Source organism: Excalfactoria chinensis, chromosome 5 (assembly GCF_039878825.1).
Source record: "Excalfactoria chinensis isolate bCotChi1 chromosome 5, bCotChi1.hap2, whole genome shotgun sequence".
Taxonomy (NCBI): domain Eukaryota; kingdom Metazoa; phylum Chordata; class Aves; order Galliformes; family Phasianidae; genus Excalfactoria; species Excalfactoria chinensis.
In genome coordinates, this window is record NC_092829.1 from 7542981 (window position 1) to 7662830 (window position 119850).

Consider the following 119850-nt stretch of genomic DNA (forward strand, 5'->3'; position numbering starts at 1 on the left):
ATGTTAATCTGCAAGTTGGTGGGCAATGCTTTGAGCCACTGAGTATATCCAGAGAGTTCTTTGCCTTACATCAACATTGAGCGTTAAGGATTGTACACACACAAATCTACCCATACACACACAGAATTATATTACATATGTAAATATGCATATTTAAATACTTACGTGCTTACATCAACCTGTAAAAACGATGCTGGGGGACAGTTTGTTTTAAAAGCTGTTGCCATGGCTGCAGTGACTTTTGTGTATATTTATTTAAAAATGGACTCGTGCAGAATGAAGTGACAGGCTGATGTGTATCTTCCTGGGGCCAAATTAACAGTGGTGGTTGATTCAGCTCTGCTCGCTATTTTTGACAAGGGACAGCATCTCCCTGTGTCCTAGTTTAGCAAGCCCAGAGCTCGTAATCATCTTCACGCAGCTGTGACTCAAGCGAACTCAGAATGTTTCCGTGCCTGAGAAAGGAAGTGGATATGTGTCATTTCCTCATGTGGACAAATAGGGCTTCATTTTCCCTTTTATTTATTTATTTGTTTGTTTGTTTATTTTTGCTATTATTATTATTATTTTTTGTGATAGCAAATGGTTTGGGACCAAATGTGCAGTGCAAATTGCATAGCAAGATCAAAAGTACCAACAAAGAAAAGACTGAAAGATCCATGTTCCTTTGATGGGTCTTCTGGACTCAGACTTCAAAGTACAGATTGATAAAGCCATGAATGTAACTAATGAAATGAATACCTTTTCCTTTTCCTCCTATGTTCTTGAAAACATTAATGAATAGTCTGCCATTATTCACTTGTCCAAAGAAACCAAGCCTAAGACCTGACCCAACAGTGATGTGAACATGGTGCAGATCCCTGCAGTCTGTTAATAGAAGTCTGTACAAGTGCTCATTTGTAGGTCAGTGTCTCAAGTTTTGCCCGTAGAAGAGATAAGAGTAGTTTAAGGATCATGCTCCACATGAGATGCCAAAAGTTTTAATACCTTTGGAGGAGGATGAGTAAATAAGTGGTCAGCTCCAAGCCACACATCTTTGTGGGTCAGATCCTCGGGAGCTGATGAATGCAAACCTCATGTGTTGCAAACAGGTCCAGATCCCACGAGATTCTCTCCGCTGTTTCAGATCCACTCTGCCAGAGAAGCCTGCCAAAAGTAAATCTCAAATTGTTTCAATATCTGTGTCTTTATAATGGGGTCATTAATTACCCTCCATGTTGCTTACAAGACAGTTTCAGTGATTTTCAGACTTGTCTGTTCCCAGCTGACACCTGTGCTCCAGAGATGTACTTGACCAAAGCTCCAATGACCCAAGAGCTCGGCACGGGCAGACTCCTGTGTGGGTGCCACTTCTCTGGAGGGGTGGACTCTCCACTGAGCAATCAGATCAGATCTGAGCCAATCACTGCTTTTCCCATTCACAACTTGAATGATGTCTTCTGGGTCTCTTCACTTTCAGCCATGATATTATATGGAGGACTAAGCTGCTTTTTCCTATGAGATGTATCTCATCAGGTTTCAAGTAGAAGGACTGATTCAAACCACTCACTTTTTGGCAGCAGAGGTAGAACCACAAGCACCTCTGCTGGGTAGAATATTACCTAGCAAACCCCAACTGAAGACATGAAGATCAAATAGATGGCACTTAGTTGGCAAGGATTTGGACTGGTTTTGTCAGAAGATACCTTTCTACCCACAAGGGAGGTACTGTCTGCCATTGAAGACTTCATAATATATCTAAGATATATCAGTGATGTTTGTGTGGGTCATAGTCTGTGCTCTTAGCTGGTATCCCTGTTATTCACCATCAGGTGTAAATACTGAAATGAAATTAAAAAATGAGACTATCTGTCAGTGCTTTATCAAGGAGGAAGGGTAGCAGAAACACTGCAAACTCATCACTTCCATGAATAGAAATGTGGGCTTCTGTAGTTTGAGCTAAAAATTCATTCTCTGCAAGAAAATAGGATGAGGCCTGAATCTGAACATTGTGGTCACAGCCATCACGAATTTGATACGGTTTTGTCCCTGTGTTCAAAGCCAGTAAAGCTGAGGATCTCTCCTATGGTTATATTGGTCAGCCACCAATACTCAGCTTCTGGCTGTGTCTTCCAATACTCTCCTGTATGGTACTTGAAGACACTGGTAAAAAACACTCAGCCTTCTGTTTTAAGGCTGTACAAGCCTAGTATCCCCAGTCTCTCTCTGTATATGATGTGCTCCAGACCCGTACCTATCCTATCTGCTAAAGTCTCCCTCCTCACAGAATTTTTGATCAGGAACAGGTCAATACAACTGGGAGGCACTTTGATCCATTCCTGCCCTATTATAGTGGACAGCAACTGCACAGAGGTTGCTGGGGTAGTGTCAGGGCTATCCAGGCTCCAAAACCTTCTTAAAGCTGCAGTTTTCAAAATGCAGCAATCTCTGCATCAAAAGTGCTCATGAGTTTTGCTGCCAAGGTAGTTCTACATCCCTGTTCACTGCAGTTACTGCTACAGGAACATTGCTGGCATAACATTTTCTCCTGGAGTCTTTCTAGAACACCTGCTCCATTCACTACGTGTGCAGACGTAAGCCAGGACAGATGCTTTGGGAAAGAGCCGAAGCCCCAACGCTCACAGGGCTGACACCCTTTTATCAGAAAAGAGGCCACCCAAGTTCTTGAATAAGAAGAAACTTAATAAGAAGAAAGTTCTTGGAAGAGAAGAAACTTCCTTAAAGTGTTTAAGCAAAGCCTTTCCAGAGACAATACTAAAAGTACATGGGTGGGGTGAGGGAGAAAGAATTCTTATTTATGTATAAAGTTACACACGGAGACAATGTCCAAAATCACTGAAAAAAAATAAGAGTCTGTGTGTCTCTGTTTTCCTGAGTTATGACAGCATGTGTTTAACATTATGGCTAATCCCTTTGAAGAGCCAAAGTTAACATCTTCCAAAGTATAAAGTTTTCTTTTTTAATAGCTGAGTTAAATTCTAATGCTTCAAACCTACTCAAACAACAACAACAAAATCTCTGGAAACACTTTATTTAGCTTTCTGTAGTCGAAACAATTATGCAATTGGATAAGTAATGAGGCCAGTTCAGGTTGGTGAAATTTTGCATGGCTGAACAGAACAAATTACACTTTCTGTGAACCTGGAGAAAAATATCCATATTAAAAACAAACAAACAAACAAAAACAACCCAAAACATAGCACCTTTTTTTTCCCCCTATTAAGAAAGGACAGCCACATAGATCCAGTCTAATGGGGTCTTCCTGTAGCTTAAGGAGAGAAGCATGAAGATTTCATAGGATGAAATGTCATGCACATCCCACAGTGCGGAGCTGTCATGGGACACTGTTGGATACAATGAAAGGTAGCAAAAGAGGGCATCTCTGGGGGCACTGCACAGTTCTCACATGCCAACATCTGACATTCCAGTTGCTGAAACTGTTTTCTATAGTTTTTATGTACTCAGTGTGTTGAACTGAGCAAGCTCTGGAATTAACGTATTGTAAGATGGATATAGGAGCAGCTCATGACTCCCCATCCTTTCAATGGAAGCAGCACAAATGTGTTTTCTGAGTGGCCTAAGTCATTTGTCTCGAACTCAAACGTCCTTTGAGTTGTGGAATAGCTAGTTTCATTTTTTCATCTCCCTTTTGATGGCCCTTCTACTCAAAGCTGGCAGATGGTGGCAGTGCCCTTGCCATAGTGACAGGCTGTCGGAGGTAGCATGTGGAGCACACAGCAGCACCAAGGCAGGACAAGCCCAGTCCCCTTTCTTGGTTCTACAAGATGCATGTCTTCTGCCATGGTCCTCAGTTTCTGATTAACAATGAGTAGGGTTCCTTTTTGGATAAGAATTGCTGAAGGAAATATTGTGCTTCTATTGTGTTGTTGTCACAGACATTTTCTTTAATGATTTTCATGTCTTAAAAGACTGAAAGGGAATGGTTGGGACTTGGTGAAGCACTTCATAATGCTACATAATGATACATCGAATTTGTGATTGCTTTCAAGAGTCAGATCTGGCAGGACGAGGAAAACACAATGCTGATGGAGACTCTGCACCTCATCCCCCTGTTGTCCAAGGACAGTTAATTCCATACAGTTTAAAGCAGGGAAATTGAATAAGAAAGCAAAAAGATCCCTTAGTTAAAACCTCGGGGATTCAGTGTGGATCTGGTGGCACTCAGTGTCTGCCAAAGTTCTCAATCACCCAGGCTCCATTCCCTGCAATCTGTTTCATCTCACTAAAACAACAGATCACCTTCTCAAGTAACGTAGGGAGATAAGCTGTAATTCCACAAAAAAGCGCTGGCAAATAAAATGTTAGTGAGGTCTCCTTGACTGCAGAGTAATCCTGGTAGTGAGAAGATGAATTCTGGTTGTTTTCTTTACAGGCAGAGAGATTCCTTTTTTGTTGTTGTTAATTCAGCAGAAGGAGCAGAACACCAAACTCTTGACTTGGTTGATCTTGGCACATACCAGACTGACAAACATTTAGCAGCTGATAGCTAATTTGTACATCTGCTTTCATCTGACCGATCCAGTAACTTTTCCAGAGCTGTAGGAGGAGAACACAACCAGGTTCAATATCTGTAAAATGTTCAGAGAATCCACTTCAGAACCAAGCCAGATCAAACATGGGCACATCCTTTCTCCACACATTAGACCAGGAGAGAATGAACCGCAGGAAAAAACATGAATTTTCCTTGTTTTCAAAACTGGATGGTTCGGCAAATCTTAATGAGCCAAAACAAAGACAGTGGAGAAAATATTTTACTACAGATCACCAATACAACTACAAAGAATTATTCTGAGAGAGAAGAGCCGTCTCACTGTGGTATTTGTTCATTTTTCCAAGCTTGGCTCCAGGGATTTACCTGCTCACATCCTCCTTCACATTCAAGTCTCTGCCTTTCCCTCTACCTGAAACTCAGATACTTCTCATAGCTGAGCATCCATCTGCTCTCTAGGGATGTGCAGCGTCTTGTGCAAAGTTACAGACTTGTTCTCTTCTCTGATATATGATATTCTTTAGGTTGCACTTCCCTGCTGCCACTTCCTGGTATTATATATTTATAACTTACAGTGGGGGTTTGGATACACTGATATGAAGTTGAGGTCAACAAAAGCAGCAATTTCAAAATCTGTTTCTTAAATCTAGCTACGAATCTTTCCACTCTTCTCATTCAGGCAGAGCCATCTTTAGATGGAAAAGCCCTATAGGGAATTAGGTAGGTTAAATGCACACAAAGATGCAATCTGCAGCAATCTTCCTTTGATTGAGGGGTGGATGGGAACAAGAACCTCCTGGCCAGTTTGTGGTCTAATCACTTTAACCCCTGTTAGAGGGGTTTCAGAGTACCCTCCACCAGAGGCTCTAGAGGAAAACCAGGCTGTCCAAAATCATGATGTGAGAGAGGTGAATGCTCTGCCCAGTCTGTTGCAGATGTGACTTGCTCACAGGAGCCTATCACACAGCCTGGCAGTGAAGCAAATGAATAATGACCCTCCCACACTCCGATGCGTAATTGACCGTCGATTTATCCAGCTCCAGAGTCATGCTGTGCACATCCCACACACACAGCAGACCCACTCCTGGCAATCTTCCAGTTGACGTGTCATCAATTTGACCACAATTTGTTTCACAAATAAGCTTGCGTTGCAAAGCACAGATACGCGCTGGCAGAAACTCTGTCTGGCAAAGTCTTCCCTCTGACACCAAATAGAAGCAGATCCCTGAGAGAAGAGGTAGGAAGCAAGGAAGATATTCAGTTACCTATTTCCTGCTTGTGCCATCTCAGCCTAATTCCCAGCAAAGAGTGCTTTAGGGACTGTGAACTATAGGTAGCATCTGAGCTATCCTATTTAATAGCTCCCTGTGGACTTCTTTTCCTCGAGTTTGTCTTAACCTGTGTAGGCTTTTGGCCTCCACAACATCCTGCAGTGATGAGTCACAATTCAGCTATGCATTGTGTGAACAAATACTTCCCCTTGTTTATTTTAAAATAAATCTGCTACTTGCTCCTTTCTGGGCACCCTTCAGTTCTCCTGTGTAACAACTAAGGTGCAATTGTTCCTCACCCACCTTTTCCACACCATTTGCAACTGTAAAACCTTCTTTCATACGCCCTCTAATCATCATTTCTCACATCCTATGTTGCCATTCCCTTTGCACCAAGAACCCTACAAAATCAGTGTCAAATGCAATGCAGTGTTTCCTGTGGTAACACAGAGGCTAAATATATCACCCATAAAGGCTAGCCTACTTGGGACTAGGCAGAAGTATGTAGATGAGTCTTCTATGGCATAAGGTATATGCTTCTCTCAGTGCTTGCTGTACCAAATAGGACCCGCAAGCCACTCTCCCAGTCTTGTGTTTAATGAGAATCATACACAGATGCCTGAACCAACACTGTGGATAGAACCGCGTTTCCTGGCTGAAACCAAACCCCACCATGACTTTTTTTGTTGTTCAGTAATGCATTTTTGGATAAATCAGTTCAAAGTAGAGCTCGGAAGAATTCAGAGGAAATCATGGCTGCGCAGTTATCACTGGATTGGCTCTGCTTTCCTTTGAGTTGCATAAATGTACATTTTTGGAAGTTTAAAAAGTGGAAATGAAACTGAAGCCACACACCGCTTTGGGCTGTAACTCCAACATTGTTTGGCTTGGGGATTTGCTAGGAGAACAGGATGATCTTCAAACACTGGAAATTGTTTAGAGTTGTAGAAAATTAGGTAATTATCCAACTTTGGGAGAAGATTTGCAAACAAGAAAATGTTTGCCACATTTGTTGGTATCTCATGACTGGTTAACAAGCTTTTAACAAGGAACATTTCTTTCAAAACAATCTGACAGCACAATTTGCAAAGGATCTGAGTTATGAGAGTGACCCTAGAGTAATACCAAATGAATCTGACAGAAAACCAGAAAACATGTCTGTCCCCTTATGTCCAACATGTATGTGCACCCATGAGAAAGCCATGTATACAGCGCTGGGATACTTTCAGGGTTGGTAATATGAAAGGCAAGCAGATTAAGGCACACAGATAAGAAGATGAAAATATTAAGAATTATGAATATGAATAGCTGCAAATGAGCCCTTAAAATGGTGTTGGAGGTATGGCAGCATAAAACAGTTTCCTGACCCTGATGACCAGGGACTGGCAGGCTCCAGGTCTAATGTCTGATAAAGGAATTTATCCTCCAGAAATGGTGTACTGAGGTTACACTTCAGCAGCAATGTCACAATAGCAAGATAACGAACTACAGGGGAATCTGTTCCTCATCACACTTAATCTCACTGAACTACAGCTGCCATTCCTAATTTGTACCAGTGCGATGGTATTTCTGAATGGGTTCCGTGTTGTGTGAGTGGCTGTGTAAATAAAATGTGATGTGTCTCACCAGCTGTGCCAGCATCAAGATCCTCATTCATTAGGCTAGCTGTTCTCCAGGAGGGAAAGTTGGTAACAAAGTCAAAAGGGTTCTGAAAGTGCTCTGTGGAGCTCACACAGTACTAGTGCTCTGAGCGACGTGGGCTGTGATGGTGTAGAGCCACAGACCCAGCTGCAGCATGGCCTGGGCACAGCCTTGGTCTCAGAGCTTCTTCCCAGGCTTAGGAAGGGAGAAGGATGCCATGCCATGGGAAGATTCCTCATTTTGCTGCTCTGGCAAACAGCTGCCAGCATCCTTTTAATTTTGTTTCCCTCTGCTTAATTTTTCTCCTCTCCTCATTTGGAAACTTATGGCCTTTGACCTTCAGCTGTACATGAAGCTGTTCAGTCAGCTCCTGGCAGAGGAAGGGGTCAAAGCAAGGAGTATCAGAAGAATGGCTCTGGAGAGCATCACTACAAATATTTTTGAAGGATACTGAAAAACTGTTCTTGCTACATCTTGTGTGGAGCCATTGCAGCCATGATAGATAAACCTTCCTGCCTGCTAGAGCCTTGGTATGGCAGCAAGCCATCTGATAACTGCCCTACAGACACGAGCCCTTGTGATCTCTGAGAAGAAAAAAAAGGCCTCCTCCTTTATTCCTCTTTTCTGCTCTCCTGGGCTATCTCTCCTCATTCACTAAGATTAAATGTTGGAGACGGGGAGAGAGAGTGAAAAACAAGCATTCCTCCCCCTCCCTCTGAACTGCCATACCTCCTCTGGCTCCCCCAGCAGGTCTTAGCATCTTGTCTCCATCTCACTGACAGGGAGGATGGGAGACAGCATCCTGTGCCTGTGATTTGCTGGGGCTGTGAGCAGCCATGCATAAAGAAGGCTTGGGAGGTTTATTTTTAAGTCTCACCCGGAACTTTCACTGCCCTCATCTAAATGAAGTGAATGCTGGATGAAAGCCCTGATCCACTGGGAACTGAGACCCTGGACTAAGCAGGGTAGAAAAGCGCCCATCTATCTACAATGAGAGTATATTCTTGCTTGTGAGCAACTGTTTGCCTGCACAGTCTTGTTGGTGGTGCTGCAGGAAAATGGTCTGTCTGGGAGGAGAAAACTTTGGCAAACAGTCCATGAATGGTCAAAACAGGGTGGGTTTTTGGACACAGGTAACTGGATCCACCTTAGTGCAGAAGATGGCATAGAGGGGTGATAGGGCAATGACCATTAGGAGGTGCCTTGGTAGGCATGTTTTGCTTTGAGTTCTTGCTCAGGGACTATTTCCTGGAGAAGCATAGGTCCCCATCCAGCTCCCCACCAGTAGCAACCATACCCAGACCTGTACTGCATTGCAATGACCTGAGCATAAAGTCTGGAGAGCACAGTTAGTATTTGGACATACAGGTGGTCGTGGGTCTGCCTCTAGATATGAGGGCTGTAGGTGTAGGCCTTTCACCCTTTGTTCTTTGGGTGGTACTGATAGTGATGACTGAATACTTGCTGTACTTGGCAGCTATGAACAAGAGCTCCATAGGTGTGAGGAACACTCTGAAGATCCAGCAGCACTTGCAGGAACAGACATTAGGATTTTGCCTGCCTCCATATGTAACTGCTGGAGGGATGGAGGGTTGCAGAGCACACTGCTCAGGCTGTGGACTGCAGGGGATACCAGGGTGTGAACACAGACACATCCCCAACCAGGTCAGTGCAGACAAGCTGGCCCCAGCAGACAGCCCCTGTGGCACCCACACACATTGTGTTGCCTTCCACTGCACAACAGACATTTGCCTTCCCACAGGATTGGAATCAGTACCTTCAGCCTTATTTGTTTTCTTGCTTAAGTTTTCCCTATACACCTCAAATCCAAATGTGGGTTTGGGGAGTAGATATGCCCACGTGTTTCTGAGTAAGCTGACACTGTTCCAGCCTGAGCTTTTGCCATTCTAATGGCTTCAGTTTTAATCATGAAAGACTTATAAATAATGAATTGTGAGAGATGACGTTTTCCAGTAAATCCTGCTGTGCCTACTTGTGTTTGGATCAGTGCATTATGCTAAAGTCAGCTGCTTGGAAGCTGTTTGTGTGGGGAAGCATGGGGTGGGTGAGGGACAAAGGCAGAGGTGAGTTAATCTGCCTGGATGTATGATGATTAAGGGCAGCACTGGAGTGACTGGACTGGACAGCTGTGTGCTGAATGCACAGTGTTAGGGGGATGTAAATCACTGATTTACCCTGACTTGCATGAGACCTCTGGCAAAGGGCTCATCTCACCACCTCATGAGGTGGCAACCAGGTTAGCAAACAGGGATGGCTGCTTCCACTTCTACAGTGAATCAGTATGGATCCTGGGAGGAATCTGCTAGCCCCACTGTGAAAATATTTGTACTGCTTGTACCACTGGAACAAAACAGTCCTCAGGACAAAGCACACAGGGGCTAACAGTAGGAGCTTGTCCTTCCTAGGAAATGTCTTCCATTATACTGGTTTTTCTCTGAAAACAATGTCATGGTTACATGAGGCCTGAATGGCGTTAATGCAGCAGCAATGGGTGGGACTTCCACAGCCTCCCTTGGGTGGCACACAGAGTTCTGATGGATTTATCCTCAGGGCAGATGCTCCATAGATCCCAGTCTATTGCTGAAGAGCAGAAACACGAGGAACCCACGCATTGTCCAGTCTGCAAGACCCAGAGAGGATCCATCCATAGGACAGAGAATCTGAACCAGTGGTTTTGCAGACCTCAGGCTTGGAGCTGCACCGCCAGGCCCCAGCACTGCAGTGATGAAGAAGCAGTCCTGGCTAAAGACTGCTTGTGTCCCTGGGCTGCCTGCTGCTCACACTCACACCTCACTGCACAGAATGCCCCAAATCCCTTCTTTAGAAGCAGGCCCTCCTTCCCCAGGCTGGCTGTTATGCTGCTCTCTCACAGCCAGCCATGGATAATTAATGCTGCTTGAAACAAAGGATGTCACCAGCCCACCCAGAAATGGGCTGATGTGAAACTCCTGCTGCTCACCCGTGTTTTAATGGCTCTGCAGAAATAACACAATTGTGTGCTGGCCTAACTAACTAACTAACTAACTCAGCACATCTCCCCAGCACAAAGGCAGCATCACCCCTGCCAGCCATGCATCCTTGCCTTAGACTGAAGCAGTGATTTGGGTTTCCAAACATCCTATGTAACCCCATCAACCTCACTTCGACTCCTTCTACCTCCCCATAGACCTTCTGTGTTACAGGAACCTGGATGGCAGATTTGGGAGCTAAAATATGGTCAGTGAGCAGCGCTCTTGAAATAAGAGATGACTTCTTAAGTAGCGAGAGAGCTCTGGATGTTTATCTACTCACAATTTTTAAGCAAAACTTTTGTCTTGATGTAAAATGAAAAATATTTTAAGGTCATCCATGCTTTTTTTTCACTCAGGTTCTGTGTAGTTGTCTCTCTTTCCTCTTTGCTTTTCCATCCTGAGCTGTCCTATCTGACAATAATGGAACTGGAAGAGGGGAGGGGGAGGGAAGAAAAGGAGAGAAAACAAAGAAAACTGTGACCCACTTTTTCTTTTTATCCACACTTAAACCACAAGAAATTGCTCCTTCAGCAGTGGGGTTGCTCCCATTTCCACCAGCTCTCAGGTCTGAGCATACAGTCCCCATGCCTTCCCCTCCTGCCTGCAGTGTGTCAGCCTCCAGCCGATTCAGGGAGTGCTGCAGGCCCCAGCATTTAACCTCTCAAAGGATTCCTCTGTCTTGGAAACACAGCGTACAAATCTTCCCTGCTTAATATAAGCACTTGGCCTGGCCCTGAGATATTGAGTGGTTATGGTAGAGAAAGAGTCTGTGATGGGAGATCAATTTAAGATGGTAAACGGTCTGTCAAAGGCTGTTCCAGGAAATACCTTTTTTTTTTTTTTTCTTTTATTTTCTTTTCTTTTTTGAGTCATTTTTATGTGAGGACATGAGGAGGGTGAGCAGTGAAAGCTAACAAGTGTATTCGCCTGGAATTAATCACATCTGAGTGAGATAGACAGACTTCCCATTAGCTAGCAATAGCACAGAGGAATCCTGGGACACAAGATGTCAGGAATGGATGAAGAATAATCAAGGCAGGTGATGTAACACCTGCAGGAGCATCAGCTTTTCTGAGGCTGCTCGACTCCCTCCACCTCACCCTGGCACACTCCAGTTTGCGATGCAGGGAGTTGAGGCATTTACATGGGTTTAGTCTCCCTCAGATGATTCACTGAATGGCCCCGGGATGGGCAGAGAGTTGAGAGCAACAGCAAAGGGTTTCTGACCTCTTGTCCTGACCCTGGAAGTTGCACCTGGGAAACGCTGAGAGTGTTCTGTTATTGTTTCTCTCTGCCTGGAGGCTCCTGGGCCTCTCTGGATTGGTGTAGGGAGGGCAAGCTGCCAACACCATTCATGTAACTATCTTGGCTAAGTCCTAAAGAGCTCCTAAAACAGCAGGTTGTATCGCTCCTAATACCCCTCCTTTATGTGTTCTCTTTGTTTCTTCTCTTCCCTTTGCTGTGACTCAATCCAGCAGGCCCGGGGTGAAAGCAGCACCCAACAGCAATGATGGGAGTGGGCCAGCACTGCTTCCAGTTCATTTGGTCCCAGAGCAGATGATAAAGTTGTATCCCAAAGCACATTAACCCATGGTTGACTGTTAGTGAGAATCACCCCATGGTGGCAAGCTAGCATGGTCTTTATAGGCTGTTCTTCTGTATGTCTGCACGTGCTTAATAAATTCAGGAGTTTGTAATTGCTACAATGAAAGCAAGCCAGCAATAATGGGATGCAATGTTTACACTTACTTAACCACTTAATCTTACAGCAGAGATTTTCTGTTCTCTTTGCTCTTGAACACTCCTATTCCCTGTCATTGCTTTTTACCCCTTTCTCTGGATTCTCCTATCTCTAGGTTGTGTTTTCCCCTTAGCACACTCACACGTACACTCACCCAAATGCCTGCCTGCATTCCCCACCTAATTCCTTCACCCTGACCCAGCTTTGTGCCATCTCCCACGTCAAGGACCTGGGTCACATTCCATACACTGCCTGCAATAACTGCCTGCATCCACCTAACCTACTGGACTGGGACCAGGAGGGCCATTCAGAACAGCAGGAGAGATTACTGAATGAATAAAACCCACTTGGACACATGAGGGCTGTTGCAGGTTCAAAAGCCACATGTGAGTTCTGCTGACAGAATCTGGGCAGGAAACTAGAAAAATATGCCAACTTTCCTGTATAAATTCACCTCTCTCAGCAGCATATGCATGATTCATTCAGACATATCATTATTCCATACTTTTGCCATTCTTTTTCCAATTTATTTGTATTACGTTTTTGTCTTTCCTGGAGAACGTGCTGTCATTTCATCTGTGCAGAGAAAAATGAAAGGAAAAAAAAGAGAGAATTTGTTAAAAAGTAATGAAAAAGAATCCTAATCCAACCTTTTGTCAGTATGATGGTGACAGGAATTGTCATAAACAACTCACAAGTCAGGAAGATGACATACTGCCATAGGCAGGTCCCTCTGCATTTTTAGAGCCTTATTTGCTTTATAAACACCTCTTTTTATGCCATTTGGATCTCAGTATGAATTAGTTACTGCTAACAACTAAGCTAGTTGCTGCTAGTGTATTAGTTTCTGCTTCCATGAGATCTAAAGATGCATGCAGTCTAATTAGCAGCAAATAAAGCAAGGATCCATTCTTGGCCCACACACTTTATTTTCTGCAGCAATACAGGCCTGCTTCTCTATTTGCTATGATGCTCTGCCAAAAAAATACCATCAATCCTCGGTGTACCTGTACGGATAAGCAGAAACTGTTATTTGAAACAGCCTGAAAGAACCATGGGACATTTCCCAGTAGCAAAATGCTTGCAAGTGGGACAGGGATTTATACCAGTGAAGCCTCAAGGGGTCTAAACAAGGTTAGTCACTGCAAAGGTATTTTTTAACAGATGAAGTGATAACTGCAGTTGCATACTGCTTCCATGACTATGTCTTTCGTGACTAATTGGTGAAGATAGAAAGTTATGCCACAATAATAATTAGCATGCGTTGCCTCATTTTTTAGTTTATTTTTTCTTAGTGTGGATGATGTCTGGGACACCAGAAAAAGGCTTGGAAAGTAAAGCTGCAGATCTCAAGCACATAGTTTAGCTTATCCTGCCAGAAGGATGCCAGAGCATTCAGATGCCCCCAGGTCTCACCCAGAGGACAGATGTGATACCCACTGTTAACCTTGTATGTTTTGGACAAGTCAGCTCCTGTCTCAGTTTCTATATTTGTAAAACAGTGATAATTATATGTTTGCTCTTTGTCCAAATGCTTTGAAGACTACTCATAGTAAGTATTACCTACAGGGCTGGTAATGGCTATTATAATGAAATTACAATCAAATTATATATGATATTTGTAAATGCATCATGATTAAATTATAATCAAAGCTACCATTTAATTTTTGCCTGACTTGAGCCAGCATACACAACATTTCCCAAAGAGGCAGAAGGTCCCAAATTCTTCTAGTACAGATCAAAATAGCCCTTAATTTTAAACTGGAGTTTTAGTATAAGCAAACCAACAAAGGAAAGCCTAGATTAAAGAAGGGTATCAAGGGATTCCAGAACTGTTAGCATTCCAGTGAGTATTTAAGTTGCTTAAGTAGACATGCTTTTCAACATTGTATTGATGAACACATAAAAGTAGGAGAAACAGAGTTCAGTCCTCTGCATCAAAAGGGAAGATCCAAGATATGGTTGTTGTCCATACTTTTGGTCGAAGCTCTGCATCCCTTATTCATACATTGGATGGTTGTGTTGACTTTTTCAAAACTGGCAAAAGGTTTGAATCCACTTTAACTTAAGAGTCTGTTGGCTGCCCATCAAGAGGAACTTTACTCCTTCCCACTGGTTTGCAGAGAAAGAATAATTCAAGCTTTGCATTGATTGGAAAGTTCTCTCCTGAAATTCTGACTTCCAGTAGCTGTTCAACCGAATAAAAAATATTAAATGTAAACCAGATTATGCGTGGCTCAAATTCTCCAGGAGTATGAAGTCCAAAAACAGAAAAAAACAGAAAACACTTTAATATAGTGCAACCACCGTCGGGTGCGGGACACAGTTCTCTAACTGAAGATGGAATAAATTGCTTTTTCAATTTACCAACACATCAGTCGTCTTTGTTTCAGAGGCTACGTGGTGTTTAATGAGTTTGTCTTCTTAATGTGCACTTGGCGCATTACAGAACTAGGATTAGAGCCAGAAGAACATTTAGCTGCTTAGTACATAATTCCCATTAATTTCAATAACAGTGAGGTGCAAAAATGCCTCCGTGGATAGGTCCCTTTGCATTTAGCTTTAGTGACTTTATACGTTAGGGGAACTGGATGCCTAAAGAAGTAGTGGAGTCACTGCTCCTGTAGGTGTTCAAGAACCATGGAGATGTGGCACTGAGGGATGTGGTCAGTGGGCACAGCAGGAAGGGGGGTGATGATTGGACTAAATGAACTTAGATGTCTTTTCCAACCTTAATGATTTTGATGATGGTATGGCTCTGATTCTACGAAGATGTGACTGTACTTGAAGCTCTCGATTCAACTTTTGTTTCATTGCTTAAGCAAATTCACCAAATTCCCTGCTGTCCCTTCAGACCTCCTGCTGCTCAGCTCCCTCCTAAGCCTTTGAAGAACAGGGATGAGGACTAGGGTCAGTAGGTTATATAGATCATGGGACTACCTCCTCAAAAAGACACCATCCATGTTTCACCCAGCAGCATGTCATCCTTGATGCCAGACCACAGAGAGGTATCTCTCCAACCTGTAAGTCCAGCATGCTTGTGAAAAGTGGGCACAGTGGATAGGAGGGTGACAGCACTCAGGTTTTGCTTTGACAAGAGCACGGTTTCTATCACAGCTCACCCAGATCCCTCCAGCTGAATATTTCCTAACGGACTCTAGTAGAAGGCACAGCACACAAAGTCCTCTCTGAAGGCAGGCAGCACAAAGAGCACTGTCAAACTTGGTTGTAGCATTTGGGAGCTATTTGTAACTGAGTTGCTGTTTAGAAAACTGGCCTCTGATTGCCTGCCTTCAAAAGCCCTTAATTCTGCGTACAAGTTGGGCTGAGAGACCACACCAGTTCTCCTGCATCCCTGATGATGGCAACATGGTTCCCAGAGTCACAGCCCAAACGTCATTCCTGCTTCAGGAGAAACTCTCGACGTGTTTATCTCTTTGCACTGAGCCAGCTATCAACATGGCTCTGCTCTATGGTTACATGATTAGATAAATTACTGCTTTGTGGAAGCTACGCCTGGTGCACACTTCTGGCTCAGTATCTGGAGGAAAGCTAAGGCTTTATTTAGGTTATCTGCTGTGAGGAGGTAAAGTGCTCTGTGCACTTCTTGCTTGGACACGAAAACTTTGCCGCCATCTGTGCTTTATGACAGCTATATCATGGTGTTGAAGGTGAATTGGAGGCCCAAATTGAAAATGGAGCTCTCTGTTGGTGGATGCTGCACAGGAGATAGGCTATGCCACTCAGCACCAGCACATCTAAGTCAGCAGGAGGGTCATAGGGAGAAAGGGAAGGCTGTACAGAGTAGACCCCGAGGAAGAGCCTGACCACTGCGAAGGTCCTTAACTCAGTAGAAATAGAGAACCTGAATGTTTGTGAGGAAATGGAGTCCAAGGGACATGCTAAAGATCACACAGGGAACCTGGCATACCATTAGGAACTGAAGGAAGCTCCCAAATAGTCATTCCATGCTTGGACTACAAGGAAATTACCTGATACTGTTCTTTATTGTGCCTTGAGAACAGTTGCACGTTTGCCCAAGGAAGACAGGCAGAAGGCTCCAACTGACATAACTTGACTCTTGCTGGTTTTGCTCTGTGAGAATTTGCCCTCTAGGGCCTATAAGCTGCTTTCTTTTTTCTTATCTCTGCGGTATCTTGGCAGCCATTAAGCCTGAGTAAGCACTTCCCAGCTGTAATTTCCAGAAATAAAGGTAATTATTCTTCGCCTTGAGTTGCTTTTGTCAGCAACAGGTGCTGCTGGAGTATTTCACAACAGCGGAGCTGGGAGACTTGTGTCTGGGGAGAAGGCGAGGAGGCTCATTGGAGACATGAAAGCCCCTGGGCTGAAAGAGAAGGTTTTAAAGAAGGTACAAAGAAGTTTTTTGGGTTTTTTTTCTGCAGGGAAGGAACATGAGAATGCATGATCTGTATTGTGTCAAGATACTGTGGGGAGCAGTTGATAAAGGCACTTCATTCTGTCAAAACCCAGTTTATTTAGTTCAAACCAAATTGGTGGGAAACATGATGTTGCATCTGAGGCTCCCTTTTTTGTACATCTCCAAGTGAGCCCTTGGTGGTGCTGCCTGGCTAATAGGGATGAATACTTTCAAGGCTCATCCATACACCGTGTGCACCTTAAAACGAAGAGAGGTTTTGAAAGAACTAGGAGAAATCGGGATTTAGCATGCCAGATAAAGGTGGAAGCTGCTTTAATTATAGATTCAGTTCACATTGCATTAAGGATTACTCAATAATGAGATGGACACTCAGTCCTCATATAACCTCATCAAAGACTGATACGTTTGTCTTTTAAACATTTTTTCTTCACTGTGCCAGATCTTAAATGGCTCCCTCCCGGTAATGCAGCAGTACCTATTCAGCAGACGTAGCTTTTTTTAGGTTATGAAGACGCATAAAAAAATGAATCTGCAATGTTTCAAAGCTGAAGGCTTAGCCTCTCAGAGGACCTGTGGGGTAGCTGCCGGACTTCTAAAGGTTAAATTCTGCAACCAAATCTCATTATGTTTTTAGCAGCATCATCCAAGTCTGGCTGGCTCAGTTACTGGCCTGAGGATTGCTGCATCGGTAGCTGGGCATGGCCATATCTGCATTCTCATTTGTAATTGCTTCCCCTCAGTCTCTCAAGATCTACAGAATCTTTCCTGGTGGCTGTGAAAGTACCACTGTGAATGTAAACCCACCGAGACGCCAGGAAAATCTCCAGGGGTTGGAGAAGGGTTGGAGACCCACCACCAGCAGCACCTGAGTGTTTTGGCAAGCTCTCCTTTATCTTGAAATGTGCTTAGATATTTTCTTATAGGAGGAAAAAAGGCCAACACCACTAACATACTGTAGCTGGAGTCAGTGCCATCTTTTCCACACAGATTACTCCCGTGCCTATAAACAAGTAGATTATCTTTTCCTTGCTCCATTCTCCTATAAAATAAGGATACCAATAATATTTTCCTATGGTTTGTCTCCATTCGAAGTTGAGGAAAGTTGGGAGCATCTCAATTGGAGTTGGTGGAATTGCAAACATGTAAAGAGGTGAGATAAACTGCGATTGTTTACAGGTCTATTTAGAGGTAAGGCTGTACCTCACTGTATGACTTGTATCCCTGTCACAGGATGTCATGGTCTGAGCTGGGGTCATTAGATGATCCCATCCTATCACTAATAAACACCATGTTCGTTGTTGTCTAAACAGGTCGTGCAAAGCTTCTAACAGCAGAGTGTTTTTCACCCAATAGTCTCAAAGCATTCTCAGAACAGTACTCTGATTTCTTCTTTAACAATCTGTGCTTTTGCCTGGTCTGGTGGAAAGAAAACACCCCTCCTCCTTGTCTCTCATGGTAGAGAACTAAGGGGGAAAAAAGCATTTCTATGTCTCTGCATTCCTGCCAAAGTGGTTATCAGAATCTTTAACATTTACAGCACTCTGAAGTGAATCACCAGCCTACGTCTCATCTGAGCATCTATTTTTTCACCATAATCTGCTTTTAGAAGGGCTTTTAACTGCATCAGACTTTTCTCTTCCATTAAAATGCTGTCTGGATGATTGGAAAATAGAATAGCCTGTCCTCATTGCTTAGTTTCCATAGTGAATGTCTGGAGCAAAGGTCTGTAGGATTATTCAATTACTGCAATAATGGCCTTTGACCTGATAAAACAATCCAACAGGCAGAATTCGTCTATTGGATTATTTTGAACATTAATCGTATTCTATTTAGAAATAATAAGATATTTAGTAAAATATCTAGGGTTCAAGACAGACTGCAAACCACTTGTGTGTACTGTACAAGTGACTGAAATGTTTTAGTATGTATTAAACTATATCTTCTGAGATCTTTTCCCTTCACATTTATATACTTCATGCTCTGTGTTTTGCACTGCAAAGTCTCCTGTCTTAGCTGTTCATTACCAGCACTGACCACATTGACCAGTGTTATGAGTGCTCTGTGTTGATACTAAACTGCCTATAAATAATGTTCCGGATCCTGAATCTGCAGAAGTGTGGGAGAACAACAACACCATTTGCTCAGTTCTGAACTCCTTGTTTCATGGATCAAATGAAGAGCGAACAGCCTCCAACATCTGTCTTGTCATTACCACATGCCCAGGAAGGACACAGGGCTGGTGCAGGGAGCTGTGGGGCCCTGTCAGGTAAGCATTGTAGTCAGTCATGAGTATGTTTTAAGTTCAAGTGCCAACTGAAAAATGCTCACTCTTCCTGCAAACTACTGTGGGGTCATATTCCTGCACTGAAATTTCTGGAGGTTTTTGTTGGCTCTGTGCTGTTCCAGTAGCAAAGACACGTTAAACAAAACAAACAAAGGTCCAGAAAAGGGATTCATGCAGCAGTAACGCTGGCAGCCCATGGCTTCCCAACCAGCTGTTTTAGAAACTGCAAAACACATCTGCTAGTAAGTCTGGTGGCTCTAACAAAGACAAATACCTGGTATAAAGAGTATGGTGACCTGCTTCAAACACCTTCACCTCATTGGGAAGGAGGAGGAGTTGTAGTTCCTTGCCTACAGGGGCAGTGGCACCAGGGACCCCAAATCCTCTGTTGGGGTCCCTGCAAGTGACACAAAGACCTGGATGCCCACAGCAGGCTGACACCCTTTGTGAAGACCTCCAGTGTTGCCTGATGGACTTGCTTGGTACCTCTTGCCGGTTGTATAACCATGCAGCAGCATCTCCATTACTCAGAGGAAAGCAGTCCTGCGGGGCAGACAGGAATGAAGAGGGGAGAGCATTCCCAGGGAGGCCATCTCTGTTGTGTGTGTAGCTGTGCTCTTATACCCAGGCCAAGTGAAGTCCAAAGGATTTTAGATGCTCAGTCTGTTCTGGCTCTGCCCCAGGGCTGGATGACATTCAGAAGTCCCTTTCAGCCTCCAGCCCTCTCCCCTCCCCCCCATCATCCTTTTTTTTTTTTTGGATGATGCTGGTATTAAATTTGAGCATATGAGCAGAAAGTACCCTTTCTTTTCCTGTGAATGAAAATGAGTAATTTCCCATCAGAAGCTTATTCATTAAATCACTGATGTCCACTCTCACAGCAGGATATACAGCGCTCACAGGTCAGGTATAAATGGGCCAACAGAATAATCTGCTTTGCACTGGGTAAAATCAAAGTAATTCGGAATGGGTGGTGTGGCTTTGCTGAAGGGAAGGTGAGATACCTGCAGCATGTTAGCTGATGTGGAGCAGCTGCCTGCTGGTGAATGGAACCAAAGTTGTTGCTAAAGCCCTGTTCTTCACACAGAGCCTTCTGGCTTCCTGCTGCTGCCTCCTGCTTGGCCTCCTACCCAGAGATGGAAATGTATGTCCTGAGCTACTGAGGAGCCTTGTGGTCAGCCTGCTCCCAACCCTGAGCTTCTCCTCCCTGCACACTAATGCTGTGAGTGCTCAAGGGCAGAGTGCACACGTGTTTCTGTTTGTCTGCGTTATGCAGGAAGGTACATGAAGGTGTCCTAGGACACCTTTGGGGCAGCAGAGGCTCCAGCCTGTCTTATTCTTCTCCATTCCTCCCCAAAACTCAGCAGAACAGGAGGGGTGCAATGAAGTCCCTGGAGTATGTCCCAGTTCATGACACCAGTGGGAGCAAATGCACAAGAAAAGGGCAATGGCAGCAGCATTTCTTCCTGTCAGACAGGGACCAAGACTATCCTGGCTGTTCTGGGTCTGTCATTCATACCTCCAGTTTCTGAGAAGCACTGACCCCCCGGGCAATGGACATTTTTATTTGAAGTGGTGGTAACTCACTGATGATGGGTGACATTTCTTCATCTTAGGACTGGAATTTCCAGGGATTCCTTTTGCAGCATTGATTTGGCAGCACCTTTACCCAGCTGCCCAGCACTACACTTAGTGCTTTTGGTCATCTAGATGTTCTGGGCCACCCAGCTGCTCAGGGCCATCCAGAGGTTTCAAGCAATCTGCAGACAGCTGGAAGAAATCAGAGAGTTTAGGATCGGAGATGTGCAGACGTTATAGTCAAGCAAGCACACAGTAGCACAGGCTCCTCTAAAAACAGTGAGAGCTTAACACATCTCTGTATAAGTGCTGCTTTTGAGAGGGCCCTAATTGGGAATTCTTATTCAGCATCGACTCTCTTTTATCAGATCTTTGTCTGCGTGAAGTTCTCCTAGGCACAGTAGAATGAGATTCATATTAGCACATTTCTGCTTTTCCAGGCATTTTCACATCACTTCCCCTCTGCAGATGAAATGCAACACAGTAATAAGTGGCATTTCTGTAGAATATGCTGCCTTCAGACACAAACTCCATCCCTAATTACTTTTCCCCTATGGGGAAAATAACACAACTGAAGACATCCTGATAAGAGCACCATGCCTTCAGTAGGCTGCTTTGATCATGGAGCAGCTCACAGAATTCCAGGGAGTCTGATCCTGAAGCAATGAACTGTCTAAACTGGGCCCGGTATTTGCAGGATGATGATGATGATGATTATTTTTTTAATTAAAATTACTGTTATACATAGACAAAGCCCCAGAGCTTCTGACTGTCACATCTCCCATGACATATTTGCATGAAAATGGTGAAAGGCTACGAATAACACCCATCAATTAGCATACAGTGCAGGATAATTGCATTTTCTGAGAGGTGGTAACCTGCTGTTGACTAGCAAGAGATGTGCAGGGAGGGTGACTCGGGCAGACAGAGCCCAAACATCACAAACACCACCAAGGGAGAGGGCCAGCATCGTGTGTTCAGGTATGTGCCTCCTACATGCTGTCCAAGCAGCAGGTAGAGCTCAGTGCCTCTAACTTCACGTTTTCAGGGCACAAGCAGTTGTGCATAAATGGAGAAAGAAATGCATGTGAAGGAGGATTCTCCTTTTCCTTTATTAATTGTGTTTAAAGGCAGATGACACCGAGGAGAGGCTTTGCAGTCATATAACACAGCCTTAGTGCGTGGGATATAGCCATGATAACAGCTGTAGCTGTTGTAATTCAAGGAATGTATCTTAGCCTGAAGTACCCCCAACCCTTACTGTGACACTGACCATATCTAGCACTAACGGGAGTGAACTGTAAAGCACAGCAGTGTATTTTAAGAAAAAAAAAGGTTAGGTGTCTGGCTCTCCCTGTGTAGGATTTACATCCCATACAGATTGCCCACCAACTGACTTGGGAAAGGATGAGCAGAGAGGGAGGCGTGGCACACAGACCTGTAAACCATGGGAGCTCTCCTTGCTCTTACCCTGTGCTGGTGGAAGAAATGACTTCCAGTGCCCAGCTCTCAGCCAGATTTCATTTTACACTGGCTTTAAACACCACCATCAGGCCATTGCTTCAGTGGCTCTGGTTGTTGCCGTTTGGCTTCATGAGCTGCCCAGCTCAGCGAATGGAAACCAGGAGAAGATAAACAGCAAGGAAGGCAGGATGGTATCCCTCATCAGCTGGAAGTGGGTGGTTCCATAGCCTGCCTAGGAAAATCTTCTGAAAATCTGCTTTTGTAAGCTCTCCAATCTGCTTTCCACTGCCTGGCTTGCAGTCACTTTGCTGGCTCTATAATGAGCTGTTACAAGAAAGGCTCCTGTAAATCAGATGACTCCGTTGTCATCTATATTGGGCGTGCTGAGTCATGAGGCCGGGGATGCAGCGTGAGGAGGTAACCACACAGATGGATGGCAGCCGGGCACAGGCTGGAAAGTGCAGGAGATCAGTGGCTGTGGTGCAGCAGCACCTTCTCCCAGCACTGCTCCTAATACTCCTTCTGTCTGCAGTGGGAATGTCTGCTGCAGACAATACCTACAGCGAGCTGCTCCACGGCTGTCACACACCCAGGTTCAGAGCAGGGTCGGACAGAACATCCCAGCAAGGACTTTCACAGAAGGCACTGCATTTTTCTTTAAAATAAACAACGAAAAAAAGCCAAATTATGTTATTTTCCAAGCAGTGTTCCCTCTTAACAGCCAGTCCCAGACCCCTCCCATTGGCTGTACGCCTGTCTCCTTGAACTACAGCTTCACCCCTGCAGTCCCTCCTTTCCTCCACCTTCCTGGTCCAAGACATTCCATGTCCTGTTTCCTTGTCTCCAGATCCATGTGCTGACTCGGTGGCAACTGCGGGGTGACTTTCAGGATTCCTAAGTGGAGAAATGCCCCAGCCTCTCTCAGAAAACCCCTACGCACTCGCTGTTAAGTAGTGCCCATGCTACTGGTTTTGCCCACCTCCCACACTGAAACATAGAACCATAGAGCCATTAAGGTTGGAGAAGACCACTAAGACCATCCAGTCAAATCCCAGCCCATCCCCACCATGCCCACTGACCATGTCCCCCAGTGCCACATTTCCATGGTTCAACACCTCCAGGGACAGTGAATCCCCCACCTCCCTGTGCAGCCTGTGCCGATAAATTACCACTCTTTCAGAGAAGGAATTTTTCCACATATCCAACCTGAGCCTCCGCTGGTGCAACCTCTTTGCACTTTGACTGCTCAGGATTCACAATGAAGCCGTGCAGACAGGCAGAGTGGAAAACAGCCATGTTATCACTTCATTTTCTATGAGGGTGGGGCAGCTTAGAAAAAGGAGCATCTCACGTATTTGTTTTGCATCATAGAATAGTTCAAAATGCATCAAGCTGAAGTCAGGACAGAGTCCTGTAGCTTGCTGACAAGCAGCGTTACAGTATCGGCATTCTGATATCACAGATGTAATCTTTTGCAGGCTGCATCTTGGCTGCAAACTTTCAGTTTTTCCTTCTCATTCCAGAATGCATCTGAGATCCCAGAGCATCTGGGAAAGCACAAGGGAAACGATGAGTTGGATGGTTTAGCAGACAAACTGCACAGCCACAAGAAGGGGCACCCTGCTCCAGAAATCCATTTCCTTATTTTATCAGCTAAATATTTAATGCAAAATGCACAACAAGGTTTGGCACCCACCAGCATACCCTGACTACTACTAAGTCATGGCCATTTTTGCTCTGGTGTCTTCTCTGGCTTGACCAGAGGTGAAGTTCTTTGCTACACAGCTGACCACTTTTCAGCAGGAGTAATGAGAAATGCCAGCAGCCTGCACTGGTCTAACTGGTGAGTAAGCATGAATTTGAACCCATTCATTCACCAAAACTGGGCCCTTGTAAAGAAAAGATCTGAGGAGTTCTGTGAAAGATGTTGTGTCTACAGGTGCTGCCAGAATAGTGTCATGGGTGATGGATCCCAGTTGGGGGTGGATCCCAACTGGGTGTCAGCATCTCCTTGCGATCCTGAAAAGGATGCTTGTCCCACAGAGGGACAAGTTCTTGTGTATATCCCATGCTGGATGGTAATATCCTTGTGGCAGTGTCAGACAGTGATGATAAATGTGAAGAAACCCATGAGCTTCATAGGATTATCTGGATGGAAAGTGGAAGGGCAAAGAGTTGGTGGCCAGCAGCCCCTTGCTGGCTGCTGGAGAGAGCTCTGTTCAGACACACAGAATCTGCCCAAAAGGCTTGACAATCCTTGCCAGGCACAGTGCTATGCTGAGCACAGGGCAAAGGCACCCTCACTTCTCACACAGTAGAAGGGTATAATTAGGGAGACAGAAAGTCCTTTGCTATCTTCTAGGGTACAGCAGTTACCTCCCCTCTCCCTCCACCAGCCACAAACATATTTCAGCTACATGACTGCTATTGTGTTTGGAATCACCACTTTGCTCATACAGACAGAATGTTTTCCCAGGGAGATCAACACAAGAGCATCACATGTCTGGTTTTTTCCTTTCTTTTCTCCAGAAGATAGCACTGAGCCAACCAAGGAGGAGAGCAGCCATCTCCATGAGCCCTCCTGTCCAGCCTGTGCCTGAAGCCACAGGCTCTTAGTACAGTGATGAGCAGTGGCTGCAGTGGATGCTTTGTCTGTGTGTGTTGGCAGCACAGCTGTTCCCGGAGCCATAAATCCTTTGCTGCGGTGGCTGAGTCACTCTCACGCCTTCCTTTTGCAGAGGTACAGCACACAGGAGATAAATAAACACCAACAGCCTTGCCAAAAGGTTCCCACCTTCCTGGGGAACAGGTTAAATGCTGTTGGGTGGCAGGATTGCCTTTTCTATGTGTCTCCCTCCTTGTGACCAAGAGGGGCAAAAATCCTGCGGCCACAACCAGTCTCCACCCAAGCAGGATGGGACTGCATGGGCACAACAAGGGTTGCAACACTGAAATGATCCCACAGCACGCCTCTGCTATCTGGGTCTGATAACAGCCCTGAGCACAGTCCTTCCACTCCCAGAGCTACTGTGCAATATGAAAGTGCTGGGGTTTTTGGAGAAGAAACATTACATGCAAGTGGATCTCCCTAGGATAAGTAATTATAATGTTGTCTGCTGGTGCCTGTGGGGACAGCAATGCATTTCTTGGCAGCTCTTCTGTGTTGTTCAAGGCAGATTTCCTGCATAGACCAGGCACTGGCAGGCAGCCGCAAGTGGGACACAGATGAATGCGCCTGCTCAGGAAATGATAAAGGAACCAAGTGAATGCTTTTGTTTGTGAAGCAGCATCATCTGGAGAGCTGTCAGATCCTCTTCCAGATGCGAAGCATGGAAATCACGAAGCTCCCAGCCTGTGCCACACATCAGGTGCTGGCATGGGGAGCAATAGGCAAAGCTCCCAGCCCTGTCAGGAGGTCCCATCCCAGCCTGGATTTGGTGTCAGCCCAAATCAAATAGGAACTTTCACCACCACCATTTTTCTCTTTAGGACAATTTTCATCCAAGTGCTTCTTCCCACCTGACAGGCAAAGGCTGAGTGTAAAATGCAAACACAGGAGAACAAAGTCATCTGCTTTCCCTGCCTGGTCACAGTGGAGTTATCACAGCTGCATGAAATCTGCACTCGCCAAGCCAGGGTGAGAGCAAGGGTATCTGCTGACACTCCAAAGGGTCTTAATGCGCTGTCACCTCCTGAGTGGTCCCTTGGGCATCTCATTGATGGGGAAGGGAGATGGTCAGGATTGTCAACCACTTTGTACAAAACCATTTCTGTAAAAGGCTTTTTTTTCCCTACAAAGCCAACCTTGGGAGATCAGAGGAATGATCTTGGCATGGATGAGAGAAAGAGAGAGCAGATGCCACAGAGGCTAACATCATGGCAAGCACTACACATCCACCCAAAGCTGGCAAAGAAGATCTGTTAGCAAAGATGGACTGGGCAGATAACACATGAGACCCTGAGGTTAAAAGGTTTTTCTCACGTGGGAGATGAGTTCACAGAAATGAGTCATAATGAGCTTCACAAAGCAGGCATTCTCCAAGCAGCGAGCCCTGCAGCTTCAGCACTGCACAAAAAGAAGAGGGACCCACCAGGCAAAGCATTTTCCCAGGCATGTTAGACCCCAGTTAATGGAGAAGCATTGGATCTGAACACTCTCAGAGTAGAGGTCTTTCTGTGCTGGTATTTTCTCTTCAACTGGGAAGAGATTGGGAAATAGATATAGAGAAAACTGTCAGGATTTAGATGTCCACAGACATTTCTCTAAGCTCGCAGCACATCTTCATAACCCAAGGAAAATAACAGTGAAAGATGTCTCCATGTAGAAGGGAAGAAATTTCTGTCATTGATTTTCTGGGTCTGGTGCACTTGAGATGGAAGGAGAAAAATGAGTTGTGCTCATAAGTGGACGAGTGTGCAAATAAATTCTTATAAAAATTAAAGGTTTGGTATGTTTGATAGATGTTACTCAGAACCATTCAGATACATTTTAAAGAACCTCGCAAAGCTTTTGTTCCTAGAACACAAGCAAAGAGAGTCCTGGATAAAACACTGTTACATCTGTATCAAAAAGAGGGCTGAAAGTGAACACATTTTATGAGGAATATCTGTACTGTCTGTACTGCTCTTTTGTGTTACTACAGTTTGATGATGGTCCAGAGGAAGGGATGGAGCAGGAAGGAGGAAATTGAGCAGGCTTTTTTGATTGTTTGTTTGTTTGTTTTCCCCAGACATAATACTTTAATATTCTGTATCTATTTTTTTCCACGAACAATTACAAGCTTTGCATGCCTGGAAGCACTGTAGGAACAGTTCTGGGCAACTTCTAAACTTGCTTCTGAATTCTCTGTTCTGTTCTTGCAATACTGCTTAAAACAGCAATACTACAGGATGACAGAAATGAATGACACTCATTTGGCTCCAGAGAACTTTGTTGCCTTACTTTCACATGGCGTTTGTGCCAATAAAAGTTTGTACATCAGAGATCAAAGCAGCTCCCTAAGCAGATTTTTACCCCGGGGAAGTGGCTATCTGGATGTTACCAGCAGAGAAGACTGTACAACTCAGCAGATCCAAAATCACAAATGTCAAGTGGGAAGAGTCACTGGAACTTGTCCATGACACATAGACTAAAACACCTTATAGGATAGAAAGTTAATTGAAAAAATCCTAGAAAATGCACAGAGGCACAGATAGGGTGAATAAGACAACAGGTAATTCAGGAGAAGTTGCAAGAAGCCTCTCACAGTATCTCAAATAACTGAGATGGCCAGACCACGAGTCTAAGCAAAATAGACCTAGCAAATAAGAATAGAAGCACTTCAGGAGGCCACTTGTGAGAGGAGGATGGAACGGGACTTGCTGGACCTTCTGCTGGGCATGGCAGCGTTGACATGTTTCCCAGGACAACAGAGCTACCTGCTGGCCTAAGTAGATGTTGGTGAAAAAAACCTCACACCAGCCATTTTCTGTACTTGCATGTGCAGTGACAGCCTCATCTGACTACTGTGCAGTCATTAGGAAGCAGTGCTAAGGAATGGAGGGTCCCATGCACCATGAAAACAAGGAAGAAGTGAAGGAGGAGAGAGGAATCAGAGCTTTAAGAAGAGAAAGGGTATTTGACTTTTAGAGTGCAAAAACAGGGAGGAATGTTGAAATAGAGGCTGTCAGACAGTTGTGCAACTTGGGGAGTTACAATGCAGAGTGACAGTGACATCCGGTCCCATGGAAATGAAGGAACTTCTCCCACTTAAGAAACATGCCATTGGAGAGCAGCTGGAGAAGGCACTGCAAGTCCCACACAGCCAGCCCCAGTAAGAACAGATGCCACATCCAACCAGCCTTCCTCCATCTGTATGTTTCAAAGGACTGACTGTGTTCCCTGTGTTTTCTCCACATTTTAGAGGATCAGGGAGGTATTTAGCCCCACTGGCTTTTCAGTGGTATGAGAGCTGCCAAGAAGAGGACAGCTGGAATTCCTTCCCTTGTATATACTTGTCATAGGTTACCCTATCACTGACCAATGGCAAAGTCATTCAAACACATTTGTGTAGAGATGTGATGAAGGCTGACCCAGCCGAAACTTGAAGGAATTGCTCAGGATACCTCCAGGAAGTAGATTTCCAGCCCAAACTCTTTGCTAGTACTTTTATTTCTGGCAAAACCGTAGCCTCATTGTGTAGCTGCCCATCGATCAGCTGCAGGAGGGGATCAGGCAGATGAAGCCATCCTAGCTGGTCCATGCCCTGCTCTCACCCTCTCTTTGCATTCCTGTGATGGCCACCTGCCTTGAGCCATGCTGAGGGATGTGGTGCACTGGGTGAGATTATTAAGTCATGCTAAGAGAGTCCTACCCATGACTAGAGCTAGGTCACGGATGTCCAAGCTTTTGGCTTGCCTGGACTGTGCTGAGTGAAGAGGAATTGTCTTGGGTTGCAAACACATTACTGTTCCGAATGTAATACTTCCTATTTATTTCCATACAAATTATGGCAGATATAAAGAGCACAATTACACTGTGAGATAGATCAAATTCTCAGCTACAAAACAACATTTTTCAGCATAGCCACCACCATCAGGTACACATCTTCACCAGCAATGAACAAGAGCCTACATGTTGTGCTCATAAAAGTCTGTACCAGTAGGGGTGACTCACTGTCACCAGTGCTGAAGAGCACCACCCATCACCTCACTGTGCTCACATCCACTATTTCATCTCCATAAACATTCAGCAATTATCGAGGGATGTCAATAGGTGCCATTTTTTCCACACAGAGGAATTCAGTGACACAGTTTTGCTTCATACGCACTTCCATGTCAGATGCCGTTCTGTCAGGCTGCCCCTCTGCTGCCATCTGTCACATGGCAGCAAAATGTAATGGGATGTTGGTGGGAAGGTTCAGCCTCTACTGCCATCCCACCAGTATCTGCCTCTGATGTTGTGGGCCAACATAATAAAATAGGAGGCATTACTTGTGGAACAGCCCTTATAAAATATACAATATCGTTAATATGTAATTAAGAATTTAATTATCTTTCTTTAAAAAGGAAGAAGAAAAGAGAGGAACAAAAACATAAAATAAGTGGGATATTCAACCCTGTTTTTGTGAAACAAATGCATTGCTCTGATCTGATGGAAGTGGCTGCTGTTCTTAGTCAGATCTCAAAGCGTTCATCAGAGATCTTGTGATGTAATTTTACTCTTCCTGTACTTCATCCTTGACAATTGTTCATTGCCAAAAAGCAATGACATTCATACAGTGTGACTGTGAAGTGAAAGAACAACCCCAGTACCTCATTCTAGGGACTCTTTAGACTTGGTGAGAAAAAAAGGGTCCAAAACTATCACACCTCCGACCTCCTTGTGACACACAACGATGTATCCTCACAGTGACATTGCTCTCCTGGTGGCCTGACTGGGCTTCACAGCTCCATCACAGCACAGCCAACTCTGCCTTCTCTGGTGGATCAAAGTCATGGCCTGAAGCAAAGGGACACCGTGCAGCAGATGGAAAAAGGCTGTAGGACAGGCAGTTCTCCCAACCCACAGCCTATGGGGCACTTACAGCAGAGGCTGCTCTTCCCCTGGTACAACAATTCTGGGCACAAAATGTCAGGAGAAAGGTCTATTATTGTCTTTTTAAATCTCATTCTCCTCTGCAGTCCCTCAGGGGGAGCGTGGGCACATTGGAATTGTTTCTCCCATTCTCCTGTCATCTGTTGTGTTTCCATGACATGCTTGCCCCGAGGCCATCAGTCTCAGCTGCCAGACCCACGGGCCTCTCCACCTGGCTGGATGTAATAAACTGTGGAGGGAAGACATTTTCAGAGCCTGAGACATCTGGGTTTTCCAAAGGAAAGTCGGACTGTCTGAAGGAGTTAACTCAGCAAGTATTGTACACAGCTGACACAATGGCCTCAAGAGACAGTGTTTATCAGACATAGAGCTCATGTCTCGGGTTCTTCTGAGATAAGGAAGATATGGATCCAAACCCTTGCAAAACAGAGAGGGAGTTGGACCCAGATCATCGACATTCCAGGAGAGCCTCCAAACACTAGAGTGCTATTCTAGAAGCAGGCAACACCCTAAACCACTACTCTGTGAGAAATCCAAACCTGTCAGCATGGATTACACATGCTTCAAGTGCACCAAACTTCTCTGGAGATCCAGCAGAGATCCAGGGGCTGAGGAGGCTCTGGAGTCCAGAAAGACTGAGACGTTGTTGTTGTGGGCAACAAAAACAAAGTGCATCCAGAGTGTATTGGTACTCAGCATCAGACAACAGACAAGTAGAGAGTTGGGGTGCTAAGCAGAACAGTGCTAAATTAATTTCTGAGCACATCATGCTACAAGCTCCAAAACTTCTTTTGAGCCTAGCTCCCACCTATGGATCTCTTCCAGGTCCTGCCTTGCTACTTCCTGGTCTGGATGGTGACATATTGTGACATTCCTTCTACCCCAAATTTTCTGTGTTCTACGGGAATTCACTGCTGTTATCACATGCAAAAATCAAGCTAACCAAAAAAATGTCTACTCCAAGAAATATTTTGGCTTTGTAGGTGAAGTTTCAAGGCTGAAATGAATAAATAAGGGTAATCTTCCAGCTGAGCTGTGTGTGTTATGCGAGTGCAAGTGCTTGCACATGCATTTTTACTGGAACTGTTGTCATCTTCACTAAATATTTTACTATATTAAAAAGCATAATTTGTAAAAGGCTGTCAACAGTAGAAATAATACATGATTTTTCATGCCTATGCTGCACTACGAAAAATGAATATGTCAGATGCCACACCACTCTCCTGCTCAGCTGGCTTTGTAAATACAGAGAAAACACATTCTATGTGTGCAAGAAAAAATCCCTGAGTCACCTCTCTATATTCTGCTTCACTTTCCCCGCACTTGACCAGCGACAAGCAGTGGGGTTTTGAATTACCTCTGCCATCCAAGGGTTTATGCCATCAGACACAGGTAGCAGAATATAAAGCTTAGGAATATAACACTCTGACAAAGTATTTATCAACTGCTACTACTGCTCCATCTAAGTGGTGCCTTGATAAGCTATGCTGAGGTGGTGACTGTTCACTTCTTAAGCCCTCTTAGCTCCAGGTGGGTGAGAGGGACTCATACAAGTACAGTGGTTGTGATCTCACCATCCTTTCCTACAGCAGAAGCTGCAATGGTCACAGGCACTGGCCCTGCATGGTGATAGCTGTTTCAGATGTGCAGGTGTATTTATCATGAACTTTAGTCCCATCTCCCAATCCTCTGCAGCTGCTCACATTCTCATAAGCAATCTGCAGTCCCACAAACAACTGGAGTGGAATTCCTCACACCTGACTGAGAATAGGTCTCTACATCTAGCTTGGCACTGGGGCCCCTAGGATAGGCAAACAAGCCAAGGGTCTACAGCCTTGGAGTAAAGACTGTGGGCTGCCTGGTCCATAAAGACACTGAAGTCAAGATCAGTCTCTAAGCACCAACATATGATTTGGTGACTGCAATGGGACACAGGGTACAGGCATTTATTCTGTAGACATCTGAAGTCACAGGAGTTGAACCCTACCCTCAGAAGTCCATGTATCCCAGTTCTGGTGGGAGTGAGCACTCCCATGCTCTCTGGGGCACTGAATCCCCAGCTAACTTGTTTTATGGGTGTTATGCCCATTAAGGTGATGTGAGGGCTGGGTATGAGCTAACCTGGGTGCCAGAAGCAGTGCAGCTGTGTGTGCCTTCCTGGGCATGAAATGCCAGTCACAGGGGCATCACCTACCATCCAAGCCATTCATTTCCAGAAGCAAGCTGTGAAGCTCCACCCTGACTCATCTTCCTTACCAGTACAGTTGCAGCAGTCAAAAACAAATCAAGGGAGACAGAAGAGGTGCATTCCCTGCCTTTAGCAGCAGTCCCTTATTGGCTCATGCTGGTTGCTTTTGTGGAATCATAAGGTTGTAAAGACCTCTAAGATCATTTACCCCGATCACTGACCCATTCCTACCATGTCCCTCAGTGCCACATGTCCACGATTCTTGAACACCTCCAGGGACAGTGACTCCACCACTTCCCTGGGCAGCCTGTGCCAGTGCATTGCCACTCTTTCTGAGAAGCAATTTTTCCTAATATCCCTAATATCCAATATTTTCTCATTAGCTCTGACTGGTGTCAGAGAAATCGGTTCCAGTGATCTCAGTGGGCACTGGATCAGAGCTAGTATCCATTCTTGCACAACAGCTGTTTCTGGCTTCAAACTGGTTACATGTGGAACGGGCAGCACAATTTCCAAGTTTTGTAAAATTCAATACTGAAAAGCACAGAGGGGCTTAGGAATTTCTTTGCCCAATGTGCATTTGCATTAATGAGCATTTTAACAAGTAAGATGTTCAGATCTTGATGTAATTTATATCTTGCTCTTTTCCATTCTTGATTCTAATTAGCTGACCATGAACTGAAGCTCATTCTCAGGCTGGGTTTCAAGCCCATTCCTTTGCTGGGAGACCAGGCATTAACTGCAAGATTTTTGTCCGGTAGCAGATGAGTGGGATTCCCTTCTGCAGGCAGTGAAGGGCTTTGGATCAGGTCCTTCCCCACCTCCCAGGGAAGCGTGTTCAGCCCCGTCCCCCAGGGGCTTCCTGGCTCTCTCCATCCCCGAGGCTGCTGTGCTCACTCTCAGTTTGCCCTCTCAACTGGAGCTCGGGGAGAGCAGCAGCCAATCGGGCAGCCCGGGTATCCTCCATCAATCTCTCTGAGTGTCTTCAGGCTCTGCTTGGAACATCCACATCACTCCTTTTCTCTCTCTGCAATGACCTGAAGCTCTGGCTCTGCAAGCAGTGATCAGCCAGGCATAATGCAATGCAGGGCAGCCCGGAATAATCTGGTTGGCATCCGTGGATGTATTTTCACCGGGAGTCTAAGGAGTGTGCTAGCATTTAGTTTCAGTCTAGCTGCACTTCTCCTGCAGCACAGAGTCACAAAGTCTCCATCTCTTCCTCTGGATTGGGACTGATTCTGCACGGGGATCCTCTGCAAAGACAAAGTTTTCCTCTCTTGTTATTGCTCTACCTCCATAATCTACCAAGATGTGTGACTGCTTTCATCTAGTTCTTCCTAACTGGCCAGGATCTCCAGCCAGTGGTGGGCTTACATTTTCTATACTTTTCTGTATTCTGCTTCTGCTTTTCTGTGCTCTGCTAGCTGCGAATCAACCGCCGAGGCAAACCCTGCAGCTTCTAGGGTGTGGCTTTTTCTGATGCTGCATGAATCAGATAAGAAAAAATAGTGTTAAGAAAAGCCTCCTCTAAACTTTCCTCAGTGTCTGCGTTATGTTGAAGCTGAGCTTGAGGAAGCCTTTGACTCTGTATACAAATTAAATTCAATTGTGTGTAAATTAACTGCATTCAGTTTGCATGCCTGAATTCACATGCTTGCCCTTCATTTCTCATAGCGATTCGGAAGTGACTGGCAGGGTACAGTGCATGATACAATCTACCTGGCATTTACAGTAGCTAGAAGCCGCACTGCATAGTGTATGTTTGCAAACCCAACGTGTCCTGTGCTCTGTATTGGCTGAACAATACAGCGCTCTGGAAGAAGGGCTTTTTTTTCCTTGTGCTTCCCTGCTGCACAGCAGAAGGAAATAAGAAATTTAACCTCTTTTTTTTTTAAAGGGGAAAATATACAAATTTGAATATAAAATATTGCTGAACCAGAACAGGGATGATCGCAAGAATGAGTCAAACATGTAATGAAAAGCAGTTCTTAGCTGGCAGAAGCATATCAATAAATCACAAATCTGCTCTTTAGTTTATGCACGGATTAGTGTGTTTTAAAATAAGCAACTAGTAGTCTTAAGGTTGTAGCTACAAAAATGCCAAGAATCTGAACTTCCTACAGGATCCTTTGTTCCTAAAACAGACGAAATCTGTGTTTATCTACATTCTGTAATAAATTTCTTCGCTATTTATTCTGGTTGTAACCTACAAAAAAAATATATCTGTAAACATTTTGATAGACCGAAAGTGGAGAGTATGTATTTTTTTAACTACATCTGATTATTTCAGGTTTTCTTCTGTAAATAATTGAGGATTATATTTTCCACAGCAATGGAAAGTCAGAGATTGCTTGGTAGGCTCCCGGCAAAGCAGCATCTCGTTGCTTGGATTGCCTTGTTGAAATCACGGGGCCAACTCAAAGAATAAGTCATTGCTCTCTCCACCCATTGAAAAGATATGTTCCAACCCTGTGCTGCTTACCAGGTGCTTGGATTAGGTAATTGAATTGGTGTAGAGAGATTATAGCAAATAATTCAGGGCTACACCCAGACAGTGATTCCATTTAATTTCATAAAATATACACAATGTAAGTTTTGGGGAAACATTTTCTTTTGTAGATGTGACTTTTCAGCAGTATCATTTTCCTGTTGTTTCCCTACCTGTGCAGATTTACCTATTTAGCGAACAAGCTTGTTTCGTGGCTTTTACTATATTCCATATCAGAGATGTGTTGTTGGGATATCTGGGTGCTACCTAAGAGAAGCAGAAGCGTAAAGCTAGCAGGGTGCTGCACATTGCCACCCTGCAGGCTTTCCCCATCAATTAGCAAAAAGCTTTGAGTATTTGTTGCTCAGGAAGCAGCATACTCCCATGAGTTGGATCTCTCCAGCACCAGTTTTCCAGCAGTGTGAAAGGATGCTGCTGTGGGTCATGGGCAAGGCGAGCATCTTGGTGACCATTGAGAGTCATGTTGGGATGAGAGGCAGCAGGGATAGTTAGTTGCATGCAGAAGTCGTCAGGCATCTGTTTTCCAAACAGTTATTGCTGATGTTTCTTGCCAGCGGGTTATCAACCCAAGAGGTCAGGGTGGGGCAGGGAGACTCAGGTCTGTTTTTCTCAGACAGGTAGGCTGGCTGGCTGCCTGCAGCATGTGATGTGCTTAGGAAAGCCTGCCAAGTACCAGAGAGAGAAGGGCTGTTAGCATTGAGATCAGGCGGGTCCATCTGAGCAAGGGTGGGGAAAACCACACAGCGAATCCCACATCAAGAAGCGTATATTAATTCCCTTGTTTCCTCCACAGTGTGGAAGGAAAGCTTGTTAAAAATAGGCTCATTTCGTAAGTTGCTATCTCTGTGGGCTGTGTTCATCTGCCCTTGCATTAGGTGACTGTCATGATGACAGAGGTGAGAAACAGACAAACAAAACTTTGCCAGTTTTCCTTATTAGTCAGGCAAGCACAAGCCTGAACTCAGGCCTGATGTTTGGGGATGCTGGGAGCATTTTGCAGCTGTTGATCAACACCAAGACAACGTTTTCCATAATTCTTGAGTGAGAATAATAAAAAAGCAGGAAAATTGAATGTCTCCATCAGCAAACAGTGTCATTTGGCCAAATCTGAAAATGTAAAGGTCTTCATAGCACAAATATTTTGAACATTTATTCTTTAACTTCTCTGGGGCTTCAGCTAAATCCCCAGAAATTAATGGCAGCCGTTAGAAGACTCGGCTCTGTGTGATGCTTGAGCTGGTGAGGATGATCTTAGTGGACTTCTCTAACATTAATGATTCTATGATTCCATGATGGACTCCTGATGGTTTAGATGTTGTACTGAGGGACATGGTTTAGTGGAGAAATATTGGTGGTAGGTGAATTGTTGGACTGGAACATCTTGGAGGTCTTTTCTGACCTTGGTGATTCTATGATTCTGTGACATTCAAAAAGCATCAGCAGCTGAAACGTAGCCCTTCTTCTCTGCATGGCGAGGGCTGGGCATCCACTTTGTTATCAGAGCTGCTGAATATGGCCCACAGATTTAGAAGATCTAAAAGAAAACACCCACTGAGCTGCATTTTTTTTTTCATAGAAATATTTTCAGAAGATGTTTGTCTACGTGCTGCAGCAGCATTTCTTCCAGCCCCATGACAAGACAGATAAACAAAACCTGCAGGAGCCAGGCTCCCAGTGCAGGCAAGGAGCAACATCCCTGGCTCTCAGGAGAGGCTCTGACCTGACATGATATCATATTTCATTTTCTCTATTTTTAACTCCTTTCAGTGAGTGTAATGTTAAAATGACACAAGCTACTTCAGTTTCAGTGCACACGTCTGGGAGTCTATACTTACTGTCTGTCCAAACACGCTTCCCAAATATACGCTCCTTCTACCCATGGTGACACCAAAATAACTGCGATGCCAGCAGAGACTGAAGGGAAATCTGATTCACTTGGCTCTGGCAGAGCTCCCTGCCAGCACAATGAATCAGGCTCAGTAAATCGCATACCTCTGGCTTCTTTCTGTTCTCCCTCCCTAGAGCCATCTCACGAGTTTTTATTTTTGGTTATTAAGTTCACACTTCTATTTCCAATGGGTGCGCACCAGCCATTTTGGTGACATACCAGTGCTAAGTGGAAAAGAAACATCAGCATGGCAGAGAACAAGGCTTTCTTTGTCCATCCATGGGGCAACAAGCTGAACTGCTGTTCTCCATCTAACTGCAAGTAATAGGGACGGTATGTATCCAGTAGAGGCACAGTACACTGTGTTTGCCGCTGCTTCTGATTCATAAGAGGAGCAAACATACCCTAGAAGCAAACCAAATCCAAGTGAAAAATGTGATTTTTCTTGACCACCACATTTCAAAACTTTGAGGAAGAACCAGCAGTGGTGTCTTTTGCAGGACCCTGGTACTGCGCAAGAGGTGGAGGAACGTAAAGCCAAGGAGAGCCCTCACTGTCTTTTGCTGTTCACTCTGGTGAGGGCTGCCACTATCAGAGACAAAGGACACTCTCAGTTCAACGCAAGGACTCGCTGCCAAGATAAACGATGAAATAAATAGTCAGGCTGGGTTTCTCCACACAGAGTAGTGGCTGCCAAAGAAGCCTGGATCTTGTGTCCACTTGTCCCCACCACTATCCCAACTCCAGCACTGTCATCTCTGGTATCCCTAGAATGCTTGGGGCTGTGATGCTTAGCAGTGGGACATCCCCATGGATTTTTGGTTGACAGTGAGGTTGCTGAAGGACTATTGTCACCCAGTTCCAATGCAGAGTACACCTCTGAGGACAAGATGGTGCTGAGGAGAGTCAGGGAAAGAGGTAGCTGTCAGTATTGTTGCCAAAGAAAAGGCACTTAAAGCTGTTACCACACACAAGGGAGCTTCCTCCACCCCAGCCAGCCCATGCTGGATCCCATTCATTCTGGAAAACAAATGCCACCAATCTATCAAACACTGAAGGAATAGCCATCTCTCCAGGTTACATCTCTGTCTTTATGTCAGCATAGGCAATTACATAATTCCACTTTGTCACAAGATACAGATGACTCTTAAAATGCCTCCAAGATCCCGATTTTTTCTAGCCTTAACCCTATGAACTTATTAAAGAGTAGCATCTACACACCAAAACTTACTGGCATGACATCTTCATACCATATCAAAGTATCATTGGGGCCATAAGGGTTGCACACAAGCATAGACTTTCATTCCTGTTTCTCCATTGGTTTGTTTCTCTATGAGCCTTGCCAGCCCGTGTACCAGCACAAAGCCTTGCTGTATGGATAGCAGCCAGGTCTGAGGTTAGAGTGATTAGCCCTGGCTGTGCTTTCAGGGTTCTCTTTGGTACAACTGCACCATCAGATTTCTATCAGTGTGAGTTCCTCAGTCAGCGCAGGCAGGAAAAAAAAAAGATTGTGTCCATTTGATTAAATTATGCTAGTAAATTTATGCTGGTAAATACATTGTAAATCATAGCACACGCTCTATCTGCACTCAGTGCTGAAGTGATAGAATACATAAAAGAGAAGGACAAAAACTGCATCATTTTTCCTTCACCAGCACAAAGCTTTCCATCGTATAAATGTATAATTACAACGTATAATTTCAGTGAGGAAATGCGCAGGTGGGATGGACTGGTGGATTAGCTCACTGAGAATGCACCTATGCACCGAAAGAAAGGAGGGAACAGCCTTATATCCTTCACCATTTTCTGACAGAAGGCAGTTGCACTGCATCATCTGGGAAGTTTTCCAAACCCATTCTCATGTCTTTTTCAAGTTCACAACATGCAGCATGAAGCAGCATACTTTCAGCTAATGCAGCATCACACTTTGCTCAGGAGAGGCCCTGAGAATGTGTGTAAATACAGAACTGATTCCCAACTCTTTTGGTCTCAAGGGCTGGCCATACTGAAGCAGTGCTCACATTGTACTGGTTGCAGTATCAGTCTCACTCCCATTGAGACTCAGCAGGAAAGGGATGAAACTACCCCCAGAGTCCTGTGGGAATGCAAAACTTGATGCCACTCGATGGTAGAGGAAAAATGATAGCCCCCCATGAAAGCCAGTGCTACTACATGGGGTGGTTTGCCTCAGAAATTCACATTTGAGAGCATAGCATAAAGGTGTCCTCTGCCACTACTTAATGTAACTACAAGAAAGCATCCTTCCACTGACTCCAGATTCAATGAGTTATACAGCGGACTCTTCTATGGCACCCATTTTCCCAATGGGATCAGTGTTCTGGCAGCACAGGGATGAGAGATGGGGACTCTCGTGCTGACTCATATCGCTGACTCTGAGTTTATACAATCAGTGGGGGATTTCACCACAAAGGCTGGACCCTTGATATGTGCCTTTGAGAATATTGCTGCCTTCTTAGTGCCTCACCCTGGAAATGAAAGCCCTCATCTTTACTGGTATCCTATATTTAATTAATGGCTGTAAAGCATTTGGAGATGGTTATAGTAGGGATGTTATGCAACTTAACTCGAAGTCTGATGATCAGTATCACCATTCCCAGGCTACAGTCTCTCTTTGATATTAGGAACAACAGCAAGAAACATGCTGATAATGGTGGCATTGGTTTTGGCTCCAGCTGATGGAATCCATAGTCCTCTCTTATCTTTCAATCCCGATTACACCAGCAGATTTACTCTAGATCCACACTAGTGTAACTGGAAGATGTAGTTGGGCTTTTTGTATGTGGGATTTGAAGCAATTATTAGAAAAATTAAAAGGACTAAAACAGAAGGTGTGGAAAAAGAGGGATAAGGTAAGTCTCAGCAGCTAAGTGGGAGGGAACTGGAACCTAAGCTGTTCTAAAATATAGAGCAATTGGTGATCTGGACCAAAGGTCAGCTTCTAAGCCTCCAGCAGCTGTTCACTGTATTAGAGAGAATGGCCAGGAATCCTAATGAGAAGAGAGAAACAGGGCTGGGCTCCAGTCCCTACAAAGATGAGGAGGAGCAGGAGAAAATATGAGACTTGGAGTGCTGCATAGGTCCCTCATCACCAGAAAGGCAGCAGTAGCATTAAAGGGAGGAGGAAAAAAAACATCCTAGAAAACCTTTGCCATGAAAAATCATGAAATTATCAGTGGAGCAGCCTACAAACTGTCTCAGTGAAAAGTTAAATAACAAGACTTCTGTTCTTCTCTCCCTCCCTTTGTGTTCGCTGTTAAACCAGAGTGACCTTAGCAAAACAGCACAAAGAACAGTCGGGCTCCACCTAACTCAGTTTAAAGATAATTTACCTCCTTTGTACACTCGAATTCTGCCATGCTTTTCTCTTACGCTCTGCTCTCTGCCCTGTCTCACAATGGGAGTGAAATGGAAAGGATAAGTGCTAACCTTCCCCTTTCATAAACAGGACATGATGGATGTGAGGGGACTTTGCCTGGCTGCTGCAACAAGCAAGCAGAGGAAAAGCTGTCATTTGCATGTCCCTCTCCTGATTTCCAAAAGGGAAAATGTTGTAAAGTATAATCTGCACCTCACCCTCATCAGTCCTGCAGTTTGACTGAACTTTAGCAGAATATTTGCTGGGTTATGTAATTGAGAAAGATTACAACAGCCTGCCACATCCTTGAAAACTGCAGTTTTAACCCCTGGACAGACTGCGTCCCGGTAGGTAAAGATAAACAAGTCATGGGAATATGAGACTAGTTCAGATCAGACAGACCTCCAAAATGCTCCTTGAAGACCCATCTGGCAGCTCCAAATATCCGAAGACACTCTCCTTACTGATCTTGGCTGTGCCTGACCTTTCCATCTTCCTTCTTCATCCAAGCAGTCCCAGAGAGGTTCCCCCCATGCCCCAGCTGCCCCTTTCTCAGGCTCCCCACCCTTCCTGGCTGCCAGAGACCCCTTGGAGGTGACTCCTTGGAGCTGCCCCCTTGCAGAGCCTGCAGCATCATCCTTCCTTTGTGTCCTGCAGCTGCAGCTGTTTCCAGATATTACCTTCATTCAGAGAGTTTTGCAAGGACTAAGAGTGAAGATGTGGCCACATGGGCTGCAGGGCAGTGCAGAAACCAAGGCACCAGCCCTGCTACGGTCATTAGCCCCAAACCACCACATCTTCTCTGCTGCTGTAATCCCTCCGTCTGGATGAATCTGTCACACAGCATTGGGACAGGTGCAGTGGCACCTCTTTTTCCCAGCGTAGCAATACCCACAGCCTACACTTTAAGATCTCCCTACACCTGACCAGCTCGGGCAGCACTTAAAAACGAGGGAAGCTTGAGAAGCTGAGCAATAGAGCTAATGAAACAAGCCAGAGAGACACGAAGAATGTTTCAAAGAGAAGAAAATCAACAAATGAAGCGCTGGCTGATGCTGAAAGGCAGGGCAGGCTGGTGGGAGCTCAGCACACGAAGGAGCTCACTCAGGAGGGCTGACACAAACATGGGCAATAGGCGTTGGCTTTGGGCAGTGCTCACACGGAGCAGCACACATGATGCAAGGCGGGGTTCAGAGCTGCAACCGCCCCACCCCGGGTCTGTGAATGACCCAAGGCACCTCATTCATTACACAGGGACAGCTGCTGGACTGGGGACCGAGACAGAGCTGCCCACTGCTTCCAGGTAGGCCTTGATGTTCTCCTGCCAGGCCACCAGCCAGGTATCACTGGGGCTCTGGCTCCATCATACGTGCAGCTTCTTGCTTCTCTGGGCATGCTGCACAACCAGTGCTTCCATCTGTGTGCTACACCTCTCTCTTTTCTCCAGCTGCTGGGGCTTGAGGATTTAGCTGGATGTGTGCTAAGGTGATAAGCCGGTTTAATTTTCCTCCTCCTGGCACTGCTCTCATGATGAGCATGAGGAAAGAGGATCCCCCCATCCTGCCGGGGCAACCTACGTGCTGCTGGAGCATGTATGTTTGCTTTCTCTGCAGAACAGAGAGTGGCAAGGAGCTTCTTGAAACAGCTATGAATCATTGGACTTAACTGGCACCCACCCAGGGCCCCAGATGGGAGAAGGGGAGCTTTTCTAAGCCCTTCCCACATTCTTGTGCAAAGGGAGGGATGAATGATCACCATCCCCGATGCCAGACAGCTTTCTGGGCCAAATTCACACATGAGACTAAGGAAGCCAAGGGGAACTGAAACTGGTGTAGCTCTCCCTTCCTTCCGCTCCTTGCGATGACTGTATTTCATATGTTCAGATCCTTCTGGGACTGCTTAGACTGACTTTGTGTAATTATTTTCATCCTTGGATTAAACAGGCCAAATATGTAATCTGGATCTCAGCTTGCTGAGATCTTAATTTACACCACATTTTCTCCCTTTGGCGTATACTTTATACAGCAGCAGATTGAATTTAAGCAGGTTTTTTTTCTTTTTTTTTTTTCTTTTTTTCCAGAATGACAGCCTTTCTTTGCTTGAGGGTGTCAATTCTTTAGTAATTATTGCTTCTGTATCTTATATGGGTACTTTGAAGGACCACAGAAAAGTCCTAAACTTATTAATCTGCTCATACCGGCTCTCAGTAAACACACACAGTCTGACACCCTCCAGTCTTAGAGCACACACAGCTCACTCAGTCTGCAGGTTATGGGAAAGTTGAGACTTGGTGCATAAGCCTGTAACTACAGCCTTATCTCTGCCAGCTGTGCTCCATCCTTCTTTGCTTGCAATCACTGATGAGATGTGCAGAGGTGCACACATTCATGAGTGCACCTAAATCTGATGGATATCCCTCTTCTCAAATTAACACAGATTCAAATCAAAGATAAAAGAATATGAAGGCTGTGGGATCCTGAGCAGAGGGTTTGAAATCAGCTTTCATCTGCCGTGTCAGATGTGTGGGGCCTGTAGGTATAGGAGAAGGGACAGACTTTCAGTGAATCGTGCTTTGGAAAGTCCTGCAGTATCTCCTGTATTTACGCATTATGAAATGTATAACATAGTCCACCTGCCGGAGGGTCAGGGTCAACAGGTGCAGTCAAAATTAACAATATTTTTGATGTGTAGCACCCTTCTTTGTATTGGCAAAGTGCCACCTGAAGGTTTAAAGCTTCCATAATAGAACATTATTTGCCGAGCAGCTTTTATGAGCAGCCAGAGATTTCCATGCTTTCTAGGGAAGTAACAGTAGTTCTGGTATCTCCAGCTGTGGCTCCTCTGCACTATGGTCTGTCTTAATTGTTCTGTGATCACTTAGAGTCTAAAATTAGAATTCTGTTCTTTGGTTATTTTGAGATCCTACAGTCCAGTGTCTACACTTACTGCTAATATATGGTCACAACCATCTTCCAGGCTCTTCTCTCTAAATTTGTGTGCTAAACAATTGATGAAAATACAGTTGTGATGAGCAGAAACAGCATGAGGGACAAATGTTAGCCACACACCTGAGAGGATAATTTCCCTCCTGTCTCAGCTCTCCTAAACTTCTTTCCTCCTTGCTCCACAAAATACATTCCATCTTCTCTGCACTGCTGATGTCTCCTAAGGGCTCAGGAAGTTTCCATTATGTTCCTTATTCAGCCCAGGTGAAGATATGCTCTTCTTGGCCAAGGCTTGCCTAGGTCCAACCTGTAAGCCCATTTCCTCTAGACATACTGCAGGAATGCCTACCATGGCTTTTGTCCATTCTCCTCTCTGGCCCTGCAACCTGCAGGTCCCAAGCAGGGGCCGACTTGCTAGCAGCACCTCTTGCCCAAGGAGATGGGAGCTCAGCACAGGGACACGTTCTGACCAGAAGATGGTAATTTTTAATTAGGGGGAAGAAAATAAAATAAAATAAAATAAAAAGCCCTCTGAATTAATATAGGTAGGTAAATAAATGTTGCAGCAGCAGCTGGGAAGGAAGAAGTGCTTCAGGCTGCTGTGTGTTTCACGTTGGTTTCATCAGGAGTGCCTACTCCAACACCACTCTCCTGTTCTGTTTCATTTTCATACAATATTTGTTTCTTAACATTTCAGGTTGCTTGGCTATTAAGGCTGTAGGTAACTTCTGGCAGGATGACCTTCTCTTTTTTGCAGATCACTGGGTAATGACATTGGGCCTCGTGCTGCCGATTCCCAAACTTGTTCTGGTTTGCAGGCACCCCAAGGGCTGTTCTGCAGTGCAGCTCTGTTGCAACTTGTTCTTCTATTAAAAAGGAAAAACTCCCTCAGATTAAAAAAAGTGTACATGAAGAAAACGAACAAGTAACGCTGTACCTAAACCTAATCCCTCTTCAAAGCTGTCTTTAAGGTCTCCCTTGCAGTTACCCAAGACCTCTTCCAGCCATGCTCATGTTTCTCCATCACACAGCCCTTGGCCCCGCTCTCTCCAAGTTAAGTGGAAAGTCAGTAGGTGCTACGGGGTGAAAATAAAATCCCAAAGCAGTTGCTGGCACCTCCTGCCTTCAGATCAGTGCAGGGAATTAGATTTGCAGTTTTCTCTGAGATTTAGGCATACTGAGCCTGTAAATAAAGCACTGTTGAAACTTGTTTGCCATATCCCCAGTTGTATGCTGATTTTGCACTAGGCTCACACTCCTGTTTAGCAGTGAACTGGCTGCCCTGTCTCATCTCTTCCTGGACAGCATGACTCATGTCAGAAATTGCTTCATAAGTTTCTAATAACCTGATTACAGAGTGTATACATACGGTATCTTTTTGAAGGTCTCAGAGCTTGTGAGATACAGATGGATTTTCACAGAGACCACAGATGATATATCAATAAAACTGAGTGGGCATTTGGAATATCTCACTCCTTCGTTCCTTTGCAGTTTTGAAGTTTCAGGTAGTTTTCTGAGGACTTTCCAGGGCTTCTGGTTTTCTGTGGCACCTGATCTAAGTTTGGAAATGGAGGTGGGAAAGTGTTCTTCACTTCTTTCTAAAAGATCTTTACAGTAGGAATAAAGATTAAACTCTGGGAAAGTCGATGTTTTGTCCAGAGAAAAAATAACCATTTCATTTTGGGTGACAATTTTGCATCCACATATAAACTACGTTTCATTCGCTTTTCCTTGCTGCTCAGCAGGGAGATGAGAGGAACTTCCCAGCAAGGAAGGAGGATGCTCAGGAAGGAGAGTCTGCAGTCTCAGCACAGCCTGAGATGAAAGGAGGAGGGGACATAAGACAGTCAGAGTGAATCTGGGTCATCACTGTTGTTCTGCTGCTATTTGTACCTGCTGGACAAAACCTTCTCCGCCCTCTCTTCTGGGAGTACTAAGTCTCACGGAGGCTCCTTGTGCTGTTTTCAGGGCTGAGAGGGTGACAAATGTTACCATGAATGAGGTGAATTATTATCCCCCGGTGCTGTACTTAACAGCACCACCGACCTACACCCAGTGAGGCCCATTTTCCACACTGCATGAATCACTTGCTCGTTTTTTTGTGCTTACTAGCTTCGCATTTTAATTTTCCATTCCTCTGGCTTTCCTCATGTGGATGAATAATGGACCATTTATAATACATCAACAATATCAGAGCACACGCTTATAGCCTCAGTCAGTGTAATCCCTTCAGACAGCTCACAGAGCACCAATGTGCTTTCTCTGTCAGGACAGATAAACGCCCATCGTGCAGAGCCACATCCTGCTCCCACTCAGCCAGTAGAAGGGGATGCCAGCCTGGCAGCTTGTCCCCTTGCCACCCTAAATATCTCTCAGCAGCTGAGTCATGAAGCAGAACCCACAATAATGGGTGATTCTTTGAACCAAGGGACAACCATCAGCTGTGCTAACAGTTACAGATGGAAATGGGCTTCAGGCAGCAGTTTATCATCAGGCAAGCTGTGCCCTTCTATTGCTGTAAATAAATGCCTGGGTAAACTTTTATTGAATGTGAATTAAGGCAATTCCATTGAACTCTATTGCTTGGCATTAGGGTCTTAGCCTGCTCACTGCAGTGTTTGTGGGGCTCTGTGCAGAGGCAGCCCTGAGAACTGAGCCCTGCTGCTTGCCCTTTGCTGGATGCAGGCTCATTCACCCTTATCTTGTGTGGATGCTGCTTGAAGGATGGCACGCTCCTCTCTGCACATCCAAAGATCTTCATTAAGGACTAAGAGATGAAGCTTAAGCATAGAACTGGTACTAATCAGAGTTTTGCCTTTCTGTTTTCTTATCATACACCCTTTGAATTTGTTCAATATTTGGAAAAGGCATATTTTCCTGAAACCAGGATTTTGAGTTTGGAAATCTATAGGGTGAGCCTATAGCTTAAACAAAACTCTCCACACTCAGGATACCACCAGCAGGAGGTGATGAAACATGCTTATTTAGCATGAAATGGGAACAGAGCCACTGTCACATGCGCTGGCTCCTGATCACCCCATGCACAAACCCAGGCCAGTGCTGCAGCTGCCTGTGGGACTTAGAGAGAGCCCCAGAGCCAGTGAGCAGAGAGCACTGCATGAGCAGATATACCATAAACAAGCACTCGTGAGCTAGCAGCTGACGGAAGAGCCCAGCTCACCGCTGGTATCTCCCAGTTTGCTGTGCTCCCACAGAAAGGCTCCGCTTCCAGCCCCCAGGCCATCTGGGGCTCTGCCATCTTCCTTTTCATCCCCTGTTCACTGAGTTTGCACCAGAAACTGAGGGCACTTCTGCTGCCCTGACCTCACCATATATGTAATCTTTCCTCTTAAAACAATGAGAGTTATTTGCTCTCATTTTGGTGATTCCTATCCATGGACAAATGGAGCTGGAACCAGCACGGCCCCATGTTTTGTGCAAGACTGGACAGTAACTTTGTTTACCGTCATCACTATTACTAAATTCGGGGGAAATAATTATGGTGTGCAAGGGTTCATTTAGTCATTTGGGTCACCTGCAGCTGAACTCATAGGCAATAGTGCAGTGAGGGCAAAAGACTTTTGCAGCATGTTAGGAACATCAGGGCTGCTTTGTGTAGCGTGCAGCTCCAGGAGGAGGGTTCCTTTCAGATGGGACCTTTTCAATAGCTTCACAACAGCAAACATGGAGGGAAGAAGCCCAGATCTACAAAGCACCGAGATGCAAAGATGTCAGTGTCCTTCTAGGGCACTTGCAAGTTGCTTCAGCTGAAAAAGCTGAGGTGCCAATGTCAGACAAATCTACAAGTTACCTGATCTTTTATTTCCCTGGCAGTTCTGGCTTTTCTCCCTACAAGGGAATTCTGTCACTGTGGTGAGTGGTTTATTTAAAACAAAGTCCTCCAATACTTGAATCTGACCCACCACCTGACTTAACAGATACTTGACACTGACCAAGCAGCTCAATTCATCAAGAAATCAATCCCACCATGCTGCTGATCTCCAACAGCAAACAGTGACTCCAGTGTCACCCACTGAGTCCCTTCCCTGTGGCAGCCAACAACACTCACCAAGCCAGGGCACAGCAGCAGCAATGACCCTGGTTTTCCACAGAACACCTTCGTTGAGTCCCAGCAAGGGAGGGGCAAAACAGGGTGAACATTCACATCCTGGAGGTGACAGTTTGTGTGATAAAGAAGAAGGAAGCTGGGGCTGGGTTGTTCGCAGTTAGGTTTTCCTGCTCACCTGAGCTTCCAAGGGCCAGCTGATGTCCACAGATTCGCTCAGAAGAGTCACCTTTGTCATAAGCCCTGACCATACAAGCCCCCACTCTATGGAGTGCCTGACAGAAAGGAAAGGAGCCAAAAGCACCATAGTGAAACAAACAATTTATGTTGTTGTTGTTTTTATTACAATAATTGAAATTTTCCCTTTTCCAGTGGGGTCTGAACTACTGCGTGAAATGTTTATACTATACTTTTATCAGCATCTGTTCTTTATACAAGACCTAAAAACATCAGGGATACATCCTCGTAACTTCAAATTTGATAGAAAAAATGTGTCTTGCTAAAATACAACAAATGTCCCACAGAAATTTTTATGGCACATTTCTGTTCAGAAATACCCAACTCGTTATACTGTCACTCAAAAATACAGAACTTGTTAATGCTGTATTTACAGTTTGGCAGGTTTTAGGACATTTTTCCCTTATGGGTGTCCAAACTGAAATAAAATAACCATTTCGAGCTGGTAATAAAAGAAAAGGGCTTAAGGCAGCCTAATGACATCAGAAAAAAAATCCACAAAAACAAATAATTTCTTTTAAATCATACCTTTCTCAGATACTTGAGCATTGCCACCTGGAGCAATTGGGTTATTGGTGGGCAATAACACCCTTCTCTCTAGCTTGAAAACACATTTCTCTTCCTCTCTTGTCAGCTCTTTGGCACTAATTTTCAAGGGCATTCTTGGTTCTGCCTTCTGTCCAACACTGCAGGTTCTAAAATATTAAAATAATAAAGGTCCAGGGTCAGCCAGCTCTGAACTGTGGTTGAGAAAAGAATTAAACGCAGCAGAGAAAATGAAAAGAGCTGGTAGGAGAGAACACAGAATAAATATTAACTTTTAATTAAAGCCCTTTGCAGCACGCAGTCTGGAGGCAAGTCTCCAATGGGAGAGGAGGAGGACATTGGCTTTTAGGTGGCCCATATGCCAGACTCTCCTCAGCTCCGTATGCACTAATCCACAGCTGATGGGGGCAGGAAGGCAGCACAAGAACTATGATTTTCTTCAATTCCTGCACAGGCCCTGCTAATTATAGCAGTTTTCCCCCAGGTCTATGGATGCATTGGCCCTGGGTCTGGCTGGCTCCTTTCTTCTGGTTCATTCTGCCCAAGTCATTTTGTCTGTAGGTCAATGCCAGCACTGTCAGGGCTGGTGAAACTGAATTTGGAGGACAAAGGGAGATGGAGCACACGCCCCAGGACAAAGTAAAAGAAGCTTTCCAGAGTGAATTGGTTTCCTTTTTCTACTCCTTTTTCATCTTCTCCTATTCATGAAATGATTGCTCTTGGAATTGTCTCATGTTGTTTCATTTCTAAATAATGCATTCTCTGTTGCTGGTAAAGTTTTTTATTGACACTTGCAGAGCAGCATTTTTAGCTTCCTTAATTTCTTTCCTCCCCTCATCAGCAAGAATATTAACCACTAAATTGGTAAGTGTATATGTAGGAATCTCAGAAGAAAACATTTGACTTTCTGAAAACGCACAATTCTTCCCTGGGTTTGTTTTCCTTTAGCTGGGGTTTCTCTGCTCCTGATAGTGTGGAGTTGGTGTGTGTTTTTCTTTACAGAGGAGAAACCTGTCACTACATGAAATACAAGCATTTCCAGCCTGCTGTCAGTGCAACACACAGTGTTAGAGCCCACCGAGAGCAGGTAGACTGTAGAGCTTCTTTTGGGTAAATTCTCAGATGAAAAGATCATAAGGAGCACAAGACTAACCTGTTCCAAAGGCAGATTCCAGTTAAGTTACAAGGTACATGAATTATACCATTTTGTTTTGGAGTAGGGGGGGTGGGAATTTGTTTGTATTGCCTCGCTTCAGAATGAGGTCTTTGAGTTCAACACCAAGGCTTCTTAAAGGGAGCCGTGATGAAATCTCATTTCCATACCTGGCTCTCTCTCTGTTTATATACCTACCTGCAGCTGGATGAGATTTAAGCAAAAAAGTTTTGGAGAAAATCAATCAAGTTGATGGCTAATGTATTGCAAAAGAGAAGAAATTCGGAGGAAATCTGCGTGGCTGGCTAACGTATCTTTTTACTTCAAACTCGAGATTATAAAATATATAAATTCTCTTGTCTTAGTAATATGTGGAGTCATGGGTGACAAAGATGTCTGCAAGTCAGTAACTACAGTCTTCTGGGCTTGATCTGATTGTCGGTGGCCAAACCCCTCCACAAATACCTAGAGCCTCTCATGGCTTGTCTGGCATCTACTTTTCCTGCACCTTCTGTCCACAATGATCTCAGTTTTCCCTTCCCTTTTCTTACTTCTGTGGTTCCTCCTCTTCTCAGTCTATTTCTCTTTAAGCCTGAGGTCCACCATTTTTTAAATCATTTCTGAGCTGAGTTCACAAGCCCACTTCACGTAACTGGTCTCTGCTACCCTTGAGGAAGTTGGTGACCTCCCATTTTTTCTCCTGAATTTCTTAATGGTCAAAATTGGTAAAAAAGGAAATAGAATGGAAATGATCATCCTTACATCCTCCATGAAAAAGTGCATGAATTTGTGTTTCAGAGCATGCTTTATTGTAGTCTCTGTGAACATCCCATCTCCCTCTGTTTAGAACAAAGGACAAAGAAGAAAAATCCCACTGTTTTTCCTTTCCTTTCTCAATTACTAATAATGCATCACGCCCTTATGTGCAGGCTTATTATCAATCCATTCACAAGTCAGGGTGTGAATAACAATAATAAAAGCAAGCTCATATCATTCCATTGTATATTCTCAGCCTGACCTTTGAAAAACAAATTTGTAATACGGGGAGCTGTAAAGCAGGGCTAGAGGTGGAATAGAGAAGTGCAAGATATAATTGTATTCCCTGGCAAGGCAACAGAGTGGAGAAGATCTTTCAGTATTGCCTCAGCATAACTTAGAGAGTTTCTCTTAATGTTTAGATATCTGTCACAAAGAGTAAATGAGAAGGGCTACCTGGAGTATGCCCAGTGAATTAGTTGGTTCTATTGTGCTAGGATCATTTGGAGAACTGAAAGTGATCGGGTTGGTATAATGTTTTTAATAGCTCTGAAGGCAAGTGATTGGTTTGATAAAGATTGTGCTACCCTGTTGCTTTTTTACTGATAAATCAAGCAAGCATTTTGTATTCACATCAGTCAGATAAAGATAAAACACTTAAATAGCCTTGGAACTCCACCAAATGGACCTTATATTGATTGGGGAGAGGGAAGATTTTAGGGTTCGACTTATGTTTGGATAAATCTCTACTATATGAGTTGCATTCTGTAGAGTTATAGCAACACGGCACCGCTCAGATGTCAGTGCTTATGCATTCAGTCCTGAGCTGAAACTGGAAAAAAGCCAGGGACAATGAATGCAGATTTCCCAATACCTTAGAAAAAAAAAAAAAAGAACATAAAAATATCTTCCACGTTTATGGAAAAAACAGTTGGCTTCTGTCAACTTAGCCATTCGTTTGTCTCATGTGGGCTTTAAAAATGCTGGAAAGATTGAAGAAACATCCATCAATAGGGAATCATAGAATCCTTAGAGTTTGAAGGGATCCTTAAAGGTCATCTACCCAACTCCCTTGCAATGAACAGGGACATGCACAGCTAGATCAGGTTGCCCAGGGCCTGATCCAGCATCAATTTGAAAGTCTCCAGGGATGGGGCATCCACCTCCTCTCTGGACAACCTGTGCCAGTGCCTCACCACCCCTCACTGTAAGAGACTTTTTCCTTATATCCAAACTAAACTTATGGTCTTTAAGCTTGAAACTATTTCCCCTTGTACTATCACTATAGATGGTGCTAAAGAATCTGTCCTCTTCCCTCCTGTAGCATCCTTTTAGATTTTGAAATGCTGCTATCAGGTATATGTTATATTCAGCAATGTGTTTAAACAAAGCACACACCAAGGACAGAACACACTACTTCTGAATTCTGATGGGTCTGCAGCCAGCTGAAGTGCTGCTGATTTCACCTCTGATTCCAGAGGTGGGAGCCAGATTTCTGCATCCAAACAACCTGTCTCGGCCTAGAACTACCATGTCAGTCTGGGCTCCTTGTTTGCATGCCCGTTTCTGTTGTTTGTCGGGATTATGTCAAAAGATGGTTCAGAAAGTCTGAACATTAGTATAATTCCAAGGACTGTAATCACCCAGGGAGGTGGTGGAATCATCATCCTGGGAGGTGCTCATGAAGTGTGTAGATGTGGCACTGAAGGACATGGTCAGCATGCATGGTGGAGATGGGGTGGTGGTTGAACTAAGTGATCTTAGAGGTCTTTTTCAACATTTATGATACTATGATTCCATGAGTGAGCATAGAAACGGGGATATCAGAAGAGCAAGCCAAAAAATGAGCTGAATTCTAGAGGTCTTGAAACTCAGGAGGCTCTGGTCACCTCCATCCCAGGAGCAGCTGCAGCAGGTCTTGCTCGATTCCTGATACAGTGCAGAACCTTGGGTCTCTGGCACTGGCACACTCACATCACCTCCTCTCCTTCCTTTGCTTCCAGGCTCCCTACACTGCCTGCAACCCATGAGTTATTCTGTTTCATAAGTGTAGATGTCACACTTAGGAGAAAATACTGCTTGCATATGAACTGGGTTGTGCCTCACATAACATTTAGATTAATTGTATAAGATTATGTATACTATATATAATTGTGTATCCTATATCATAGCTAATTATATAATTATACACATTATAAATTAATACAATAATATGAAACACTACCCAGTTCATACGCAGAGAAATTGTGTATTAAATAAAATTATGTATAATACTGATTCATTTTCATATATACGCAATCTTATATAACTGATAATTCAATATAATAGTCTGCATTAATTATACAAAATTCTTTCCAGAATCAGCTTTAATATAAACATTGTAGCTCCATTAAGACCTGATTTTACAAAAAGTCTGTGTTAAGCATCCACTCATAATAGGAAGCTGAGCAGCATCCTTGGCTTTCACTGACCAATTTCAGCATGCCCACTATAGAAATGGGATGCATCCATTCTAAAGCTGGGTCTGAAAATACAGCACCTACAGAGCTAGAGATCCTGCAATCTATTCAGAGGTGACAACACAAAAACCCACAGCATATCACAGAATCACAGAATCACAGAATTATAGGGGTTGGAAGGGACCTCTAGAGATCATCGAGTCCAACCCCCCTGCCAAAGCAGGCTCCCTACACCACGTCGCACAGGTAGGCGTCCAGGCGGGTCTTGAATATCTCCAGAGAAGGAGACTCCACCACCTCCCTGGGCAGCCTGTTCCAGTGCTCCGTCACCCTCACTGTAAAGAAGTTCTTGCGCACATTCGTGCGGAACTTCCTATGCTGGAGTTTCAGCCCGTTGCCCCTAGTCCTGTCCCCACGCACTACTGAAAAGAGACCAGCCTCGCCACTATAGCTCCCACACCTCAGGTATTTATAAACCTGGATCAAGTCCCCTCTCAGCCTTCTTTTCTCAAGGCTAAACAGACCCAGTTCCCTAAGTCTCTCCTCGTAGGGGAGATGGTCCAGGCCCTTCACCATCTTTGTGGCCCTCCGCTGGACTCTTTCCAAGAGATCCCTGTCTTTTTTGTACTGGGGAGCCTGCTGCAAGATGAAAGAAGCTTGTCAGCAAACACAAGTTCCTCTGGCTGGTATAGGATTTTACCTGTTCACATCCTGCTTCAGTGTGCTGGCAAAGCAGCCAGGGCTGCTTATGTGTTATTTGTGTTTCGCACCCCTTCACCTCTCACCTGTCTGACAGCATGCAAACAAGCAGGCAAATACTTCTGCAAAACAAGGAAACCCCAACTGAACCTTCTTGCTGTGATTTTTCAAAACTCCAGAGAGGTGTAACCAGAAGAGGGAAGAATTCCTCAGAGGGGGAGGGAGTAATCAGCTGTGTTATGAATTCCTTGCCCATGATGGGGGAGGGTGGGGAAATGGCAACAGGTGAGAGGAGAGCTGGGAGTTTGAGTAAAGCAGTTTCTGCTTGTGCTGAGTGGCTTTTTGCATGTGTTGGTGCTGCAGAGTGTGCTGACACCCCAAGCTGTGAATCATGGTAGCACTGAATGTGGTGCAAGGTCTGTCAGCTCAGAGTTCAGGCTTTTGGGGAAGGAATTAAACTGCTGGCAAAAAAAAAAAAAACAACAAAAAAACAAAAAACACAACAAAACAAAACATACATGAAGAGGACAGAGGAGCAGCCTTGAAAGCCATTTGCACTGTGCTGTTTGTGACAGACTGTATCCTGCCTGTGTGCATGCTCGCATGAGAGTTTACTAATACCTATAATGTTAATTACCCACTTATGTCCTGAAGCAAGGCTGGGAATGAATTTCAGGAAAAGAGATGTTTGTTTTGCACTGGCGCCCACATCCCATATACTTTCGGTCACGAGGAAATTGCCCCGTACCTCCACCCTACAAACGCTCATTCCTGCAGCTGTAGGCACCAAGCAGGGAGAACCCACAGCGCTTACAGGAACCCCTGTTCCTCTGCCTCCCCCAGTGTGGAAAACTCACTCGGGAGCAAGCCCTTAGTCTGTGCACAACTCCTGCCCCAGCTGAAGCAGTACAGCTGTTGCGTTAGTAGAGAAAGGGATTGGATTTCACAGGCTGTGTAATCTGCGACAGAGCTCTTTGGCTTGGAGAGAGCAACAAGCCTCACCCAGGCTTAGCCATCCCCTTTCTGCCCGTAGAGGAACGCCCCAGTCGACATAGAAGGAAAATTGTTTGCTGAATTTCTGTACAGCCCTCCTTCCAATTGCTGGAGAGAGGGGGGGGAGTGAGAAAGAGAGAGAGTTTAAGGCAGGCTCTGCACTGGTGTTCTGGGCTATTTCAACTTCAGGGCAACTTTAGAGAACTTCAGTTATTTTTGGTAAGTTTTTGGTCGCTTTTTTTTTAATGAAAGTCTCTCTCTCTTTCTTTTTTATCTTTGATGCACAAGTTTGTAGCAGACAACGGGCTTTCAGCACTGCGAGGAGATGTGGGTGTGTGGTTCTTTGATGCAGAAAGTGAGCATTCTGTGTGTAAAACCATAGTGTTCCCAGCTGCTGTGGTTAAATGAAACCTGCAGCCACTGCAGGTTAAGTGTTACTGCTGGGGGAAGGCACGGTGAGCGCTCCAGCCGAGGTGCATCCCACCTGGCACACAGTTTTGCTTCTTTCTTGCGTATGGGAAGGTACGCGGTCAGGGATGAACTAATGCTTTCAGCCTGCTTAAAGTTTCTGAGTTCCTTTGGTACTGCAGGAGTTTCTAGTTTCAGTGCTCAGCCTCTCAGAGTTTTCCAAGGGATGTTGGTTCTCAGTGCCATACACGCCCCTCCATTCAGTAATCTCTATTCCAGATCACGCACGTTGTTTTTCTGACTTCTTCTCCCTGCACGCTTAACCCATCGTATGATCTCAAACACAGCAAAACTCTTTTTGTAGTACGCAGAGCCTTATTCCCGATTGTTCCAGTTGTTGCAAGGTGCAAACTGTAATTTACGTACCATGAGGTTGTTTTCTGATGAATGTGAGGGTTTTTTGTGTGCTTTCCCTGTATATATGTATATATATTCAGATGTTTATAGTATCTGTGCTTCTGCAAGAGGAATTTATTTGTCTGGGTATTATATCTCAAGAAATACCACTTGCAATATATATAGATATCATGATAACAAACTGACTTGGAACTAGACTTTCTGTATGCTAGCAGTGTTTGAGACTTAAAACAAAGCTTGAAGAAATAAACAGCAGAGATAAGTGACACTGTCTACAGGAGTGGGATTCTGTATTTCTTCGTTGCAAGGCTGATGAGGCCAGGTGACAGAGTGCTAGGAAATATGCTGGGTAACAATTTTCTATCCACCTGTCTAGGTCTTTTGCCTCATTCAGCACCTTAATATGTTTCCAAACACATGACTTCAGATGCTCTGAGTTTTATCAGAGGACACCTATAGAGAAACTGAAAAATGTTCTTTAAAGCTTTGAGAGAAAAGAACTATTACTCAAGAGAAAGCACTAAGGGTTTATCCTTCTACAGCAAAAATACTGTTCTTAAAAGCAAACACAGAGAGTTGGAAGGTGACTTTACTTAAAGAGATACAAGACTTTGCTTGCAATCACCTGTTGCATACTTAAGGGAAAACCTCTAAGCACTGCCTTGCTCTGCATCTTACTACAGTAAAGAAAAACGATAAAGGAATTGTGCAGGTCCAAGCAAATTAGAGGAAAAGAAGCTTACAACAGCTAATTCACTCCCAAAATCAAGTGTCGCAGGTCAAAAGTCCAGTGTGAAAAGGCTGCAGATGTTTAGCGGTGCAGGAAAACACATCGTGTCTCAGAATTTATTAGGTTTTATTAGTTATGGTTAAAATGATAAGTGTGACTGGAGCTTTTAATTGCTGTAACTCTATAACAATGGAGTTAACAATAACTCTTCAACCATAAACTGAAGACGATAAATCTGTGTGAGGCCCTGTGCAGTGCTGACATGTTCTCTGATGGCTGGAGCTTTTCCGTGGAAGCATGTAGATTTGTTAGTGAAAATTGCATTTTACTATCTTTGGTGTGGCACTCTTATAAAGTAAACTCTACTATTAGATTACGAGGCTTGTGTAAATCTCCAGCTGAAGCCAGCCTGCCTCTAGTCAGAGCCTGTAAGTAATTCATTGGGGATGGCTGCCTTCCAACCTCTATGAAGAGGGTGTTAAAGTCTTCGCAGGCAGACAGGGCAGCAGTAACTTCTAGCACTGATTTGCCAGGGATTTGGAGATGGTGTGTGCTTTATGCTTTTAATTGTCTTGGATGCTCAATCTGCATTCACAGCTATGAGGTCAACGTGCCTCTGTTAACTTTTGGCTGTACTTGAAGCTCATCACTGAAACAAAATCCAACTGTCTGCAATCCATAGTCAAGGGAATCACTGTGCTCTAAGTTAACCTCCTGCTGACTTTGGTGGGTTCGGTGCCCCATGCTCAATGCAGGGAGGCTGGGCTGGAGCCACTCTTCTCCAGGGAATAACACCAGAAACGTCACTGATGCTTTTCCTATTGGTGTCAGTGCCAGTGGAAGGGGTAGGATGTATAGTGTTGGGATCATGTGGAAGTGTTGTGTTTTCTGTGAAGCCATAGGAATGTATATTGCCTTGGTTTCAACCTCTGAAAATGCGTAGAGGGTTGGTTTTATCTTTCCTTGAGCTTTCTACTAGGGCAAAGAAGCTGTTCTATGCATGTTTAAAACACTAAGGGGCATAAGTAAATTTTTTCCCTAGGATTCCTCTAATTAGAAGCTCTAAACAGTCAGAATATCAGCCCATGTAATAAGCCAAGGTAACCACTGGAGGATGCATCTGCTCCCATGTCTCAGCGACTGCAGCTCCATAGGGAGTGAGTGCCAGGTAGCAGGAACAGACCCTGTAAAATTCCACAAAGCAAGAATGCAAGTGCCTGAAGAAGAACAGGCACCTAGCCCGTCCACTCCATCTGCCCAATAAAGATAGCAATGTCTTCAGAGGGCAAAGTTATCTGTCTGTTTGGGGGTTCTTGTTTGTTTGTTAGTTTATTTTTAAAAAGAGGAGATAAGATTTATATGATTTCCAAGCCTACTGATAAATGCTTGACTCTAAAGTCATAGTCACTTCACTGCTGGGCAAATGTTATATCTCCTCTGTAGTTAAGAGAACAATCACCCCTTGATTTTGATAGCGGCTGACTGTGTCTGATATTTGCAGAGTCAGGGGAGCAGCTGTTATCCCTGCTGCCATCGGATTTTAAATACCTTTCTACCTGTCCACTGACCTCTCGACTCTCCTCCCTTGACTAGTGGTATGTTTGCATCTCAGCCTCCCAGCATCTAAAAGAAAAGGTTCAAGATTCATGCAATTCTTCTCATTTCTGCATAGTCCTAGATAAATACTCTAATGAACTACTACTGGCAGAATACTGACGTTACTACGGGTAGAATAGTGGCCTTTGGGCGTTGCCAGGCAACGGCGGGGACTTAAACCGGCACAAAGAGGGCAGAGACAAGTCGCTGCCCACCCGAGACAGATAGGAGGGGCTAGGGTCCGTGCTCCTCGGGACTTCCTGTCTCAGGTTTCAGTGCTGGTAAGTATTCTCCTTAGCTATGGTCGTGCTCCGGCGGAAGGCTGCTGCCAGAAATACTGAGGAGGCCCAGACAAGGGTCCCATGCCCTCAGAAAAGGATGGCAGCAGCCAAGAAGACTGCGGAGACCCAGACTGAGGTCCTGCGCATGCCTGAAAGGAAGGCTGCCACCAAAAAGTCTGAAGATACCCAGACTAAGCCCCTAACCCGAGATGCTGGTGTGCAGGTCTCTGGCTGTACTGAGTGCCAGAGCCTGGCCCTTGCAGTGCTGGGTGAGGGAGGCAGTGATTGTGTACGATGTGACCAGGTGAGTCCCCAGCCCCCCCAGCTGCCCCTGCAGAACAGGTACAGTGCTCTGCAGGGACAACTGGATAATGGTGGTGATGATGGATCTCCTCAATTGGTGCTTTCCAGATCTAACCAGTCTTCTCCTAAAATTAATACATCATCAAATAGGAAAACACGATGGGTCATTGTCATTGGTGACTCTCTGCTGAAGGGAGCAGAAGGGCCAATATGTAGGCCAGACCCTCTGCATAGGGAGGTCTGCTGCCTCCCAGGTGCCCGAGTAAAGGATATTAAGCAGAAACTTCCTTCCCTTGTCCGGCCCACTGATTACTATTCTCTGTTATTGTTTCAGGTCGGTAGGGATAATTTACACAAAACTTCCCTAAGGACTCTGAAAAAGGATTTCAGAGCCCTGGGGAGACAGGTAAAGGGTTCAGGAGCACAAGTTGTGTTCTCCTCTATCCCTCCAGCTATAGGGAATAATGAGGGACTTAATATAATGGGCCAGTGGTTTAATTCCTGGCTCCAAGCTTGGTGTGCTCGGCAGGGATTTGGGTTCTTTGACTTGGCCTCTGTCTGCAGGAGACTGGACCGGCTAGTAACTGATAGGAGTGGCTTCTCCCAGCGTTCAAAAAGGATCTTAGGGCGAGAATTAGGCAGATTCATTCAGAGGGCTTTAAACTAGGTATGAAGGGGGATGGGTGTGTAGCTGGGGTCACTAACACAGAGTCGGTGCGTAGCGATCCAGTGCTTGCAGGAGAGGGACGTGCTTGTAAGAACCCATGGTCTTGTGCCTTCGTGACGGAGGAGGATGACTCTATGAAGGGGAAAGGGGGTAAAGGCAGGTCTTCTAGGGATAAGCCTGATGAAGTGGTATTGGGATTGAGTACTGTGTTCAGTTTTGGGCCCCTCACTGCAAGAAAGACATTGAGGCCCTGGAATGTGTTCAGAGGAGGGCTACGAGGCTGGTGAGGGGTCTGGAGCACAGGCCTTATGAGGAGCGGCTGAGGGAACTGGGATTGTTCAGCCTGGAGAAGAGGAGGCTCAGGGGAGACCTTATAGCTCTATAACTTCCTGAAGGGAGGTTGTGGTGAGCTGGGGGTTGGCCTCTTCTCTCGTGTAGACAGTGATAGAACTAGAGGGAATGGTTTCAAGCTGCGACAGGGGAGGTTCAGGCTGGACATTAGGAAGTATTTCTTCCAGAAAGGGTAGTCAGGCATTGGAATGCACTGCCCAGGGAGGTGGTAGAGTCACCGACCATGGGAGTGTTCAAGAAACGTTTGGATGTTGCGTTGAGGAATATGGTTTAGCTGGGAAGTATTGGTAATGGTTGGACTAGATGATCTTCTAGGTCTTTTCCAACCTGAAAAATTCTGTGATCTGTGATTCTGTGAATATCTCCACCATGCAGTGAGTCCTTGAAGCTCCCACACTTCACCAGTCTAACTATCCCTGTTTTTCCCAAGTATCCTCACACTCCAGCACTAGAAAGTTAATGCCATTCCACTTCCTGCAGGTCACTTCTTCATTTGCTTGCTGTGTGGTTTGCCACAGCACCCAGACTTTTGACTCTCAGTCAGTCGTAACTCTTCTTTTCCCTCAAAATAAGCACACGCCAGAACTTTTCCTTGCCTCACATCGTTCTCACTGTAAGCCAAAGATCCATCTTTGATGGAATTATTTGTGGCAGTGAACTGAAAAATGGAAAATTCAGCTTGAAGAAGCAGCTCAAAGGAATTCCAAGATGTTCTTACATAGCAAGAACTACTTTAACCAATGTTGGCATTATATTCCAAAGGGGAATAAAATTACCTAAGAGGGATTAGACATGATTTTGAGAATTAGTTAGAAAACAGCTTTTGGTGAACCCCAAAGATGTTAATGGGTCAGATGAGCCTCAGGTCAGATGAGAATCCAAAAAGTTGTGGGCTTTTTGTTTGTTTGAAATGTCTGTGTGTTTATCAGAAGGCTTATGAACTGGAGATCTGTGAAACTAACATGAGAAAGGTCATGGGTTCTTTGATTGGTGATATTCCTTGGTGTGAGCTGAGCTTTCCCTGTTACCATCTCTAAAATCAACCCAAAGCAGAAAATTTACAAGAATGCAGAAATGTCTTTAAACATTCCCCAAATATTTTCATGTATGCCAGAATGGGTCTGATTTATGTTCTAGTGAAAGGTTGCATTGATTTTTATACAAACTGTGTCCTCACCCTCCTTAAGGTTGGCCTTTTTCACATAATGGTCTTGATTGTGAGGGGGGGAAAAAATGACTTGTGCAACAAATAGCTTGGACAACTCAGTGTCTAATTAAGGTAACTAGTTAGTCAGAGCCCATTTTGGAGACAAACTGGGCATTTCCTCATGAGAATGACTACATGTAGGGTTTGTACTCGTGGTGATGGATGACTACATAAGCAAATAATGTGCACAGTTATGAGGATAACTAATTTGTCATGCTTTCTATGAGCAGAGTGCTGCAGGTGTTGCGAAGGGCGATGTGTTCATAGGCCTGGCTATTACTACTTCTGGGTAAAGTGTAGGTCTAGAAGATTATCAACTTTGATGTAAAACAGACTTTAGAATAGTATTTCACACACTGGTATTTATATGAGGACATTTCAGTTATTGTGTGATTTACAGAGCTGGATGGAAGCAGAACCCCGCAGATCTATCATGAAGGGAACACATTTAGTAATAGCACAGCAATCTAAGTCAGTATTTGGATTCAATGTCCTCAGTGGATTTAACAACCATTTCAGTCAGTCTAACAGGAATCTGTGAATGAAATGGGTTGAGTAGAGATAGCAGGAAAAAATTAGTTCTTTTTAAAGTTGTACCTCCTTAGAGACTAAAGGGAAGTGTTTGGATAACTGTACTGGATTATGCCAGGAAAGCTCATCTCAAGGCACTGAATAATTGCATCAATGAGCAATGTCCTTAACCTGGCTGCACGTGCATTGGAGAGGAGTGATGCTTTTCTGCTCTGAGAAAGATATACAGAAGCAGACACGTCTGGGAAGATGGCAGAGTCAAATCTGTCAGAATTACTGTTGATTTACAAAAAAGCCACAACCCAGTCATGTTTCTCAAGATTTATTCTTGTCGTTTATTGCTGCTGCAGCCTGATGGCAGGTTAATGTTCCCACCATGATAAATGAAAAATAGCCACCTACTGGATGTGCCTCAGAGGACTTACAGGCTTCGTGTCCAGCCAGTCGAGCTAAACAGGGGTGGCAGGAATGAGGAAATAGTTTTACAGGGAAAGGAAGGAGGCTTTTTTGAGCTGTGTTTTGGTTTGCCTCATTGTCTGGAAGATCCGAGAAATTTGCAGTCATAATAAATCCCTGCTGGTTGGAGCAAAGCTGGGGATGTAGTAATCCAGCAAGTGGATGCATGCAAAGTGCTCGTGGTGCAGGCGTGAATGCTGTGAACTTGGTACAGCATAGCCGAATGCAAAATCGTGCTCTGAAAATGTGCATTTATTTTCTAATCAGAGGGGTGAGAAAGGGGGAGTCCTGTAAAAAGAGCTTAATACTTTAGGTAGACTGCAGATGCTAAAGCTTTTCTTCCCACTGTCATGTTGCTTCCCGTGAGTGTTTGGAGGAGAGGCGGACACAACATGTAACACTGCATTTCCTCATGACGTCTGTCCAGCTTCTCTGAAGCCCCTTCCGGTAGCCACAGCAGCTCACTGGCAGCAGTTATGGCAACACAACACTTACTCCTCCCTGACAGACTTTTGTAAATACAGGCAGGAAAAACTGAGTGGCTTTTGCCTTGAGGATGAAAAATAGCAAGAGTGCTTTTAACTACTCAGAGACCTGAACTCACCTGAGGATGAAAGAGGTAATGATATTCTGCTGGATGGGCACGACTTACTCTCACAAAATTAGATCACATTGGTTTTAGAAAGCACATAGAACCGGCCCTCTGCACAGTGGCAGTTCAGTGACCACATATTAAAGAACTGGACACTCTGTTCAAAAAAATAAACAGATGGAAAATTAATACTAATGAGCCACCAATCTTTAAGCAGAATTCAGAACATTCAGTCCAACAATTATCCTGTCAGATCCTCTACCTTTCAACACAATGCAAAGGTACACAGCCTAGATTTAAACCCTGTACTTATAAAAAATAATGATGCTGCTTCTTTTTTAAATAGATAAGTCTATTTGCTGGCTGAGTTGCAACTGTAGTGTTTTTGCAATTAGTGGTTCTTTGCAAAGCCATGAAATATGTATATGTGCAATGCATATCCATATAATATGTGCTTAGGCAAGTTTTGTACTGATAGGCAAGTTGGCAGAGAAATCAGTTTTCGTTGTCCACCAGGGCTGGATTCAATAGAAATGTTGGCTGACTTCATCACAAGCCTTGGAAACCATCAGAGTATTCAAGACTTAGGCAGTCAGATGCCTGCTTTTATTTCTATTGACAAAGGAAGAGGAGGGATGAGTAAATGTAAAACATTTCCTTTCAACATTGAGCTCAGGGAAGGCAGCATAGTGCAGTGAGGAGGTGGAATCCAGGACATCTGGGTTGTATTTATTGCTGGCTTTGCTGCCAGCTTGCTTTGTGACTTTGTGCAAGTCACTTTTTTGCTTTGCTACCTCACTTTCTGTGAGGCAGGGAGAGCTGGTCGTGTTCATGAGGTGCTCTGGGCAAGTGCAGGGACTTTTTAGGTGACCATGACCAAATGCTGCAGTGTATCTACATGTGTTACACCAGATAATGATGGCTGGGTGATCAGTACCCCAGAATATGCCCTTGGAGAGCCCAAAGTGAAAGGTGCTCACTGTGTAGCAATGCACCAGTGTAAATACCCACCATAGGTACTAGTAACCAGTGCCTTCTGTTAGTACGGATGGGGAAATCATTCACAGCATGAGTCAAATTTGCAGCCTCACATCTATACTTATGATCTCTAATCTCACTTACAATAGTGGTCCTAGGGAAGAGAAGCTGCTTTTTGGGGTAAGCTGCAGGAAATAGAGTGGCTGTTTTGAAATGGTCTTCATATGGCACTTCCTGTCGCCAGAGCTCTTTTCAGGTTCCCAAGGTGGGGTAAAACCTCTCAGCACTTCTTACTTGTTCATAAGCTACGTTTTCAACCAGATGTTGAGAACTAAAAAAATAATGTGAAAAAATGTGACTAAAGATTTTGTTTGTTGCTGTAGCAAAGAAAGGAAGTCCTGTATGGCCTTCTGCATATCATCAGCAATTGCTTTGCAGTCCTGTATACAATCTGTATATAATCACAGAACTCTCTGTTGGGAGAGACGATGGGAAAACTTGCCATGAACTGTGATAATCCTGTCTTTATTCAGGGTAGAATCTGTGAATAAAGATGCAGCATTCAGTGTAGGGCCAGAGTAATAGAAAACACCGATCTTCTGTGCCTGTTCACCATGCAGCAACAGTCTCATTTATTTTTTTTCACCCATGAAGGAAGGAAATTATTAAGAATAACAGAGTAACAGACACAAACCTTGCCTGGCATAACATGGATTTGGATTAGAAATCACTTTAACTGCATTGATCTTTCCTCCTGTGCGGGGCAGACATGCATTCTTCTTCCCTTCCTCCCACAGTAAATGGCGACCTGAATCAGGCAAGTGAACTGGGGTGTGAGACACCTGGGCTCATCCTTATGTCTGGGAGTAATGCGGTTACATTTCTTCTCATCTTTGCTCTGCTCTGTCCACCATCCTCTCTTTGGCTCTCCCCATTAGTTTGATGAAAAAGCTCATCGGAATAGCATTGTTCTTTCACTGTGTTTGTACAGTGTAATGAGGTGTCACTCTTGGGACAGGCTCTTGGAAGCTCCCGAGGTATAAATCATACTAGAAATTAATTAAGTGAATACCACTGTCTTAGATGTCAAGACAAAGTGTAAAAATTATCTTCAGTAGAGTGATCTGAATGTTTTATAGTGTGATCCAAAGCTTCTCTAGGCTTCATAGACTTAAATCCAGCCCTTAACACCCAGCCAGGACTTCCTGCAGTTACTCCAGTGCTATGCAGAAAAGTCTGCAATGTGAAGTAAAAGTTGTACTTGAATTGCTGAGGGTTAAAGCCGGTTATTCCCACAGTTCCCGTTTCCTAATGTTTTCCATTCTTGATGTTCTTCACTTTTAATGTTCATAGTAACTTGTGCCAAAAAAGGTGTTTCCTATCATGTTCTGCTCACATTGTGTTGTGAGGATTTTCTTTTTTTTTTTTACTCCATATTTTCAATCCCCAGAGAGCTAAGGTTAGTCATAAACATGCTTTTGGCTATCAGATTCATGTGTGGTTTGCTATAGCAACAAACAAAAGCATTAGTCAGAAACTGGCATGAAGCTATAAACACATTTTTTTTGGTGATATTACCCAGAGTTAGCTTAATTTATGTGGTACACTGTCACCACACAACTGCATCCCAGCTAGAATACTATTGTAGAATATGAGCTTTATAAAAAATACAAAGATATATTACAGTGAAATAATCAAAGCTGTGAATGGATGTTGTCATTTGAAGATCGTAAGCTGAATTCTGCTGTTATGCTGGTGCAAGTCAAACTGAACTCCTTCATCCTGTATACTTAGGTCAGAGGACAATGCCTCAACCTGGATCTATTGAATAAGAGGAAAATCAACATCAAGCAAAAAAAAAAAGGCACTTTGCCTTTGCTGTTTCAACTTCATAATTTTACTGCAGCAATATGATTGGAGGTAAGCATTATCAGATTGCAGTAGATGGATTCAATTCATTGCCAACACAGTTGGAAAGCATTATCTGCAGCATGGCAGGGACAGGGAGGCTTGGTTAAAGATAGTCTCTCTCCGGATGCGTTGATGCAGCATTGGGAAGGTGTGGTTTGTGCAGAGCCACTGTCTATCTGGCTGTGGGGATGAAAGGAGTGGCTTGTGCAGCAAGAACTGGCATCTCTGAGGAGCTGGCTGGGTTTGTGCAGCATTTGCTGAAATCCCACCACTACCAGTCCCTGAGCCAGCTCGTTTAAAGGTTGCCTCAGAGGGTCTGTGGAAGTGGTGATTATTGCTTAGGCAGGGCAGGCACATTCCTGTTAATGCCTTATTCCAACTGTTTGTCTCCACTGCAATTTTTCAGGAACGTGAGCCCTCCTCGTTTTTGACAGCTGTATTTAATGCAAAACACATGCACGAGAAATGTGTTTTCCAGTCTCCCTGGGCTGGCATTGTTCAGAAAGGAGCGCTTAGACTTCCCTAGAAACTGCTCAGATACATTTTCAGACCCCTCTCTTCAGGCATTTAACTATAGAACTGTTTGTGACCTTCCCTGCCACAGATGTGTGCAGAATAAGATATGAATAATATCCATGTGGGTCCAAGCAACAAGTAACAACTCTCTTAGAGCCTTTGCATCCCTACATGATGCTAATACCAGTCAGGAAGTTCTTAAATGGACTGGTGGTTCCAACTGCAGCAGATAAGCCTGCAGTAATGTATACTTTGCATGGCACTCTTAAAGTGGGCCTTTGACATCCAGGGATCAGGAACAAGACCAAGTGTTGGCAAGCTGTGTTTCAAAAACCAAAGAACTCTTTTTCCGTGGCTGAATCAATTGATGGAAGGACATGTCCCAGCTGACCTTACATTTTCGTCCTGGCCCTGCTCACTGTGCTTGGCTTAGCATTTATGGCCCTGAGTTCCGAGCACTGCTGTCTTTTCAGAACCTCTTGAGATAATCTTACTGTATCAGACTTGCCGAGCACAGAAGTGTAAAAGGACTTATTTTTCAAATAGCCGCTCCTGAAATAGGACTGACTGTAGGCAATGCATGGGTTGCATTTGTTGATTTCCCATCCATGCCCAATTGCATCAAACCATGCAGCGAAAGATACCAAACATTTTCTTTCAAAACAGGAGCACACTGTTTGCTTGTCTTCTTCAAAGATCAGCCTGGACATTTTTCTGTTTCTCTTTTTCCCTTTGCCAAATGGGACAGACTTTTCCCATAGGAATGTCCATAGGGTAGCAAGGCACTGGCACAGGTTGCCTAGAGAGGTTGTGGATGCCCCATCCCTGGAGACTCTAAAGGTGAGGCTGAACAGGGCTCTAAGCACCTGATGGAACTGTCAGTGTCCCTGTTCAGCGCTGGGGAGTTAAGCTGGATGGTCTTTAAGGATCCCTTCCAACTCAAGTGATTCTATGATTCTCTGAAGTAGTGTTCAAAGTACTTGTAATAAAGAAAAAAGCCCTTCTCATCAGGGCTGCTCTCTGCCCAGCTTGTATCTGTGCTTGGACATGATTCACAAGGACATATAGAAAAACAGGCCCTTCTCTATGTTTTTCAGCAGGTGACCTACCTGGCATTCTGCAAAGTGGAGACAAGCTGCTGGCTTGTCCTTCAGTTGCATACAGGCAAATGACTCAAACAAAACCACCTGAGAGCAAAATCAGGCCCATCTACTTGCAGTAGATCTCAAAGACTGTAACTGAATCCCCAGTTTTTCTTTACACCACCTCTATATTGATGCAAGGCTGTTGATTTCAATTACATTCAAAATGTAATTTAAACTCTTGTTTGTCAGTCCCAATCTAGAACAGCTGTTCATAAAGAAAAATATTACTATGTGCCTTCAAAAGGAGCACATCCTGTTTTAAATGAATTGCAAAATATTTACCTTATTTGTGAACAGACCGTTATGATAAAGAAAGTTACTCATTTCCATAAAATAGCATTATTTTCTCATGACAAGAGGGGCTCTGTATGTTTGCAACTGTTATGAATCAGCCCTCGGGTTGATAATCAAACCCAAAAAATAGCTTTCTTGGTGCTTCAAACAACTCCACCCATCCCAATTGTTCCCCTTGTTACTACATGGATGAACTGCAGCACAGTTAATTTCTCATTACTGCAGTCTTTAAGCAAAAAAGAAATCCAGGATTGTAGTAACGAGTCTTTAAAAACTGCTTTCCCCACCCCTGTTGTTTATAGTAGCCTCTGTGAAACGTAAAACTGAAATCTACTTCCTTACCTAAATTATGCTTTCATCTAATCTGTTAGGCAAGCATTCTGCTTTGTTATTTTTGGGTGCCTCGGTGGCTGTCTAAATGGTGTGGAGGGGGAAAATGAGATTATTCAAATAATTCTCCTTCTATAACTTAATACATAACATCAGTGCTTTTCAGCTTCAACTATTTGATTCTAATTTCAAAGAGTCACAAATTGAATTTGTAAATGAGAACTGTTATCAAATTGAAGTCCAGAATATGCTGAGGCAAGAGGGATTTCTGGTATACTTCTGCTAGGGAAAGCCATCTGAAAAAGAGGTGAGTAGCAAGGAACCAAAACAAAGAGGCAGTGATTTTACATAGAATTTGGTAGGTCGCCTGTTGAATTTTTTTGAAAACTGACTGTTTAGGGGCTGAGAACTCAGTATGTAGTTCAGATTTGATCTACATTGATGTGAACAGGGCTATATTAATAAGTTTATTAACTGACTCAGCATTTGAATTTACCTGAAAATGAGCTTTTGTGCTTTTGTGAACTCTCGGTTTGTTTCCAGAAATTCTTAGTTTTTAGGGAGACTTCCCTACAACTACATTAAAACAAGAGAAACTGAGCACTGCCAAATACTGCCTGCATCACTGTTTATTGACAGAAAATATTTTTATCTTAACAAAGTGAGGGAATGACTATCTTTATCTTTGATGTAAAATATTTTCCCACAAGTATTTTCTGTCACCTTTTCCCCATATCTCTGGCATTACATATACATTAAGGAACTTAAAAGCTTAGAAGATATTTTCTTCTGTCGTGATTTACGTCCAAACAAGTTGCCCAGGGAACTCTTTCTCAAACAGAACACCTACTTCCAAGGGCAGTTATTTATATAAAAGCCCCCATAAAAGGTTGTGGAAAAGCTACAGGGTTTTTCCTGCATTCCTGTTTTGAGAGGGGCTATACTCAGCATAGCAGAGAGACATGCACAGTAACATCACTCCATTAATATTGCTACATCTGGGTACTTCATTTTGCACTGAATTTTATCAGTGGAGTCAAGATAAATAAAAGTCTTCCTAGACAGAAAAAATCTTTGGCTTAAGCTATATGAATATACAGCATATAAATATAATCATAAAATCACAGAATCACCAAGGTTGGAAGAGACCTCTAAGATCTTCCAGTCCAGTCATTCACCTACCACCAATATTTGCCCACTAAACCATGTACATCAGTACAGCTTCTAAACAGTTCCTGAACACCTCCAGGGTCAATGACTCAACCACCTCCCTGGGCAGCCCATCCCAGTGCCTGACCACTCTCTTGGAGAAGAAAGATTTCCTAATGTCCAACCTAATCTTTTTTTTTTACAACACGTTGATTCTGGTTATGATTTCTCTTCTCTTAGTGGTTTTGAGGAGTGATCCCCTTTGAAAAATCTGTTTCTAACTTGGAGTGGTAGATGGCATTTATGGAAAGCCTGTATCCATTGGGTTGGGCTTTTTACATCATGTTAGTAGACCTTCTCATACATATTCTAAGGGGATGAACGGAGCATCCTATCAAAAGCAATGAGAATTAGCATCCTTCATTAATCTCCCAGTGAGAGAGCAGGGAGTAGTCAGCTTATCCTGCTGCTTCCTGAGGGGCATGGTTTAGTGGTCTGGCGGGGATGGGTTGATGGTTGGAATAGATGATTTTGGTGGTCTTTTCCAATCTTAGTGATTCTCTGATTCTCTGGATCACCACTGGGCTACTTTATGAGACAGCCTTGGGCTATGGCCACTACTTCTCAAGCAATGCTTTCTCTGAAGACTGAGAAATTTAGTTTCCAGGGCTGTCAATCAAGACTACACAGGGAGAATTATGGTTTTTAATAAATATGTTTGTCTGATTGTTTCTAAATCTGGACAGGGCTGTGTTTTGGCAATGGAGCAGGCAGTCCGCTGTGGGAAAAGCCTAGATTCTTGGGGTGATGAATCAGTGAGGAGAAGGAATGTGGGAAAGTGAATTAGTGTGAGCTTTATGGGCCTTATCTGTAATAGGCACCCACCTGCCACTGCTTCTAGGCCAGCCATGATAAGTTTAATTCACAGCTATCTAGTGGGGAGGACAGCAAGGGTGCTGCCCATGGGAGGAAGGCAGTTTCACACTCACTTTCATAAGACTTGTTTGTTATATAGGTAGAGAAGTTTATTCCTGAGGAACATCAGAAACAACCCTGGTTGTTTTGGTGGTACCAAGAGCATTTTCCAGCTGCCTTTTTTACCCTGCCATTTTCAGCCGTATTTTAGCCAGTAAGACAAAGGATAAATCAGGAGAGAAAAATTCAGGTATCAGCCACGACCGCCTGCTTTTGCTGTTTGTTTTGGACATCATTCAAGCACTGTTCTCACAACAAACTTGAGTAGGGAGTTTCTTTTCAAACACTCTGTCACTCTTATAAAATATTATTTTTCAGTACTAGGTGAAGTATTGGACTATTCAAGTATTTTACTAAGTATTTTATTCTAGCACCAGGAGAATCATGTGGATCTGGCTAAATGCTTTTATTGATCACAAGAACTACTGAAATCATGTTGCAGTAATTTTCAGCCAAGTACTGGAGAATGGTGATAGCTGGATCAAACTCACTCACCCAGGATCTGGGGAACTTCAATTTGGCAGCAGCAAGAAGGAAAAAAGAAAAGAAAAAAAAAAGTTGGGGGTGGGGGTGGGGGAGGTGGAGAGAGGGGTGGAATATCCCCTGTGCTTTTCACCTCAAGTTGAGAGTCTGTGCAGAGCCCTGCCAGGGTACTTTCGTTCTGATGGTCTGAAATATCCTTTGGATTCTATTAAGTTTATCTTTACCATCAGAGGAAAGATGTACGACTGTAAAAATAAAGAGCTCGTTTCTGATTGCTATCATGAAAGGTTTTGGTCACATTGTGAAGTGTAAGCAGGCATGCTTTTAATAGTTTTAAATCTGCGGACAGAGCTTATCAATAAACACACACTCATGGGAAAGCCATTCACTCCCCTTTTCATCTGGGGGCTGTGAGTTTCTCTTTTTATGGTAGTGTTTATATCTGTTCTTAGATGCCAGTGCTCCTCCACGTCTTCCCCAATATTTGTCAACCTGTAGAAAATGCTCTGCAAAATCCTATACAGCCCAGTTGGGACTGTAAGAAACCTTACTTCCCTGAATGCTGCTCTAATTTGCAGAGCAGAGGCCTGTTCTCTTTGATGAAAACAGGAGCTAAATTCACAAGCAGCTCTCTGGCTGGGAAAGGAAACTGATGATTGTAGTATGTGTATTTTCTGATTTCAGAAGGTTTTGAGATGAGACTATTTGAAGGCTTTTAATGAAGTACTCTAACTATCGACAAGGGCAGCTTAACATACCAAGGCTTTGATTTGAAACATCTTGTCCGTGACTTGAATGGAAGGAAACTATTCACACGTTGGTTATTTGGGAGTCGCCGCTCCTTCAGTGCTGCTCCAAGCCCCCGCTTTCAGCTCAAAGGCTCAGTTACATTCATCATGGTGCAAGTATGCAGTTAAGTGACAAAGTGCAGCCAGGGGGTTTTACCAGACCAAATGCAAAACAAAGTTGGGAGTAGAGCTCAAACACAGACCAAACTGGTTCTGATAGTATCCTGCAGATAGGAAGGCCTGTTAAACCCCTTCAGCTGCGTGCATCATCATTATTGCCATTCCACAGGCTAGACCTTTGGTCTTCATCCCATAGAATCCTAGAATTTCAGGGCTCGGTGGGGAGGGTCCCTCTCTCAACACGGGTTGCTATTCCTCGTTATATCACTTTTTCTGAGGCAGAATGTCTGCTTTTTCCACTGTGGCAATAGTTCATCTGGGAGCTGACAAGTTCATTAACTGAGGTGGAGCACTGGGTGCCCCCGATCTCTCACTGGCAGTGGTTCAAGTGAAGTAACATAGCATTCCTGGCATAGGGTGGGAGAGGCAGCCTTCTGTGTGACATTGCACCCGCACCTCCCCACTGCCAGCAGTGCTGCCCGGATAGGGTGACAGCCACAGCATTCCAGCTGCGGTCCTGCCATGCCCCGCAGCCCTGCCCAGCAGTTGCTGTAATGCAGCCCATGGGATCTCACAGGACAATGAAATAAAACCAGTTCTCTGAAACGTGCTTGCAAGTTTCTGTAGAAAATGGACCTCTCCATTTTTAGCTGATGCTTCTCCGCAGCATAGTCAGAGCTGCTTACTGGTAATGCCTTGAGGAAGCTTCCCTAAGGAGCATGGTGCATGTGTATGGTTTATTTTCAGTTCCTTTCAGATTCTTACCTTCACCAAGCGTTGCCTGCAGGATAGTTTGTCTCACAGACAGCATTGTTTGCTTGGAAGTCTGTGACTCTTCCAACACATTGCCCAGGATGATGTGCATGGTGGGGATAAACAGCCATAGCCAAGGCCCTCATGCTTAGCATACCCTGCATATTCTTAGTTGCTGGGTGTTTGTTGTTGTTTATTGTTGTTTGGTTTTGGTCTTTACATTAAATTTTGACACATATATTCAATTCAAGCCGTGGTGTTAAGGCAGATGCTCTTTGCCTTGCAGCTTGCAGACAGCAAATCTGCCATGTTTTCTTTTTAACAACAGCACTTGAAGGCTTTTAGCCTTCTTTAATGTAGCGTGAGGTCATCACTTCCATATGTAATTTGAGCTGTAGAAAAAAGCTCTGGGGGAAACAAAAGAGAAATAGTAAAACATTTGAGGCCACTGCTGATACTCAGTAACTATTTTTGTGCTTGCACATATCATTTGCAGAATATTATTTAGCAGGAGGATTGGCAAATCGTGGCTCATTGAGCCAATTGATGCAGCTCGGAGAACACAAAGATCTTCTTGTGGGTTCAGAGATCTGTAGTACAGCTGAGTTTGGAAAGTAGTGAATATAGTTTCTTAAGTGCCAAGAATTCATTTTCGTATTCAGAAAGTGGTAGCCAAGATAGAAGATTTTTCTGTAGTCGATGTAACCTTGTGAAGGCGTTTAAAAAGCTTTAGGCTGTTTTTTAGTCGTGAGCTTAAATACTCGATGATGCTGCCTAGCTGAAATAACATTTTAATTAGTTGGTTGATCTACATTTATTCATCAGCCTTCAGTCTCCTGGAATATCCTTGGAAATCCAAAGAACCCAGTGCAAGATGCGTGCATTAATTAAGTAACCCATCAAAATAACTGAGACCATGGATTGGGATAGATAAAAGGTAGAACTGGGTATGGAAAAGACTGAGGAAGCCAAAGAAAAAGTGAAATATTTGAATGCTGCCTTTTTGCCTGTTACCTTGAAGTGAAGATTTTCTCTTAGCAAACTGAAGTCAGCTGAACTTACCTATCAGAAAATGTGCTCTTGAGAGGCCAAGTTAAATGCCAAGCATGTGCATAGCATTCCTGTTATCAAGTGCTTTTCTGAACTGGGAGCTAGAATTTTAAATATTCTAATTATTCTAAATATTTTCTATTCCAAATATGAGAAGTGAATCAGATGGGGGCTGTGAGGCTCTGAGGGAAGAAAAGGAATCCAAGCAATTGTGATACCTGAAGGAGAGAGAGAGAATAAGCCATGGAAAAAAGATTTGGGCACAGTCCTTGTTTCAAGAAAGGCATTCCATTTAGAAAACAGGAGATATTTTGGATTAATACAGCCCCTTGCCAGTGTCTAAGCATGAGTCCTGTAACTGACTCTGGACTCAAGACTGTTATTTCCAACAAGCCAGGTCAACATTGGACAAATGGAAAGGTTTGTGTTTTACCACAGCTAAGAAATGGTAGTTAGTATACACCAAATCCTAGCAGAGAAAAGGCACAGTTTTTGTCTTTCGTATATTAACAAAGAATAATAAATGAGTGAGCAAAGCGTAAACATGTCTCATATGTTTACCACAGCTCAGGTTTCTGTCTATTAAGAGAAACCCAGCGTTGAAGCAAAGTTGGATAATTCATGCCAGTCAGTACATAGCAAAAGGAAACCTCTTCTCCTGGATCGGGAGCTTATCTGAGAATGAGCAATACTTAATCTATGTCAAAAATATGTGTACTGCATTGATTGCTCAGATCTTCTCTGATTTCCCCCACCTAGGATAAAATCCCAGGGAAAACAAGACAACAGCAGCATTTTAGTTTCTTCCCACAAAAATAAATAAATAAAGTAAAACAAAACAAAGCCACTTTTGGCAGGAAATCTAATGCCAAAGGGGTTGATGCAAAGAAAATCTGCATACCTAAAAATAAGAGTAGACTACTTCAATTCGCTGAATTTGTATGCAAACATAACTGTACTATGAAACCTTAAGAAGAGTGGAGAAGGGAATATAATCTACAAGCATTCAATCCAGAATGAACAGCAAAATACTTTAGTTTCTTTCTTCATTTTGTTTTTCAACAACACATCTGTTATTATCATTTGCTGTTGTATTGTCAATCTGATTTTAAGGCATTCGGATTACGATAAGTTCATGTGCCGTTATCCCAGTTGAGTATAGGTTACTGTTTAGTTTATGCAATACATTAACACACAGTTTTGCTTGAATTAGATGAGACTGTCGTACTTTAAATTGATTGTAATATCTCAAATGTGTTTTTGGAAACACCCACAGAATTCATACACCAAAAGAAATAGAGCTGGTTTTACATTTGTGCAGTTTTATCCCAAACAGCCCAGCTGGATTGCTAGGTTTTATATATATATATATATATATATATATATATATATATATATGTATTTAATGTGTTTAAAAAAGCAAACACAATTTTCAGTCGTATGATATGAAAACGTCCCATTCTATATAACTCCTACTGCCTGCTTTCAAAAAATTCCCTTGTTCTGAAGTCAGTTCACTGGCTATTAGAAGCAGTCACTGATGTAAATTCCATCTTGTTTACGAAAACATTCTGAACAAAGCATTGATTGTCCGGGATTTATAAAAAAAACCCTCAAACCTATAAAACATTGGCATCACTACTATTTGGGGCATGAGAATGACATGCATATAAATCATAGTTTACTGGCACAATCTTATATACACAGAAAGAAGGCTTTGCTGAAAATGGAATTCATTGATGTACTGTAATTCCCCTCTTCTACAGATCTGCTTTTAAGGAAAAAAAAAATCTGGAGCAAGTCATTGGCCCACTCTACAGTGGGAATGAGGGGTACAAGTCTTCTATGACATAGGTTGACCATGGTGGGGGGGGGGGGGGGAGAATTAATATGTAAGTCGGCAGAGTCTGGTGAAATCACAGGTTCAGTGAGAGAGGCCTTTTATGCTCACAAATTTGCTCAGGATGTTTCTGATGACATTTCACGTTTTGTCAAGCCTTGATCCCTAGTAAGGACAAGGAAAACAACCACCTGTCAGCAAGTGTCTAAGCAAGTGAGGCCACCCATGTCCCTCACATAGTGCTGCTTTGCCTGTTAAATGGCTGAAATATCTCTCCTGATCTAGGCGCAGATGAGATAGCATCTAGGCTAAGTCTACCTTTCCACATCCATGCTAAACAAGACTTGGCAGAGTCATTTGTTGTTTTAAAATGTAATCCTGATGGGAAGTAAGTTTTCAAGTTTTACTGTGGGAAGTGATGTAATTATTCTGGGGTTATGAGTAGTCCATTCTTAGCAACAGGAGGATTTTGAAGCTATTAGCTCCCTAATCATTCTGAGTATCCTTTGTTTAAATCAACTGGTTTTAAAAGTTTTACCTCTGCTAGATATATATAGGGATATACCCTACTGGATGGTGAGGTAAAACCCAAAGTAAAACCCATTCAAAACCCAAGTAAGGAGAACCCCACAGTTGCAGTGCCCTAATTCTAAACAAATAAAACATTGCTGGAGTAAAACAAGAGAAACAGCAGTGAACCAGTCCAAGAATCCTTCCAGATAATTCTTTCCTTTTATTTTTCCAGTAGCAAACTCATTGGCAGCCACCAGGGACTGATGCAGAATTAGCCTTAAAGTGCTTCACCGGAGAGCAAACATTCTAGCAACCCAACCACTATCCTGTTAAGTCATTCTAATGGACTTCAAAGCTTGTGGGTGGGATTTTCCCAAGTGAAAAATATGGCAATGCCACAAGTCTAAGTCCCTACTATTTCTTGGAATTTTAGTAACAGCCATAAAATATGCTGTTGGCACCTGAATCTTTAGTAGCACTAAACAAATTAAACAATAAAACCTCATTCCTCCAGGTCTTCTCCCCACATGATACTTATTAATGTGGATGCGGTGAAGAATTTCATGAATTAATTCCAGAATTTTAAACAGAAATGTCTAAAATCAGGTTTCTAGATACACATTTAAACACTCATCTTCTAATTTTGTTCTGCTTATGAAAACTGCATATACCAGAGCTTTTGAAAAAATCAATCCATTGTCTGGAGGTATTTAATCTGAACTGTGGCCCGCAGTAAGGTCATCTTCTGCAATTTTCTAAGTTGATCCTAATTCTTTGAAGCTAAATTATCACAGGACAGATAGTTACAATGATTTAAATGATGTACATATGGGTAAGGTGTCCTCACTTCATACATGTTTAGAAACTTGGCCTCAGACTAACATGGGACATTCCCATTGGAAGCACAATATCACTATTCATCTTAATGAAGTAGTCCACCACTGATTACATGGCAAAGATCTTTATGAACTTGCCAACACTGAGAAATTTTCATATGCAAAAAAGATAAGGAAAAAAATAAATGCAGGATATCAGTAAAATATGAAAGCAAGCTATCAAAATCACAGCCATTTTAACAAGATCTTAGAAACTTGTAGAGGGATTGCATGTGTACTTGAGGCATGCAGGCTTGTCTGCACATACAGGATGCAATATCCACAGTAAGAAATATTATTTTCCACCCAATAATTCTTTGCTTAAAGCAGACAATGAAAGAGTCATGCAATGTTTCTTGTGGCTGTCTTCTCTAGATTTTAAGCATATTTTTAAGCCAGGGGATATGTTTAGGCAAGCCAAAACTATGTATGATAATGACAGTTGCAGAATTGGACTCAAGAGAGAGAAAGCCCAATGCCTTGAAAATAATGTATCACAAGGACAGAAAGGAGGTATGATCATCAGGACAATAATTTCTGTATGTATGTAGAATATCCTACACATCAGGGAGTGTTCAGCTCAGCCACACTGTCAGCTACTGGGTAAGCCTGAATTGCTAAAAATGATGATATATCCATTCTAGTTTCATTATTTGTTGCACAATTTCAGGCATTTCAAAACAGTCCTACATTCAAACAGCCTGTCTCCTTTACCCCATCCCTCTCTGCCCTGGAAACTTTTAATACCCATGAAAAGAGAGTCTGTATAACAATCAAAAATTCATGATGCTTACTCCCTGAAAATCACTTTGGAAAGATCAGCTTGATGAGATAACAAATTTGAACAAAAGCAGTCCTTTCTGCAGCCAGCCATGCATGTTTTCCAGGTGTGCTGCTCAGGGGTTGGCTTGGCAACTCTTTGCTCTCTGCTTTGCACAGCTCATATTGACTCCAACAACCTGTGTGCTGTTTTCAGGTTCTGGACGACAGCTGAGACCGGCAGAACCTCCAGGAGATGCTGATGCTGATGCAGAAGATGAAGATTCTGTGAGTTTTTTGGGGTTTTTTAATCCAAAATCCCCGTCGCAAATTATGGCTGTTCGAATCCTGATTCTTTAAAGCTTTATCTAGCTTAGATTTACCATAGACTGACTCCACAAGGAAGTATGCTGAGAGTTTGTCAGCCAAGTTCCTTCTGGGACTCCTATATGGTTTGCTTGTTTACAGAGGGCCATAAAGTTTGAAGTTACATGATGCAGTGTTTAACCATGCAAATGAAGCAAGGGATGGCATAAAGATGGTCTTTTTCTAATTGTTACTAATTGATCTGTTCATACTTCCAGACTGCCCAGCCCAGAGATGCATACAATTCATAAAGAAAATCAAAGACATTCTACCAGCTCTTCTGTCAATAGGTGCCATTTTTTCCACATGAAGGAATTCAATGACATGCCTTCTCTGATGTTGTGGGCTAACATAATGAAATAGGAGGCATCACTTTCAGGGCATCCCTCATATTGTTGACCAAAGAGTTACGCTTACACAGGAGATGAGAAAATCTCTTCTAAATAAAATATGTCACTGTTTAATGGTGAATGTGTCTTTCCCATTCCTCACTTCTTTCCTGCAGGTTAATGAAGTGGCAGTAGAAGACATCCGTCCAAGGCCACAGGGATCCTCACCCGTATATGAATATTCCATAGGAGAAGAATACTTAAAGGTAAGGATACTGAGTTTTTATGCAGGCATGGCTGTATTGAATCAATTCAAAGGGCTTTAGGTCCTACAGATAGATGAGACTCATATGTCATGTACATGACGTAGTTGCAGCTGTATTGTCTTCCTACCCTCACCAAAATCCAGGCCAAGTTCACTGATGTTGCACTGGTTTTGTAGTTGGTCATATTTTTATTTCTCAGCAAAAAATACAATTGACTGCATTTTTTAAGGAATCTGTAACAGAAAGCATCAAGAAATTGCAATATTTTCCATAATTAAGATATTAAACTGGCTCGAATCTAGTATATATTTCAGAATTACATGTATCTGTTAATTTTTAGAGAGTAAAGATTTAATTATTGCAGTCATGTTAAGTAGGCAACATTTCAAAATTGACGCTGGAAGTCAAATAAATGAAAAACATGTATGTTATTCACAAAAGTGAAAGCATGAGAAAAATTCCCAGTGTCTTAATACAGCTGGTCTCCAGCATTCATTCCCCTCAAAGGCATCTAATTTATTGCTGAGGATAATATAGTTAAATCATTAACATTGTACAATGTACTGGTCGACTCCTGTTTTGCCTGTTGCCAATAAAGTCAGCCTCAATTCTTGGTCTAAACCAGGCTTTATAACTGAGGCAGGGCTTTAGTTGTATGTTGTGACAGTACAACTTTTGAACACTAAATAATTGAAATTTATGTTTCAGCTGCAAGAAGAAAACAAAAAATATACTACTGACAAATCAAAACAGAGTCATCCACAGGTCAGTCTAAAAGCACTCAGCTGTTTTACGTATGTGGTTTGAAAAAAAGAGTCTGTTACAACGCACAGATGTTGATGGGTGAACAGAAAGAAAAAATGGGTAAAAAATAACTTCAGACTTGTTTTGGCCAAGAACTTAACAAGTTGTTCAGATTTGGCACAGGTATGCACATTTAATTCCTACTTTGGGGTCCTTCTGTAAGTCTTCTAAACATTCTGCAGTCTTCTCTGATTTCAGTACAGCGCAGCACTAGCTCTTATTCTGACCAATTAACTTCAATTCAGGTGCCTAGCACCTTCACAGAAAATACAGCCTTTCAGCCCTGAGAAATTCCGTATGTTTCACATTTTAAAATTATAATCTACTTTGCTTGTGGGTTTGATGCAGCATGGCCTAATACATGTGCTTAATTTAATTTAGAACACCCACACCAAACAGGTGCATTCTCTGCTCTAAATATACTTTCTTGAGCTACTGAAAATATACTTGAGGAAAGTAATTGTATGATCTCAAACACTTTGATGCAAATTAATACTTTTAAATTCACATCTTTTTCTACACCTAGGAGACAATGGAAGTGACCCTGAAAACAGAAGTGGAAGCTGGTGCCAGCGGTTTTAGCGTGGCTGGTGGAGGAAATGAAGGAATATTTATTAAAAAAGTACTTAAGGAATCTCCTGCTTCAAAAGTGTTTAGTCTGAGAGAAGGTAAAGCCTGATTTTCTGATTTTTTTTTTTTTAGTCTTAGAATAATGAGGCACGTAGCTGTGTTTGCCTATGGATACCTTCTGATTTGTTATCTCTTTGGATAACTGAAATAATAAATGCCAAGCCAGCTAATAATATAGCATTTCCATATTAATAGTTCTCAAATCAGTTTCTCCAAGAGTAATGAATTGTGAATTGTTTTATATACTGTAAAAAAATCTTGTTTTTACTCAAATGGTGAAAAGAATATGCAGAAAATAGTATATACACAATTAAAATGAAAAGATCAACTTATTATTCCTTTCACAAAGAACCTGCCTTTGATTCTTCTGCAAAATATTATGCAACCAAACTTCAATAAATCATGATTTAATTGAGGACAAAACTCCAAATTCTAAATAGTGAAAAATATAAGAAAATAACATTGCTGTCAGGGTGATCAGACCCCAAAGCAGGTTGCCCAGAGAAGTTGTGTAGTTTCCATGCTTAGAAATACTCAAAACCTGACAGACCTGAGCAACATGCTGTAGCTGACAAGCTCAAAGTAATACCCTGTCCAAAGCAGAGCAGTTTGACTATATGAATTACTGTTCAGTGACTGTGAACATAATTTGGAATTTTAAAGGAATGGTAGGTGTTGATTCTTTTATTGTGCGTGTGAACATGCACACAACAGAATTTGAAAAATCACAGGAAGATTCAAACTAATTAAAATGATATCCATCTGATTCCTCTTGCAGGTGATCAGCTTCTAAGTGCTACCATATTTTTTGATAATATCAAATATGAAGATGCACTCAAGATTCTTCAATATTCAGAGCCGTACAAAGTCCAATTCAGCCTGAAAAGAAAAATTGCTGGGAAAGAAGAGCTAGAACATTTCCACTCTACAGCTCAGTACAAAAAGGTAACGACAGAGTCAGGTCATTACTTTTCTTGCTTACAAAGTTTGGATAACACTATACTGACATGCCACATGGAAACAGAATAGAAAATACATTCACCTGTCTTCTGAAGACATAGCCATGTGTTTAAACTTAATAAAATTAATGCCTGTTAGCATAAAAACCACAGTCTTGATGTGAAGTGGTGAGTCAGCACTGGTATTGCTGACAAGTCCACCGACATAAAATGAGTGCAGATAAACTGTACTACTAACATTTTATATTTTTCAAAAATGTGAAGTGCCAGTAAATATTTTTCTCAAAATCACTGTGAGGAAATGACTATGAAATATATGTATAACCCCTGATGTATACATTGTGTATATATCATGTACACAAGAGCTCCTCACAGATCTTCACTGCATTCAAAGAATCACAAGATTGGAAAGGACGTACAAGATCATCTAGTCCAACTACCATTACTACCATTATCACCATTACTACCACAAGATACTAAACCATATCTCGTAGCCCCTCACCCAGACGCATCCAAAACACTTCAAAATACTTTCTGTAAATTTCCTCTTCATAACATACAAAAATGAATATGATTTTTACAAACTTTATTATAAATATAGATAATAAATGTAGACAATTATTGAACCTTCTATCTACTGCAATGTTTTGCAAAGAAGGCATGCCTTCTTAAATCTACGTATTACAGTCATGTAATCTATTTACTTAATAGTAATAACAATCTACTTAATTATCTACTCCATTTTTAGGATTTTTTTTTAATGTAGCAGGTACATAATGTGAATATGAAGCTCAATTTTCTACATATTTTATACTACCTGTTTTGCTCTGTCTTGTTTCTGTATTATTTTACAACTTATTTAGTAACTCCCATTTGTTCTTTCAGGATAAAGAACTCAGTGAAACCATTCCTGAAGAAACACTGCACATTTCAGGAAAAGCTACTTCAGAAGAAGACAGAGAAACATTAATTGTAAACCAAAGGGTAGGAAGAAGCAAAAGACCTAAAAAAGACAGATTATCTTGGCCAAAATTTCAGTCAATTAAAAATAAAAAGATACTGGGACACAGAAGATCTCACAGTACATCAGATGCATATGAGCCTGCTATACAGGATATTTCCCCTACAAGCACAGATACAGAGTCTCAACAAGAAATTCATATCAAACAAAAAAAAGGAAGCCAAAAGAAACTGAAGTTCCCTAGTATTGGATTCAGAATGCACAGACCCAAAACAGAACATCTAGACAAGCAAAAACAAGAAATAAGTACTACATTGTTATATGAAAAACAAAAGATACATAAAGAAGAAATCAGCCTGGAAGGTCCTGAAATACTGACTGTTGAATATACTGCTTCAGCTTCTGAAATGGAAACAGAGGAATTAAATGAAACTTCAACAAAAGACTTAAAAGATGTGGAAAATGGTATTCCCACTTATGCAAAAAAGTGCCCTGAAGTTGAAATAAGCATTAAAAGTGAAAAGGAAAAGGAATCATCATTGAAGTATACTATACCTGAAGTACAAGATAAAACAAGAAAGGAATCAAAGCCCAGTTTAGAAGCAGATCTGAAAGAAACCCCCACAAAACAAACACCAAAAACATCATCAAAATACCGAAAAAAGAAACAAAAGGGAACAAAAGATAAAACAGAAGGAGAAAATGGAATTAAAGAAGACATAATGGATCACACAGCAAAAGTCTACATAGAGGAAAGAGATTTAGAAATAGGTAGAGCCAGAGCTGAATTACAGCCACCTGAGACACTGGAAACAAGAGAAAAACAAGCAGAAGATGACAGACAGATACCAACAATTCAGAAAACAAAATTTTGGATGTCAATGCCAAAAAGAAAAGAATCAGACACTAAAAAGATATTAACAAAACCAGAAATAGATGATCCAAATTCAGTATTGGAAAAACAAGCTGACAAAGAAATTGAGAAAGGAAAAAAAATGGACGAGCAAGCTCAGATACCTGCTAAAGAGAAAGAAGAATCCACATTGAAAATAACACTACCTTCAATAAAAATGGGCAGATTACACACAGAAGATATTAAAGAAGACAGCAAAGTTGAAAACAATTTCACAGTAAGAAAGGAACATACAGAAGACAAAAACATAAAGAAAACGGACAAAAGTTCAAGCATTGAAATTACAGCAATGAAAGGAGAAAAAGATATTGATGAAAAAGAAACAAAACAAAGATTACCAAAGTTTAAACTGCCTACATTCACCTGGGGAACGACAAAGGATGAAACACTGAAATCTGAAAAGCAAAAAAATAACAAGATAACAGTCAAGGAACCCAAAGTCGAGGGGGACATCAGTGTGCCCAGACTGAATGTCAGCCTCCCTGAGGCAGAGGTCAAGGCCGGCGCCGTCGACATCAGCGTCTCAGCCGCCGACATCAAGCCGCCCACCGTGGAGGGCTCCCTCGACATCCAGGCGCCCAAGGTCGACCTGAAAGTGCCCTCTGCCGAAGGCTCGCTCGACGGAGCCGAGCTGGAAGCCGCGGGCCTCAAAGGCAAGTTTAAGATGCCCAAGTTCGACAAGCCCAAATTCGGCGTGTCGGTGCCCAAGGTGGAACTGCCCGAAGGCGAGGTCAGCCTGCCCACCGCAGAGGTCGAGCTGCCCTCCGGCACCGTGACGGTCTCAGGGGAAGGCCCTTCCCTGGACCTCAAGGTTGACACTGCCGGTGCCAAAACAGAAGGGGCTGGCTGGAAACTGGAAAAGCCCTCCCTCAAAATGCCCAAAGCTGACATCAAAGCCCCCAAGGTGGACATCAGCCTGCCCTCCGTCGACATCACCCTCCCAAAGGCCGCCGTCGACCTGCAGGTGCCCGAGGCGACGCTCAGCCTCGAAGGGGAAGCAAAAGCCCCAGAGAAGGAGGCCACCAAGGCAAAAGACGGCAAGTTCAAAATGCCCAAGTTTGGCATGCCTTCCTTTGGCTGGTCCAGCAGCAGAGAGGCCAAGGGCACCGTAGCTGCCGATGTGGACGTGAGCCTCAAGGAGCCCCAGGTGACGGCACCCTCGGGAACCGCCGAAGTCGACGTGACCCTGCCCGGTGCCGAGATCCAAGCGCCCGGCGTCGAGGTGACCATCGAGGCGGCCGCCGGCGCAGACGCGGAGAAAGGACGGTTCAAAATGCCCGACGTCAAGATGCCCAGCGTCAAGCTGCCCAAAGTCAAAGCTCCCCACGTGCAGGTCAGCCTGCCAAAGGCTGAGATCTCACTGCCCAAAGCCCAGGGCGAAATCACGGAGGGCGAGCTCGCCCTGCAGGGCCCCGATGCTGAAGGCAGCCTGGACGTGGCTGCCGGCAAAGCGGAGGGCGGCGGCATGAAACTACACATGCCAAAAGTCAAGGTGCCCAGCGTGGCCTTCTCCAAGCCGACCGTCAAGGCGCCCAAAGTCGAGGTGGACATCAGCCTCCCTGAGGCAGAGGTCAAGGCCGGCGCCGTCGACATCAGCGTCTCAGCCGCCGACATCAAGCCGCCCACCGTGGAGGGCTCCCTCGACATCCAGGCGCCCAAGGTCGACCTGAAAGTGCCCTCTGCCAAAGGCTCGCTCGACGGAGCCGAGCTGGGAGCCGCGGGCCTCAAAGGCAAGTTTAAGATGCCCAAGTTCGACAAGCCCAAATTCGGCGTGTCGGTGCCCAAGGCGGAACTGCCCGAAGGCGAGGTCAGCCTGCCCACCGCAGAGGTCGAGCTGCCCTCCGGCACCGTGACGGTCTCAGGGGAAGGCCCTTCCCTGGACCTCAAGGTTGACACTGCCGGTGCCAAAACAGAAGGGGCTGGCTGGAAACTGGAAAAGCCCTCCCTCAAAATGCCCAAAGCTGACATCAAAGCCCCCAAGGTGGACATCAGCCTGCCCTCCGTCGACATCACCCTCCCAAAGGCCGCCGTCGACCTGCAGGCGCCCGAGGCGACGCTCAGCCTCGAAGGGGAAGCAAAAGCCCCAGAGAAGGAGGCCACCAAGGCAAAAGACGGCAAGTTCAAAATGCCCAAGTTTGGCATGCCTTCCTTTGGCTGGTCCAGCAGCAGAGAGGCCAAGGGCACCGTAGCTGCCGATGTGGACGTGAGCCTCAAGGAGCCCCAGGTGACGGCACCCTCGGGAACCGCCGAAGTCGACGTGACCCTGCCCGGTGCCGAGATCCAAGCGCCCGGCGTCGAGGTGACCATCGAGGCGGCCGCCGGCGCAGACGCGGAGAAAGGACGGTTCAAAATGCCCGACGTCAAGATGCCCAGCGTCAAGCTGCCCAAAGTCAAAGCTCCCCACGTGCAGGTCAGCCTGCCAAAGGCCGAGATCTCAGTGCCCAAAGCCCAGGGCGAAATCACGGAGGGCGAGCTCGCCCTGCAGGGCCCCGATGCTGAAGGCAGCCTGGACGTGGCTGCCGGCAAAGCGGAGGGCGGCGGCATGAAACTACACATGCCAAAAGTCAAGGTGCCCAGCGTGGCCTTCTCCAAGCCGACCGTCAAGGCGCCCAAAGTCGAGGTGGACGTCAGCCTCCCTGAGGCAGAGGTCAAGGCCGGCGCCGTCGACATCAGCGTCTCAGCCGCCGACATCAAGCCGCCCACCGTGGAGGGCTCCCTCGACATCCAGGCGCCCAAGGTCGACCTGAAAGTGCCCTCTGCCGAAGGCTCGCTCGACGGAGCCGAGCTGGAAGCCGCGGGCCTCAAAGGCAAGTTTAAGATGCCCAAGTTCGACAAGCCCAAATTCGGCGTGTCGGTGCCCAAGGCGGAACTGCCCGAAGGCGAGGTCAGCCTGCCCACCGCAGAGGTCGAGCTGCCCTCCGGCACCGTGACGGTCTCAGGGGAAGGCCCTTCCCTGGACCTCAAGGTTGACACTGCCGGTGCCAAAACAGAAGGGGCTGGCTGGAAACTGGAAAAGCCCTCCCTCAAAATGCCCAAAGCTGACATCAAAGCCCCCAAGGTGGACATCAGCCTGCCCTCCGTCGACATCACCCTCCCAAAGGCCGCCGTCGACCTGCAGGCGCCCGAGGCGACGCTCAGCCTCGAAGGGGAAGCAAAAGCCCCAGAGAAGGAGGCCACCAAGGCAAAAGACGGCAAGTTCAAAATGCCCAAGTTTGGCATGCCTTCCTTTGGCTGGTCCAGCAGCAGAGAGGCCAAGGGCACCGTAGCTGCCGATGTGGACGTGAGCCTCAAGCAGCCCCAGGTGACGGCACCCTCGGGAACCGCCGAAGTCGACGTGACCCTGCCCGGTGCCGAGATCCAAGCGCCCGGCGTCGAGGTGACCATCGAGGCGGCCGCCGGCGCAGACGCGGAGAAAGGACGGTTCAAAATGCCCGACGTCAAGATGCCCAGCGTCAAGCTGCCCAAAGTCAAAGCTCCCCACGTGCAGGTCAGCCTGCCAAAGGCCGAGATCTCAGTGCCCAAAGCCCAGGGCGAAATCACGGAGGGCGAGCTCGCCCTGCAGGGCCCCGATGCTGAAGGCAGCCTGGACGTGGCTGCCGGCAAAGCGGAGGGCGGCGGCATGAAACTACACATGCCAAAAGTCAAGGTGCCCAGCGTGGCCTTCTCCAAGCCGACCGTCAAGGCGCCCAAAGTCGAGGTGGACGTCAGCCTCCCTGAGGCAGAGGTCAAGGCCGGCGCCGTCGACATCAGCGTCTCAGCCGCCGACATCAAGCCGCCCACCGTGGAGGGCTCCCTCGACATCCAGGCGCCCAAGGTCGACCTGAAAGTGCCCTCTGCCGAAGGCTCGCTCGACGGAGCCGAGCTGGAAGCCGCAGGCCTCAAAGGCAAGTTTAAGATGCCCAAGTTCGACAAGCCCAAATTCGGCGTGTCGGTGCCCAAGGCGGAACTGCCCGAAGGCGAGGTCAGCCTGCCCACCGCAGAGGTCGAGCTGCCCTCCGGCACCGTGACGGTCTCAGGGGAAGGCCCTTCCCTGGACCTCAAGGTTGACACTGCCGGTGCCAAAACAGAAGGGGCTGGCTGGAAACTGGAAAAGCCCTCCCTCAAAATGCCCAAAGCTGACATCAAAGCCCCCAAGGTGGACATCAGCCTGCCCTCCGTCGACATCACCCTCCCAAAGGCCGCCGTCGACCTGCAGGCGCCCGAGGCGACGCTCAGCCTCGAAGGGGAAGCAAAAGCCCCAGAGAAGGAGGCCACCAAGGCAAAAGACGGCAAGTTCAAAATGCCCAAGTTTGGCATGCCTTCCTTTGGCTGGTCCAGCAGCAGAGAGGCCAAGGGCACCGTAGCTGCCGATGTGGACGTGAGCCTCAAGGAGCCCCAGGTGACGGCACCCTCGGGAACCGCCGAAGTCGACGTGACCCTGCCCGGTGCCGAGATCCAAGCGCCCGGCGTCGAGGTGACCATCGAGGCGGCCGCCGGCGCAGACGCGGAGAAAGGACGGTTCAAAATGCCCGACGTCAAGATGCCCAGCGTCAAGCTGCCCAAAGTCAAAGCTCCCCACGTGCAGGTCAGCCTGCCAAAGGCCGAGATCTCAGTGCCCAAAGCCCAGGGCGAAATCACGGAGGGCGAGCTCGCCCTGCAGGGCCCCGATGCTGAAGGCAGCCTGGACGTGGCTGCCGGCAAAGCGGAGGGCGGCGGCATGAAACTACACATGCCAAAAGTCAAGGTGCCCAGCGTGGCCTTCTCCAAGCCGACCGTCAAGGCGCCCAAAGTCGAGGTGGACGTCAGCCTCCCTGAGGCAGAGGTCAAGGCCGGCGCCGTCGACATCAGCGTCTCAGCCGCCGACATCAAGCCGCCCACCGTGGAGGGCTCCCTCGACATCCAGGCGCCCAAGGTCGACCTGAAAGTGCCCTCTGCCGAAGGCTCGCTCGACGGAGCCGAGCTGGAAGCCGCGGGCCTCAAAGGCAAGTTTAAGATGCCCAAGTTCGACAAGCCCAAATTCGGCGTGTCGGTGCCCAAGGCGGAACTGCCCGAAGGCGAGGTCAGCCTGCCCACCGCAGAGGTCGAGCTGCCCTCCGGCACCGTGACGGTCTCAGGGGAAGGCCCTTCCCTGGACCTCAAGGTTGACACTGCCGGTGCCAAAACAGAAGGGGCTGGCTGGAAACTGGAAAAGCCCTCCCTCAAAATGCCCAAAGCTGACATCAAAGCCCCCAAGGTGGACATCAGCCTGCCCTCCGTCGACATCACCCTCCCAAAGGCCGCCGTCGACCTGCAGGCGCCCGAGGCGACGCTCAGCCTCGAAGGGGAAGCAAAAGCCCCAGAGAAGGAGGCCACCAAGGCAAAAGACGGCAAGTTCAAAATGCCCAAGTTTGGCATGCCTTCCTTTGGCTGGTCCAGCAGCAGAGAGGCCAAGGGCACCGTAGCTGCCGATGTGGACGTGAGCCTCAAGGAGCCCCAGGTGACGGCACCCTCGGGAACCGCCGAAGTCGACGTGACCCTGCCCGGTGCCGAGATCCAAGCGCCCGGCGTCGAGGTGACCATCGAGGCGGCCGCCGGCGCAGACGCGGAGAAAGGACGGTTCAAAATGCCCGACGTCAAGATGCCCAGCGTCAAGCTGCCCAAAGTCAAAGCTCCCCACGTGCAGGTCAGCCTGCCAAAGGCCGAGATCTCAGTGCCCAAAGCCCAGGGCGAAATCACGGAGGGCGAGCTCGCCCTGCAGGGCCCCGATGCTGAAGGCAGCCTGGACGTGGCTGCCGGCAAAGCGGAGGGCGGCGGCATGAAACTACACATGCCAAAAGTCAAGGTGCCCAGCGTGGCCTTCTCCAAGCCGACCGTCAAGGCGCCCAAAGTCGAGGTGGACGTCAGCCTCCCTGAGGCAGAGGTCAAGGCCGGCGCCGTCGACATCAGCGTCTCAGCCGCCGACATCAAGCCGCCCACCGTGGAGGGCTCCCTCGACATCCAGGCGCCCAAGGTCGACCTGAAAGTGCCCTCTGCCGAAGGCTCGCTCGACGGAGCCGAGCTGGAAGCCGCGGGCCTCAAAGGCAAGTTTAAGATGCCCAAGTTCGACAAGCCCAAATTCGGCGTGTCGGTGCCCAAGGCGGAACTGCCCGAAGGCGAGGTCAGCCTGCCCACCGCAGAGGTCGAGCTGCCCTCCGGCACCGTGACGGTCTCAGGGGAAGGCCCTTCCCTGGACCTCAAGGTTGACACTGCCGGTGCCAAAACAGAAGGGGCTGGCTGGAAACTGGAAAAGCCCTCCCTCAAAATGCCCAAAGCTGACATCAAAGCCCCCAAGGTGGACATCAGCCTGCCCTCCGTCGACATCACCCTCCCAAAGGCCGCCGTCGACCTGCAGGCGCCCGAGGCGACGCTCAGCCTCGAAGGGGAAGCAAAAGCCCCAGAGAAGGAGGCCACCAAGGCAAAAGACGGCAAGTTCAAAATGCCCAAGTTTGGCATGCCTTCCTTTGGCTGGTCCAGCAGCAGAGAGGCCAAGGGCACCGTAGCTGCCGATGTGGACGTGAGCCTCAAGGAGCCCCAGGTGACGGCACCCTCGGGAACCGCCGAAGTCGACGTGACCCTGCCCGGTGCCGAGATCCAAGCGCCCGGCGTCGAGGTGACCATCGAGGCGGCCGCCGGCGCAGACGCGGAGAAAGGACGGTTCAAAATGCCCGACGTCAAGATGCCCAGCGTCAAGCTGCCCAAAGTCAAAGCTCCCCACGTGCAGGTCAGCCTGCCAAAGGCCGAGATCTCAGTGCCCAAAGCCCAGGGCGAAATCACGGAGGGCGAGCTCGCCCTGCAGGGCCCCGATGCTGAAGGCAGCCTGGACGTGGCTGCCGGCAAAGCGGAGGGCGGCGGCATGAAACTACACATGCCAAAAGTCAAGGTGCCCAGCGTGGCCTTCTCCAAGCCGACCGTCAAGGCGCCCAAAGTCGAGGTGGACGTCAGCCTCCCTGAGGCAGAGGTCAAGGCCGGCGCCGTCGACATCAGCGTCTCAGCCGCCGACATCAAGCCGCCCACCGTGGAGGGCTCCCTCGACATCCAGGCGCCCAAGGTCGACCTGAAAGTGCCCTCTGCCGAAGGCTCGCTCGACGGAGCCGAGCTGGAAGCCGCGGGCCTCAAAGGCAAGTTTAAGATGCCCAAGTTCGACAAGCCCAAATTCGGCGTGTCGGTGCCCAAGGCGGAACTGCCCGAAGGCGAGGTCAGCCTGCCCACCGCAGAGGTCGAGCTGCCCTCCGGCACCGTGACGGTCTCAGGGGAAGGCCCTTCCCTGGACCTCAAGGTTGACACTGCCGGTGCCAAAACAGAAGGGGCTGGCTGGAAACTGGAAAAGCCCTCCCTCAAAATGCCCAAAGCTGACATCAAAGCCCCCAAGGTGGACATCAGCCTGCCCTCCGTCGACATCACCCTCCCAAAGGCCGCCGTCGACCTGCAGGCGCCCGAGGCGACGCTCAGCCTCGAAGGGGAAGCAAAAGCCCCAGAGAAGGAGGCCACCAAGGCAAAAGACGGCAAGTTCAAAATGCCCAAGTTTGGCATGCCTTCCTTTGGCTGGTCCAGCAGTAGAGAGGCCAAGGGCACCGTAGCTGCCGATGTGGACGTGAGCCTCAAGGAGCCCCAGGTGACGGCACCCTCGGGAACCGCCGAAGTCGACGTGACCCTGCCCGGTGCCGAGATCCAAGCGCCCGGCGTCGAGGTGACCATCGAGGCGGCCGCCGGCGCAGACGCGGAGAAAGGACGGTTCAAAATGCCCGACGTCAAGATGCCCAGCGTCAAGCTGCCCAAAGTCAAAGCTCCCCACGTGCAGGTCAGCCTGCCAAAGGCCGAGATCTCAGTGCCCAAAGCCCAGGGCGAAATCACGGAGGGCGAGCTCGCCCTGCAGGGCCCCGATGCTGAAGGCAGCCTGGACGTGGCTGCCGGCAAAGCGGAGGGCGGCGGCATGAAACTACACATGCCAAAAGTCAAGGTGCCCAGCGTGGCCTTCTCCAAGCCGACCGTCAAGGCGCCCAAAGTCGAGGTGGACGTCAGCCTCCCTGAGGCAGAGGTCAAGGCCGGCGCCATCGACATCAGCGTCTCAGCCGCCGACATCAAGCCGCCCACCGTGGAGGGCTCCCTCGACATCCAGGCGCCCAAGGTCGACCTGAAAGTGCCCTCTGCCGAAGGCTCGCTCGACAGAGCCGAGCTGGAAGCCGCGGGCCTCAAAGGCAAGTTTAAGATGCCCAAGTTCGACAAGCCCAAATTCGGCGTGTCGGTGCCCAAGGCGGAACTGCCCGAAGGCGAGGTCAGCCTGCCCACCGCAGAGGTCGAGCTGCCCTCCGGCACCGTGACGGTCTCAGGGGAAGGCCCTTCCCTGGACCTCAAGGTTGACACTGCCGGTGCCAAAACAGAAGGGGCTGGCTGGAAACTGGAAAAGCCCTCCCTCAAAATGCCCAAAGCTGACATCAAAGCCCCCAAGGTGGACATCAGCCTGCCCTCCGTCGACATCACCCTCCCAAAGGCCGCCGTCGACCTGCAGGCGCCCGAGGCGACGCTCAGCCTCGAAGGGGAAGCAAAAGCCCCAGAGAAGGAGGCCACCAAGGCAAAAGACGGCAAGTTCAAAATGCCCAAGTTTGGCATGCCTTCCTTTGGCTGGTCCAGCAGCAGAGAGGCCAAGGGCACCGTAGCTGCCGATGTGGACGTGAGCCTCAAGGAGCCCCAGGTGACGGCACCCTCGGGAACCGCCGAAGTCGACGTGACCCTGCCCGGTGCCGAGATCCAAGCGCCCGGCGTCGAGGTGACCATCGAGGCGGCCGCCGGCGCAGACGCGGAGAAAGGACGGTTCAAAATGCCCGACGTCAAGATGCCCAGCGTCAAGCTGCCCAAAGTCAAAGCTCCCCACGTGCAGGTCAGCCTGCCAAAGGCCGAGATCTCAGTGCCCAAAGCCCAGGGCGAAATCACGGAGGGCGAGCTCGCCCTGCAGGGCCCCGATGCTGAAGGCAGCCTGGACGTGGCTGCCGGCAAAGCGGAGGGCGGCGGCATGAAACTACACATGCCAAAAGTCAAGGTGCCCAGCGTGGCCTTCTCCAAGCCGACCGTCAAGGCGCCCAAAGTCGAGGTGGACGTCAGCCTCCCTGAGGCAGAGGTCAAGGCCGGCGCCGTCGACATCAGCGTCTCAGCCGCCGACATCAAGCCGCCCACCGTGGAGGGCTCCCTCGACATCCAGGCGCCCAAGGTCGACCTGAAAGTGCCCTCTGCCGAAGGCTCGCTCGACGGAGCCGAGCTGGAAGCCGCGGGCCTCAAAGGCAAGTTTAAGATGCCCAAGTTCGACAAGCCCAAATTCGGCGTGTCGGTGCCCAAGGCGGAACTGCCCGAAGGCGAGGTCAGCCTGCCCACCGCAGAGGTCGAGCTGCCCTCCGGCACCGTGACGGTCTCAGGGGAAGGCCCTTCCCTGGACCTCAAGGTTGACACTGCCGGTGCCAAAACAGAAGGGGCTGGCTGGAAACTGGAAAAGCCCTCCCTCAAAATGCCCAAAGCTGACATCAAAGCCCCCAAGGTGGACATCAGCCTGCCCTCCGTCGACATCACCCTCCCAAAGGCCGCCGTCAACCTGCAGGCGCCCGAGGCGACGCTCAGCCTCGAAGGGGAAGCAAAAGCCCCAGAGAAGGAGGCCACCAAGGCAAAAGACGGCAAGTTCAAAATGCCCAAGTTTGGCATGCCTTCCTTTGGCTGGTCCAGCAGCAGAGAGGCCAAGGGCACCGTAGCTGCCGATGTGGACGTGAGCCTCAAGGAGCCCCAGGTGACGGCACCCTCGGGAACCGCCGAAGTCGACGTGACCCTGCCCGGTGCCGAGATCCAAGCGCCCGGCGTCGAGGTGACCATCGAGGCGGCCGCCGGCGCAGACGCGGAGAAAGGACGGTTCAAAATGCCCGACGTCAAGATGCCCAGCGTCAAGCTGCCCAAAGTCAAAGCTCCCCACGTGCAGGTCAGCCTGCCAAAGGCCGAGATCTCAGTGCCCAAAGCCCAGGGCGAAATCACGGAGGGCGAGCTCGCCCTGCAGGGCCCCGATGCTGAAGGCAGCCTGGACGTGGCTGCCGGCAAAGCGGAGGGCGGCGGCATGAAACTACACATGCCAAAAGTCAAGGTGCCCAGCGTGGCCTTCTCCAAGCCGACCGTCAAGGCGCCCAAAGTCGAGGTGGACGTCAGCCTCCCTGAGGCAGAGGTCAAGGCCGGCGCCGTCGACATCAGCGTCTCAGCCGCCGACATCAAGCCGCCCACCGTGGAGGGCTCCCTCGACATCCAGGCGCCCAAGGTCGACCTGAAAGTGCCCTCTGCCGAAGGCTCGCTCGACGGAGCCGAGCTGGAAGCCGCGGGCCTCAAAGGCAAGTTTAAGATGCCCAAGTTCGACAAGCCCAAATTCGGCGTGTCGGTGCCCAAGGCGGAACTGCCCGAAGGCGAGGTCAGCCTGCCCACCGCAGAGGTCGAGCTGCCCTCCGGCACCGTGACGGTCTCAGGGGAAGGCCCTTCCCTGGACCTCAAGGTTGACACTGCCGGTGCCAAAACAGAAGGGGCTGGCTGGAAACTGGAAAAGCCCTCCCTCAAAATGCCCAAAGCTGACATCAAAGCCCCCAAGGTGGACATCAGCCTGCCCTCCGTCGACATCACCCTCCCAAAGGCCGCCGTCAACCTGCAGGCGCCCGAGGCGACGCTCAGCCTCGAAGGGGAAGCAAAAGCCCCAGAGAAGGAGGCCACCAAGGCAAAAGACGGCAAGTTCAAAATGCCCAAGTTTGGCATGCCTTCCTTTGGCTGGTCCAGCAGCAGAGAGGCCAAGGGCACCGTAGCTGCCGATGTGGACGTGAGCCTCAAGGAGCCCCAGGTGACGGCACCCTCGGGAACCGCCGAAGTCGACGTGACCCTGCCCGGTGCCGAGATCCAAGCGCCCGGCGTCGAGGTGACCATCGAGGCGGCCGCCGGCGCAGACGCGGAGAAAGGACGGTTCAAAATGCCCGACGTCAAGATGCCCAGCGTCAAGCTGCCCAAAGTCAAAGCTCCCCACGTGCAGGTCAGCCTGCCAAAGGCCGAGATCTCAGTGCCCAAAGCCCAGGGCGAAATCACGGAGGGCGAGCTCGCCCTGCAGGGCCCCGATGCTGAAGGCAGCCTGGACGTGGCTGCCGGCAAAGCGGAGGGCGGCGGCATGAAACTACACATGCCAAAAGTCAAGGTGCCCAGCGTGGCCTTCTCCAAGCCGACCGTCAAGGCGCCCAAAGTCGAGGTGGACGTCAGCCTCCCTGAGGCAGAGGTCAAGGCCGGCGCCGTCGACATCAGCGTCTCAGCCGCCGACATCAAGCCGCCCACCGTGGAGGGCTCCCTCGACATCCAGGCGCCCAAGGTCGACCTGAAAGTGCCCTCTGCCGAAGGCTCGCTCGACGGAGCCGAGCTGGAAGCCGCGGGCCTCAAAGGCAAGTTTAAGATGCCCAAGTTCGACAAGCCCAAATTCGGCGTGTCGGTGCCCAAGGCGGAACTGCCCGAAGGCGAGGTCAGCCTGCCCACCGCAGAGGTCGAGCTGCCCTCCGGCACCGTGACGGTCTCAGGGGAAGGCCCTTCCCTGGACCTCAAGGTTGACACTGCCGGTGCCAAAACAGAAGGGGCTGGCTGGAAACTGGAAAAGCCCTCCCTCAAAATGCCCAAAGCTGACATCAAAGCCCCCAAGGTGGACATCAGCCTGCCCTCCGTCGACATCACCCTCCCAAAGGCCGCCGTCGACCTGCAGGCGCCCGAGGCGACGCTCAGCCTCGAAGGGGAAGCAAAAGCCCCAGAGAAGGAGGCCACCAAGGCAAAAGACGGCAAGTTCAAAATGCCCAAGTTTGGCATGCCTTCCTTTGGCTGGTCCAGCAGCAGAGAGGCCAAGGGCACCGTAGCTGCCGATGTGGACGTGAGCCTCAAGGAGCCCCAGGTGACGGCACCCTCGGGAACCGCCGAAGTCGACGTGACCCTGCCCGGTGCCGAGATCCAAGCGCCCGGCGTCGAGGTGACCATCGAGGCGGCCGCCGGCGCAGACGCGGAGAAAGGACGGTTCAAAATGCCCGACGTCAAGATGCCCAGCGTCAAGCTGCCCAAAGTCAAAGCTCCCCACGTGCAGGTCAGCCTGCCAAAGGCCGAGATCTCAGTGCCCAAAGCCCAGGGCGAAATCACGGAGGGCGAGCTCGCCCTGCAGGGCCCCGATGCTGAAGGCAGCCTGGACGTGGCTGCCGGCAAAGCGGAGGGCGGCGGCATGAAACTACACATGCCAAAAGTCAAGGTGCCCAGCGTGGCCTTCTCCAAGCCGACCGTCAAGGCGCCCAAAGTCGAGGTGGACGTCAGCCTCCCTGAGGCAGAGGTCAAGGCCGGCGCCGTCGACATCAGCGTCTCAGCCGCCGACATCAAGCCGCCCACCGTGGAGGGCTCCCTCGACATCCAGGCGCCCAAGGTCGACCTGAAAGTGCCCTCTGCCGAAGGCTCGCTCGACGGAGCCGAGCTGGAAGCCGCGGGCCTCAAAGGCAAGTTTAAGATGCCCAAGTTCGACAAGCCCAAATTCGGCGTGTCGGTGCCCAAGGCGGAACTGCCCGAAGGCGAGGTCAGCCTGCCCACCGCAGAGGTCGAGCTGCCCTCCGGCACCGTGACGGTCTCAGGGGAAGGCCCTTCCCTGGACCTCAAGGTTGACACTGCCGGTGCCAAAACAGAAGGGGCTGGCTGGAAACTGGAAAAGCCCTCCCTCAAAATGCCCAAAGCTGACATCAAAGCCCCCAAGGTGGACATCAGCCTGCCCTCCGTCGACATCACCCTCCCAAAGGCCGCCGTCGACCTGCAGGCGCCCGAGGCGACGCTCAGCCTCGAAGGGGAAGCAAAAGCCCCAGAGAAGGAGGCCACCAAGGCAAAAGACGGCAAGTTCAAAATGCCCAAGTTTGGCATGCCTTCCTTTGGCTGGTCCAGCAGCAGAGAGGCCAAGGGCACCGTAGCTGCCGATGTGGACGTGAGCCTCAAGGAGCCCCAGGTGACGGCACCCTCGGGAACCGCCGAAGTCGACGTGACCCTGCCCGGTGCCGAGATCCAAGCGCCCGGCGTCGAGGTGACCATCGAGGCGGCCGCCGGCGCAGACGCGGAGAAAGGACGGTTCAAAATGCCCGACGTCAAGATGCCCAGCGTCAAGCTGCCCAAAGTCAAAGCTCCCCACGTGCAGGTCAGCCTGCCAAAGGCCGAGATCTCAGTGCCCAAAGCCCAGGGCGAAATCACGGAGGGCGAGCTCGCCCTGCAGGGCCCCGATGCTGAAGGCAGCCTGGACGTGGCTGCCGGCAAAGCGGAGGGCGGCGGCATGAAACTACACATGCCAAAAGTCAAGGTGCCCAGCGTGGCCTTCTCCAAGCCGACCGTCAAGGCGCCCAAAGTCGAGGTGGACGTCAGCCTCCCTGAGGCAGAGGTCAAGGCCGGCGCCGTCGACATCAGCGTCTCAGCCGCCGACATCAAGCCGCCCACCGTGGAGGGCTCCCTCGACATCCAGGCGCCCAAGGTCGACCTGAAAGTGCCCTCTGCCGAAGGCTCGCTCGACGGAGCCGAGCTGGAAGCCGCGGGCCTCAAAGGCAAGTTTAAGATGCCCAAGTTCGACAAGCCCAAATTCGGCGTGTCGGTGCCCAAGGCGGAACTGCCCGAAGGCGAGGTCAGCCTGCCCACCGCAGAGGTCGAGCTGCCCTCCGGCACCGTGACGGTCTCAGGGGAAGGCCCTTCCCTGGACCTCAAGGTTGACACTGCCGGTGCCAAAACAGAAGGGGCTGGCTGGAAACTGGAAAAGCCCTCCCTCAAAATGCCCAAAGCTGACATCAAAGCCCCCAAGGTGGACATCAGCCTGCCCTCCGTCGACATCACCCTCCCAAAGGCCGCCGTCGACCTGCAGGCGCCCGAGGCGACGCTCAGCCTCGAAGGGGAAGCAAAAGCCCCAGAGAAGGAGGCCACCAAGGCAAAAGACGGCAAGTTCAAAATGCCCAAGTTTGGCATGCCTTCCTTTGGCTGGTCCAGCAGCAGAGAGGCCAAGGGCACCGTAGCTGCCGATGTGGACGTGAGCCTCAAGGAGCCCCAGGTGACGGCACCCTCGGGAACCGCCGAAGTCGACGTGACCCTGCCCGGTGCCGAGATCCAAGCGCCCGGCGTCGAGGTGACCATCGAGGCGGCCGCCGGCGCAGACGCGGAGAAAGGACGGTTCAAAATGCCCGACGTCAAGATGCCCAGCGTCAAGCTGCCCAAAGTCAAAGCTCCCCACGTGCAGGTCAGCCTGCCAAAGGCCGAGATCTCAGTGCCCAAAGCCCAGGGCGAAATCACGGAGGGCGAGCTCGCCCTGCAGGGCCCCGATGCTGAAGGCAGCCTGGACGTGGCTGCCGGCAAAGCGGAGGGCGGCGGCATGAAACTACACATGCCAAAAGTCAAGGTGCCCAGCGTGGCCTTCTCCAAGCCGACCGTCAAGGCGCCCAAAGTCGAGGTGGACATCAGCCTCCCTGAGGCAGAGGTCAAGGCCGGCGCCGTCGACATCAGCGTCTCAGCCGCCGACATCAAGCCGCCCACCGTGGAGGGCTCCCTCGACATCCAGGCGCCCAAGGTCGACCTGAAAGTGCCCTCTGCCGAAGGCTCGCTCGACGGAGCCGAGCTGGAAGCCGCGGGCCTCAAAGGCAAGTTTAAGATGCCCAAGTTCGACAAGCCCAAATTCGGCGTGTCGGTGCCCAAGGCGGAACTGCCCGAAGGCGAGGTCAGCCTGCCCACCGCAGAGGTCGAGCTGCCCTCCGGCACCGTGACGGTCTCAGGGGAAGGCCCTTCCCTGGACCTCAAGGTTGACACTGCCGGTGCCAAAACAGAAGGGGCTGGCTGGAAACTGGAAAAGCCCTCCCTCAAAATGCCCAAAGCTGACATCAAAGCCCCCAAGGTGGACATCAGCCTGCCCTCCGTCGACATCACCCTCCCAAAGGCCGCCGTCGACCTGCAGGCGCCCGAGGCGACGCTCAGCCTCGAAGGGGAAGCAAAAGCCCCAGAGAAGGAGGCCACCAAGGCAAAAGACGGCAAGTTCAAAATGCCCAAGTTTGGCATGCCTTCCTTTGGCTGGTCCAGCAGCAGAGAGGCCAAGGGCACCGTAGCTGCCGATGTGGACGTGAGCCTCAAGGAGCCCCAGGTGACGGCACCCTCGGGAACCGCCGAAGTCGACGTGACCCTGCCCGGTGCCGAGATCCAAGCGCCCGGCGTCGAGGTGACCATCGAGGCGGCCGCCGGCGCAGACGCGGAGAAAGGACGGTTCAAAATGCCCGACGTCAAGATGCCCAGCGTCAAGCTGCCCAAAGTCAAAGCTCCCCACGTGCAGGTCAGCCTGCCAAAGGCCGAGATCTCAGTGCCCAAAGCCCAGGGCGAAATCACGGAGGGCGAGCTCGCCCTGCAGGGCCCCGATGCTGAAGGCAGCCTGGACGTGGCTGCCGGCAAAGCAGAGGGCGGCGGCATGAAACTACACATGCCAAAAGTCAAGGTGCCCAGCGTGGCCTTCTCCAAGCCGACCGTCAAGGCGCCCAAAGTCGAGGTGGACGTCAGCCTCCCTGAGGCAGAGGTCAAGGCCGGCGCCGTCGACATCAGCGTCTCAGCCGCCGACATCAAGCCGCCCACCGTGGAGGGCTCCCTCGACATCCAGGCGCCCAAGGTCGACCTGAAAGTGCCCTCTGCCGAAGGCTCGCTCGACGGAGCCGAGCTGGAAGCCGCGGGCCTCAAAGGCAAGTTTAAGATGCCCAAGTTCGACAAGCCCAAATTCGGCGTGTCGGTGCCCAAGGCGGAACTGCCCGAAGGCGAGGTCAGCCTGCCCACCGCAGAGGTCGAGCTGCCCTCCGGCACCGTGACGGTCTCAGGGGAAGGCCCTTCCCTGGACCTCAAGGTTGACACTGCCGGTGCCAAAACAGAAGGGGCTGGCTGGAAACTGGAAAAGCCCTCCCTCAAAATGCCCAAAGCTGACATCAAAGCCCCCAAGGTGGACATCAGCCTGCCCTCCGTCGACATCACCCTCCCAAAGGCCGCCATCGACCTGCAGGCGCCCGAGGCGACGCTCAGCCTCGAAGGGGAAGCAAAAGCCCCAGAGAAGGAGGCCACCAAGGCAAAAGACGGCAAGTTCAAAATGCCCAAGTTTGGCATGCCTTCCTTTGGCTGGTCCAGCAGCAGAGAGGCCAAGGGCACCGTAGCTGCCGATGTGGACGTGAGCCTCAAGGAGCCCCAGGTGACGGCACCCTCGGGAACCGCCGAAGTCGACGTGACCCTGCCCGGTGCCGAGATCCAAGCGCCCGGCGTCGAGGTGACCATCGAGGCGGCCGCCGGCGCAGACGCGGAGAAAGGACGGTTCAAAATGCCTGACGTCAAGATGCCCAGCGTCAAGCTGCCCAAAGTCAAAGCTCCCCACGTGCAGGTCAGTCTGCCAAAGGCCGAGATCTCAGTGCCCAAAGCCCAGGGCGAAATCACGGAGGGCGAGCTCGCCCTGCAGGGCCCCGATGCTGAAGGCAGCCTGGACGTGGCTGCCGGCAAAGCGGAGGGCGGCGGCATGAAACTACACATGCCAAAAGTCAAGGTGCCCAGCGTGGCCTTCTCCAAGCCGACTGTCAAGGCGCCCAAAGTCGAGGTGGATGTCAGCCTCCCTGAGGCAGAGGTCAAGGCCGGCGCCGTCGACATCAGCGTCTCAGCCGCCGACATCAAGCCGCCCACCGTGGAGGGCTCCCTCGACATCCAGGCGCCCAAGGTCGACCTGAAATTGCCCTCTGCCGAAGGCTCGCTCGACGGAGCCGAGCTGGAAGCCGCGGGCCTCAAAGGCAAGTTTAAGATGCCCAAGTTCGACAAGCCCAAATTCGGCGTGTCGGTGCCCAAGGCGGAACTGCCCGAAGGCGAGGTCAGCCTGCCCACCACAGAGGTCGAGCTGCCCTCCGGCACCGTGACGGTCTCAGGGGAAGGCCCTTCCCTGGACCTCAAGGTTGACACTGCCGGTGCCAAAACAGAAGGGGCTGGCTGGAAACTGGAAAAGCCCTCCCTCAAAATGCCCAAAGCTGACATCAAAGCCCCCAAGGTGGACATCAGCCTGCCCTCTGTCGACATCACCCTCCCAAAGGCCGCCGTCGACCTGCAGGCGCCCGAGGCGACGCTCAGCCTCGAAGGGGAAGCAAAAGCCCCAGAGAAGGAGGCCACCAAGGCAAAAGACGGCAAGTTCAAAATGCCCAAGTTTGGCATGCCTTCCTTTGGCTGGTCCAGCAGCAGAGAGGCCAAGGGCACCGTAGCTGCCGATGTGGACGTGAGCCTCAAGGAGCCCCAGGTGACGGCACCCTCGGGAACCGCCGAAGTCGACGTAACCCTGCCCGGTGCCGAGATCCAACCAGCTGGTATTGGTGTTATCTCCATTTCATCCTTTACGAAGGAAGAATCTAAAAGTTCTTTCTTTAGTATTCCCAGAGTTTCACTTTCAAAAAGTTCAAAGCATGAGCTTCTAAGTAATTCTAGTATTGAGTGTTCTGAGTCAGAATCTGTTTGTTATTCTGTAACAGAGGAGTCTCCTGCAGTTATTTCTGGTGGCATCATAAGTAATCTTGCTACTGACCTTAAGGGAGACATCCCTTCTAAAAGCAGTAAATTTCGAATTCCTCGTTTGGGTTTCTCCAAAGTTGATATTAGTTCTTCTAAATTTGAACAAGATTCCCCATTATCAAAAGGTGATGCAACTCTTACCAAATATCAAATGAACGTATCAGAATCTGAATTAAAAGCATCATCTTCTGCTGATATGAATATTTCTTGTACAGATTTTGAAATTTTGAATGGAGATGGTTCTTGTGAGCAAGGAACTGTGAAGCCAGGAGGTGTGAAAATGCCACCTGCTGAGTTGTCTGTTGGTGACACAGAGTACACTGTTAAAATACCTAAATTCAGAAAACCAAAGTTTGGAATTTCTTGGTCAATGGGAAAACAGTCAGAAAGTGACATTGGTTCCAAAGTGGAATCTGAATTTTCCAAGGAAAAGTTGACATCTGAAATGTTTGATGTTGAAAATTCATCTCAGATTCCTGAATCTGAGTTTGGCCTTAAATTGCAAAAGCCCTCACCTGAGTTTGTTGCAGGTGAATCCAAGTTGGATGTTAATCTCCCGTCACCGGAGGTTACTATGCCAAAATTAGAAACGGATATCCATGGCCCAGAGTGCAGGAAAGAGCAGGAATTAATTTCTGATGAGAAGGACACTGAGGAGAAAGAAAGCAAATTTAAAATGTCAAAATTCAAACTACTGCCATTTAGTTGGTCCCCAAAGAAAGAAGCTGTTGCTCCTTCTGAAGCTGAAGGACATATGGGAGAATCCACTATTTTACCTGGAGATACAGAATCTAAATTAGCACCAATTACCCCTGAGAATCAAGCCCTTCATGTGGAATTAGATACTGCAACAGGAAAAGATGGTGTAAAGGGCAAAACCAAGAAGTCTCAATTTATGATGCCAAAGATCTCACTTACTAAAGTGAAGGGTCAAAAAGTCCAGGGCTCTCTTCCCATACTCGAAACTGATGTTTGTGATCTCAAACAAGAAAAAAGTGATGCTTCAGTACAGAAATCTGACAAAGGGAGTAGTGGAGAAATGGCAGAAATGAGTGTGAAGATGCCAAAAATTGGAGTTTCCACTGTGGAATTTTCCAAACCTGAAGCTGAAGGATCCAAAACAGAAATGGATATTTGCATGCCTGCAGGTGAGGTCATACTGACTGCTTCTGAACAAGATGACCCAACTCTGAAATCAGCGTTTGATGTTATTCCTTCCTCAGATACTAAGATGACAACTGAGGCCTCGCTTGAGGTGAAGAGTCCTGAGACAAGTGTTGAAAGATCATCACATGAAATTACCATGAGTGGTGTAGAAATAAAAGTTGAAGGTACTGAAGGGAAAACAAAAATGTCAAAATTCCAAATGCCAAAGTTTGGAATGACACTTTCTAAAGGGAAAGGATCAGAAAAGGAGGTCAGCCAAACTAGATCGAAAGCCAAGGTTTCCCAACTAACAGCAATGATAGAAATAGCTGACATTGCCATGGAAGCACCAAATTTGGAGGTGGAATGTGGTGAAGGAAAAGAATCCTCTAGCTCGAAATTGACAATAACCAAAGCTGACAAGAAGGCACTAGAAGCTGATACTCACTTCTCAACAGGAGAGATTTCTGTCTTAAAAACAGACAGTGATATTGAAGATTCAGACATGGCACTAAAAATTAAAGAGGAAACAAAGCGTGAGAATGAAGATGGAGAAGAGAAAGACAGTCATTTCAAAATGCCAAAATTCAAGCTTCCAACCTTCAGTTGGTCACCAAAGAAGGAAGCAACTGTTAAGGCAGATTCTGGAGCAAATTTAGAAGACAATAAAGTTGCTGCAGTGTCAGGTGGAAAAGACATAGAAGTGGAAGGGACTGTAGCTGATGATCAAGGAGCCGGGCCTGCCCTTGATCTGGAAATACCTGCTGGAAAAGATCAACAAAAAAGTCCAATTAAAAAGCCTCAGTTTGTCATGCCTAAAATTTCACTTTCCAAGATCAAGATTCCCAAATCTCAAGGACATTCATCAAAAGTTGAGGCTGGAAGTACTGTAACTAAAACAGAAAGAGATGGAGTTGATTCAATACAGATACCTGATATAGAAAGAAGTCATTTCACATGGACAGAAGAAGGGGCACAAATAAGCATAAAAACAGCTGCAGTTAAGATCCCCACTTCAGAGCTTTCCAAAACTGAAGCCTTCCAAGCTGATCTGGGAGTCAGCTCAGGCAAGACTGATGCTGCTCTGACTGCCTCAGAGGAGAGTTTTCAACAGGTTGTCATAAAATCAAGTTCTGATAAAGATTCAGTTCAAAAAACAGGCATTGAGTTCCCTGAAGGAGAAACTTCAGTTGAACCAGGAAGCACCAAAATAGCAACTGAAGGATCGTTAGTTATGGATGGAAGAAAGATGAAATTGGAAGGTCACGACGTACAGATTAAAATGCCCAAATTCCAGAAGCCAAAGTTTGGAATCTCCCTGACAAAAGGGAAAGGCCCAGAGCCAGAGATCAGTTCTCCAAAATTAGAAGCTGAGCTACCTCAGCAAAAAATGACAACAGAAGCTGCTGATATTGCTGGGAGAGTGCCAGCATCAGAATTCACATCTGATATGTCAGGTCCTGGGCTAGAGGTTTATGCTTCAAAGGCAAAAACACCTCAGGTTCTGACAGCTGTCATTGAATCTCCAAAGGTAGACATGAGCCCCCAGTCAGAGTTTAAAGTAGTGACAGAGGGAGACACTGAGAGCCTTGAGGAGAAAGAAATCAAATCAGAAGAAGAAACAAAAGTTGAAGAAGCTCGGACTGAAGAACATCAGGGATGGTTTAAAATGCCAAAATTCAAAATACCAGGATTTGGCCGCACATCCTTAAAGGAAAAGAAAGGTGATGGTGATGTTGAAAGAAGTCTGGAAAAACCTCAGGCAGGCATTCCTTCTGCCGAAGTACAAACCGAAGCTAAAATTACTATTGGAAAGGAAGAGATTCCAAAGTTAGGAGATTCTGTGGAGAGTTCTGTTATTAGCTTGCCAAAGGTAGAAGGAGATATTTCATTATCTGCAGAAAGAATAAATAGTAGAGAAAATATTCCAAAAACTGAAACTTATGCAGATGTAGTTAAGCGTGGTGCTGAAGGACAAAAAACCCACAGTTCAGAATTCACAGTGTCTTCAGTGGGATTATCTAAAACAGAAATAAGTGCATCAATAATCAACAAAGATAACAGTTCACCACGTAAGTTCCCTATGGGTATTCTTCAAGAGCAAGAAGCTAGATCACAGGATATAGATACTCCGAGGGTAGAAAGCTCCACTGAACTAAAGACTTTCCGTGCAGAATTGAAAACGTCATCAGGTGAAATTACTCTGGACAGAACACAGGAAAAAATAGATGCAAGTCTTCCAAAGGGAGAATTAGACCTTCAAAATCAAGGGGCAGTGATTAAAACAGTAAAGACAGGGACAAGTGAGATGAAATCTACAGGAAAAGACAGCGAGTTAAAATGGTTTACAGGTGAGTGTGTTACTGCAGAGGGATCAGAAGATGCTGTTCATGTTATAGCTAAGATGGAAGATGTAAAGGTAGATGTTCCAGAAGTGAAAATGGATGTTGAAATTGAGAGGGTAGATACTGAAATGAAATGTCAAGTGAAAAATGCTGAAAAAGACATGTCTGCAAATGTGGAAGCGCAAGTAGAAGACAGAGCAGAAACAAGTAAAATTAAAACATATAAGTTTAAGATTCCAAGGTTTGGAGTATTGCATTCAGAAGTGAAGGGTTTTGAAGATGACATCAGCTTGCCAAAGTCAGGAGCTGTTTCAGTGTCTAGAACTGAAATAGGCAGAGCGGAAATGCAGTTTCAAAAATCAGAAGGATCCATTGACCTGACAAGTCCAACTTTAGATCACATGGAATCATCTGCTAGAACAACAGTGGAAACAGCGGACAAATCACAAGATGGTCCAGAAGTAAATATAAAAATTCCCAAACTAAAAATACCAAGATTCACTTTCACAGCTCTCCCAAGTGAAGCTGATGTTTCACTGTCAAAAGTGGTAACAGATCCAAAAGGAACTAGCGCTGACATTGAAGTGGTGCATTTGCAAGCAAGCTCTGCTACCCCTGAGGAAATACCAGAGACTCTGGAAGGTGATATTCAAAAAGCAAAAAGCAAAATTCTAACGCTGATTGAACCTGACATTAAAACAGCACAGATGACTGCTACCGTAGATTCCTGCCTTTCAAATGCAGGGCAAGACATTCATTGGTCATACATAGAAGGCCAAGAAGTAAGAGAGAAAGTAGAACCTGAACATGTTTCTATTGAAAGGTGTGAAATTTACTCTACCCAGATAGTGAAGGAATCAGAGATTCTCTCATCAGAAGTAAAAACTGCTACTTTGGGATTTTCATTGCTCAAGGCGAAGTTGCCTGAATCACATAGCAACTTAGAAGTGCTAGTCCAGCAGAGCCCATCAATGGAAAATACATCAGTGAACAAATCCGAACGTTCTGATGAAAGTTTTGTAGTAACTGCACAGAAGACTGACATTGCTGAGCTTAAACCATCTGACAAACCACACAGTGAGGCTGAAGAATCTAGCAGAATGATAGGTTTACCGACATTAAAAGCATTTGCTGCTGAAGTAAAGCCTTCCAGTAAACCTGAAGAGAGTCATCCTGATAAGGCACCGGAGAAAGTAACTGCAGCTCCTCCCTCTAAAGATGGGGATACAGCTGAAGCACAAGAAGATGAAGAGAAGTATGTAACTAATGAAAAAGAAAAGACTGACAGCAAAAGATCTCCCGGAAGATTCAAATTTTGGCTTCCGAGTATTGGCTTTTCATCTTCTGGTGATGAAACAAGTTCAGATTCAAAAACAGAAGTAAAAAAATCAGAAGAAACGAGGCCAGAAGATACAAAACCTGCTGACACATCAGTTATTGATTCTTCTAAGCAAACTGAAAAAACTGGATGGTTTAGATTTCCCAAACTGGGTTTCACATCGCCTTCCAAAAAAGCTAAGACTGTTGACAAAGAAGAGACAGGTCATAAAGAGAGAAGAATATCAGATGAAGATAGCCCTTCAGATAAACCTGATGTATTTTTTGATGCACAAGAAAGCTTATCACCTAAAGAAGTAGGAGAGAGTGAAAAACAAGAAATCGACGGGACCTCATCTGACATTCCAGTTTCTCAAACTATCGTTACATCTTCAGCAAGGACTGAGCTGATCTTGTTGGAGGAAGAAAAAGCTTGTCAACCTAATATCCCTGGAGATACAACCAAATGAAGATTGTCTTCTGCCAACCACCCAGTAAAAACAGAATAATCTACACTGAGATAACAGAAAAAAAGAAAAAAGAAAGTTTTCCTAATCTGCCAGTAACCAAAAATTAAATAAAACCGTAAGGTGATATTTATAAAAACAGTTCCTTGAAGAGAATTTATCAGATCTAAATCGTCCTGTACTTGAACGTGCTATACCGTGTAGTAATAAAAATACTGATCTTTCCAAATCTGCTCCAAAGGCAAAAACTGCTACAGGTACAGGAGAGTTCATAGTGAAGTCTGAAAAGATACCTGAACCATGAAACCTCAAAAAGACCTCATGAAACCTCATGAAAGACTCAATTACAAATATCTTGTTAAATATGCTTCTCAAAAACACACCAGTTAGGATTAGATGACATATTATTTGCGGAGCAGAGCATCAACTAGTACTATGAGAATTATATTTACCTGTTTAGATTTTGGATCTCTCGGACCTATTTTTGCTTTCTTACTAAAGCATCTTTCTTTATTTCAGCTAAAGTAGACACATACTCCACAATCATTTTAAAAAGCAAAATAAAAACAAAATACTAGTGTAGACAGACAGAGGCTTCACCTCTTCCTCTCTTTATGTGTTCTTCTTTTTATTATCGTGCTGGGTCATATTTAGCCTTAAAAGATTAATAAAATAAATAAATTCAAGACCAAAAAAAAAAAAACAAAAAAAACAACCAAAAAAACCAAAACCAACACACCCCACATTTAATTATTTCACATTTTTAAGGTACCCAAATAATGGTGATAACTGTTATAAAAATGTGGATAAATAAATTTTTATGTATATATTTACTGAATAGCTGAATGCACAGGGTGATCTGCCACGCTTTGGTGGAATTGCTTCAGATATTTTCTGGGAAAGGAGATGTATATAGTTATTTACCTCTTTGTTTATATTAATGCTTCTCTTAAGTGCACAGCCAAAAACAGAGTGCATATATGATGGCCTTCATATGTATCATTAAAACACTATATTCTTAATTCACAATAAATTCACTACATGAAAAATAACACGAGTAGCCTGAATTACTGCTAGTGCCACCACCATTGGCTCATCCTCAGAACTACAGCTGGAAACACCAGCTTAAATTTGCATAAGATTCGATTACCACCCACTAACTGCTGAAATGACTTCTTAATGGCAGCATGGTTTCTAAATACGATGGTGTTGGATACAAACTAATCTCAGACTTTGCATTTCTGAGTTTTGCAGATTTGCGTGTGCAGTCGAGCTTCTTCGTGGTGCTTTTCTCATCCTGTATTTTCTTTCTCCATATTCTCTTGACAACAGGGAAAAGAGACAAAGCAAATTGTTTAGTAATTTAGTTATAAGGGAAGCATACTGGGTTGTAGGACTCGAGGTGTGCTCCATTTCTGCATCTTTGTAGAAAGGATGAGGTCAACTAAAACTGAGCTCTGAGACAGCAATAACCAGAGAGCAAGACTCACTACTCTGTTTTTAAAAGTTGAGTGCACTAGAGAAGGAAGGAAGAGGAGATAAAAAACCAGCAATAAAACCATCCTCCAAATGGGCTCCTGTCAGCTTTAGGGAAAGCATAAGTTAGGAAAAAAAGCAACCAGGTTAACAAGGTATAACCCAAGGGTCTGACCACAGGAATAGCTCAAGACAGAGCCCAAAAGAGTGCAAGGAGCATACAGACAAAGCTTCAAAACACCTACACTTTGTCAGCAGGCTGCTGTGGTCCTGGCTCCACCTACCTGGTCTGAGAATGTTTTGTTTTATTTTTTAACTGTGTTAGGTTTCCTTGGTTAATGCTACTTCATTTCTAACACCTGGAATAGTGGGCTGTTCAGCTAAACACCTGCATCCAGCCTCCAGCCAAACACGTACAACTACACACGCAAAGGAAGGTGTAAACACCTTAAAAGGAAGGATACTTTGCCTCCCCAGACCCGCAGTATCCCACATTGTTAAGACATGAATGCAAAGAAAGATAGAATGTCTTGAGTTGGAAGGGACCCATAAGGATCATCGAGCCCAACCCCTGGCTCCACTCAGGGCCACCCTAAAATCACATCCTATGTCTGAGAACATCATCCAGGTGCTTTTTGAACTCCAGCAGCTCGGGGACAGGCCCACTGCCCTGCAGAGCCTCTTTCATGCCCACCACCCTCTGCTGCAAAGCCTTTTCCTATATAATAACGTGTCTATTTGTTGACTATTTCCTGGTTATATTTGAAGTAGAACCTCTGATGTCAGAGAAACAGAACCACTGAGGTTGGCAAAGACCACTAAAATCACCCAGTTCAAGCACCAACCCATCTTATGCTAGTAGATGGTAATTAAAAATACTAATTAATTACATTTGGGAAAGACCTTAAAGAAATCACAATCTAAATGAGACAAACAATGGGTGGGAGGATAAGGATACAGATGAATACTGCTTTGCAAGTAGAAAAATGAAAATACTGAAGAGATTCAAGGCCCAGTTACAATTTTCACCATGTTCAACCTTTTTAATAGTGATCAAGCAAAGAGAAGATATCAAGAAACCAAACTCAAGTTCCACTAAGATTCAGTTAATTGCCTCAATTGCAAACCTCTCCTTCACTTGTGGAGAAAAAGAAACAACCAAGACAGGTGATGGCAGTAAAGAAAATAAAGATCACTCTAATAAACATCCGTTTTTCCTTTGTAAGTTGAGCCTCATCCCAACATTCCATTCTCGTAACTTACCCAGAAACTGCCTCACTACACAACTTACCCAGCGCTGTCAGGTTTGAGCTCCTAAGGGAAGGAGGAAGTAGTTTTCTGCTGCTGCAAAACTTGCTTCGAGTGCCATCTAGAGGATACGCTCCTCTATTGAAAATCGTCGTGCTGGAACCTTTAAAGCCTCAGATTCTCAAAATCACCGACTGTTCACGTGAGCTCTTCGTAGTGGGTCAAATCTCGGCAGTTGTTACTCCTGCGTGCACGTATCCCTACAGTCTGTGGCCAGATGTATTTGTTGGTGCAGGTTAATAAACCTGTGAAGTATAACTGGTGAAAAGCAGTGATTTGGAGTCATAGAAACGTTTGAGTTAAGGGCCACCTAATTCAACCCCCTGCAATGAGTAGGGACACCTACAGCTCCACCAGGTGCTCAGAGCCCCATCCAGCCTGATTAGATTCAACCTTTATAAGCACATCCCATGTGCCACAAGTGCCTAGATGCTTTTAAAAACTCCGACCTTGCTGTTGTAAGTGATGATTACTTGCATTGCTCAATTATAGGGACCAGGACTTTATTTGAAAAATGCCTAAGCACATGGTAAGCAAACACTGTTAGTGGAACACTATGGCTGAATAGAAAGCTTCCCAGGATAAGCACAGTACAGCAATAATGACGTACTTCTCCAGTGTATTCAGACCTGATCACATCTTCCCATGTTCTCTTTAATATCAGACTGTGCTACAACACCATCTGTATTTCATTAACTCTGAGATGGGCTAATGGTACACATCAAAGGAAACATCACACACTGGCTGATGAGCAGGCAGGGAGACTCAGCTATGAGAAGTTCCCTTTTAAATGCGTTCTCCTGTTCACTTCAGAGTCTGTCCCTCCAGTTGCAGTCTTTCTGACCTTGCACATCCTCCACATTCACTGAATATCTGGAATTCCAGTCTCGCTCAAAAATGCTTTTTAATTGCTCCTGGACAGGCCGTTGCTTTCTCTGCAGGTTGGTTGAACTCTGCTTGATAATTAGTCCCACGCCGGCCGTGTTAGTGAAGTAATCTTCTGACCAATTGGAAGTTCCTACGTAATGCAAAAGAGGCTAATTAGAAAGCATTCATTTTCCAGCATTTTGTTTGATCTCTGTGCTTGTTGAATGCACATTGCCTTGCTTTGCCGAGGTGCTGCACAACTGCAAATTTCATGAGGGCCGACAAGCAGCAAAAATCAGGTCAGCTCTTTCTTATTGCACAGCTCAAGTTTCGGGAGGTCAGTGTTGACTGCTGCCCTAAGGCTTCTGATTCCTTACTGCGTGATATCTGCTCATCGTAAATACAGTGTTAGTATATGCAGAGGGTAAAAGCTGGCGTTTGATATGGGGCTCTGCATTTAAAAAACAAAAAATCCTCAGTCTACTTAACTGTTTAATCTGTGGGGCAGCATGGGACCAATAAAATAGCCTCAAGCACTTCTTATTCCATCAGAAACACAGGTCTAGCAACAAATGAGCTTCAGAACTGATCTTTACATGTTAAAGGAAAACGAGAGGAGAAACTGGATCCCTGATCAATAATACATCCTCAGGAGCTGCTCTGAGCTCAACATGCAGTGCCTGCTTTTAAACCAGACAAAGCTGGGATCCACCTGTAAGCACTGAGGAGGGTTCTCTCCAAAACCACCGCCATCCAGAAAAACCAAACATTGTGTAAAAAAAGAAATACATGCTTTAGCCCTTAGCAGTTCTTCTGGTCTTCACACCTTGCCAGAAAAATCTGTCAGTTGCAGAGGGTGCTTAGGCATGAAAACAACTTCTCTGCACACCTATCTTCAAGAGACAACAAGAAGCAAGTGCCGTTAAAGGTGACTGGAGCTGCAGGTCCTCAGCCTGTCAGAAGGTCAGGCTGCCTGCTGGCACTGCTTGGAGCACGGACTGACTGAAATGACAGACCCCTCCTGCATTCCATTTTAGAGGCATTCGAATAAAAGAGCACAAAAATAACACCATCCCCATTTTCAGGAATGGAGCAGCAGTTGACACTAGAGTTTCCTCATTTCCATTCCTAGAATTCTGCTCAGCAAATAGCGCGTGGAATTAAACCCTCCCAGCAATTCCTTTTTATTAAAGCACAGTGATGTTCTATACCAGAGCATCAGCTATCGCTGCATCATTCTGAGCACACAGTTTGTGAAGTTCCCACTGTGCTTGTTATAAACTGCACACTCAGACTCAGCATACTCTGTTCTTAATGGTCCACTCTCATATAAGATAATCTCCTCCTGAACTTAACCTACATTATATTTCCTCGCTTTTCCACCTCTACTCCTATACCCAAAGCAGACATTCTGACATAGATGTGTATTTTGTTATATTCATCTACTTTCTATGACAAAATGAACTCTTTTTGTGATATTGAAGCCCATCCCGTCCCAATCTCAGCCCTACAGGATCCACAGATTCTTTTAAGCAGTTGTAATCATGGGATACACACCAATATAGGCTGCTTTGTCTGTGACCATAAATTTGTTGTGATTCACTCTCCCATAAGGAATATTTGTGTGATTCAAAACTGGAACAATGAAGAGTTTCTGGATGGGAAGAAATTAAAACATACATAGAAATACCATAAGAGAAACAGGCTGGTGCAGATTTCCTACATTTTCATATAATAGAATGCTGGAGAAATAAGAGAGTAATCCACACACTAGTATTAAATGTACCATAAAAGAGATTTTACTCCTATCCAAGAAAACTAACAAATACTATTTCCACTATACATAAAATTTGATAAGCAATTGAGATCAGATAAGGATAATGTTTGCTTCACAATGTCCCATTAGTGACACAGCTATTATCATTACAGGGCAGACAATTAAATGCAGTTTTAGGCAGCTGTTTAATAGATCTGCATTTACCACTGATTGCTGCTCTTATTTTGTGCTAAAAGGGGCTGATCACAGGCACAGTGAGTACTGCAGATAGCAGCAATACCAAACTTTTTGTGTGAAATCTCACTAAAATCTACATTTCTGTTCTTCTGTTTTGTGGTTGTTCCTCTCTCCCCCCCCCCAAATCTTTTAAAAACCTATTTCTTTCTGTTCTGGTAAGTGCACTGTGTTGGGAGCTTCCACATCATTGAATCATTACAGTTGGAAAAGACTACTAAGATCATCTTCTCCAACCCCAGTCTACCATCACCTGCCCATTGACCACGTCCCTTTGTGCCCCTTTTCCTGAACACCTCCAGGGACAGCAACTCCACCACCTCCCCATTGGCCTGTGCCAACGCACCACCACTCTTCTGGAGAATAAATGTTTCCTAATGTCCAACCTGAACCCTCTCCTCGCTCTGTGCTTTCCATTCTAATGCCTACAATGTAATATTAATTGTAGAACAAAAAAAAGTCTCAACATATAGAGGCAAGTAGAGGAGCTCTCAACTGCCAAAAAGACATGATACTAGAGCTATCTGAGATAGTCCACACAGACAAGATCATAAGACCATCAGGTCCTCATTCAGATGGTTACTATCACATTATCATACCACGCTGACACTCATGTGGGTGTGAGGGTTGTTGAGAGCACTCAGGGACCTCAGGTAGTGGAGCATGGATGGGTCGGTGTGGGTCCAGCAGCTGACCAGAAGCCGGATTTGTACTCTGTAGTCGAAAGCCACACGTCTCAGAGCATTGTCAATGGCTGGCCAGTATCTAGAGAAAAGCAGGTGGGCAGAGAGAGGAGGATTTTTGTAAAGGTTGCCTTGAAAAATTCCTACAACAAACAGGGAACACAAATGACACTGTGCAGAAATGGGAATTCTGTTATCTAGTAAGAGGAATGCTCGTGCCGCCCTGGGAGGGATACAAGAGATTTCTGACACATACCCAACCAGGTCTTCTCACAGTGTATTTTAAGACCACCAATCTCTGCCAAACTTGGAATGGATCAAAAAGCACAGAACCTAGTAAAGAGCATGTACGTGCATACATACACAGAACAACGCCATCATGCTCATTTCCTTAGGAACTAACCAACAACTCCAATGGAAAGCCTGATCATACAGCATGAAGTGGAAACAACAGGGCAGAACCCAGAGGACAACCTAAGAACTGTTCACATGGCCATTTCAGACACCTGGAGACTGCATCTAGGATCCACAGCAGCCCTGTGCCATCAGTCAGCGTGGCCTCTCTTCCCTCTCATCTCTTCTTGCTCCCTTCAGTATGCTGTTTTTGAACAGCTTCCATTTTTCCAGCATATTGGTTCCTAGTTGATTAACACTCAAGCATCAGGACAGCAGCTTCATTCCCCTGCCTCAGCTGCTGGAAAGACCAAAGCTGAACTAATCAGCCCCTATTCACCCTACTGCAGCTGGTTGCTGTGGAGATAGCCAGAAGCCCAGTGCTGCTTCCCCCACAGCCTTTCAAACTCCCATTCGTATCAGATCAAGCCCTAGATGTCACAAATGGTGGATTTAGGGCTTCAGATGAGATATGACTAGTATTAGCACTTCCATTCCTAAGAGGGGGAAAAATGGACATGATGAATAATTATGGCAAAATGGTAACCTAGGGTTCACTCTATTCTTGACAAGCCACCTCGTCCATAATGGTTTGCATGAGCTACTTTCTCAGTCAGCTTATTTAGATGACTGGAAAGCTCACAGATGTTGTAAGCAGGTAACGCTCATAGCACTTTCTTGCACATATACATCCTAATCCAAGCATATCAAAGAAGATTTGGAATCTTTGTGGCTGGCCCATGGCCCAGAAGCTTTCTGTTAGTCCTGTTAGAAGTGAAGAACAGAAAGAAAGAAACAGGAACCGAAGGGGCAAAGCAATATTTTCTTTGAGAAGTCTGATATCATATATATTTCTGCTGTTCCCATTCCTTCTTCTATTCATATTGCTGGTGCACTGTGTTTTTAATGGAGCTACACCCAACTGTCCCTAATCTGGCATTTTGCAGTTTTCTTGCTGTTTGAGGAGGCTGCTTCAAAATGCAAAGAAAGCAGAAGGGTAGGGAAGGATGTAAAACATCCTTCCTGTACATCACAAGTTGCAGCCATGAACGCGGAGCATATCTTCCACTCTTTCTACTCAAAATAAAGCTGAATTATTTTCACTGCAAGTTGGTGTTAGGGAAAGAATCAAACATCTTCCTTTGAAACAGCCCAAGTTTGGCTGTCAACCAGTTTGGTCAGGATTAAAATCATACCTTTCTGGGTGAACAAAACGGCTGGTAGGGAAATAATCCATAACAGAAATATAGACGAATTTATGTGCCGCACTGATAACACTGATAATAGCAAAGAGGTCATGGGTGCGACCTTCTGGACAAAATGCAGGAGGAGAAGCCTGTCAGAAGAGAACATGCAGGTCAGTGACTTCATTCTTTTGTCAAACTGTGATGGATTCACATTTGAGCCTGTTCAGTTTTCACTGCAATACCATAAAGCATTTGAGGCAGAGTATTCCTCATGCTTTTCATGTCCCATTGGGTCAGACACTCACTGATATATTAAGCCCACAGGAGATGTGCATCCTTTCCTTACCGAACAACCTGATAGCCCAAGCCATGTTACCCCGTATTCCTTGAGTAGTAACCTGTTGACTTAATCACTACCCATTTAGAGCAGAAGTAGCTAAGGAGCACTAAAAAGAAAACTTTTCTAGTCAAAACTTAAACACAGTTTATAGTCTGTGTTGTTATTTAAAGCATACTTACAGAAAAATAGACTTTTGTCAAGGTTCCATTGAATTCTACTTCCAGAGGCCGAGAGTTGTTTATGTGGGTAGAATAGTTTCGAGGCCAAGGGTTTGGGATGGTAGCACCAGCATGTCCAAGATCCCAGTAAGTTCGAAATGTTTTCCAGAGGTCTTTGGCTAAGCAGCTGCAGTTGTATATCACAGCACCAAACTCTTTCACCTGCAAAGACAGCACACTGTGTCACAGCCCCAGAAAGAGCCTCCTCCTCCCTCAGTGGTTTCTTTGCTGTTTGTCCCTCTCAGTCAACATTTTACATTGTTAGGATTTTCTGTTGTGTTCTTGGATGTTAATTCTCCCCCAGGTGTTTGAACATGCAATGGCAGAGCTTACCTGAGATAAAGATCTCCAGTCCATATTTGCACTACCAATATATATGTGTTTCATGTCTATGATCCAAAATTTACTGTGCAAAACTCCTCCTGTCAAACGTCCAAAATCAATTCTTTTTATATGAGCTCCTAAAGAAAGATGGAGAAGGAAGAAGTAAGCTTAGGTACAGCATGGAGGTGGCATACTGTACTGTCTCCCTGGCAGCCAGAACGTGCAATCACAGAATCACAAAATCAGTAAGATTGGAAAGACCAATAAGATCATGTAGTCCAACCATCAGCCCATGCCTGTTATCACTCTAGACCATGTCAGTCAGTGCCACATCTGCCCTTTTCCTGAACACCTCCAAGGATAGTGACTCCACCACCTCCCCAGGCAGCTTGTGCCAATGCATCACCACTCTCTGAGAGGAAATGTTCCCTAATATCCAACCTGAACCTCCCCTGCTGCAACTTAAGCCCTCTACCTCTTATCCTATTGTTACTACTAGAGAGAAGAGGCCGACCCTCACCTCACCACAATTTTTCAGGCCACTGTAAACAAGGATAGCATCTCCCGTGAGATAGCAGTACTGAAGTTCAGAGGACACCACCAACTGAGATAATTACCTTTTCTCTCTAGAAGCTCAAGGTCAGTTGAATTCATAACCAAAGTTGGCATACTTGCTGCAATGTACACAGAGACATTCTCTGCAAGCAGTCTCTCAAATCTCTTCAGAATTTCTTCACCCTGCACAATGCACTGTGTGTTATTTATTGCATTTTATTATATAAGTAACAGAGACAGTGCTGGACTGAGCTGCCCCTTGAAAGGAGGCAGGGCTCAGCCTCACATCTGCCACTTCTCAAGTGGAGGATGTGAGTCAAGCTACACCACCTGGGAGGAAGGGGCAATGGGCCCTGAGGATGATGAGGAAGCACCTCAGGAGGAAGGCAGTGACTCTGCCCAAAGCAGCAAACAGGCCTGTCACATTTGCTTTCTGCAGCAGAGCAAGAGAGGCCCCACTGGGCACACAGAGTGTCCAGGAGAACAACCCTGCAATAGGGAGCCCCCGTGCTAAGTGGCTTAAGGCAGGCCGTACAGTCAGTGTGCCATTTGCCATCTGCCACATGGACATGAGACATGCAACCTCCATCACTGATTTCACCCTACCTGCTTTGAAGATGAGTCGTTGACACTGATGTCTTTCGCAGTAAGGGACCAATAGTAAGAAGCCACATGAATTTCTTCCTGGGCTATATCAAGGAGGTTCATCCAGGCGTGGTACAAGGGTTTGGCTGCAGTGCTATTTATCTCAAAAGCTAAGTCGTAAGGAATGCTTTCCACAAGTTCAAAGCTGCAACAACAATTGTACAGTGTTAAGTGAGCAGCCGTGACCCAAGCAGGAAACCAAGCACCAGCCATGATGTACAGTACCTGCTGCTCACCCCATTGCCTCTTATTCTGCTGCAAAGGGAGGACGGTTGGAGACAGGACCATAGCTCTGTTACTATTCCTACCACTCCTCCACTAGGAGATTACTAATAGTAATCCTACATCCAAACAATGCTGTTGTAGCTATTTCTCTACCTGGTGATTACTTCTCCACGAGCCATTGGGCCTGGCTTACCTGCAGGAATCATTGGATCTATTTGTGTCCTCTTCAGTTTCTGCGGTTCTCCGGAGATCTCCATAGAGTTCTCCCTCCTCCATCTCCTGGTGAACACTGACAACTGTTTCTTCTCCCTTCCCATCAACTGTGCTGTTTGCTCTCATGAAGTGAACAGCCATCAGGGCAACAAAACCAAGCATCAAAATTATCCCAGAGATTTGAAGCTGGAAGAGAATCCAAACAGGATAAGAACGAAGAACCCACCTCAGTCACCCACACAGCAGCTAATGAATAAACTACCTGTCACAGGTGAGTAAATTAAAACCATTGAACATTCGTGCTTTCAGCTGCTGACAGACAGCATTCCTAGATGCATCACTTCAGATGAGGACTGTGACCTAAATAGGGGTTGGTTTGTGTAAGGACTGTGAGTTTAGTTGTCTTTTAATCTTTGGTGTGCCAACATGTCAGAAATGAGCTTTTCCTCTCAGATTAGTTTGACGTTCACTATTTTTAGTTTAGTGTGGGACAAATGAGTGTTAAACAATATCTCCATCAAAAAAACAACAAAGCAAGGAAATCCACAGCACAGAATTAACTGCGAGATCCAGTGCTGTAAAGAGGAAAATAATCAAGTCATGGGGGAAAAAAGAAATGGAGCTGGGAGAATTCCCTGCCCCATGGAAGGCAATGTACGATTCAGAGCTGAGCATCTGGACCCTTCCAGGCAGGAGAAGTGAGTCTGGGAAGGAGAAGTCAAGAGGCTGTAAGCTATAAATGTGAACTCCTGAAATGGCACATATGAAAATCGAGTGGAAGCCAGTTTGTTCTGAAGGCATCTGTTTCAGTTTCTATGTGAATAGAGTCTCTTACTTTTCATTTTACTATGCTTTTTTTTCCTTTAAAGATCTGCAGCGCTGCCGTCAGTTTCAGGCAGTGGGAGAAAAATGCTTTTAAACCAAATGTCAACTTCAAATTTTGCCTTCCTGCTTGTTCTCCTTTTCACTGACGGCAAAGAGAATCCCGCCACTTTTTAATGGTTGTGAACTTCACCCCGGGAACAGTGAAGGCAGAGGTTTTAGAAGACATTTCTCAGGCCAGAGGTGTGTTTTGAAATCATATCTTGGCTGTCACCATGCTGTGAGTTTGGAATGCCAGGTGCTACAAGCATGTCGAATTAATCCAGTGATTCCAGAAGCTTCTTGTGGTGAGACCAAGCTTGAAGGACAGTCTGCCCAGTGTCAGACAGCACAAGGCTTCACAAGGTTGGGTGAAAAGGGGTAAGTGAGGCCTTAGAATGAATTACAGCATGTTATGTAAAGCATACCATTCCTTTCAGAGGAACTGCATGTAATCAAAGCTTATTTATATCAGGATAAGAGATACCAACGCCATTTACACACTTGGCTCTCACTAGCATCTGTGCTAATGAAGGAAGCGGGGGTATTCTTGCATAAGCGAGGGCTGCAGGACTGGGGTCCACATTACTCCTGCTTGGCAAGGTTTGATCATCCTACTGGATAAATCAATGAGGGGTTTGTGACTCACTTGTTTCCAAGTAGGATTGAAAACTACAAAGATTACCACAAGCAATAAAATCATTCTTCTTTTTCGGCTCTGTCTTTTCAGAAGCATCAACGTCATCTCAGCTCTTGTGAGCAAATGTGGTGCATCTCAGTAATTACCATTTTGACATCTTTCTGATTGTTCATGCTTAATTTCACGTTGGAGGACTCATTAACCATCGGGGATGCTTTTAATGCTCTTTTCACAATCTGAAAAACAGAAATGTATGCAAGGGGAAAAATAAAGCTTTATGGCAGCATTTGTAGAAAGCCAGTTATAGACTGAAAAAGCAGGTCACTGCCATTGCTTTATGTAGCGCTCTGAGATTAAAGTACGAGTGTGTGCCACGTTCTCTCTGTGTTATGGATCTTGAGTGACATTAACAGATTCCAAAGGGGGAGAGAGAGAGACAATTCCCTGCAGATTTTCCCTGTGCTGTCTACACAGAGAAGCCACTGCAGTAGTTAATGTGTAAACAACTGCATCACTGCCTCTTCAGGTTATCCTCTGACACCCGCTGTAGGCTAACACGTTTGCCAGCTATTAATAGCTAAGTGCAAAAACCACAGGTGTGATGCTGTACAGCATCAATGTCACTGCGTGTGTGACTCTATTATTACAGAATCATAGAACCGTTTAAGTTGGAAGGGACCTTGAAAGGCCATCTAGTCCTACTCCCTGCAATGAACAGGGACATCTACAGCTCTCAGGCTCCTTTCTTCCTATGCGTGTGAGCTGTCTTCAATGCTGGTGTCTTTTTTCAGAGGGGATTCTGTTAACAGGACATGAACCGGACAGAGCAAAATCTAAACTCCTTCCTTACTCCTCCTTCCCTCTATAATCATGAGGCAAGGAAATCAGTTAACTTCTTTTCCAGACAGGATTGCTGCTAGTCTTATCACCAGAAGAGGCAACCACAGGAGTAAATCCCAAACCACGTCCCAACTCAAAGCAGGTGGTAGGGCAGGGTAGTTAGCCACCTGCCTGCTCTGCCTTCTCAAAACCCTTCACACGTGCCTATGAATGATCCCTGCGTGACAGCACTGCACAGACAGCAGAGGTGAACTTACCCACTGGAGTCGGTCAGCTGTTGTTTATCATGCTGAGAAGCAAGAAGCACATCCTGGGATATGGCAGATCTCAGGAAGTGATGACAGATGATACCACCACCTGTCAGGTCCCCAAAGCAGAGCTTCCTATCCCTTAGCCACTGGGCATTTGTAGCCTGATGATGAGTATGCTGTGATGATACGAGATACCCATAGCTGTGTGGTTGTCATACTTGAGCTAGTTGTAGCTACTTTTGTCTTGCCAGGCTTGTCCCATCCATCTGGTCTAGTATCATATATGGAGGTTGGCAGCCCTGCCTGCAGCAAGGGGTTGGAGCCTGATGATCCTTGAGGTCCCTTCCAACCCAAGCCATCCTATATCTTGGACACAGAACGGGCACAGCCCTGAAGTCTTCTTGTGGGGCCAACTCAGAGGAACAAAGGAGAGTGAATAAAAGAGATGGAGGATGTCCTGGCAAACAGGGGAGGTGGGTGTGAAACAGTGACTCGGGGAACACAGGGAGGGTCACATGGTGACCGTCAGGTCCTCATGACCTTGAAATCCCATTTCATGTTTTAAGCCCAGCACAAAGACTGCCCTGCCCCAAAGAGCTTGTAGACCAAATGAAGAAAGCTGTGACAACAACACAAGTCTGGGTTGAACGGTGAGCCAGGAGACTTAGTGGGAAGAAAATGAGCGGATATTAAGGCAGAAGAGACTAAGGAGTTTGGTAAGAAACCGAGGAAAAGGGGTTTTAAAGGAGGAGCAGAAGGATAACAGCAAAACAAGGGCAGCAGCCCCCCAGCCCAAGACAGGGGAAGCCCAGCAAGGCTGCAGGTGTGAGCAGCCTCAAAGGGCTGAGCTTTGAGCAACAACTTGTTTCAGTTCTCTTTTTCAGCAACAGCCACAAAATGGCCACAAAAAAAAGCAGCATTCCTCTCAAAATATGAGAGCGAACAGACCTTGTATGTGCCATAATAAAATCATCTGCCATGTGGTTTAAGCTGAGTCCTGTTCTTGATGGTTTTGGCTGGGCTGTGTTCCCAGCTGCTGTGAGGAACTTGTGAGATCTGTGTTAAATACATGGGGGGGGGGGGGGGGGGGGAGTGAGGGGAGGGCACCACTTGGAGTTTAATTTTCACAAAAGAAAACAGGGCAGACAGGCAGAATTCTTACTAATAATACTGTAGCAGGTCAGTAATGAACGATGGCTCCCTCAGAGCTTTCAGGGCTTTACCAGCCGCCAATTTCAAGAACAATAAATACAAGCACTTAGCGCTGCTCCACAGGCAGGAACACAACACTGCACCACAACCTGCACAGCACACACAGGCGACTGCTGTTTCCAACATTGATTTCTCCCAGCTCCCCAGATATTTTTTTGTTATCTCTTGTTTCCACGAGCATCAATTCTTCTCTTGGATTTCAAAGACAAGGATGAGGTTTGCTTTGGTACACACTATCTTCCCCAGCAGATGATTGGAGCTTCTCACTCATACAAAGTGCGTCCCCTTTCCCCATTGCCACCCCAGCACTCTCAAGAGCTCTTCCATGTACTCACCATCCTGGAGGACATCCCGCGTGGCCGTCCTGCTGCAGTCAGATGTTCCGTCCAACCGCGCACAAAGGAGGTGGTGTACACCCTCAAACCAGCAGATTCATTTCAGCTTCTTCTGCTTTCTTCCTCCTTCAGCTGCAGATTAGTTCCCCTTAACCTCCGAGTTTCATGATGCACACTAATAGAGTCCCAAGTTGCCATCTAGGTGTTGCTACATGATTCTTAGACCCTTGTCTCCACATGCTTGATATGATTATACTCAAATAGGGCAAAATGGATACAAAAAGAAGGTAGCAGAGCAGATGCAAAGCCTGCTCACCATCCAGCTCTCTCCTGAATTTACAGCTTTATACAGATTACCCACCAGCGGGACCACCCCACTATTAAAGTAGGGCTGGGTCAAGGTGAAAGCTGCTGCCATCCTTTTAGGCTCAAGTTAGCAGAAAGCTGAAGTCAGCATCGTGCTGGATCCAGGCTTTGTCTGCACTCAGGGAAGTGGTAACACCAGCAAGCAGCCATGCTAAAGGTCCAAACTGCTGCTGGAAAGTGCCCGTGTTTCCTCTGCTGTCCTCTGCAGCCCAGCCAGCGCTTACTGCTCCTTCTGGTTTTAGGTCACAGAATATCCCAAGTTGAAAGAGACCCACAAGGATCATCGAGTCCAAGCCCACAGCAACACCCAAATAAAAAACACCTAAAGCTGTAGCTGTGACTTAGAATGGAAGTGGGTTTGTAGAGCAATGTAAAACGGTTTATTTGAGGTTGGGGAGGAGGGGGAAGACTGGCAAGGTTCTGGACAAACAAGTGATTTGCTTCACACCTCCACTTGTGTTCCACAGACAAGGCTCCTTCTATCAGTTGCCACCTTCCCACACACAAAGTAAATACATCTCTCACCTTACAGCCATATGTGCTCTGGTTAGCAGAGTCCCTCTAAAAACCACGCTTGGTCCCTGGTTTGTTAGAAACATGTATTAAAAGTACACAGTGGAACATCTTTAAACGCGTATGTGGGAGGTTTGCTATGAAGAAGCTGCCAGCTTAACGTGCTCTCATCTCGGGGAGCTACTAATAGACAGGAATGTCACTAACACTGCAAAGATTACTACAGAATAACACTGATTTGCATGAGGATGAAGCTGCTGGGTCTGGGCACCAGCAGCCAACAGAAGGATGGAAGCAGAACAGCCCGGGTCCTCATGCCTGAGAGGAGAAATGCTCTGCTTATACATTGTGCCAAAGGACTGTAAAATTAGCTGAAAGAAAACGTCATTTCAGGTCATGAGCGCTGGAACGGTTCAGCTGACGAGCCTACAGAAAGTTCCAAGTTCTACATCAATATATGGTTTTTTGTCTGAAAATGTTTTTAAAGATTTACCTCATTTCAACCGTTTGAATAATTCAGTAAATACCATGAAGTATTAACCTCAGACGTGAAATATTTAGCACTTCACATATACATACAGCCATAGAACTGCTGGAGTTGGAAGAGACCTTTAAAGGCCATCTGGTCCAGCTCCCCAGCACTGAGCAGGGACACCCACAGCCCCATCAGGCACTCAGAGCTCCCACCCAGCCTGACCTCAGGATGGAATATCCACCACCTCCCTGGGCAAGCTGCTCCAGGTTCTGTATCTGGAATAACTCAATACAATGTTCAGAGCTCGTTAGCTGTATCTTGGCTGGAACAAGTGTTGATTTCAACGTAAAAGAGATCAGCAACTGGTGGTGCAGCTCCAATTGCTCTTTCAGAGGGGGCTCGGTTTCATCACTCCTCTTTCATTGCCCCTCCAGCTGCACCTAGGAAACACAACCTACAGACATTAGGAAAAACTTTAGTATGTTCTACCTTCACGTTACAAATATCGC

General features: G+C 46.1%; 2 protein-coding genes across 4 annotated transcripts; one reads left to right on the forward strand and one right to left on the reverse strand.

The window, feature by feature from the left end:
* The first annotated feature begins 32687 nt into the window (after positions 1-32687).
* Positions 32688-104087, forward strand: AHNAK2 (AHNAK nucleoprotein 2). 3 transcript variants are annotated; one of them, XM_072339259.1, is made up of 8 exons: positions 53363-53530; positions 63623-63748; positions 75547-75617; positions 76201-76290; positions 76999-77055; positions 77621-77762; positions 78503-78669; positions 79569-104087. In XM_072339259.1, exons 2-8 carry the CDS (start codon positions 63739-63741, stop codon positions 103404-103406), a joined length of 24375 nt encoding a protein of 8124 aa, XP_072195360.1. In that variant the 5' UTR covers positions 53363-53530; positions 63623-63738; the 3' UTR covers positions 103407-104087. The 3 variants fall into 3 exon arrangements, with proteins under 3 accessions (XP_072195359.1, XP_072195361.1, XP_072195360.1); XM_072339258.1 differs by lacking the exons at positions 53363-53530; positions 63623-63748 and adding an exon at positions 32688-33048; XM_072339260.1 differs by lacking the exon at positions 63623-63748 and having other exon boundaries at positions 53336-53530.
* Positions 104088-105897: 1810 nt separating this feature from the next.
* PLD4 (phospholipase D family member 4) lies at positions 105898-118074 on the reverse strand. The gene is made up of 11 exons (XM_072338403.1): positions 117988-118074; positions 115496-115585; positions 113829-114034; positions 113372-113555; positions 112828-112948; positions 112220-112347; positions 111848-112048; positions 111338-111477; positions 109665-109830; positions 108612-108708; positions 105898-107205 (listed from the first exon to the last, which is right to left on the reverse strand). Exons 1-11 carry the CDS (start codon positions 118000-118002, stop codon positions 106997-106999), a joined length of 1557 nt encoding a protein of 518 aa, XP_072194504.1. The 5' UTR covers positions 118003-118074; the 3' UTR covers positions 105898-106996.
* Positions 118075-119850: the final 1776 nt, after the last annotated feature.

Bases quoted from the DNA above. Each gene is read 5' to 3' on its own strand.
- AHNAK2 (XM_072339258.1), top strand. From the start codon at position 32,994: ATGTGTGACTGCTTTCATCTAGTTCTTCCTAACTGGCCAGGATCTCCA. The intron at 77,763-78,502 runs GTAAAGCCTGAT...TTCCTCTTGCAG, and splicing joins AGTGTTTAGTCTGAGAGAAG to GTGATCAGCTTCTAAGTGCT. The intron at 78,670-79,568 runs GTAACGACAGAG...TTGTTCTTTCAG, and splicing joins CTACAGCTCAGTACAAAAAG to GATAAAGAACTCAGTGAAAC.
- PLD4 (XM_072338403.1), bottom strand. The intron at 113,556-113,828 runs GTAAGCCAGGCC...TTGTTGTTGCAG, and splicing joins AGATCCAATGATTCCTGCAG to CTTTGAACTTGTGGAAAGCA. The intron at 108,709-109,664 runs GTATGATAATGT...CTTCCCATCCAG, and splicing joins CCCACATGAGTGTCAGCGTG to AAACTCTTCATTGTTCCAGT.